Source organism: Lipophrys pholis (genome assembly GCF_963383615.2).
Source record: "Lipophrys pholis genome assembly, chromosome: 12".
NCBI classification, from domain to species: domain Eukaryota; kingdom Metazoa; phylum Chordata; class Actinopteri; order Blenniiformes; family Blenniidae; genus Lipophrys; species Lipophrys pholis.
In genome coordinates, this window is record NC_137641.1 from 28,260,277 (window position 1) to 28,404,455 (window position 144,179).

At 41.4% G+C, this 144,179-nt stretch overlaps 4 protein-coding genes across 7 annotated transcripts in view; 2 read left to right on the forward strand and 2 right to left on the reverse strand.

Moving 5' to 3' along the window:
- Window positions 1–26,720: 26,720 nt before the first annotated feature.
- Window positions 26,721–110,854, forward strand: garnl3 (GTPase activating Rap/RanGAP domain like 3). Its single transcript, XM_080476937.1, has 31 exons — window positions 26,721–27,206; window positions 56,031–56,100; window positions 71,636–71,710; window positions 73,725–73,824; window positions 77,699–77,817; window positions 78,812–78,876; window positions 81,016–81,079; window positions 81,235–81,261; window positions 81,556–81,631; window positions 82,943–83,041; window positions 83,133–83,236; window positions 86,512–86,620; window positions 86,810–86,855; window positions 87,606–87,712; window positions 87,804–87,919; window positions 88,406–88,510; window positions 91,614–91,688; window positions 92,479–92,593; window positions 92,726–92,752; window positions 92,847–92,951; window positions 93,727–93,843; window positions 95,338–95,504; window positions 95,880–96,038; window positions 96,746–96,812; window positions 97,564–97,671; window positions 98,846–98,964; window positions 100,435–100,570; window positions 102,289–102,348; window positions 105,520–105,738; window positions 107,150–107,270; window positions 108,247–110,854. Exons 1-31 carry the CDS (start codon window positions 27,109–27,111, stop codon window positions 108,410–108,412), a joined length of 3,141 nt encoding a protein of 1,046 aa, XP_080333063.1. The 5' UTR covers window positions 26,721–27,108; the 3' UTR covers window positions 108,413–110,854.
- A 4,266-nt stretch (window positions 110,855–115,120) lies between these two features.
- Window positions 115,121–118,223, reverse strand: ptges (prostaglandin E synthase). The gene is made up of 3 exons (XM_080476446.1): window positions 118,032–118,223; window positions 117,846–117,928; window positions 115,121–116,098 (listed from the first exon to the last, which is right to left on the reverse strand). The coding sequence occupies exons 1-3, from the start codon at window positions 118,146–118,148 to the stop codon at window positions 115,849–115,851; spliced, it is 450 nt and encodes a 149-aa protein (XP_080332572.1). The 5' UTR covers window positions 118,149–118,223; the 3' UTR covers window positions 115,121–115,848.
- Window positions 118,224–123,418: 5,195 nt separating this feature from the next.
- On the forward strand, window positions 123,419–126,441 carry LOC308117514 (uncharacterized protein). Its single transcript, XM_080476434.1, has 2 exons — window positions 123,419–123,966; window positions 124,730–126,441. Exons 1-2 carry the CDS (start codon window positions 123,457–123,459, stop codon window positions 125,015–125,017), a joined length of 798 nt encoding a protein of 265 aa, XP_080332560.1. The 5' UTR covers window positions 123,419–123,456; the 3' UTR covers window positions 125,018–126,441.
- Window positions 126,442–133,669: 7,228 nt separating this feature from the next.
- usp20 (ubiquitin specific peptidase 20) overlaps window positions 133,670–144,179 on the reverse strand; it is a 13,350-nt gene continuing 2,840 nt past the window's right edge. Inside the window, exons 7-26 of one of the 4 annotated variants that reach the window (XR_013935850.1) lie at window positions 143,397–143,466; window positions 143,150–143,263; window positions 142,967–143,066; window positions 141,186–141,705; window positions 140,959–141,108; window positions 140,074–140,186; window positions 139,460–139,632; window positions 138,246–138,340; window positions 138,096–138,129; window positions 137,971–138,016; window positions 137,700–137,880; window positions 137,463–137,589; window positions 137,203–137,372; window positions 136,141–136,222; window positions 135,779–135,887; window positions 135,587–135,689; window positions 135,442–135,510; window positions 135,182–135,350; window positions 134,811–134,890; window positions 133,670–133,750 (exon numbers count right to left, since the gene is read on the reverse strand). Coding sequence is in view for 3 of the 4 variants with exons in the window: in XM_080476893.1 (XP_080333019.1) it covers window positions 135,193–135,350; window positions 135,442–135,510; window positions 135,587–135,689; window positions 135,779–135,887; window positions 136,141–136,222; window positions 137,203–137,372; window positions 137,463–137,589; window positions 137,700–137,880; window positions 137,971–138,016; window positions 138,096–138,129; window positions 138,246–138,340; window positions 139,460–139,632; window positions 140,074–140,186; window positions 140,959–141,108; window positions 141,186–141,705; window positions 142,967–143,066; window positions 143,150–143,263; window positions 143,397–143,466 (2,414 nt within the window). In the remaining variant the exon portion in view is untranslated. Of the gene's footprint in view, window positions 133,751–134,305; window positions 134,891–135,181; window positions 135,351–135,441; window positions 135,511–135,586; window positions 135,690–135,778; window positions 135,888–136,140; window positions 136,223–137,202; window positions 137,373–137,462; window positions 137,590–137,699; window positions 137,881–137,970; window positions 138,017–138,095; window positions 138,130–138,245; window positions 138,341–139,459; window positions 139,633–140,073; window positions 140,187–140,958; window positions 141,109–141,185; window positions 141,706–142,966; window positions 143,067–143,149; window positions 143,264–143,396; window positions 143,467–144,179 lie in introns of those variants that run through there. The other 3 variants (XM_080476894.1, XM_080476895.1, XM_080476893.1) reach the window with 3 other exon arrangements.

A 144,179-nucleotide genomic window follows, 5' to 3' on the forward strand; every position in this document is an offset into this window, starting at 1 on the left:
GGAACGTCTGGCGAGCTGCTTAAGTAATAAGCAGATATTTCAAATTTAAAGCATCGGACTGCGATGAGAAGAGATGTAATTTTAAATGCATTAGACTCTGGAAAGCTGTTAAGACGTTATGATGTGAAAAACATAAAGAAGTCGAGCACCTAATCACAAAATACTACAAAGTCTATCATTTTACACTTTGAAAATTGGTTCTGCTGATGATCAGTGTTGGTGAGTGAAGGCTCCAGACCCGCAGCAGCATAATGATGCTTAAAAAAAACAAAAACTCTATAAAAATGAAGGATGTCATAAAACATTATGCCAATGTGCACAGCAAAGACATTAACTTATTCATTTAGCGAGTTACTAAAGTACCCTGCCAGTCTTTTCTTCAATGTTTCTTTGAATTTCATGGTTTTTTGTTTGTTTGTTGTTGTTTGTTTTTTTTGTTTTTGTTATTTGGGTTAAAGTTCCTGCAAATTCCAGGTTCTGTTGTTTTGATTAATTCATTTAAATTAATTAATTTAAAGAAAAATTTCAGAGGAGCCGCTGGATATTCAAGCTAGACAAGACAGACAACATAATACAAAGGCACCTGTTGATTTATTTTATTTTACTTTACTTTACTTTATTTTACAATTTGAGCTGAACTCATTGGTCGGCAGCACCAACCAGCTCCTCCTCCCTTCTCCATTCCTCCCTTGTGTGTCTGTGTTGTGTGGTGGGCGGAGTCTGCATTACCTGCTTTCTGGCTGAGCTGCACACCTGAGATGCGTCCTCGTCAAACCCCAGTAGAAAGACTCCGGTTCCTCCTCCGGATCCTTCGTTTACCTCATGAGGTTTCCCGTTTGGATCGTTGTGTGGAGGACCCCAGCTGCCTCATTTCCTCAGGTCACAGTCCCTTCGAAATGGCTTTGTCCTCCACCATCAGACTCTTGAAAGTCAAATGAAAAACCCATCTTCCACCTACTTTGTCTCGATGTCAGCTTTTGGATCTAAATTGCCTGGGGCTCAACATTCGGGTTTACTGTCCAAAGACCCAGATCAAGCAAGGCTCAGGGCAAAGAGAGGAAGATGTCCAGGCAGGTGAATATGAAGAGCGAGGTGGGAGGAGTCCACTGCAACTCAGGATAACCTGAACTGACACCAAGCAAGCTGACGTCCATCATGTCTGCCTCCTTTGTGCAACCAGGCATTCGCACCAGCAAACGCCACCGCGCTATAAAGAAGACCGTCTCCTTCATCAGCGTACTGCAGAGACGTTTCTTCGGCCAGACACGGTCATCATTTCAGAAGCTTCAAAATATCTTATCCCGTTGGAACTTACAAAATGTGCTTTTCAAAGCAGATGACTGTGGAGAACCAGTCTTGAGGTGATACAACGATTTCACAAGCAGAAAAGACATGACTGATGTGATCAACTTCTAGATCCTTCTATCAGGAGGATGAATTCATCACGAAGAGTAGGAATGTAAATGTGAAGGAATTTAAGAACAAAAAATGTATAATGTTGGCTATTTGTGTGTTTTATGGATGTCTTGTGTGAAGAGGATGAATTATCCCTGAACGGAGTCTCATTTAACTGTGTTATGGCTTTACTGAGGAGGCAGACATGTTGGATATGTAAACCGTGGTGTCAGGCAGACAGATGGAAATGACAGTAAGATTCAATCTCAGCTTGAACCGAAGTGCCCCGGAGCTGCTGCAGGCTTTCCGTTTGCTCCAGGATCAAATCTCACATCTTAACTGTGCTTGTTGACATGACATTTTTCTTTTTATTGCAGAAGAACTACATGGAGTTAGTGGTAAATTCTGCTTTAATTCAAGGTTCTCCCGACTGTCTGAGAGTCTGAAAAAGCACGGACAAACGACTCGCGTCTTTGGTTTTTTTTTTTTCTCTCCATCATCCTGAAGGACACTCGTGTTCGACAGGCATCAAGTGTTGTTTGGAGTCGTCGCGCTGCTCTCGAGGTGCCGGCGAGGCTCCTCTGAGCGAGAGCGCTTCAGGTGAGTTGTGTCTGGAGTCGGGGCCCTGCAGGAGACACAATAACCTCCAGGTTCAAATCATTTCCTTTCCACAGAAAAAGCTTTGCTCGGGGGTCAAGTGGAGGCCAACTAATACTCTGAGAGTCCACCCGCTGCTGTTAAAGCCCATAAAGGCCAAGCAGCTGCTTACAGAGCACTCCGGACTCACAGTGAGAAGATCCATGGTTTGAGAACCTTTTCTTTTCTTTTTTCCTGTGGAATTTACTGTTCTGTTTTAATTCTTAACTGTTAAACTCGATAATTTCAATTTAAGCTGACCCCCCCCCCCCCCCCCCCTTCAAAAAAATATTGTTTTATATTCTTCACAAGAGGCAAAAACAGAAATACACATTAACACTATTTTACAAACATTGACTGTATATAAAGTACATTACTAGAGCAGTAAAACACACAGTGTGAGGGAAAATTAGAAATATATAAAAAAAAAAAACACACAATCAGTACAGTGTGTAGGGGAAAAAAAACAATGCAAACATTATTTTGTTGAAATTCTCAAAGGGACTGTCAGGAAATATGATAATTTATGGTTTTGCACAGAAAATAAGGAATATTGTCTCTGGCAGGTCGGACGGAGAGGCGTTGTGGTTTCTCCTCAGCGAGCAGGGGAAGAGGAAACAAGGAGGAGGAGAAAGAGGAAGATATGTGGAGGAGTTAAAATAAGGTCCAAGGTTTGAAACCCTCTGGTCTCTGAGAGCGTGTGATTCTGAACTGAATCGGTGGAATTGCGTGTGTGAGGAGACTTAACCTCAATTCAGTAGTTAAACTCAAGTGTTATTTTTCTCAACTTGTGAAAAAGTGATATTGCGAGGCCATAAATTCAAGAATACAATGAATTAATCCTCGGATTAACTAATAATAGATGTTGAAATGTTGTCATTTGATGCCTTTTCAGCTAAATCTGCTGCACATTCAACACTTAGATGTGCAGAATGGACCAAAATATCTGCTTTGAAGAAGGTTTTATAGCAAAGATTGACTCTTTTACAATTACATTTATATTCCTCTGAATATATCTAGATGATGAAATGTCCGTGTTGCGTCACTGTGCAGGAAGCAAACCTGTTCCTTTTATAATGAACAATAAAATTCATGCAGTCATTTTCTGTAAAGCTATAAACAGCCGTTTTAATTAGTTTTGCTCTTATGAGCACATAAACTTATATCTACTTGCATGCAGGAAATTTGTCATCAAAGCACAATGAGGAAAGTGAAAGTGTCCGTAATTCAATTAAAACTATGGTAATATTTTAGCTGCAGTAGAGTGTGAACAGATGCAACATCTCAGATGGTAATTAATGCACTGTGTGTACATGTGAGTGCCCACAAAGCTGAAGTTGGCAGCCCTGCATGAACTGATGAATCGGGTTAAAAGTCAATGTTTTGGAGCACTGAATGTTTTCCTCCATAATGTCAGTAGGAGTCAATCCTCTGTGGGCCTGAAAATCTGTTCGAAATGTCACGGAAATCCATCCCACTATTCCTAATATTTCAGTCTCCTGGTCGTCAACGCACATTAAACTCGTGCAGTCACTGATTGTGTGAGAATAGATTCAAATCTGGAAGCACCGTCCAGTTTGTCTTCCATCTTGATGATTTGTGCTGCAGAACCGACCTCCGCGTCTCTCATGGGTCAAACTCAACCAGCTCAATGCACCCCACCAGCTACCGCGAGACTCGTCTTCACTTGGTATGACGCAGGCACACGTAAAGTCAAGAAGTCCGACATTTCGAAAGCCTGTCGTTAGAGGAGAAAGAATACAGGAGTTTATGTCGTCACATCCGAGCTTTCAGATGCATTTTAAAAGGAGCTTTTGCTTGATAATAGAATCATGATGCAGTGTGCTGAAGTCAGAGTGCTTTAAACATAAAGGTTTTTCCCGTTTGTTCAAAGCAAAATCAAACCTGAGTTGCATCCTTAGGAACTTTTTTTTTTTTTTTTTTTAATAGGACCATACGACCATGGGTCAAACCAATCAGCACCGTCGTTATTTGAAGGAACTTGCTGAATTTTAAGATAAATATCACTGAAAAGAAATAGGTTTGTTTTAATTTAAATTTTCTCATCAACGTGGTGGCCTCGGAGCTCACAACCAAGACAACCTGGTTTCAGTCAAACTCCATCGGAGAGGAGATTTAGCTCATAGCTGTAGCGACGTAGCCGTCGGTGGAAATGCATGCATGTCTCGGGTATAAATTAAACTGTTGAGTAACAAAGTGACAGATATTTACTGATTACGTTTAAAAATAAAAAAAAGGACAATAAAGAGGATTCACTCCAAAATCTTACAAATCAGCATTGAATGGCTGAGGGAGGCTCATCCTCTCACCCGTCTCCACTTTGGATGTGGAGTTCACAGAGCTGCCTCACAAGCGCTTGCTAAAGTCAATGTTGCTTCATTCATCCACACCCATTGCTGTCACTTAATCCCCACCCAAAGGCAGCACGCTTTCACTTCCTCGCTGCAGTGACGTTGCTCCATAGAAGCCGCCGCTCATCTCCAGCTCTTTTCGAGGGCTGCCTTTTCTACAAAACATAAAATAATTACCAGCATTCATGCCAGGCCGCCCTCAAGGGAGCCGCTCACTCCAGTTCAGCGTCCCTGCGTGTAAAAACCTGTGTTCAGTCATGAAAGGCCGGAATTATTTCACAACTTGCAGCCATGTTGCGTCGTCAGGAGCTGGTTATGATGAGCGTGGCCTTGTGCACGGCGTGTCAAATGCGTAATAACAGTGCAATCATCACAAGCTGATATGGAAAAGAGAACCCGGGGTGACCCGGGTCTGACCTGCTAAACAAACACAGAGCGGAGAAAATGGTCTCAATCAGTGTGTGTGTGTCGTAGGACTGGAAAAACATTATTTAGAATATGTGGGAAAAGTGAGAAAGGCCATATTTGGTGGATAGTTTCTGATATAAAGTTCTATATTTTGAAGGAACAAGCATTTGTAGGATGAACCGCAGAGTATGTGTGTTGCACCCATTAAAAAAGGTTCATTCTCTGCCAATGCCAACAAACGCAAGCTGTAAAATTATATATAACCGATAAGCAAACTGTATTTTCTCCCTTTTTGCACATTGTTTGTTCGGATTTCCTGTATTTCATAAAGCTGTTGTAATTACTTGTATCACATAACTTCTGGAATAACAACATGGGTTGTTTGTAGCAGAATCAATTAGGGATTTCACACTTCTCGGCGGCTCTGCAGGCTTCTTTAAGTTCTCTGTTTGAACTTTCCGGGCCCACCACTGTGCAGTGTTTGTTCAGTCGCTCTGGAAAAACAGAGGGAAATAATTACGGGACTTGATTAATTGGCTGCTCGACAAATGAATTGTAGTTGAAAGTGTATGATCCTTTTTTGTAATCTTGGATGAAGCCAAAGGCTTCAATAGACTGTATGATTCTACATCTTGACTGTCCCTCTTTATCTCTAATACTTTGCTTACTGTCAGTTGTGATATTTCAGTATTATGTTCAAATTTTAAAACACTTTAATCTCGACTGGCAACAAGAGTTCGAAAAGGGTTGAGAGTTGAGATTCCGGGCTTCGCTACATTATCCCGTTGCATGACTCGGCACTTTTCCTCAGCCTAACCCGCCCGTCTTTTTTACCAAACGAGAAGGTTGTCGCTTTCCGCAGACGTGTCGGCCCGATATCAACGCCTGCTCGTCTGTGACGGTAATACCTGGAGTCATCGGGACGTCGGACGGAGTGAACTCATCTGAAATGTGCCGCGTCAGCAGCTCCCTGCGAGTCTCTTACGTTTCACTCTCAATTTGTTTCATCACATGTGGAAGAGCAGCTCGATCTGACAACACGAGTTACATCAGCAACCCCCCCCACCCCAAAAAAAAAATCATAGAACTGAAGCCTCCTCTACTTTAATTTCCTCCAATTTCTGTCCTTGGAAAATTGCTTTTTAAATCGGCACCGGCCACACGACAAACTGTAAAAGCCCACCGTGGAGGCAGAAGAAATCGCTGTGTCACTCTGAAAAGATTGGCTTTCAGGGACTTTGCAGAGACTTTGTGAAGCCTCACATCTCCCAGCAGACACACTTTAAGAAGAAGAAAAAAAAAAGAACCCCCCCCCCCCCTGCCTTATAGAGATTAATCTGATTATTCACACCGTAGTGACAAATTGATCGAGGTGATGCTGAAGCAGCACGAGCAGCACTCTCCGGAGAGACGCATAACGGAAAAACATCCCGTCTCATTTGCAGAGCTCAATCTAATGCCTGTCATGGAGGTGATGCTGTGCAGATGAGAGGAAGCACACACACACACACATTCATACACACATAGGATACACACATCATACCATAAACACAGGCCTGGACCAAGTCCCATTGATTTATCCGTTCCTGACTGATTTATGTCTTTTAATTTGCGCTCTGGTTGTTACAGGAGCGGGTGACAGCATTACTGTTATAAGTTGATCCGGTTGCCCGGCAGCCGCCACATCCATTCGCCATCATCATCACTGCGCGAAACTCCAGGGCAGCCCGTCGTTTTCTGACGGCGGCGGCGCTTTAAAGTGGTGCCAGACCAGCCTGGGAGCAGTTCCCCCGCCCGGCGGCATCATCAGCCCATCAGGCCCGGTTAGACGGATGACTGTGATTTGACTGCGGCCCGTCCCTGACCTTGCAGAGTCTCTTCCCTTCTCATTTAGAAAATAAATAAATAAATAAATAAATAATTGTCATTCTGTTTGGCTGCATCCTCTGACTGACTTTTTCCTCCTTTGCTTCCCCTCGCCTCTTCATATTCTCTTCTTCATCTCTCATCTTCAATGAGTTGCATAAATCTCAGCTTCGGCTTTACCACATTTAGTTTCTGGATTGTGGATTCTGTTTGCACATTCCCACCTGGGCTGTCGTCTGAACAAGCAGAGCACGGAGACCGAATCGGCTCCCTTTTGTCTTCTCACAATGCCTCATCACTCAGTGGCCTCCGTGAGGCGTCACTCATCTTTTCAGTTCCTGCAGGAATATCTTCTTCTCTATGCCCGTGAAGCAAAGAGGATCTGTTTCTCATGACATGCACATCCAGGACTCTCTGGGTGTCAGTTAATAATTTCATTATCGCTGCTTTGAGATGAGAATAAGAAACTTCCTCAAACCCAATTGGTCGGTCTAAAAATTCTCTTCATTTTGCTTCCAGTGTTTTTGGTTTTCTTCTTACAAACATAACATACAAGTGCCTTCCTTGCCCTATGGGCGCTTCCTAATCGTCAGATCGGAGGGACTATTAGGACACAGCCTTCGTGTTTGGTTCAGGAGGGCAGTGTTCAGGTGGGATATTTGAGTGGGTGTGGCTCAGAGAAGAGAGGCGGGCTTTCATTAGGAGGATCACCTGTGCAGGTGAGGTACTGTGAGTCTGTATGGCCTGGAGGGAGACACAGGCCGGGGAAATGTTTCCTGCATCACTGCAGAGATGCTGCAGGTATGTAAAATATATTCTTTATGATATGTATTTAGCAGGTGTGGTCATCAGGTCATGATTTATGGTGCAGGTCAGAGTTTAGTTGAATAAATAAGCCTGGATTTTTCCAGGTCCTGACAGAGTTGACATCCTGGAGCTAGATGCAGGATTTCCCTGCCGCTTCAGCTCTGAATCTTTGCAGATGATATTTATTGGGAAACGTCAACCAGCAGAGGAGCCTCACATCTGGAGCCAGGGAGGGGTGTGGAGGGGGGGGGATCTCTGTTGTGTTTACAAGCTGAGGCTCTGGCTGAAGTGTTTGATGGTTGTTACAGTTTAAAGGGGATGTTTAGAGGAGAAGCAGACTGTTTTCAATGAGACATTCTTTCTGTTCCTCTGTTCAGCTTTCGTCCATCTTCTTCACTGAAGCTTCCAACTCAGGACACATTTACACTGAAAGTCTTCATGCCCAGATTGGATTTTTTGCTTAAATCTGATTTTTTATTTATTATTTTTTACACATATTTTATCAAGTGACCCATTACAATTGCCTCCAGCTTCAGAAGCACAATGTAGTAACTGCTAATGATGTAAGAGCTTTAACCATTCTCAATGTAACACAGCCAATAATGTAATTCAATCCAAAAAAAATTTTTTTACCACTATATAATTTTGTATCCTTGATGAATGAATACGACCATCTCGTTCACTATATGCATTTTTAATAAACTACAGAAAAGCTATTACATTTTGAAAAAAACCATCATGGCGATAAATGCCTCAATTATCTTACTACACTACTGGCAATAAGGCATGACGGAACTTATTACATTTAAAAATTCAAATTACTTTGTTATTGGTTGTTACACATTTGAAATTTACAGGATAATGGATGACCTTGTCTTATCCTCTAGTAACCATATGAATGCAGACAATATTCCGGTGGAACACTTGAGTTTCCTCCCAGGTTTTCTGTTTTGCATGTTCTCCCTGAGCATGTATGCGTTCATATCCAGGTGCTGCAACTCTTTTTTTGACTCAATGCAAACTGTGATGGACCTGCAATCCAAAAGACCATAAGTTGGAATGTTGACATAGAGAAGTTGCATGCTGGACAATAGCGTCCCCATACATTGTGAGACGACAGCATTTTCAGAACTCAGCAGTGTTGCCGTGGTTATCTTGAAAACGTTTTTACCAAAATCTCTGTGCCTGACGTCCTGCTGATACATATTTAACCTTTGACCTTCATTCTTTGTTGTATTTATATCTGACTCAAGGTTTCATCATCAGATTTTTACAATTACTGGTCTTTATTTACCCGGTGATGCAGTTGTAGTCTGTTGTTGCACTATTCATCTATTTATTTATTTGCACTACCTGCTCTATGCTGAGAGTGGAGAAGGGGGTGGGGTCAGATGAGCGTGAAGAGAATGCATGCACTCTGTGTGTGTGTGTGTGGGGGGGGGGGGGGGTCCGTTGGCTCGAGGGGAGAAGCTGTTTCAGTGTCTGGCAGAACTCTTTCACCGATGCTCTCCTGAGCTTTTTTCCAGATGGTGGAAGTGTAGCCATCATAAATGTCATCACAAATGTCACGCTAACTGATGCAGCAGACACAATAGAGGAAAAAAAATATCGCGCAAAGATCACACCGGAGGGCATGTTCACCAGCCCCAATGAGCCTAGTTGGACCAATGAATGTGAACGCGGGAGCAGTTGGCATCACACTGTGAATCCGCAAACTTTGCGAGGCGACTCGCAACAAGCGTCGCCTAATTTATTTCGATTCGTCTTGCGTGGGCGTTTTAAATCTGATGAAGAAATGAAAGCCGCACGCAAGAAACGCCCGCTGATTTCACACTTTGTGGTGGAGGAATCATAGAAAGTAGAAGCAGCTTACATAGCAGCTCCTTGAGCGTTTATTGTCGATGTACGTTTCCTTTTATGTCCTTAAAGTATGGCGCCAAAATCTCAGTCGTGGTGTAAATAAGCCGACGCTCTCCTCCTCCGGGTCACATGTTTTTAAGACTGAGGCTAAAATAGAAAAGCCAACATTAACGGATTTTCATTAAATGTCCTGCGATTAAACTGAATGAGATTCGGCAGGAATATAAAAAAAAGACACTGAGAGGCAAGAATGCAGATAACGGAGGAAACCCCCCCCCGATGTTGGTCTCTCTTGTTCTGCATCTCTCTCATTGTCTTTACTCTTCAGATACAGTCCCATCTCTCCCCGTCTGATGGAAAATGTGCCAGCAGATAATTTTCTCTCATCCTCCTCCTCCTCATTTTGCACTTTGTGGATTCAGAAAAGAAAGGACACCAGTGTACGTGGGCCTGGCATGGCTCTGTGTTCTGAGTTAAAAAAAAAAAGAAAAAAAAAAAAAAAAAGGCAAGTATGTGAGTGAAGAGTGAGTCAGCAACCATAAAGTATGTCATGGAAACTTGTTGTCTTTAAAGTTAACGACGTGTGAGATTACCCAAACTTCCCCTCACTGGAGTTACATGAATGTAAGTTATCAATTAGTTAATCAGAGACCAGCACACAGCAGAAGAGACAGAAATAGTTGGACGTTTTCGGTGACGTCTTGTTTATGAGTTGAGGTTGTCGTTCTGTTCGTGTTTGCTATATCTGTCGTTGGGACGTGGATGTGGGGGACAGGTTCTGATTGTTGAAGCCTGCGGCGGCATGAGTGACGGTTCACACCCACTGCCTTCGTTCCCAGAGTCACATATTGATCAGCGGTGGAGTGGTTAATTGACGTTCTGGAGCCACTGCAGGAATATTCACAGTTCAATTTGGGTCTGGAAGTTTGTGTGTGAGTTGATTGGTGATTCTAAATTGCTGATCCAGGGTGAATTGAATAATGTAGGATTGATGGATATCGAAAGTTTGCAAAAAGTCTTTTTCCAAACCTCACTGTGAGTAAACAATAACATCCTGTTTTCCAACAGTTAGAAAAAGTAGAAAATGTAAGTTGCTCCATTTTTTTTGACGGCGGCAGTGAGTCCTGCGATTCAAGTGAAAATACATTTTTTTAGTTTTAATTTAAACTGCAACGTTTTGAAAAAGTCTTTTTTTTTCCAAACAAGCGTTAAAGTGGGGTTGGATGATAAAAAAAGAAATTCTTATATAACAAAATAACTCATTAACAAGTCAACATGAGAGATACACAAGAAAAACAAATCGCACAAACTACAGTCTATACACATTTAATAAGATTGAATAACTTATCCCCTGTTTCTCAGTTAAATTGTATTTCTATCACATTAAAGTGTCTAAAACGCTTGTGTCATTCTAAAACATCGGGTCATTCCTGTGGATGTTTAGTCACAACATTCAAAAACTAAATTGTGAAAACAAGGTCAAAAACCGAAAAACAGCTTCCCAATTCTCATGAATGGTAAATATTTGTAAGTTGAGACTCAAAAAGAAAACAAGGCCTTGGTGCAGCTTCTGTATATGGACAAGAACCTGGACTAGCCTCATGCTGCTATAGTGTCAGGCTCTTTTTGTTGGTTTTTGCACATCAAGTTACAACTCTCATAAGAAAGACAGAGGCAATAAATAGACGATTAAGAAAAGGTTTAAAATTCAAGGTACATTTAATTTATTCTATGTTGATGCGACTGGAAGTCTGCAGGCCACAATCAGCCATTGCAAAGTCTATTAAATGCATTTGAACCAATAATAACTGCAATTATTTCTTAGATAATGAAATCCTGAGTATCGAAAATGGTCTGACATATGTTTTTTTAATTTAATACGATACTAAATTCTCATATGTCATTGAATAATTCAGGTAGATGATGATCAGACACATTAAGTTCCAGTCACTTGGAGCACAGTTTAAAAAACAACCATCAAACACAATTATCTGTGACTTTTATCCACAGTAGGGATCAATAACTATCTCTGTGTACAGAGAAGGAAAAGCCCTCCAGTTCCATCCGCTCTCAGGTGATTGACAGTCGAGGTGATTGGGAATCACCGCAACCGGCTCACCTCGTGTTCCCAGGGAAGAAAAAAAAATAAACAAAAAAAACCCCCAGTTCCTCTCGTGCATAAACACACTCCATAAAACCCGAGCAGATGCGCTTCCCCCACCTGCTGAATGTGAAACATTTAAATGTCAAGCCGTCCGAAGAGTCGGAGCTGTATTTCCAAAAGGGGAGAGATGTGACGAGAACGTAGAGGCATCAATCTCGAGTCCATATCCAGGAGATGTGATGAATAAGTGACATCTGTTCCTCCGATCCGCCCACAGCCCCGGAGAAGACGTTTCCCAGGCAGGGAGGCTGGAGAGACCGAGGAACGGCTCATTTGCATGTTTCCAGAGGAGAGCGGCAGTGTTGAATCATCCTACGTAGCCAAGCTCTTTAGTGTGTGTGTGTGTGTGTCGGTGTGAGTATGTGTGTGTGTGTGTGTGTGTGTGTGTGTGTGTTGGGTCTCTCGCTTAGGCAGACTATCATCTGTACAGATGGATATTAAGGCAGGGAAATATTGACAAGTTAATGTAAGTGAATTGAGAGCTGGAAGGCATGCGGTATGTTACTGCATGTATTTATTTATTGGGTTCGTCATCCATGTTTCCATTAGAGGGATTTCCTCCACAGCTGCGCTGCACTTAGCTCAGGGAGGCCTTGTTTTCCCAGAAAGATGCCGGCGTGACACTCTTCTTATCTTAATGCAATTATGGAATGACTTGGCTTTACCTCAGCGTCACACCAAAGACTCGGATATGCCAAATCCAGGGGAGGATTGTGTGTGTTTTAACTCCGGACGCAAATTTCAGCAGTTTTGATCCTGTTTCATTGATGTTTTAAAGGTCCAACAATTTAAAGTGTACTGCCCCACATTCAGCCTTGGTCCTGAATTTCGCCCAGTCTAAAAGTCCCTCTCGTGAGCTCTACTGAGAACAGGCTGTTTCTATGTGTGTACCTTTTAAAAGGAAATTAGCTGTGTGTGTCCACGCCCACTCAATGTCCGTTTTCCAGTAGCAGTTGTCAGGAGAAACAATGGCACCCGCTTGTAATTTCAGAAGGCAGAGCTCAACTTCCTGTGGGAGGGCTGAAAGGAGGGAGTGGTTATTTCCCCAGTTGACATCATGAAGGGAAAATCTCTGATTTGCCTGTATGAGCAGACATTTGCTAAAAAAACAAAAAAATTGTGGAGCGAGCAAGTGAGGGCGATGACCTTGTATTACTGTAAGAAAACTATTCAAAAATAATTTTTGCATTATATGGGACCTTAAATTAGAAATTATCCCCCCATAAAGTGGGCTTAGCTCAAAGTGCTCAGGCTCTGAAAACTCCCAGAAATGGGTCAAACTCGAATTTCTAAGTCTAAACCACCTCATTTCAAAGTTTATTTTGCTCTTATTTATAAGGAGGGGTGCTTCTGGAGCCACAGGTTTGATTCACCTTAGGAAGGTAGAAGTGTGATCAGGATAAAACAACTTTTGAATGTAAGATATATTTTCACTTACTACTATCTCAGTTCTTTCTTTGCTTTTTGCATACCCTGGTGGACATCTTTAACTGTATTTGTGGTAAAGCTATAGCTGGTTAGTTTTAATATTTGATTACACTGCATCCCAGCCGGAGAAGGGTATATTCCAAAATATTCCAAAATACTTTCCGAAAAACCTTTGTTCACGTTGTACAATCTAAACGGTGCATTTCGACCAAACCAGTGAATATTACATCCTATAACATGATATTCTTTTCCTGGTCATAATCATGGTCTAGTATTATAAAATACTAATATTTAACCGCGAAAACTAAAAGGAACAAAAGCACAAACTGTGGCTGGAGTGCATGTTGATTTTTTTATTTTTTTTTTGTTTTAATTGAACATACATTTTAGGTATGAACTCAAAAGCTTGATCTAATGATGGAGGCAGCAGAAAGGATGAGCATGCCGGCTCTATTGCATGGTATTCTGAGGGGAATGTGGATGATTAAATCAAATTTAGCCGTAAATCATTCGACTGAGACCTCCTTGATGGCCCTGGAGGAGAAGTCAGGGGATCCCCAAAGTAATTTCATTCTGATGTGAACAATGAATGTCTGTATGTAATGTCATGCTCCACTTGTTGTCGGGACATTTTGGTCTAGAATACAATACCCCCCCCACACACACACACACACAAATAAAAATTTGACATTTGCAGTGAATAACTGAAAGTCTACCCTCATACAGTTTTTAACCGGTTTTAAAAATAAAAAATGACTTAAAAACGAGTTGTTCATGATGAATTTCGGCCATAAATTGATTAGTAGATCCCTTTTGTGCGACTGCGGACCTTCTAGTTACTCTCATGTTGAATCTATGATGTGACACTTTGGGTCTGGAGGTGGCTGGCAGCGGTCCAGGTGGTGGTGTTAATCCTGGCCTTCCCTCCTATCAAAGCGCCATGAGGGGAAGCCATTGAGTGGCACCATCTGCCCATTCAACACCGCCTCTCCTGGTGACCCTGACTCTGATGAGCCGGGGGGGGGGGGGGGGGGGGGGGGGGTCCTGGCATCTTGACAAGGACTCTGTAACTGTGTGTGTGCGTACTGAGTGTGTGTGGACGTGCCTACTTCACGGTGATTAAGTAGGGCTGCGGAAGGAAACCTGCAGAGAGAGAGAGTTTACTGTACAACTCGGATCTAGAAACAAAAACCTCCATTTGTCACCATTAAACACACAGCCATGTTTTTACGGTCAATCCTCAGACCATAAACCTTTTGAATAAATACCAATCACATTAAAATCCTGTCGTGCAAACACTTCCATCCTACTAAATTGGCAGCATCTTATTGAAATCGCGACCTTTCTTTATGATCCGACTGGAGTCCGTGTAAACGGCAAATCGGATTACTTCCTACTGACGGGGCTCTGTGCGCACGGCGGCTGTTGCGTAGTTCAACCAGTGAATGCAGGAGAGTCGTCACTCAAATAAAAAATTGCAGCATGATTCTGAAAAAAAAAAAAGTTGCTTTGGTGCTGCAGTCTGAAGAGAAACACAACGAGCTCAATTGTTGGAGTTAATAAATGGATCATGGTCGACCTCTGGGTAAAACTGAAAGTGGACGTGTAAAAAAAATATTTTTGCAAAGAATTCAGGGAATAATCAACTGCCTGAATCATCAGATTGATATTCTTCCTGCACGTCAGTCTCAGCAGTTCATGTAAACAATCTGGTCATTGAATTGAATTTTTTCCCAAAGAGAGACCAAAGTGTTATCATGTAAACGCTACTGAAGATTTAAAAAACAGTCCTTGTACTTCACTCTGCTTTGCACACTGATTTTAATGGTCAATTAACATTCACACTCGCGTCTCCGCCGAGGTGATCACAGACCAGCAGACTGATTGTCCGTCGTGTTGCTGATGAGTTCTCAGGCTTGAAGTGATACTGAAGAGCCGAGTTACATTTCGCTGCCGTTCATAGGTGAAAAATCAACTTTGCTTAATGAATCTGAAAACATACATTCATACTGCGAAACATCGTCAGGAATCTGAAGTCAAAAACACTAAATCTCTAATCACTTACGAGATGCAGGCATTTGACTGTGACAAGGTGTAAACTTTAAAAGTTTCACTTGGCACTTAGATTATATCTTTATGGTGTATCCTACATAATATTTTGTGTTCAAGTTAATGGAGTTCACTTATATTTCTGCCCACATTCACACTAGTGGAGGGAGCTGAAAAGCAAGCCGCTCAATCCATCCAGTTTTGGGAAATCAAACCCGCAACCTTCCTTTTGAGGGATGGCACGCTCAACCAACGGAGCCAATTCCCTTTTGGCAAGTGTTAGTTTTCTCTCTTTACTCTGGTTTCCTCGCACAGCGCCAAAACACACACTCGAGATTGACTGGTAGGTGTGTGAATGTGTGTGACCGTCTGACCTGTGTGTCGATCGGCGACCTTAAATTGGATAATCAAAGATGGATGGATCATTTCTCATTAAATTGACATTTATAATTTAATAAACAAATAATTCATCACAATAAAACCGAGTCTAGCTTCAGCTAAGTTCATTAAATTGTTTCCGGCGGCAGAGCTGGAGCTGAAGGTTAAAGATGCTGGAGCATTTCATTCCTTTTATATGTTTGCCCTTCATTGGGTTGGTGATCTTTAACCTTATTCTCGTAGCATGTGTGCGTTTCCTCTGAGGAAAGCCTCAATAGTCTGTCAGTAAATGGCTAAAAGAGTATTGAAAAAAATAAACAAATTCCAGAATGCTTCCATCACATTCGCACTACTGTATGCATGGATGCACAAGCCTTTCACAGAAGAAACCGGTGAAACGAGGGAGCAAATGAACAGGGAGTGAGTTTAAAAAAAAAAAAAAAGGTCAAGATCAGGATGAAGCAACACTCAGGAAGGAAATATGAACTGAAGCCCTTTTAGTCTCGTTTCTAAAACGGCTCAACATAGCGAACGTGTTTGCAACATGGTCAAACATCAGAGTCCAAACAACAATTCATCGTCAGAACGGTGAAAATGTGGGATCGAGAGAAAACGATGTCTGTTTAGACAGAAAAGCTGAAAACGATGTAGTTCTCATGTTGGGCCACTAGTAGGTGCTGTTTCATTACACAAATAAACTATTTACTATTAACAATGAATAGTCGGGTTCAAGCTCGAAGATGTTTTCCTTTGGTAAAATAAACCAAAATTCATGTTTGTGACATATTTTGATCTCTGTATCTCATTTAATATAAACTACGTGCAGTTACTGCCCTATATTGTATTTCTGTATATTGTATATATTTCTTGTATATATTGTATTTTAACTTCCCACACGATTGGAAGGTTTTTATTTCTAAATATGCAGGGTCTTCATATATAGTCTGCAACCGCTGCTGAATTTTATCTTTACCATGTTTCATTACACTTTCATCAAATTTGGTCCAAAAAACAAAAAGTGTTTTGATTTAATAAGTGATACCTTCACCATCTTATTTATTTTCCTCCTGCTGCTGTGACCCCGTCCTCAAGTCCTCTCAGGAATATTGAACATCCACTTATACGACAAAATCCTTTCTTAGCACATCATCTCATCACGTTCTGGTCAAATGGACAGTGATGGCTCCTCTCTTTGTTTGTTGTGTATTACGGCTTGTTGGAGACAGCTGGGTGGTTTGATGCAGGATACACGTCCAGACAGTTTGGTTCAAAAGCTTGTCAGAAAACCTTGGCGTTTACCGTTTTCTTTTCATTGCTGCACGTTTAAAAAAAAATAATAAAAAAAATTCAGTCTTAACAGCAAATGGCTTCTGAGAGCCCGAACGGGGCCTGTCAGCGGCTCCGACGAGTGCGACATGATTGTTTCAGCTGTGATTTCAGAACAAATTACTGCAGGACATCAGTATTCCGGCGCTTCGCCGTGCCTGTCGGACTGATTGCTCAGATCTGGCACCGACATTATGCGTTGATCGGAGCAATCAGTGCTGCAACAACAGTGAAAGTGTAGAAGATTTTTGTTTTAATTATCATTATTATTCAGCTTCGTGTTGCTGAGGAACAAGTCCGATGCTTAATTCTCTTTTCTTTTTTTTTTTTGTTGCACAGATTTCCTCTTGACAGTTTGACTCATGATTATGTTTTCAGTCACTTCTGTGATTTTTATCTGCACTCTCTTGAGAATTTGGAGGAATTGGAAGGAAAAGTGTGAGAGATTGAGCATATCTTAACTTGAAATACACAAAAGGTTGCTCTTTTCCTTAATGCCGTTTTCCTCGGCATGAATTAACGCCGTCAACCTTGCGTCTGTTCATACGTGCAGACGAGGACGCATATTAACAGCTGATCTGAGGACTCGAGCCCCCGATGAATTGATTTGAATAGAAAACAGGGCTGGGAGTGAAGGATTACCATAATGGCTGCCGCGTTCAAGCACGCTTTCTTTGAATTTTTTGGGCATTTTGAGGGAGTATGATTGAATTTATTGTTTGAGTCAAATGCATGGAGATTGCGCATGTTGTCACAAACACGCCGCATCACGTATTTATTGCCGGGCGTAACAAGTTGTTTACGACCAACAGCTGTCAAGAAGAGAAATGGAGCAATATAAAACCAGATTTTGGTTTGGAATAAAGAAACGACGTTAACAATACAACTTCAAAATGATTAAGGAAATTGGGCTGAAGGTTGTTTGTTTAAACAAAAAGCAAAATCAACTTTGCCGAGAACAAAAGTCAAGGACTTTTGTGTTTGGTTGTTTCATTTTATGTTGTAAAAACGCTTCTTTGGAATTAATTGTCCAAGAAAAACAATTTTTTAATGATGCAACATTTGTGAGGATTATGCATTTGTGGGATGAGCACAATATGAAAGCTTCAGCCATACAAAAGACATTTTTGCTGTTGAATCCGTGTGTATACCTTCATCTGGGTTATGCAACGTGCCTCACATGAAAATTGGATAAAACAATCGGTTATCCATTTTTTCCCCATTTTCTCACGAGTACAACATCGGAAATCTTTTTTGTTTTACAAATGAAAACTGAGAAAATTAGTTTTTTACCATCGTTGGTTTAATATTAAAAAAACGAATGAATGAATGATAGATAGATTCCATTGTTTCAAACCATAACTTCAGAGACGATCAGATGAAGAACCAACCATACAAATGAATCCAGCTTGGGGGCCTGCAGGTCGTCAATCCATCAAAGAGAGACGGGAAACCACATTCATGCAATTTGAAGATAGTAAATGTCCTGAAATGCAAGTTTTTGCACTGTGGGAGAAAAAACAACAACAAGCTACTTCACGCAGTCACTCACTGACCGCCCTGCCTTTTGCTGGGAGGGTCCTCCTAATAGCAGTGCGATTAGTGCGTCGATGACGACCTGCAGCTGACATGGGGGGGGAAGGTTAACCCCTCCATACAGAGGTAGGCAGGTGCAGGCACACGGCTGCAACAATTCTATTTCTGGCAGAGGTGGAGGTTTGAGGAGGGTAAACGAGTGGTGGGGGGGGTCTACGCCCACGTTTCGAGTCACTATTAAACAATCAGACACATATTTAGGTTGTAGGAACATCATGTGAATCAGGACTGATTGGGTTCAGGGTGTAATCTTCTTTTTTCTCTATTGCCACTCCGGAGCTCCGGACTTAAAGCACGACGGACGTGAAAAAACACCAATAGAGCGACGAGTTTTCTCGCTCTATGGTCTGCATCCGAGGTTCAGGTCAGACTAGATGGAGCAACCCGGACGAAACCGATGGATACAGTCCCTCTCCTCGTTCCTGTCTTGCCAACGCTACATTGGAGGAAATCAGTGACGTACGACGTTTTGGAGTGCAGCAATGACGTGGCTCTCGCTCCATTGACAATGGAATGGAAAAATAACTGGTTCTTTGGCGGCGCTCATTTGAGAACTGACAATGGCGCCGGCCCTGAACCAGCACCTGGTTCTTTTTGGTGGAAAAGCCCGAAGAGAGGTAAGAAATTGATCAGCCCAGTGTAGAGAATGTCGCTGATTTACCAGCAGGCTCCACAAAACGCCTCATTATTCACTTGGATGAGACGACAACTTACTCAATTGGTAGAAATGTCACCTTGATGGTAATTCTGTCATCTGTCGTTTCCGAGCGACTTGCTGCAAACAGCAGCCAGTCGGAAGTGAGTGAGTGTTTGGAAAATGTTTTTAGCAGATTTGTGCCGAGTGAGAAGGGAGTTCATGAATTCTGAACCTTTTCCTGTGCAGTGGGGCGCTGCAGCAGGGCAGACCGATAACACGGCAGTCTGGTTCTCGGTTCAAGGTCTTATCAATGATTATGACACAGTGAAGTCTGGGTGTCGTGTCTCAGTCGTGGAGAGTAAGTAGCCTGCAATTCTGCGACAGGTTAATCAGGACATTTAGAAGCAACACACCTAAAGAAGCTTGTCTGAAAGGAGAGCGTAAATTTTCAGCCGGTGGTCTGTGAACAAGGCCTCCTTATCTGATGTTGGAGCCTTTTAAATCATGGTGTCCAGGAGAAGTGAGGAACTTGTGGACTATTTCTGGTTTTTGCTTCGTATTTATTTGTCTAGAGTGGTACCAGTTGATCTCCTCTAATGCATGTTTTCACAAGTTTTTAAACATACATTTAATCTCTGAAAAAAAAAAAAAAGATGATGCAATTGTTTTTCTCTCGGCTCAGACTCCTGAGTGCAAACTTATACATATATTAATAGTTCTCGGTTCCATCTCAGGTTGCCATATGGCAGCGATGCTGTGTGGGATGCTCTTCCACCATCCTGAACGTCGGCTTGCTAATTCGACCCGAACAATTTGGCTAAACAAAGGCAACACGCTGTTGTCGTGCAACATCGTAAATATCCAGTGAATGACTGCAGGAGCACCACCCCCCCACCCCCACCCTCCTTCCCCCGAGAGGCTGAGAGTGATAAAGAGGGAAACGTGCAGGAATATGAAGCCTCGTGTCTCTTCACCTTGTGCCTCGGCTGCCTGTTAATGGGTTGATTCATTGGCGTCGTGCTGACCTGAGCAATAAAGAGAGAGTAAGGAGGCGAGGAGGAGAAGGGTGGAGGTATGACAAGTTGCCAAAGCGCAGCCGAGGTGAGTCTATCAGGCAGCGACAGATTCACCGCCAGCAGATAACAGATCACACCTTAAAATATGGAGCGGTGGCATTTAGCAGCACCGGCAGATCGCCCCGGGGTCGGGGGGTGAAAAGTGCCAGTACCAGTAGCCTGCCACTTCCCCACCTCCTACCAACCCCCCCCCCCCCCCCCCCCCCCCCCCCCCCCCACCCCCCACCCCCCGAGGAGGATCACAAGACAGGAGCAACAAAAGCTGCGGCAGAGACTTTAAACAGTGTCAGACGGGGGCAATCGTTTCGAGTCGAGCCATTTAATTTCATTAGTTTTTGTTTTTTTTAAACTTGACGTGAGAGGGCTGATACTGATCTGTTCATTTGGATCAGGAAGCAGGGAAGCGTGTTTGAGATGCAGGAGAATTAGTCCTCCGGAGCCGTGCCTTGAGAAGCTCTCATTTATTCTTTCATAGTTTTTTTTTGTTTTTTTAAGCTCTGTGAGGTCTGTGCGGTGAGAGGAGCTTTTCAACTCAAAGTTAATAGTTCGTAGTTCATCTGTCCATCTTCTAAACTGCTTGTCTTAAAGAAGGTCGATTCCAGCTGACAATAGGCTAAAGGTCTCCAACCCTAACCCTGGAGGACCCCTGTGACCGGTTAAATCCTAGTGTGAAAGGGTGGTAACAGGAAGTCTGTAGGAAAAGGGGCAGTCTATAAAAAGGGGTGGGAAGTTCACCTGAGTCCTTGGGTGCATCCGGATAGTCCCTCCTATCTGACTTTCTTTCTGCACTGATACACACCTGAGGGCGTGTAGCTGAGGCCAGCATTTATTTGTTTGGCGTCTCATTGACTCTGAATTTAGATTCCGATCACCTGCACGTCTCCAACTGGGGGAGGGGTTCCATTCTGGCAAGTCTGCAAGTAAAGACGCCATCAAAGGAGACAACCACTGTTTTCCCCAGACTTAATAGGTTTGATGCACTCCAAGCTGATCTTTGATTTATATGGTGTGAGGTGGTGTTTCATTCAATATTCGCCTCTATATGTCTATTGCCTCAGAGATTGAAAATGGGGCTTTGCTTTTCAAAACTACATTTGCACATTTTCAATAAAACCATCTTCTAGAGCCTAAAGACCTGGAGACCTGAGAAACTGCAGATTTTCCTTGTGGGGGTGGGGGTGTCCCCCCCAGCTTTTCACTTCACTGTGATGTCTCTGTCAGATCAGGGATCAGAAAGTGGTGTGATGCCTTGGTTGTGAGGCATTCTGGAAAGCATCTGATTCTGGTTTTCTTCTACAAATCTAATTTGAGCCACTCTGCAAACAAAGCCCGGGACTCTCCCTGTGATCTCTGGACACACTGCTGGGGTGTGTACATGTAGTTTCCTTTTTAAAATGTGCAACTGAAAAACATAAATAATAATTGTTTCCACTATGAGATTCAAAAACATAATCCAAGAACTCTGTGATGTACGACTGGAGCCGGTTGGCTTTGACCTGATTAGGAATGCACTGCTCCAGAGCAGCGGCAGGATGTTCACCACTAAATCAGTTTTTTTTTGCAGATCCACAGAATATCAGTTGAATGTTAGTTAAAAACATTTTTTTTTAATTCTGATTTAATTCTATGCTTTGTTTGCAATGATGGCACTAAAACAGGTGTCATTAGTTGCATTATAAACTAGAGCTACACTCGGTAGAGCGCAGACTTTGGCCAACGACACATTTGTTTGCCAAACCAAGTTAGCATCGCTATCATGCTAGCCGTGAGCTCACATCGATGCACTTTATTCACTGTTTTAAATGTGTGTTTTTGAACCTTTTTTGCTGTGTGTTTTTATACTGGTTTTTTTAGACACTTTTTAAAAGCCTAGTTTTGAGCCTTGGGACAGAATCATTTCGTTCTTGTATGCGCCTACGGGCGTATGTATTGAATGACAATAAAGCATTTTCGTATCACTCGGTCGGTCAGGTAGCAACATCACAGTGTGGAACACTCAGCAGGGAGCGTCTCCATGGCAACAGACGCTGATCTCCTTTGACCTCCTCCATGATCATTCGCTTTGTATGGAAAAAGATTTTGCCGTTTTGGGGGATTTATTCGGAAACGGTCAGTCGTTAATGTTCCAAAATCAAATCGACTGGTCCTTGGATGATTACAAATCATCCCTGAAAATTTCATGCAATTCGGGTGACTAGCTTTTTGTGAAGAGTTGGTAAAGTTCATACACGCATACAAACCAATACATGAATTAAAAAAATAGATAAATGCACGTAGACGAAAACATAACCTTCTCGCCCAACATTCGTTGACGCAGGTAAAATTCTGTGCGCAGCAAGCAAATAAAAAGCATATATCTCGACATGTCCGCTGGATTAATTTGAACAGTGACTTTGAAGTCTTTCAGTTTCTTCTTTTCAGGCTGTTGCTGCTTCACTGCTCTTATCTGTGTTTTGTTTTGTTTTGTTTTGTCGAGAATATCAGCTTTAAACTAAATAACCCTGAGAAGTGTTTCCCAACTAAGGCAGCTTGTGAAAATAATAAAAAATTAGCAGATCGTTGTTTCTCGGTTGTTGCTCCGATGTCTGAATCAAAACAGGTTGCCATCAAGCGCTGCAGACGCCAGATAACACGCCACTCCGTTTGAGTCGACTTTGAATAAGAAAACATGTAAAACATGCAAACGTCACGCTGGAGGGTTGGATTATCTTAAAAAGTCAATGAACATCAAAAGACAGACTTTCGAGGGTCAAAAATGATTATTATAGCATTAATAGTTTGCACTTTGAATCTTTTTGAAATTAAATTTGCTTTTTCCGTTTACTCCTCTGCGCCCCGGACTTTCAAAAGGCCAGACTATGTTTAGGTTTTCATTAAGTCCTGCTGCGGGTTAGAGACGTACAAGGCTTCGCTGTGTCCTCCGAGCTTGTTCAGTAAATACAGAAGAGAGCCGCATAATGTCACGGCCTCGCGTCGTCCAAACTGAATGAGCCTGCATGTTATTGAGTCGAGAGGATATTCAGCACTGAAATGTAATATTCAATTTGCAGCAAATTTAAAAAAAATTTAATTAGGAATAAGAAAGTAATTATATCTTGGAGAGTGTGTGCTTTTTTTCAGCTCATTCTGCTGCTCGGGACTCTGCTGTAAGTATGTCTACAACCTTTTCAAAAAAAAAAAAAAAAAAGGGTGCTATTTAAAGGCATTTATTTCACATCATAGGTTGATGTGATGCAACAGAAGAGTTGAAACACAGTGAGTCAGAGTTTGAGCAACAAAGCTGAATTCTTTCCAAACACACAAACACGGCCGAGTCTTTCTTCGCTGTGAGTCATATTGAGAGAATTCCTCATCTAAACAGTGGGCCGACATAGGCCCTGTGTGTGTGTGTGGGGGGGGGGGGGGGGGGGGGAGTAATCAGGTTACTTGTCTCCTATTAGATGGAAAAGGTGAATCACATGACAACGCTTTCTGCAAATCAAAGTACTGACGGTTTCTTTTCGCTGGGAGCGGATCTCCACCATCTAGTTTGCTCGTATACTTACTTCATAGCAAGTCTGTTTGGAGGGGTGTATGTGTTTACTTTGCTCCGTCAGGTACTCCACTTTCCTCCCGTAGTCGACTCCACCCCCCCAAATAAAACACATTTGTTTGAAGTTAACTGGTGACTCTAAAAAGGGAGTGTTTACTTCTTTGTATTTGTCCTCCAGCAGTAACCTGCAGGCTTGAATTGGAAAAAGCGGAGGAGGGATGAAGTTCTACGACTTGGGAACATTAATTCATCCAGATTAATTTCCACTCCCTGTACTGAAACTGAAGATTCGGATACATATTGATCCCGGTTGTACTCGACGACATTTCAACAAACTGCATCTGAGATAGTACAAACAGTATATTGAAACACAACCGCAAAGCAGCCAAACACTCATTTTTTAATATCTAAGCGCCACTCTTGAACTATCCCCGGAAAGCTGCATAATATTAATAAAGCATGGGATTACTGGCATCATTTACAAAAATTCAAATCGTGTTTGATTAAATGCAATTACTCCTTGGATACTATGAAATTAAATGCAGTTTAAGGTGGAAACGATCAAATATGCTTTTTGATTCGATGCACTTCAATTCACATCGATCAGATTAGCTCTTCATGTTAAATTCTACTTTTTAATTTGCATTATTTAAATAATCTGCTTCTACGTTGCCGCTCGGTTAAGAGGGTGAAACTTTTCCATCATGATCAAAGTTACCCGTCCCTGGGGGATACACATTAGAAATTCAAACTGCTGGACACTTTTGCAGAAGTAAAAGCACTGATGTATGCAGTATCACATGATTTCTAATGTGTTTTTTCGATCCTTTATGTTCCCACTCATGATAGATAGACAGATGGACTTCTCTGTGTTGTGTCCTGCAAATTACCGTTTGACGTCCCACCGTAATGAAGCACAAATAAGACGCACACCCACACCATTCTACTTTTAGAGGAAACGTTTTACAGCTAATCAACTAATCCATAGCAAACCCCTGCTGGATGCACTCGCAGACGAGTGTTGTTGCTGCTGCAGACTGAACGCAGCTTAACCCCTCCAAGGTTTCTTCATGCAATTCTCATTATGAGTTGTAACATGTTGGAAAGTTTTGTTGTTGTTGTTGTTGTTGTTGTTGTTGTTGTTGTTGCTGTACTTAACCTGATTGAGCTCCGCAGGTGATCTGGGTATACCGACGCAAAAACAAATTACCTGGATTACACAGTTTGAAGTTTGCGTTTTTCAAAATCAACATGTTGGTTTTTTTCTTTTTGTTTTGTTTTAATTACATCGCCGCGTTAAGCTCTGCCTGTGTTTCAACTCTCTGAATGTTGGTGTTTGTCCAGCTCGGATCTCGATGGATTAACTTGTGCTCACAAGGCCTGAAGATCGCGTTTGACCGCCTGATGCGCGTTGTGTGGTTTCGTTTTGGAAGCAGAAAGGGGGGATGTTTAGGATTGGGTGGGTTGGTTTTATGAATAATGTAAGGTAATCGGATACACGATCAATAAGTAGATTGAGAGAAAAAAATAGATTGATAGATTTTCATTAAATCGCAAAGTTCACCTTTAAAAATCCGCCCGATGAGCAAGAATCCCGTTTACCAGTGTTGCTTTAATTACTTTGAAGGCTTTAATTACTATGAATACATTAACCAGAGGAGGGTAAAGCCAATGTGGTTTGCTGTAATTATGGCTGGATTATTCCTTATACTCACCCTCTGGTGTATCTATCCCTCATGAGTGAGAACACTCTGCAGTTTGTGGAATTTTTTATTATTATTTTTTTTCAATTTAATGGCAACTATTCATTACTTTCTCTTGAATATTTCCAATAAATTAAAGCGTTGCGACAAGAAAACCTTCATAAACGATTTTGTCCCGAGGAAACGTGTCCAAAACAAAACAAATTCCACCCAGTCTGGCAACTCAACTTGTGACGCTTATGTTTGCCTCTAGCAAATTTAGTTAGAATTTTTTTTAATAGTCTCAAAATAAAAGACATAATTCCAAACGGCAGATCAATAGTCCATAAATAGTATTTGTTGATGGGTATTGGTCAGAAGCTTTTACTTTGCATTATATTCTGTGGCCCAACACATATCGGGGTCCTATACACCGACTCTGACTCCTTTGTTTTGTGGTTGATGTTTGCTGATTTAAGTCACATTTGTGCTTCTGCTTCCATTTTGCAAAAGCCATTAAACAGGACCACTGGTTTAGAGTGTAATGCCTCATGTTGTGTTTTGTCACTTTTCCTGAACAAGTTCAATAGGCCACTGCCATTGTGCTTTGAACACAAAAGTTTTAACAAAAGAAGTATGGCGCAAATAACACAACTCCAATTAATGCAGCTGAAAATGAGTGGCGTCGTTAATGGTTGGGATGAGATTGGGGCGTCACGAGCCAAAATAATAATTTTTTTTCTCCCCGCCGTTCTTAAAAAAACTTTCCCGTCCACACGGCGCCATCAAAATGACTCAAAACGATGTAGTACATATGTAGTACATATGTCAGGCTTATAGGTGGCGCTGTAACTCCAAAAAGTGGAGAAGATGACACGGAGCATGCAGAGATCGCCGTATTAAAGAAGTCCCGCAGCTGGCCTGATTATAGGACAAGCATCAGTAGCGTCTGCAGCTGGACCTGGAGCAGGTACAGTCGGGCGCCATTGTTGTTGTTGTTGTTGTTGCTCAGTGATGTTGCGGAGACGGTCGCGGGGTTATCGTGTGGAGAGGTGAGGCGATTTCTCCACTCTGTAACCGTTCTAAAAAACATTTTTAAATTCAGGCTCCTAAAACGTGGCGTCATGTGGATGATCGGCCAAAAACGATGTGGTTACATGAAACGGCGTTGTCGTGTAGGCGGGGCTTGAGGTTTAATGGGGGGGGGGGGGGGGGGGACAGGGCCACTCAGAGGCTTGGGCCGGCACTGTGTTTTACATAAGTTTCACTGAAATGATTTTTCTTTTATCTAACGTCCTTTCACGTGCCCTCTGATTTACTCAATGAAGTCTTTATTCTCTGAATGAACCATTATAAGATATTCAGTTGTTACTTTCTCGTCCTCTTCCTCCTCCTGCATGCGCAAAGTTACTCATCAGTCTCCCTCTCTCTCTCTCTCTCTTTCTCTCTCTCTCTCTCTCTCTCTCCCCGGGTCTCCTCCGTGCAGCCTCTCGTTGCGGGCTGCAGCTGAAGGAGCGCGTGCAGCGAGCGGCTCCCACGGTTCAAGTTCGGCGGCTCTCTGGAGCGACTCTCCGCGGCGCAGCGACACCCGCAGCAGCGGCGGCAGCGCCTCCTCCACCCGGCCCGTGTGGGAGCACCGCCAGCCCGGACACCATGTCCCACTGACAGCCTCCAAACGCCGTCTTTTGTGTGAGAAACTCGCAGGCTCACTTTCCTTCCTGCAACCGTCACAAGATTTTTCTTTTTTTTTTCTCTCTCTATTTTTCGGACAGCCTGTCTTTTGCGCCACTTCCCCTCCTTGCTTGATTTTTTTTTTTTTTTTTACTTTTCTCTCCCTACATCTAAAGAAAAGGAAAGAATTGAAGCCTCCTGGGTTTACCTGCTCGTCCAGCACCCATGAATTCAGATAAAAATGTGTACCTCGGCAGAGACAAAGGCATCATGCGGAAGAGAGCCCTGCTCCTTCGGAAAGGTTGCAGCTTCGAGATTACCAGGTAGGTGCTCTCTCGTTTTCTGTGTGTCTGGGACAAGGGGGGGCGATCAAAATGGCCAGACTACAACAGAGAGGGACTGCACTCTCCTTTCTAAGAGGTGGTACTTTTTAACCCCGGAGGGAGCAATTTCAGTTTCTAATATGTTTTCCACCTTGTGGCCACAGCATCTGTGCGCGCGCGCGCGCGCGTTTAGATGGAGAGCAGAGTGAAACATATTACATGTCCAAATGGTGTATAAGCTTTCCTGCTTTCAGCATTAATGGATAGAAAAGAAAAGGAAAATTCACTCGGGTGCTGTTGGCTCATGTGATCATTCTGATCAGTGCGCGCGGGTCGGACCGTGCGGGGATGCGTTACGCACGGGTACATTTTGTCTGCACCTGACTCTGCATTATTGACCGAGCTTGCCTGGTGGCAGGAAAGCTGTCCATCGTCATTTTTTTATAGGCAGAATCTGTTGCTGATTGGGCGAACCGGCAACCACAGTCTCCCCGATCCGTCCAATGGTGCCACGAAGTGGCTGACAATGTTTAATTCTACCTCCCCACCCCACCAGCCCGTGGTTTGGGATGAGATCACTGGGTGCAGGCTTATGTCAGGGAGACGCAGCTGGACACCTGTGAGTTTCACACACATCCTGAGGAGACTTGACACAGGAGATCAGGGCAGTCCTGATGACAAACAGGCCACATGATGTGCAGCTGATATGACTTTAGCTGCGGGACCTCAACCGGATTTGGCAACCTTCCTGCTGGTTTCTGTGACGGGAGGACACCCGTGGGCAGCTCCAACAGGGTGACTCCGTCATCCAAGTAATCCATCACAGTTTGTGTGGTCTAGCCACAGTTGTATTTACACGTTGGCACTTTCACTGACGTTCCAGTTAGTCCCTCTTTTGTATAACCACTCACATCGGAATTTGTGATATCACTTGTCCTGTGTGGACTTGGAACCAGAGGTCACCGTCGGGGCCTGGAAAATCAGATTTGTCAACGAAACCGAGAATAAAATACCAGAGAAACATCTGATTGCTTTCATCTGAATGCTTGTGCTTGTGAGAGTGGGTGTGTCTTCCAGCAGTTGTCTTCACTGGAGAGAGTTTGCAGCCTTTCCTAAAGGAAAAAAAACTTTGTTCAGCAGTATTTCTCATTGTTAATGACCTGTTTCTACTTTGCATTAGGCAATGTACCGTGAGCTTCTTTATGGCAGTTTTGATGAAAGACCTGAGCTCTGGAGACTTAAGCAGCGCTGCTTGTGTATCTTCTATAGTGACTTAAACTGGGTTAGAGATGTTTGTTGTGAGTCTGACCTACAGCAACACAGGTTTGTCTTAAAATATAGTACAACATTCCCTCATCCGATGTTCCTCGAAAATGAGTGCGATCAGTTTTGTAGTTTGATGAGAAATTAACAAAGTCTTTACTTTTCATTACCTGCAGATTATCTCCCTGGTCATACCCTCTCTGCCCACCTTCCCTCCAGTTTCCTGCTGTTTCAGGCAATCTGTGGGGGTGTGCAGGAGTGTTCAATTACTCATGAGTCTCGCTTCGATGCTCTTACGCGTGACGGGTTTGAGTGCGGCGTCTGTACGCAGGCGGCCTGATCTCTGGCTCCCTGCACCAGGAGGAAATGCGCCGTATTCAGGGCGAGATGTGCGCCAAGCACTTACTTCCAGATTGCACACCCCTCGTAATCTCTACCCCGTTCTCCCTCTCCGCACACGGTGGACCCGGGGTTACATTGTGGAGCTTCCTGGCAGTCCGTCTCACAGACACTCGCCGCTTTGAAACGGACGGTCAATCAGAGCCGGGCCTGAAGTGCGACTGCGTGGGGGGAAATAGATTCTCCGCCGTACTGAGGGAGGGTTGAAAGGCTCTCAAGTAAAAGGCTGCAGCTGGGAAGTCTGTGTTAATTCATCGTGCTGCAGCAATGCGTGACGGCGCAGACCCGACACATTGTGACAGCTCCATGAGAACACCCACCTCATGTCAGAAACATGCTTTCATAAGCACCATTGCACACGCTCTTTTCTTTATACACTCAGACCAGCTGAAATGTTTCCATATGTTCGACTGTGGCGGCTTTATCTACATTGATCTGGCCTCTTTGCCTTCTCCGGGCTACAGACAGTCTCCACTTGCAGTGGCTCTTGTGGGTTAGCGATTATTTCATTATCGGCTAATTTTATTAGTGTTTTCTCGATTCTTTCTAACATTTCTTGTTCACAGTTGCATGAGAATCGTCCAAAACTGGACCTTATTCACTGGGAAGCAGCAAAATCTCATCCTCAGAACAGTTGATTGACCCTCAGAACACACATTTTTAATTGGCCCACAACCAAATTCTACAAGTTAATAAACTAAAGTCGTCATGATCTGTGTTAATCTTGATCTGTTCCGGTACAAACAAATCACATTCTTACCGTTATTTACAATAACGTCTCAAGACTTCTCTTCACGGCCGAGGCTGCCAGTTGGCAGGTGTTCGTTCCCAGAGACGGCAGGAAGCCGCAGAGTTGCAGGTGAAAGCATAAACAGTTGGACGGAGCGCTGGAAGTGATTATTGGCTCATTTTCCTCCGCTGTGCCAGACTTACTGGTCCGGGGGGGGGGGGGTGCAGGTGGGAGCATATATACGTTCAGCTTCGGTGCAACTGCATCATTCACACCTTTTATGGTGGAAACACTGACTTCATTGGGACAAGTAGGTTTAATCTGGACTAAATCACGGTTTTATTGAAGGAAAAAGTGTTTTTTGGGGGATTTGATGGCGGAGTGGTTTTTCTCATGCTGCTTCCCTGCTGGTTGGTTGATCCGGCGGCTGAATTAGTCAAACGTTTGTCTCTTTGTGTTAGTCCTGTGGTGGTCTCAGACTTACAGTTTGCTACCCCAATGTTAAGTAATCTCCGCAATCCCACTCTGGATGAAGCTGATAAATATTTATGTTATGTTACGAGTCTGCAATGTTTATAACCAAAAGAGCCACAAAACATGTTTAATGTTTAAAATGAGACTAACACACCTCATAAAGTTGCAGAACTCATTTTCTTATACTATCAAAACTGTATCTTATGTCTGTGACCAGTGAAAATACAAATGTGTGTTATTTTGTATGTTTAATGTTAAAGTCATACTTTTTTTTTTTTTCACCCTTTGTAGCTGTTTTTAGTGGATTTATCTCCTTTAAAGTGACTCTACCAGAACCTACATGGGAAAAATAAAAAATATAGGAGCCAGTTTCAGTTATTGATGTACATCTCTAATATGCTGTCGTTACCTACACTGTTATTTATCCTCTGTGCAGAAGTGATAACTTTTATGGGAAGTATATTTCAAAGATTTTTTTCTGGTACAGCAATATCATTTTTGTTGTTTTAGCAATTCGAGCTATTTTAAATTTTTTTATCTATTTTAGCAATTTTACACTTTTTAACCCTTTTGTTGCTGTTTGTGGTTTTAAGCTGTTCTGGAGCTTTCAACGTGGCTTTTTGTTGTTGCTCTCCACATACCTGACATACAGGTAAACCTAATGGGGTCCGCGTTGAATGAAATCAGATTTTCCTCTTAGTCTTTTCTCTTTTATTTTGGAGTTAATCGTGATGAGCTTACCCGGAGGTTCATTTGGAAACATGAAGTGAAAGGCAGTGTGCCGGTGACATTAAACTATTCTTTCATTTATATGTCAAGGACATTGAAAAACAGCCCGGTGTGGAAATACAATAATAAATAAGGTTCATTTATTTTATTTTATTTTATTTTATTTTATTTTATTTTATTTTATTTTATTTTATTTTATTTTATTTTATTTTATTTTATTTTATTTTATTTTATTTTATTTTATTTTATTTTAATTTTGTTTATAAATTTTTTTATTTTATTATTATTATTATTTTTTTTTTTTTTTCCTCTCTTCCATATATTACTTCTGTACGGATTTTGTTCATGTATGAAGAGCGTTGAATACATTCTTCATATATGTGTGAAAGCCGAATTAGTGGAGGATTTAAAACTACAAGATAGACAATGACAAAAGCGAAGGTGTCAGACCTCGGTAGTGCTCTCGTTTCAACTCACACCAGTGATCTGAAGAAACATTTGTCATCATTAGTTCAATCCTCTGAACTCTCCCGTTCTACTGCCTTTTGCTCTGTGGGTAATTAGGCGCCATGTCCGGACCGGACAGAAAAATGTCCTCCCTAAAAAAGTTGAGTTTTAGTGTTATAACAGTGCGACTCTGATCTGTGGTCTATTTAAAAAAAAAAAAAAAACATTATGAGCTCATTATGTCAGGGCAAAAGCCAAGCACACACAAAGCTGGAGGGGGAGTCTGGATTTCCTCCAGGAACAACAAATCCTAACCTATTTACAGTCACTTTCCATTATTTTTCATGACAATTGTGCGTCTCTGGGGATCCGGCCTGTCACATGCTCTGGTCTTTCTCAGAGGCACTTCAAGGCGACACATTCATGGTGTCACTCGAAGGAGCCAAGAAAAAGATGGAGTACAGCATAACAAACTCGAGGAGGATGTCCCCTGACAAAAGAGTTTGCAGAGCGCTTTCTATGAATTCAGTGGAAACATTCTAGATGTGGTAGAAAACTAACCTCATCACGTGGAATATTTGAGGGCCTCTTACCAATTCCCTCGCAAAAAAAACCCCAACATTTGTAGTTCATTTAAGGGCAGGCATGCACTGGCAGGGATGTGTTTGAGTACGTTATTGGGCCTGGAGGGAAGGAGAAGCCCATTCGTCAACAGGCCAACGCAGCGCAATGTCGGGTTGGTTTACGCAGGTCCGACAAACACCAGCGTAGACGGGAAAGATTAGGCTTGAAGGCCCCTTCATCAATCACTATCCACCTATTTATCAGCAACCGAGCAGCTAGAAGCTCACCGGCAATCGCTTCTAAAAATAGAGCCACGGTTGCTCCTCTCCTTTCTCCCTGAACTTTTAACTTGGGAGTTTATTTGAGTGCAGCGCGATCGGTGTCTTAATTAACCTCGCAAAGTTTTGTGACTGCAGCCGCCAGGGTCTTTGCTGCAGCGTGCCGCTTATCAGATTGGCACAGGACCGGATCCAGATGCGGCTGATGTGCCGCTTTCACGTGCAAAAACCAACAGAGAGAGACGGGGAAATCTCCCCGGTGAATCCTTTACAGTAGGCTTCAAAGCTTGAAGAACATCTTAGTAGTATACGAGCAGGCTGTTTGTGGACGGCAGCATATTGATGTGCTCGCGGACAGACGGAGCCCAGAGAGGCTGCGATAGGCCGCGCGCCGGGGTCCCCCTCCGTGTTACAGTCTGTCATAAATCACCCGGCGGGGAAGCTGGATCGCCGGGCCGACTGACATTTCTGCTGACTCCGGGCACTCCTCTGCTTCGCCTACTGCGAATGCTCTCACATACACATTTTATTGTCTGTTTGCATGAGAGGAGAGAGAGTGGACAAGCAGTGTGGGACACTTTTTGTGCAAGGAAACATACCCGTACTTCCTGAACATGTGGTCAGTCCATTGCAGGGATGATATGCGGAGATAGTCAGTTACCATATTACCCAGACTACTGGTCACCCCTTTCTTTTTTTTTCCTTTGGTTGACTGGTCGTTCCATCAATATATCCATTTTTTATACCGTTTTATCCTGTGTCACAGAGCGCAAGCACGAACAACTGTGCCAAACGTTTATTAAAAAGCAACTTATACGTCAGAATATATTTGTACCAGTACCACTACATGTCACTGTAAGACAACAGAAGATTGGCTACAACGCCACAACAAAAAAACAACACTCCAATATTACTGTTTTTGAGTGACTGAGAATGTCACGAAAAATTTTAATTTGCAATAGAAATTATAAACAAAATGCAGCAGAAAATAAAAACTAAAGCTTTGATTGTCTGAGTAACTTTCTTGTTTCCTAGTTACCGTATTTTCTGGACTATAAGTCCAACCTTTTTGTTATTTGGCTCTTCATGCAACATATATAAAGAAGTGACTTATATACTGAAATTTACTCCTATGAACCATCTGGGACTGAAAGTTTACGCTGTTTTTGACTGACAGCACAAGTTAATTATGGCCCAAAGAACTACGTTTCCCACAATGCAACATGGCAGCCAGATCTTTGGCCAGACATGTAGGTTTTCTTGCTCTCGTAGTGGCTGATGTTATTTCCAGCAGGCTGACGTAAGCGGAGATGAGAGGCGGGCTGCATCTCTGCTTTTTGTGTAATTTTAAAGTTCACTTGGCTCCTTTTGGCTTCATACAACTTCTTCACCTCCGCAGCAGATCTGTTCCCACATCTCCACTTAAAAATAGTCCTCATTGATTTACTAATTGATCAATGGGCTGCTTATTTAATCTGTGAGTCACAGTGTGGCCTGCAGCAGCTATGATCTCATGCGTGATATTTTTTTGCAATATTGTACCACTTATCTCATTTCCATACAAGGGTATAGGTGGGACAGGCGTGCACCAGGCTGATCGGGCCGCTGCTCAGCCGTACAGTCAGTCCCTCAGTGAGGTCTGATAAACACTGGACTGTAATCACTCCCATATGTGGCTGCATAACTCAGCACAAGCCGGGCACGGTACAGCCATGTGCACACTGCAGCAGACCGAAGCTCATTTAGACCGAGAGACGGACTCAAATTACCAGAAGAAAAACACCAAAAAAGAAAAAACGAAAAAAATGGAGGAAGAAAGAAAAATCCCACTCTTGATTACAATCCTGTGTAAACTCCTTTTACTCCTGGAATGAAACATCTGCTTCCATTTAGGGCTTTAAGACGCGTACGTACACATTAAAATGCAGCGTGCGTTGCTCCAGGAAAGCTCGGAGGCTGGAAAAAAAAACATTTCCCATTATAGTTGGCTGGAATGAGCCGGGCATCTGGCTGAGATGCGGCCACCTCGAGCTTCGCCGCAGGCCGCATGCAGAAAACTCATAATCTGGGAAGGTTTTTTTTTTTTTGTTTGTTTTTTTTTACTTTTCTTTTTAAACTTAGAGAAACCTTTGCACTCGCTGTGGACGCAGAGGAAAAGCAAGTGAAACGTGAGCGACTGAAGGGGAAAGCGACACATCAAAGCAAGTCTGTGTGTTTCACTGCGAGTTGCTTCATAACCAGCCCACTGCCTCCGTCGTAACCCCGAAGAGAGATCAGGGACAGACGGACGAGGAAGTGGAGGGTTGAATTTGATCGTTTTAATTTTGTGGTCTCACGGGAAGGCGACCAAGACCTCGGTTTGGAGCGTCTGCACCAGGACTAGATATTCAAGCATGACGGAGAACGGAGGATTCACCTTTCTCAGGACGCGATGAGACAGAAGTTTACTCCCTCCCCTATTTTCAATTATCATTCTACACAACGAGCTTCACTGTTACATATTTAATTTTTCCGTAAACTATGGACTCAAAATGGATTTGGCACTCATCTATACAACAGTATTAAATAAATCATACAGCAATACAATAAATCAAACATACCAGCAATGGTAAGGAAACAACACTAGTAGACAGAGTATTGATTTAACATCAAGACCCACTCTCTCTATATTGTGACCAGACCTGATGTTTATAAAACAGAATCGTTTGACATTGCTTGATTTGTACTTCCAGTCCGTTCCAAAGTTTTACTCCGCATCCGGACACACAAAAAAAACTTTTCCGAGTGGATTGAGCTTTCGGCAATATAAAATCTCCATATCCTCTCAAATTACGAACTCTCTCTCCAATTGTAAAGAAACGTACGTTAGTCGGTAATAATTTGTTGAACGCTTTATATAAAAAATATTGACGTATTATAGTTTACAAGATCCTTATATTTTAGCAACTTTGAATTGAATTAACAAGTTATGAGTGTGTACATCGAGAATATCTGGAGTTTGATTCCCAGGCGAGGCGGAATTTCTGTGCTGGGTTTGCATGTTCTCCCTTGAAAGCACCTCCACCCCCACCCCCACCCACCCCCAGTGCTGTTCACTCTCTTGAGCTTAACAGCTCCTCTCAAACATTTACTGCACCATCATCTACATAAGTTGAGACTTTTTTCTTTTCTTTTCAAACACCAGATACTGAGCGGATCTATATGACAAATATTAAAAATTCAAGGGAGATAGAATGTTTACAGCTTCTCCGACGTTTATACACATATTTGTTTTACATACACCAGATACTGAGCGTTCCTGTGAGTGTTTGAAGGAGCCTAAATGTTAAACGTAGGTCATACTGTTGAATTACGAAAAAACAGCATTAACTAGTAGTCCGACGTGCAAACTACAGCTTTTTCAGCCTTTTTGGCATTTACACGTGTGTGGCCATCTTTACGACAGCATCAGAACTCTTCTAAAACAAAATATAATAAAAGTAAATTTAAAAAAAAAAAGTAAAATCTTGCAGTTTCCAGTTGATCCTACTTTTGCACACAAGTTTATTTACGCCCCATAAAAGATGCAACACCCTGAAACATTGCATTATAAATCAGCTGTTTCAAACTTTTGGGTCCAGTTGCTTTACTTTCTCGGTCCATCCAAAGTGAAAGGTACATTAAACCCTTTTTCCTAATATTGAGGAGTCATTACATTGAACTGGAGAAAGCATGGACCACCCACTCAAATTTCAAAGTCATTTATGGCATGAGATTAAGATAAAGATTTAATTTAATTTAATTTCTGAAAGCAAATTAGATAATACATAGATAGTGTAAGTTACGTAGATGTGGACATTATTTTAAATAATGGAACTATAAAAGTAGTTTCCATTTCTTTTAAGCTATTTTAAATAAAGTACATATTTGGGGTTGCACAGTTGTATACAGCAAGGAATAAGTTTACAGTTTTTAGTGCAAATATATATTGGTTTAACAAGCTTGAACATATTGAAATTGGTTATGAAAAGATATAGACAATTGCATCATAATTCTATTTTTATGATTATGGTCATTAATAAAATACTACGATTCCAAGTAAATAACTCAGTACTTTTTTCCCTAGGAAAAAGTACTGAAGTTCTTATTGTACTTTATAACGTCATCCTGCATCCCCTCTGCCTGCCTGCTTTTAGACCACGGGCCGTGTGTTTGACAGCCTGTTTGAAGTTTTGTCACACAATGTATTTGTCATGGCTCAAATAAGGAAGTCAGTTTGACAGTTTGGAGTGGGAACCCCCACCGTGAGTGAGCAGAGATGCACAACGGTGTTAACCGAAGGCACAAACGACCACAACTTTGTCATTTTCCCAAAGTGAACCTAACAGAGCATATAAAAGATGTTGCATAGAGATACGTGACGTCTGGAGGATTTCATCCTGGACAGTACATCAGTCCGTCAAAGGGACAAGACAGTTACACACACTCCAGCCTGAAAAGCCACACATGAGGAGATGGAACATGCAAACTCGGCACAGTCTGTACTTAAATGAAATAGTCACATTTTGTTGTGATCGCATTCATTCACCAAACAAGAAAAACATCCCGACACTGTCAGAGTTTTCAGACGTTATCCTGATGAAACTGAATGACCTCTCCTGCATTCGTACGGACACCACAGCTACTAGTCAAAGGAAGTCGTTTTTGTTACTCGTCAGATCTCGGGTTGCAAGAGAAAACTTATTACTGGATGCATCGTGTATATATCATGTATGTATGACATGTTTATGTATTTTACACTCTACTATAAGACAAAAGAAAGACATCAGAGACAATTAGTTTGTGATCTTAGGATTTATGGATCGGTGCAGTTTTTCAGTATGTGGATTTATTTTCCATCAGGTACATAACTAATAGGAAGATGTGCAGTTTGTTTATTTAATTTGATTAAATTTAATAAAATTTACTTATGTTTAAATGTAATTATTTTTAAATTTTATTACATTTACTTATATTTAAATTTAATTAAATGTAATTATATTTAATTTAATTTATTTTATTTTATTTTATTTGGTTGTTTATTGAGCTGCACACTGAGTCAAAATAGGATCTCCGAAGTTCTCTAGCACTGGCCTGTCGATAATAAATGCTAAGATTAAGCAAATCGATTCACAGATGATTTTAAGATGAACATTAATGGCAGTTTATTAGGATACTTGCAACATTAAGGGTCTACAGGGGTTGCCACAGCAAGTCATTCATGCTGGGTGCCATTAACACCTGAGCCTGGATTGGAACCAGGATCTCCTCAACTCAAGGTCGACATTTAACCAAAACCACACAAGGAGCTATTAACATAAAAGCTGATGGCAAAAGGACAATTTTAGTATTTATGAAAGTGTCAACATTTTCTGATTCTCATGCACAACTTTTGACTTTACAGCCTAGAAAAAAAAAAAAAGAAGAAGTGCACCGGCCATGTGGCGGATGAGACCAGAACAGCAGGACAGCATGTTGGGTTCAGGCAAAAACGTAAATCTGGGACTTACAGTGAGCACAGAGCTCATCACACTCAGTGGACAAACATAGTCCGGTCTGATGAATCTTCATTTGTGACGAGGCTGCAGATGGTGGGCTCACAATTTGGCAACAACAGCATGAATCTGTGCGCACCCAGCAAGCCTCATGTCACCCGTCTGCAACAGGCGGCTGCTGCTGTAATGGCACGGGGAATCATTTCCCTGGAACACTTTGGACCTTTTTATTACCGATCGGCGATGCTCTGAATGCTGCAACCTCTATATGGACCATCTTTTGCTACGAGTTTATAGTTCATGTATTTAGTAATGATGCATTGACACGAACGGAACAAAATCACACACGACTTCACAGTGTCATCCACTTTCTTTTGTCTGCTTCAGCTGTGATGAATGTGAAAACCACAAGAGGGCAGACCTCTCCTGTAAAAACAATAGTGTGAACATAAGGAGCTGTGATCACACGCTGTTTATTCTGATACGCACTAACAACAGCCTGAGCTTCAGAGCTGTGTAGATTTGAGATAATTGAGTGAGTGAGTACATTGTGAGATGAAGTTTACCATCATGTTGAATATAAAATATAAAATGCCTGATCATCTGCTCGTACGTTCCCACAATGAGTGCATGCGTTTAGGGGAAAATGTGTGTAGGAAACGATCTGGATGGGTTGTGTTGTGATCTGTAACAATATATATTGTACCGCTGCCCAGAATCCTCTCCGACTAAAGAGGTCTAAAACACAGTGTTCGCATTAAAAATATAAATAAATAAATAAAAATAAAAAAACCTTGTGCAATAGCTTGTAGGCACAGGGCGGAGGGCGGAGTGGTGTCCAGGGCCGGTCGGACAAAAGGTTAATTCACCTGATCACATTTAATGAGACCGCCATCATCAATCGCTGCAACCTGACATAGTGACATTTTACCGAGGCCACTCGGTGACCCGCCGGCATTTGGATGCTCTACAAACAAAGAGGCCGGCGGTATGAATCCAAATCGTGTGTGTGTGTGTGTGTGTGTGTGTGTGTGTGTGTGTGTGTGTGTGTGTGTGTGTGTGTGTGTGTGTGTGTGTGTGTGTGTGTGTGTGTGTGTGTGTGTGTGTGTGTGTGTGTGTGTGTGTGTGTGTGTGTGTGTGTGTGACGAGCAGTACAGCCCGAATGCTTCCTGAAAATCTTTTCTCATTTCCCACCGATAGTGAGACAAACGTCCGTTTTACCTCAGCCGTATTGCAACGTACAAAAGACATGCGTTACAGTTGTGTTTTTTTTTTCATTTCTAATGTGATGGATGTTTTGTGCTACAAATTTATCGTATTAAAAGTCCTGCATGAATAAAGGTTGGTGGGTTAACGTAGTGATTGGACATAGTAGTTTGTTTTTATTGCTTGTTGAACAAGTTGTTTTTTTTAGTGGTGATGTGGGTTCTATACATACATGTATGCACACACAGAAGCAATGACTATTATTGTCACACTTATGTATAAATTGCACCAACAGGTCAATAATTGCCAATACAAAACATTTAACAACAGTATTGTACGTGTCGCTCATCTGTTTACCAGCATTAAAATCACTTCGTTAACAATGCACAACATCAAAACAACCAAACATACAGTATATGAGAGAGCCAGAAAAGAAACTAAAACTAAAGATTCACACCATAATGGCTTGGTGTAGTTGTTTTTAAAAGTAACTGTAACTATCATGTAAGTTTGCAGCGTTTCCCTCTGAGAAGCAATGGAAGAATAAACTTGCATAATAAAAAGTGTCATTGCAAAGTCCAACCGTTGCACTAAAAGCTCCTCTGGATGTTTCCATAATGAAATGAGGCGGCCGTCGTGACTTCCTCCTGCTTCAGGTTATCGGACTCAGGCTCACTCGTTCGCCGTGGCGTCGCGTCACGTCGGTTCGTTTGCATGTTGCCTCTCCACACTTGATCAAAGCTCCACATGGTGCGTTTTCCTCTTTGCATGACACGAGCCAGATTCACTCATTTTCATAATGTCACACTTAGGGATGCACCGATATCACTTTTTTATTAATTTTCTTTCTTCAAAAATGAGTAGTGTGTGAGTACTTGCATTTGAGTACTCACCGATACCGAGGACTTAGGCCAAAACACACATTTATTAAATTCTTTTTTTTAAACTTCCACAGATGTTATTTGAACAACATTTCTACATTGCGATGTAGTGACATTCAAAGTTAGTTCTTTTATGGCACTGCCACATATACTGTAAGAAAACTCTTTATTTTTAATTTCTTAATTTTATTTATTTCAGGCAAAAAAAATAAAACTGTTCACATTTAACATCAAATGTGAACTGGAACAGGAAAGAAAGAACGCTCCAGTTTTGGCTGAAAGGGAATTGGAAGAAGACAACTTATTTAATCCCACCGCCATTTTCAATTAATATTTACATAATGAACTTCACTGTTACGTTCAAAACTGCATGGCAATCATCTATACACATTATTGAATAAATCCTACAGCAAGAAAATAAATAACACATACCAGCAATAGTATGAAAACCAAAAAAATTAATATTTCAATAGAGCTTTGTCAAAAACTGAGTACTAACATTTAACAAAAGTACTTTCAATAAAACTTTGTCGCCGGGAGGGTGTTTGGTGGAACAGACTGAACCATTTCACTGCACAGTTTTAGGCAGAGAGCCTCCAACCGGTCAATTTTCGAAAAAGACGGCAGTGGAGTGCCGTAAATCGTGCGCTGCCGTAAAGTATGAGTACTCATGCCTGGTATCGGACCGATACCCGATCCCGGTATCGATGCATCTCTAGTTGGACCGAATCCAGCGCGCTCGTCGTGTCCGCCGCACTGTGTGTTTCCAGAGCGGCCTTGTTTATCTCGTGCGTGGGAAAAGGTGCTGCGTCCGCCTGAGACTGAAGTTCCCGGAGTGGCAGCTGTCGGGAGAGAGAATCCCTCTGAGGTAGCTCTCAGGGATTATCAAACCATCGAGCGGAGATCATTGCAATCCTCATGTGCTTTGACTCACCTTGCAAGTCTTCGCCGGCGTGGACGCACTCGCCCGCAAACCCACATAATGCCCACGCCTACGTTTGTGTCCCGATATTCTGAAGTTGCATCCGTCTGGGGAACGGAGAGCCTGGGAGAGTCCATCCCCGCCCGGTCTCACACGCATGCAGGCGAGTCGAAAACCGAAGGCTGGAGGTTATTTATAGTCTCCCCGCTGATGCTGAAGCCGTCAATCGAGCCAAAGAACAAAGCTCACTCGTGGGAAAAATGATAGCAGGATCTTTGTTTTTATAGAAACATGTGACTCCAAAGAGGTGATTTGATGATTCGATTTTTTTCCCCAGAGTTGTTGCAGAGTCGACGTTTTTGCTGCCACCTACAGTTTGGGTGCATACAACGCTTACATATGGTTACGTAACATTTACACAGATTCACATGGGCCACAATGACAAGAATCAATACGCCAATATAATAGACACAACACTACATAATTACAGACGACCTATTTACACCCGTCCATCCATTTTGATCATGTGAAGAGTTCCAGGCCAGTAAATTCTGTCTTCTTCTTGGGATAAATGTGTTAATCCATCAGCATTCAATATGAATCATACAGCAAAAGTTGCAATTTGTCCACAAATTTATCTATTTTTTAATATGAACGGACGCTTTACAACCATGCCGCAAACTTGAGTTAGAATAAGAACTGCAAAATGTATTGACTTTTGCCAGTAACATTTAACGTTTTCAGGACAGAGGGCCCTCGGGCCACATAGTTGGACTGTGGACGCGCCTGTTCTGGAGCGTTTTATCCGACTCGGGGTCGCAGGATGTTTGATCTGATCCCAGCTGACTGTGGGTGAAGGCAGGGTGCGCCATGCATAGGTCACCAGTGCATCACAGGGCAAACACACACACACACACACACACACACACACACATTCATGCCCACAGGGAACGTTGCCAATTAACCCCAAACTAAGTCTGAATGATATTTTGATGTTGTCTTCACAATATAAACACGCACAATATATCAAGACAGAATAAACTGTGATCAATTATGTTTCCATGCCAGTTTTGAAATGAAGTACTTTTTAAAATGAACTCACTTTTGTTCTGTTCATTCAAAATAGGGTCAAATATGACAATTGATCTCAATTTTATTATTCTGTTATACTCCTTTCTTCTTTTCGGCCTCGCTATGAGAGATTTGACGAATATGAACACCTGAAAGATTTTACTTTTAGTGTCTTTCACTACTTCCTGACCAAATCAGGCCCCGTTTAGCTGATGTTTCAAGTGAAAACTAAATAATAATAATAATAATAATAATGATACTAATGCATCAAACTTGCATCATTCTAAATGAGGAGGGATTCTTAAACTTCCGAGCCATATGTTTGACACCAATGAATAAAAGCAAAAACCTGACCAGGAATATTATTATCCATTAAATATATTGCAGCTGTTGGCTGAGGGCTCACATCCTGCGTCTCTGTTGCTTCTGTCTCGTTTTAGAAGGAATCAATGGATTACGTCACCTGAAGCAAACTGTTGCTCACATTACACTTGCTCCTTGTCTGTGCAGTCATTTTATTGAATGATTGCATAAACTGATCTCTACAAGCGGAGCTTCTCTCTGGTCTCACTTCTCCTGTAAAGAGTGTGTTTTCATCAGTCCCTATACAAAAAAAAAAAAAAAAGGCCAAAGGCCACAGGGGCCAGTGCATGACATAGTGTAACTGAGGGACAGTGTGAGGTCAAGTTGTGTTTATGTAACATGCATGAATATGCCTTTGTGCCTGTGCACATGCATGTGTGAGTAAGCAGCCCCGGGGCTCTAATTAGGGGTGGGGGTGGGGGTGGAGGGGTGGAGGGGTAGTTCAGGTATCTCAGTTTGGTCGGTTGTAACCCGATCGTGACACGAAGGAAAACGATGCCTTTATTTTCTCTGCTCTCCTTTCAATGGGCTTCATTTTTCCTCCGGCTTCAGGCTGTTGCAGATTAAAGCTGCATTTCAACACGAGCTATTTTTAAAGGGAGGGAGGGAGGGGGAGCGAGAGAGAGAGCGAGAGAGAGCGAGAGAGAGACTTTAGGTGTTTTCCTGTCACAGAGGGGGGTTTCTACTGATTAAAAATTGATGAGCAGCTGAGTGCTGTGTAGCTTGAGCTGAGCATTCCTGCACTCTTTTGTGTGTGTGTGTGTGTGTGTGTGTGTGTGTGTGTGTGTGTGTGTGTGTGTGTGTGTGTGTGTGTGTGTGTGTGTGTGTGTGTGTGTGTGTGTGTGTCTGTGTGTGTGTGTGGGTGTGTGTGTGTTCACAAAAGCAAGAAACACAGAGAGAATGAAGAATTGTCTCTCTGACATAGTTTTTTGTTGTTGTTGTCTTTGTTGTGGTACAGAGTGTTATGTTTTCAAGAAGTCTATATTAGTGCAAAATATAGTGGAATCACCCCCCCCCCCCCCCCCCCAAAAGAAAAATCTCCATTTTGCAGCGTTTGGCATGCACGTTTGTTTTTTTTTACAAAACTCACCTTGTCAACACGACATGGATTCTAATGCTCGTCTGCTATAGAGCCAGTTATATTTCATGGCAGCATCATGATGATTTCTCAGTTGGTTTTGTTTTGTCTGCTACTCTTAAGAAAACTGTGTGGAAAAACAGTCGACGGTTCCATTGTGATATTTATAATTGAAGAGATTTCTCAGAGGACTTCTGTAAATAATCTTCCAGCTTGTTGTCACATTCCATACACAACCGATGTCCACCAGTTTAATGCGTTTTTAGAAATATTTTTGCTTTAAAAGGTACCAGAAAGACGACTTTTATACATTTTATGTGTGCAAGTTTAGGAAGAATGAGCTTGGATTCTCTGGCTGTTATTACTGTATTATTGTTCATTTAGATCAGCTTACCAGATCTTGTCCCATGACTGATAAAGATTATACAGAGTTAAAGTACACTCTTCCTTCTTTTTCTTCATCCCATCCAATTGTAACGCACGTGAAACCTTTTCTCATCACAGTAATTGTTCCCACCTGTTAGAAATCTTACGGAATCCAGCCCTTGTTCTGTGTGAAACTCCATTTTCTTCTTCATGCAAAGCTAATTTAAGCCTCTGCAGTCGGATGTAAACAAATCAAGAGGGTATTGTTTATAATTGCAGCAGTTTTTAGTACCAGATGTCGTCTTCTTTTTTCTTTCCCACTTTGATGCCTCTACAGTATCCCGGCTTCAAAGAGAATCTCACTAAAAATCCATTTCTGAAGTCATTCCCATGATTTGATGAGGAGATTTGAGGAATTAAAGCGTCCATGTTCCGACACACATTGTCCTCCGAAGTGCATCTAAACCTGTTTGTCTACACAGAAAATCAGGTCTCACCCTGCACGGGTGTAAAATGACTGATTTTACACATTTTACCTCTGTAATTGGTGTTTACAGTCGCTTCACACATTTAAAATAACTTTTATTTCTTTAAAGGTATATAGCACATCTGTCACTGAGTTTCACCTCTGTGACCTTCCCCTGGCGGGAACATTAGTGTTATTATCACTCGGTGGATGAGCAACATACATGTAAACTCAAGGGACATTTGAGAAAAGAGTAAAGGAAAATAAAGAACAGGAAAAAAAACTAAACAAAGGAAAGGACTGCAGGGGAAATGGGGCCATGATACAGCCGTTACGCATCTATTTATGAAACTTCCATTCTTCTAAAGTCACATCGGCTGAGATTAAACTGGGATGGACGGGTAGATTAAACTCAATGCATGGCCTAAAGTCTAGGATGTTACAAAACAAAAACAAATGACAATCACTGGCTTATGCACTTTAGTTTGACACTGTGTACTTCTTGTTTTTAAGATCTATTGATGTTTTACGCTCTTATTTTCCGTAAGGTGACTTGAAAGGCGCCTCCAAATTACATGTATTATTATTATTATTATTATTACAATCACGCTATAAATTGCTTCTGTAAGAAAAAGGGTCTTAAAAGCACCTGTCTGTCTCTCTGTCATGACTTTTTTCCATTTTGCATGAACTCTCCTCGACGTCTCTTAACAACACCAACGACCTGCTCCTGATCGAGCTGCAGAAGCTGCTGGTGCTCGTTGGCCTAATAAGATGATATATGTTGGATTTTTCAATACAACAAATCCAACATATTCTCCATTGTTGCATGCTGTCTGTCTTCGTCTCTGTTTGTGGTGTAATTCTGTGGCCGAGTTGCAGCGCCACCTATAGGCCTGGCATATGCACTACATCGTTTTGAGTAGTTTTTCATAGTGACGTGTGGACACAGATATTTCCTGCGCCGATGCCGTGTGGACGGGAAACTTTTTAAGAATTACGGGGGGGGGGGGAACCCGATCGTTTTGGCTTGAGTGGGCGGGGCCTAAAACTGTCCGGCGGACACCAGGTAGGCCCCGCCCCAAACTTTGAGAACCACTGCTGTTAGACGTGTCTGCTTATAGACCCCGCTTAGGCAACGTTTCAAGTAAAAATGCATCATTTTTGTATTTGTTTTACAAAAGTTTTGCGTTTGGATGGCAAAATGACATTTTCCTCTCAGACCACTAGTGGGTGCTGTTTGTATGTTTAAAAAAAAGCAACCAAAAAACCTATGTATGTTTGGGATCCTCTTCATCTTTGTTTTTTTTGTTTTTTTTGCTCTTTTTTCACAAGAACAACAACAACAACAACAGGGCCTTGTCTGATCTGAAACGGAGATTAAATCCAGCCACGGTGCCAACACCACATAAAGGTGGAGAAGCTGATGTTTGCAATGACAGAAATATCCTCTCAGACGTCTGAGTGCAGAACCGTTGCGTTCAGGGTCACTTTCTTTGTGTTATTAAACAGGAACATGCAAAAGAAAAAGAAGGAGTCAGGAGAGAAAAGGAGATGATGAGTTGGAAAGGTGAGAGCGGCACAAATGAACAGATGACCTCATCCTCACCTGCCCCTGCAGTTGAGGTGGGATTATTGGTTAAAAAAAAACACAACGCAGGGGAGCTCATACGAATGAAAGATCGCTGAGGGTTGGAGGGGTTAAAGAAACACAAGGATCTGTGTCTCCTTTAAGAGAAATGCTTTATATCATAGGTGACAATCCGTTATTAGCACTTTCTTTTAGTATTTGCTGAGTTGTGATGGAGTCTGGTTGACATTAATATTCCAGCAACTTTACAGTTCCACTCGGGAGGGATTTTTTTTTGGGGGGGAAAGACACTATCAATAATTTACTCACATTGACACCTTGAGGCTCTGCTGCGTATTAGAAAGCAATCAAGTATTTATTATTACTACACTTGGCCTAATTCCAAACAGAAAGGATGAACACCTGCTGCCGGGAATTCTAAACAAACCAACTGGGAAAGTCAGGAGTTGTTCTCATTAACTGGTCGGAGTGAAGGAGGGAGAAAGATTGGAGTGGCACCGCAATGTGCTAGTAGATTAGAATGGTGTACAGAGCAGGTCAGCCTTGAGAAGAGTTGCTGTTGTTGTGGTGGGAATCGTTTTCTCCACTGGCCCACCACTACTTTTTTTGCTCAATCTTATGTTTTCATGAGAAATTATTATTATTTTTCTTTTCTTTTTTCGAGGCTTTGTTTTGTTTAACTCTCTGTGACTTTAATTCACTGGTGTTATTACTCTATTTTCTGTGTTTTATCTCAAACTTTGACATTGTGATGATCATCTACCACTGCATTTGGCCAACTTCCATTTTGTTTGGAATAACATATTACAAAACTTCCTCCACCAACACTTCTAACTCCAATGACACTGCGTGTCATACGTGTGTGGACTCCATCCAATCACCCCGTGGTGAATACAAGCAAACGGAGAGGAACACAAAATCATTTCCAGCAGATAGTTTTCATGTAAAAAAAAAAAAAAAAGAGTATAATGCACACAAAAGCCTAATTTCAATACTACTGTTTACACTGGATGTCACTCTTAGTTCATTTCATGCAAAACACATGCAGAGTCGATGCAAAATGTATTTTTGCATGAACCTGCAGTTGAGCACACTTTATACAGGATAGTGGTACATTACGCCCAATGTCTTGAAATGTTCTTCAATATCACAGGCTTGCAAGTTTACATGTATTTCACAATAGTTTTCCTGAAAAGAGATAATCTACTCTTCCTGCTCGGGATCAATCAAGTCTTTGTATTTCTTTACTTGTTTGTTGATTCAAATAGAAGTGTGACTAACACACGAAGTAAAGTCAAACATTTGCATTATGATTCATAGATTTGAGCCCACTTCCTCTTATAACTTATTTTTCTTAAATGATTCAACTACATTCTCAGAGACAGTCTCAGTCTTTGTTTGTTTTTCAGATGCAGGCTAAAAAAAAACACAATACATTTTCTCAATGGGCTGCAACCTGCACGCTGATATGGATATTGAAACCTTTCGTGTCTATTATGGTAATTCAAGAATGAGAAGCTTTTCCGGATTGTCTCGATTTTAGACCCCCCCCCCCCTTTTTTTTTTTTTTCTTCCTCTCTCTTCAGTGCAGAGCCTGCAGCTAAAGATTGGAGTGACATGCACCATTAATGAGAGAGAGAGAGAGAGAGAGAGAGAGAGAGAGAGAGAGAGAGAGAGATCACGGTAAAAACACAGCAGCAGCTCCTATAGATGAGCTCCATCATCGTGCGCTGAGCAGAAACGCCGCCTGCCCTGTGCGCATTTGGATCAGCTGTTCTCGGGACTTTGCGCCGCAGTGATGTTCGTGCGCTCTTAGCGGAGCTCAAGGAAGAAGAAGAAGAAAAAAAAAAAAAACACAACCGGAGAAACGGAGCTGAGGGGGAAAGAAAAAGACGCCGGTTTGTTGTTGTCATCGTCTCCTTATCCGCTGGAATAACATCGCATGGGGACATGAACAGTGTGGATCCAGCCTCTACCAAACTGTTGACGTTCAATCAGCGGTAAAAAAAAAAAATACTCCCCCTCCAAAAGAAAAAAAACCCCAACCCTTTCCTCTTTTACCTGTGTGAATGCATGCCACCACGACTCATCTGTTGAATGCATCCCTCTCTCTATGCTGGTTTTTGTCGTTTCCCTGCAGCATTTTTGCGTTTTTTTTAAACTCCTGGTGCGCAAAGGCGCCGGTCTGCGCGCAAAGTGCCTCATTACCAAGTTTGATTGGTTGATTATTTCATCGTCTGTGTTGAGTTTTGATACTTTTACGCACCGAGTGCTTATTCTATTCGTCTTTAACAATTCACTCTTATCTGCGGAACTGAGAATCCACAAGTCTCCGGTGTGGAAGTGCTGGCGGCGATCATCAGATAAGCTTTTAATTAAACCACACGGTTGTTTTTGTTTTGTTTTGTTTTGGGGTTGGTTTTGCGCTGCTTTGTGTTTAGTTTAACGTCTTTAAAAAAACAAAAAAAAACAGGTTCATTAATTGATCGGCCTCCCCTTCGGATCATTTGCATTACAGCATGCACACGGAAAAAAATGCATTATTCATGACATGCTTCTCAGTGCAGGATGCATGCAGCAGAGAGTAGGCTGTGTGGACACACACACACACACACACACACACACACACACACACACACACACACACACACACACACACACACACACACACACACACACACACACACCGAATCAGAGGCTTTAAGTGTGCAGCTGAGTTAAGATGTAGTTCAAGGTTGCTCTCCAGCAGCTCATTTCCAGCTTCCTGCTCTGGATGGATGTGGGAAAATGCCAGTGCTGCAGAGCTTTGGGCTGCAGTGACAGTACAACACACAGACCCAGAGTGTGTACAGTCATAGTACAGTGGCTCTTATGACACCCAGCTGCCTGGAGAAAAGGTCTTTATTTATGTATTTATTTTTTCATTTCCCCCCCACCATATTGCACCATTTCAGGAAAGGAAGGAAACAGTGATGACATGAAACTGACCATGACAGTTTCTGCAGAAAGAGTTGAATCATCAATGTCTTATATTTATAAATGGGGTTTTCAATGTGTGTGTGTGTGTGTGTGTGTGTGTGTGTGTGTGTGTGTGTGTGTGTGTGTGTGTGTGTGTGTGTGTGTGTGTGTGTGTGTGTGTGTGTGTGTGTGTGTAACCACCCACTCACACAGCGTGAGCCACCCTCCACCTCTCGCTGCATATGCTCTGTCTCACGCCAAATCGTGATTTCTTTTTTCGCTTGACTTCCTCATGATTTCCACATCATAAGGTATTATTGCTAATGACTGTGGGATCCACAGGTAATAAAAATGCATGAATCTTCTTACGATAGTTGGATGTTTTTAAATTGGGAATATTTGGTCCATCTCTTCTATCATTTGATCCCATTCAGTGTGACATAGGGGTAATGGCACTTTGATTATGAACGTGCTCAATTCTGCAATAGATTGCACCTTCAGTTTGTGCTTTGCAGATGATTTTCTTGAAAATAACACCAGGACCTTTAAGTGTGTTCAAATACTGTGCGCTTGGTTGTGTTTTTTACAGAAGAACTTGGTACCGCTTCCGTGTTTGCTTGCTTGCGTTCATCCTTAAAGTGATTGGCGTTCCCACGTGCACAGAAATGTGGGGTTGAACATGTTTGTGGAGGAAGTTATCAAATAAAAACAGCGGAAATAAATTGCAAATTGGAAAAAAAAAAGAAGAAAGAAATTGAAGGTACAACACAGAAAGTCTCTTCAAGTCCATTAATAAAAGTCATGGAGATCCAGGTGAGGAAACGCCTCTCACCTCGTCTGACTCCTCCCAGTATTTTTGTGCAAATAGGGAACAAATGAATGTTCCATATTGTTGATCCAGTTTAAGGTATTGTGTTGCACATTACGGATTAAGCGGGAAAGATAATGAATGTTTTTACTCGTCCGAGCTTTGCTGGATTTGAGATTTTCTTCTTCTTTTTTTTTTTTTTTAGCTCACAAAGAGTCACTGGAGGAGTGACTGAGGAGTCAGAACTTTTATTAAGTAGAAGTAGAAAGGTTTGGCTCCTTCTCAATGGTTAGTATGACGGGTGGCGGTGTGATTTATACTTTACATTCCACGTGCAGGATGGAGCCTTTCAGTGGCCGCCGTCTTGGGACAGAAACCACGATTTGTAACCTTTCCCGTACTCCATTACCGAGGGCAGCCGCTGAGTAATGAATATCCATTTTACCTGTTTCTCTTCCAGACCTGCTTCTCTCTGGTACGAAGCTTTCAAAGTCATTTTTCTTTGGCAAAACGACCGTTGCGAGTCTTGCAGAGCGACAGTCTGGAGCTCTGCAGTGCAGAGTTCAAGTCGAGAAATTGTGAGCAGCTTTCAAACCATTATGGCTTTAACTCGCTCACTAACGCGTCTGCAGAAGCTGTAGCGGATTCATCCCAGATAGACACTTCCCACTTAGACGCTAGTGGTTTTTTCCCAGATAGATGCTTCCCAGATAGACGCTTCCCAGATAGACTCCTTAATATAAGAAGTGAATTATTTGAAACATTTCAGTGACCTAGGATGAATAGTAATGTATTTTCTACACATAAAGACACATAGTACCGCTGTAGCAGACCCGAGGCTTAACCCCCCCCCCCCACGACAACAATGCTAATGGGTTATTTATCTACGTCTGTATAAGTGCTCGTATTTATCACAGCACTAAACATTAATGCATAGCGCAAGGTCACCACACATCATGCAACCCCAATGCAAAATAAACCCTTTAATAGGCTCGTATTTGATCTCTGTGTTTCCTCATTACGCCACGTCTCTGCCATGGTAATTAAAAATGAATGAGTCGCAGCAAACGTGATTGAATAGTTGTGTTGAACATCGTGCCGCGTGTGCAGGATTTTCTAAAAATTTCAAGAAGGGACATGAATGCATGTCACTGAAAAATGACGGGTGTTACGTTTAAGTGCCTCCTAGTGGCGCTTCAGGTGAAGCTTTGAGCTTCATTGTGAAGAATCTGAGCTCAAGTTTACTACGGCGCATGTTGTATTGTCTTGCTGTGCCAAACACTGTTAAAGAAAACTTCACTTAAAATTTTACTTAAAATTCTGAAATATTAAAAAGTACTTAAAGGCAAGCGCTAAGGATGTTTGCACATGATATTGTACCATAGATCCAAATTCTGTGTCCGAAAGAGAGATTAAATGAAGGAGTCTGGAATAACATCCTTATGATTCACTTTTTAATTCAGAAGTATTTAAATGAGAAATGGTTGTCTATGCAGGCACTGAGGGGATTCATTGAATTGAGCTTTCAAGAGGCCTCGGCGCACTTTGTATGTTTCTTATCTGTTTAGTCTGAGAGAAACAAAACCTCCCACATGTGGTGAAACACCTCTCACTTCAACCCTTCAGTGGCCACTCTTTGAAATATGTGTAAATGGATAACACTCTGGTGCTGTTAATTAGACTTCAGGACCTACTTTTCTTCATTATTTTTTTTTTAAACTAAATGTCAATCTTAAGTGAAACAAAAAAAAAAGTTTGCAAATTGAAACTCTGAATTAAAAATGTCTCTAATTATCACAAAATTGTTACTGATTGTCTTCAAAAATAACTTGTACAAACCTGTGTTCTCATTCTAAACACCATATAATACTAAAGTTATGCACAAAATGTGATTTTGCCAGAAAAAGTGATGTGTACTGTACTTTTAGCTTTTAACAAAGAAACCAGAAAAAGCCAGATATGACCTAACATGGTTAAGGCACATGTTGACTGCTTGTAAAGTAAAAAAGAGAAAAGCCTCCTTTGAGGCATTATTGGAAGACAGAAACCAGTATTTGAAGATTCCTGAAGGCTATAAACCAAGATATATTTACAGAAAATCACTGACGCAAAATCTGACTTTTGTCCAACAACGTTTCTCATCATTTTCGATAATGGTTCTAAAGAAACGACTCGCGAGACTGTCATGTTTATGCTTCGTTTTATTCTCTGTTGTTGCTGTGTTTCTTTAGCAGCGATACGCCACCTCTACTGACCTGATAGAAGTACTACGATGCTTTCAGAGTTTCTGATGTCTTCATGTGGACGGAAACGTTTTTAGAAACCCAAGACGTTTTCGTCCCAAAGAAAACCCCACTCTTGAGTGTTTTCACTTTTTGTATTATTACGCAAAATTTGGGCTGAGATGACAACATTTTCAAGTAATAACTACGTATTTTATCCTTCAATGAAAAGCATGAATGATGTGCAGTTATCCAAACATGTGTCAACAATTTGGAAATGAAAAATTAGATCAATCTAAGGTCCAAAGATATAATTCATCAGCATTTTGGAAAGAAAATTCATCTAAATTCCTCCTCTCTGCTTCAGCATTTGAACGCACCAGGATGAGTCAGAGAATTAAGAACCAATCAGAGGTCGCCTTTCAAAAGGTATTCACCATATGGTATTAATTGACCTATCACGTTGCTCGTCACTGGGCGTAATACAAACCGGGAAGTCAGTCGCGAGTTGTTTACTCGAGCCGATAATTCGCTATATTTTGGCAGAAAAAGATGAATTTAGGCGAAATTAATCGGTGACAAGTAGTAACGGACATATTTTAGAGGCTTTGAGTAACACGTCCGGCATTTTTCCAGACAGCTTTTCCGAAAATTGACCGTCCAAATGACAGCCGGACGGCTCGCGGCCTAAAACCACGTCCACCAATAAGATGAGCTTCCAGGTTAGTTTGAACCAAAAACAAAAAAAGAAGTCAACTCACTGAGGTTATGAAAAAAATAAAAATAAAAAATACCTCTCCTGGGACACAGAAGAAGGTTTAAAACGTTTATTCATCCGTCAACGTCTACTTTCTGTAGAGTGCCAACTTAAAATATCTGTCAGAGAGCCCCGGCAGGAAACATGCTGATGACAGCAGCGCTCGGATTAGCCTGCAGATACATCCTCACACATGCTAAATGCCACCGGAACCTGCAAGATATGCAGGGAAATAATGTCAGCAGGCATCTTTTATTAAAACTGATGCATGCATGATCTGGTCTCCTTTGGAAAAGGACGCATCAGTGTTTCCTAGGCGAAAGGAGGTTCTAAAGGAAGCATTGAGCCTCCTTTCCTTAGCTTTGAGAATTCCAACGCTCCTTTTCACGGCCACCACTGAAACACTTCCGGAGGTTAAGGAGAAATGGATAGGAAAGGAGACAGGAGGGACAATTCGGACGCACCCTAAGGTTGTGCAATAAAATATATTTCTATTGGTATATTAACATTTGCATATCGTGGAAGAAGTCCGAAGCGCCAAAGTCGGAAAATGTAAGAAAACTAGAGCTACACTCGGTAGAGTGCAGACCGTCGCCAACGCCACATTTGTGTGTGGAACCGAGTTAGCATCGCTAGCATGATAGCCGTTAGCTCATATAGATGCTAACTCTGTAGGTCAGGCAGCAACATCACCGTGTGACACACTGAGCAGGGAGCGTCTCCATGGCAACCGATGCTGATCTCCTCCATGAGGAATTCCTTTGGTTGGAGGTTAGTTATGTTTGAAGCATGTAAAAATTATAGATTCTCCTGTTTGATCTGAACTGTAACATCACATTACTTTTATGTGCTTTTCTGCTTTTGGAGGCTTAGGTTCCAGTCTGAGAGTTTAGAAGCTGCTAATAAGCTGTTGCCAATATTTCCTCTATTCTGAATGCACATATACAGTGGCTCTACGCTCTCCCTTTGCTTCTGGTATTCACTATCAGTAATGGTTGTTACAGTAATGGATTAGACATTACAATTTGAGCTTGAAATGCAATTCTCTTGAGGCATTTGCAAGCTTATGTTTTGAAACCAAAACTATAATAAAGTTCTACTTCTTGTAACCAAAAAAAAAAATACATTAATAAAGTTCCTTAAAAAACTATTTTGCAGAAGTTGAGTTTACAAAGGAGAAGCATCAAAACCTCCAGTTAAATTGGGAATGTTGTTTTGGGGGGGGGTATTTTGCGGTTCAGCACAGTGAGGAAGTTGTATATTTGCATTTGCACATTGCAAGTTTATATACTTTCCTCCTCAAAAAACACACTATTGTTATGAAGATGATGTTCCTTTAGGGATTACGAGCCAAACACAAGAGAGGTAGTTTTGTTTTTCTTTCATTTCACCCTGAAAGTGTCAAACTATAGATGAAGATCTTGAGCCGAACACTTGCGTCACCTCTCTTTTTGCCGACGTCATGGTGCCATCAGCTCACCACAGTGGCAGGTTTTCTTAATTACTGTTTGACTCTCATGTTTTGTGGCGCTGTGATTTGTAAGCTATCATTTCGTTCACCTCGTCCCTGTGTAATCTCTATGTGTGTGTTTGTGGGGTGATAATTTCATCTCTTGACAGTACATACAACGTGTTACCCTGCAGCAGTTGCACATTATCCCCTGTGTTTGTGTCGGGCTTTATATTTTAACCCTTGCCGCCCCTGATGTTGGTGCATTAACTTAATTTTTGTTGTTGTATAACATCTTTTTTTGCTGACGTCATGATTACTAAAAAGGAAAAACAAGAGGTATGGTCACATTATGTCCATTTTTCTAATTCACTTCTATGATTTCTGGCTTTTTTCAACACAATAAAGTAATTCATCCAGTTGGACAAGGCCGGATCAATAGTAATATGATGATGGTGACTGAAGATAACCAGTGATACATCTGTGGAGCTCTGTGAACAATATCACTGAACTCCACAGACGGTAGTCTTGGTGTCGTCACTGCGCTGTAAAACTAATGTAATAATCAGACTGCAGCACAGGGCGCCTTCAGTTCATCTTAACTCATTTATGAACCCAAGAATAACTAAATAACTGACTAGTTTTTCTTGTGATTTATCCCCAAGGACATTGATTTCTCACACAATCAGCCGAATCGCTTATTGCTGGCTTATTTTTATTATAGTTTTAAGTGTAATTGTGCGATATCTTGGCGTAAATATCGAAAATAGCCAGCATGTCTCTGTTTGAAGAGAGAAAAAAAGGAAACGAGTATAATTTACATCTGGTATATCTTTTGTCCACTGCTTCCAAAATAGGCAGGATTTCAAAGTTGTAATAAGCTCGGCTCTCGATTCCCATATTGTTTCTCAGCCTTTATGCTAAGCTAACGCTAAACGCAGTCCAAAACAAATTGTTAAAGATACAAGAGTCGTCTTCATCTTTTTATTCGTCACTGAGTTTAAAGGATAACGTCTTTGAAATTAGGTTGGGTTGTTTTTACTGTGTGTAAAGCTAAACTTTTCCTTTACGTTTGCATTTTATACGTTTTGGGGTTTTTTGGTTCAAATATGAACGCAAAAAATGTAAACAGACGACTAATTTCTGTTGGGATTTTTCTCAGGAACGTTGACTTTTCCACACAAATAGCTGAAACGCAGATTGCTGGCTTACTTTTTAAGCGTTGCAGCTGCTCTCTTTGTTGGAGTGAAGCAGCTTAATTTAACGTAAAGAATAAAAACAGCTAGCCGAGCTCATTCAATCTGCATTTATGTGCAACTAGTTTGTATTTTTAATAACAGCTCCAAAATAAAGACAGAGAGCCGGACTATCGACTGATTTGCTTGTTTGTTTGTTTTACAGTTTTGATGCAATGGTACCTCAAAACAACCTCATTGGAGCTAACAAACAAACATTGTGGTAAACTCTGTATTTTTATTCTAGAAGTTATGGTTGAGTTTGCGTTTTCCACTTCCAGCTAACATCCAAAGCAGGATAAAGTTTTATTTTGAAAATTTATGTTTTTGCTGTAAAGTTAGTATGTAATTCCAGTCTGTTTTGAAGCGTGAACTCTGAATGCTTTTCCTGCTTTTCAACCCTTGAACAATTCATGATATCTTGTGAGCAGAACTTTTCCTTACTTCCTGCTTCCTTTCTTTCTTTCTTTTTTTTCATCCATACATTTTACATCTGGACTCTGCCTGTACATTTGGTTATTTGATCGGCAGTCTGCTCTCCCAGCCAGGCTCCATCTATCACTCAAACCTAATTCAATTCGGGTCCACATCTCAATCAGATCTGGGTTGGCTGCCACTCCCGGCCAGTCACCACGCCACAGGCAGCCCCAGCTCTCCGATTAAGACGAGAGAGAGAGAGAGAGAGAGAGAGAGAGAGAGAGAGAGAGAGAGAGAGAGAGAGAGAGAGAGAGAGAGAGAGAGAAAAGAGGAGTACAAGAAGATGGGAAGAGTGGGAGTCGTAGTCTAAATTAGGCAGATTGAGATAGAGGGACTGGAGGAGAGCAGATGTTGCACCTTTCACTTGTGTAGGTCACAGTTTGTGTGTGTGTGTGTGTGTGTGTGTGTGTGTGTGTGTGTGTGTGTGTGTGTGTGTGTGTGTGTGTGTGTGTGTGTGTGTGTGTGTGTGTGTGTGTGTGTGTGTGTGTGTGTGTGTGTGTGTGTGTGTGTGTGTGTGTGTGTGTGTGTGAGATGAGGGGGTAAACAGTGTGTATGACTGTGTGTTTTGTGTTGCAGCTCTGCCTCGGAGGACTTGGGCTGCAGGCGTGGAGACTTCAGCAGGAAACACTATGGATCGGTGGAGCTGGTGAGTCCCGCCCACAAAGCGCCGGCGTTCGTTGCTCTCTTTGTGTCTCAGCGATGATCTTCGCCTCCCTTTCTCTCTCTCTCTCTCTCTCTCTCTCTCTCTCTCTCTCTCTCTCTCTCTCTCTCTCTCTCTCTCCCTCTCTCATCGATTCCTTTCATGGAAGATCTCCCCTCCCTTTCTCTGTGTCTTTCTTTCTGTTGTCATGGGCGGACCACGGAGGGGGCTGCTGATGAGTCATGACGTACTGGGTGTGGTCCAGCGATGGATCAGAGCGGGCGGACGCACGACACTCAACTTCACTTGTTTTGTTTCGACTCTGTGAAGCTTTGCAGCTCGGCCGTTGCGTCTTTGCGGTCGACCGCTACAGCTTGTCGAGTCAGCGTTGCTGCGATATTAATGTTGCTCGCGTACGCTGCCTCCGCCGCCGAGCTTCGGCCTGCGCGTCCCGATAGCCCCGCGGGGGGCAGGAAGTCCGTTGCACTTCCTGTGGGTTCGTCCATGGCGTTTTCGGGCGCCACGTGTGTGACAGATTAGTGTCGGGGAGAAACCACATGCTGCCTATCAGCATTCGCAGAGTGACACTATGCTGTGTGTGTGTGTGTGTGTGTGTGTGTGTGTGTGTGTGTGTGTGTGTGTGTGTGTGTGTGTGTTTGTGAGAAAACGAGTGAGCCAGGATGAGGTCACTAATTCAAGCATTCAACATGCGGCCATTACAGAACAGCAGGAGGCCAGCGCTGGTCGTTTTTGCATCAAAATGCTGTGTATATCTTGTTAGATCGAATTTGTGGGTTAATTTTTAGTGTGATCCTGTATGAAGTGTCCTAATTTACACTCTGGAACACATGGCTGGCATGCGGGTTTTTTTTTTTGCAGGTAATCAATTAAAACACTCATGAGTGAAGCTGAATTTAAATGAAGCTATTGGGTGTATTTCCCCCCCCATCCAGTTTACCATAGGTATTCCGTTCAGGGACAAAAGACGGGATACACCCTGGACCGGTCACCAGTCCAATCACACAGAGAGACAGACAACTAAAAACACCCATGGTCAATTTAGGACACACACATAGGGAGAACATGCAAATTCCACACAGAAAGGCCCAGCTGGTATTTTAGCCTGTGAGGCAACGACTTCACCAAATGAATTGGAATTGTTATTAAAAAATAAATTTAAAAAAAGGTGCAACATTGGAGATGATTTCTCACAAAGTCAAAACTCAAGACTTTCAGGGGAAAAAAAAAATAAAATTCTGATAAAGTGTGCAAATAAAAGTGACGGAGAGCCAGCGGAGAAAATGCCTCTCAACACAATAAGAGCAGCTTCTCTGCTGAAAATATATCTGCTGTCAGAAAACAACACACGTCTTCAAGTCGTACATTAATCAACCAGCATAAACTCCTCCAGATGTTCTGATCTGGAACATCTGCCAGACAATATTTCATATTCATGAACTGAAATATGCTGTTTAACATCATAAAACTTGACTGTTTATTTTATACGACACTGCTGCATGCTCAACTAATATCCTGCACTCGGGCGGCAGGAAACGTGGGATTTAATGGAAATGATGTTGTTTGTTGAAATCATTTATTCTTCATCATTTTCTTAAAAAAAAGCTGCTAATGACTCACTTTTATAAGTCTTTATAAAATAATTGGTTTAAAAAGACCCGTCCTGACAATTGCATCATAAATGTCATTTTATTCTTAATTTCTCCGCTACAAAAGCACTTTGTAAAAAAAAAAAATGTTTTTAAGAGGATCTCTTTTAATGATGGTTGATGATTGATTTTTCTGTAAAATCTGAGCACATAAGTTTTTTTTTTGTGATTCCCTGTCGTTTGTGCCGTCATAGAAGGGAGAAAGAAAAATCTCTTTTATGTGGATGCATTTATTCTATATAACAGACTAAGACAGAATGGAAATAAATATTACAGGTTATTCGCCATTGTAAAAAGTGCTGAGCAACAAAAAAAACTATACAGAAGTGAGTAAAGCGAAATCATGTATATATGTAATGAGGAAATATTCTTCTAAACAGCCTAAAATATCTCAAGACGGATACGATTCATTTACCTTGCATATTTAGCGAGAACGGAACTCAGAACGAGCTCATTAGAGAGTTCGAATCCATTCTGACACACTTGGATTGAAATCTTCAACTAAATCTAGGTTAAGATTTACATTTGTTCCACAAAGCCCAAGTGAACTCCACTTAAACCGCAGTGCAACTTTCCTCATGACATTTACCAGCAATAAACTAATGTCGGCTACTTTAAAGCCCGTCGGTGTGAGTGTGAGGGGAGGATTCCTGTTGGGATCAGAAGCTGTGCGGTATGGTTAACGCAGGGGGGACGTGGATAATAGAGAATTAATGACGGGGCTTGATAAACCCGTGTTGATCTTCCGAAGGAGCCTCGGGGAGGATCAGCACACGTTGCGGAGCGTACATTTTATCCCCACTCCTCGACTCCGCGGTGAAATTAAGTCTTTGTTTTTCTGCAGGAGAAGAAAAATAATTGCTCGGGGGGGGGGACGTGTGAATACGCAGGTCCTCGTGCCTTTTAGCCGAGAAACTGCCGATTGTGTAATTCTTTTTTGCTTTTTGCATATATGTCATTCAAAGCTGCAATTTTTAAAAAATGTTATTGCCCAAAGGTGGGGCTCTTCATTATTATTCGATTTCAGCCCATGTTAATTTAAATCCCGTGCGTTTATAAACCACATTAATACAATCTTGGCTTTTTTAGACTCAGAGAGACCCCCAGTGATGAAACATTATAGTACTTTTAAACATCTATTGAACAGAGAGCACTTATTAGAACTGTTTTATTAAGATAAGATAAGATATCCCTTTATTTATCTCACATGTGGAGAAATTTGCAATTAACTTACTAGTAAACAAATACAAGCAAAGCTTCATTAATCCCTTTTATAAAATGAAAGTGTTTTGGGGCTGGTTTACTGGAAATGACAGTCTAAGTTTAGGGAACACAAAAGGTATATCAGGTATATTTTCAAACAACACATCAATTCATCTTTCAAAGCTTTTCAGAATGTTTTGAAAGAATCATCAAAAAAACAAATTTGCAAAATAAACTGCTTTTTTTTTTTTTTTTTTAAGATTTTCAGTCATTAATAAATACGAGCGATCACAGTCACTGAGCGAGGGGCGATTTAAAAAGCCCCGAGTCTCGGACATGAAATGACACTGATGTCAGTCACTCTGGTGTTAATCAGTAATTGGTGCGATCGCCACTAAGCCCCGCCTCCTCAGGGCGGCTTTCCTCAGCGCCCCCTGCTGCTCACATTATTATTGACGATTATCTGTAGAAACTGAAGCGAATACAGTTCAGGGCCCATTGTTAGTTTGTTGGCATAAACTAATTTCAACAGTATTACAGTTTATACAGTATATTGACCAGCCGTCATTAAAGATTAAAGGTATAAAAGATTCAGTATGCCAATAACAATTATCTGAATCTTCAGTCTTATGAAAAAACGTATGTCTGCCTCTCAAAAAAAACCCGGCGGCCCGTTCGGAGGGCCGACCTGCGCCCTCAAAACAAAAGTAAATCCTCCATCAACAACTTTATTGCCAAGATTTATTCGAGTCTTAAGCTTTAAAATCTCCAGCTCAGCTTGCCCTCAGTCTGACAAACCAACACACACGGATATTCTCTCATAATCTTTTTCAGAATTTAAGGACATGAGAACTTTTGTAATTTTTTTCTTTTACATACTTTTGCACATCCATCCATCCATCCATTCACCCATCCATCCATCCATCCACCTATCCATCCATCCATCCATCCATCCATCCACCCATCCATCCATCCATCCATCCATCCATCCACCCATCCATCCATCCATCCATCCATCCATCCATCCATTCATGCCACTTGCTGGTGAAAAATGTATTCAATAATAACATAATATAATATTCAGTCAGGCTAAAATAATATTTACAAAATCTGCATCTATTTTTTTTGTATTTAAAGCGGATGAGAAACTCTTGTTTCTTCCTTTTACCAAAATAAACAACAGTAAAATTAATCTTTTTTTCTTCAATAGATGGAAATTTAGAAATCAACATTCCGGAAACATAAGCAAAAGACAAGAAAAACTAAAATAGAAAAAATCACATTGCAAGAGAAGAAAACCCTAAAATTCCCCGTTGTTAGTGCAGAATGCACGAATAGAAAATCTGTTTTTTTTTTTTATCTTTCTGAAATGCATTTTATTTTACCAAACACTTTTAAAGAGAAAATGAATGATGCAATATTCTCAATCTTTTATCTTTATTTTAAACCCCCAAAACAAAGCACATAAAAGCCCTGCGCCTGACTTCTTTCTATTGTTCTCCTGCTGCTTACAGAACAGTTTAGAACTCTGTTATATATTTCATAGGAATGGGGTTGACTGTGGTTCGACCCACTGCTTTGACCTCTTTTCAAATGGCTCAGCACGACTGGGAGGTATTGATTCAAAGCAGGGTCTAATGAATATAAGAGCACAGTAAAGCCATCACTCCCGTATTGTTTTATTTATTTGTGGAAGCAGCTTCCCATAAGAGAAGGTTTCACTTAATACTTGTAGCCCGAAGACTGAAGCGACTCCTGACCAGTTGAAACTCCGCATCACACGTCTGTTTAAAAAAGAATACGATTTTAAGAGTTAGGGTGAAGTTTTCAGGTTAACAGTGCAAAATTTTAGTAAATCTATTATTCTGCATTGAATTACCTAAAACTTCCGGGAGAAGTTTAATAGTTTGTCGTGCAACCTGCAGTGGGATTCATGTCGCTCAGGTTCAGGCCCTGTTTACATGTTTTCTCAAGTAAAAACTGAAAGCTTCCATTGCATTTTGGAACCGCGGCCATAATAAATAGTTCTTCTGCACACATGTGAGCCGACGGGCAATAACAACAACGTTTACCTCCAGAGTGACTTGGCAGTTTTAGAGTTGATAGTCGCCCAGAATGCTTTGTCACCTGTCCGTGTACTCCCAGTGTTAATGTTCATACCGTATTCTTCTCCGCATGCGCGTGTGCGTGCTTTCATAAGAAAAACAAGCAACAGCACCCACTAGTGGCCCGACATGCTCACCAGTGTGGAGCTTCAGAGATATGAGGCTGGACCAGTGTATGAAGAATAAATAATCCTTACTGGGTTACGAAATGAGCTGCAGTTAAATTCCTTGTCGTTCTTTTGTTGGTCATGTACATTGTTGTTTTGTATTATGTATATATATATATATATATATATATAATACAAAACAACAATGTAATTCTCCTGAAGTAAAGGGCGTGTGTTTGGCTGCTTTGGCTTGGGGGTTCTTTTGTCAAAACTTGAAAACAGAGGAAGTTTTAGTTCACTAAATACACCAAAGAATAAGTAAAAATCAATATCCTGCTGTTGTACACGCTCACAGAAACACACTCACGCATACATTGGCAGTGGGCCCGCAGTACATGGCCCAGTCCCTCCAGTCAGCACAGTCTCTATTCCTCTTATCCTTTGTGCCAGCCTACACACAGACTTATTTCTTAAATGCACGTCCACACAAGTGATTTTAAAAGAAGAAGAAGAAGAGGGGGAAAAAAGAAAACAAAAAGCTTTATGGAGACATCTGTGTTCACAGGAGGAGACAAACAACACCAACACAAAAGGCGTCTCCCACTCTCTCTCCTGTCACTTCATGCAGTGACAACTCCACGGTCCACTTTTTAAAAAAAACAAAAAACAAAAGAAACAATTAGACGTCCGGACGCCGTCTTCTCTGGGTTTGTTCCGTCAGTGAGTCGAGTCGGGGGTGGTGGCGGTGTTGGGAGTCGTCGAGGGTTGAACCCTTCATGCACCCTCTTCTGTTTGTGTGGCAGTGAAAGCAGCTGAAGCGTGTGTGTGTGTGTGTGTGTGTGTGTGTGTGTGTGTGTGTGTGTGTGTGTGTGTGTGTGTGTGTGTGTGTGTGTGTGTGTGTGTGTGTGTGTGTGTGTGTGTGTGAGAGGTTCACTGTCAGTCCTGCAGTCTCTGGTGAGCAGACGGCTCCTCTCCCACCTGCCCACCAGTGTTAGCGTCACTGCCTCAGAGGCTTTTGACGGCGCCGTCACATCACATTTGTTCTCGCTCCCGGAGTGTGTCCGCCGCGCTCTCGTGGTGCGACTTGAGTCTGATTAGGTGTGCCCCCAGGAGCTGTGGAACTTCTGCCCGCGCGGCGACCCCTGTGGACGCACGTGGGAACTGCAAGATGAAAAGAGTTTATGGTCGCGGCATTGTGCTGACCGAGCAAGATTCAGAGAAACGTGTTTATTTTTCGGCAGGCTGGATTATTGTTCGTTCAAAAACTTTGTATTCAAGGTTTTTAGCTCCTCCTTGATTTTCCTCCATTTGAATATTGAATCTTAGGAGCTACATTCAGAATCTGCTGTGTCTGTGTGAGCTGGACTGGCTCCGCCCACACATGCCCATCTTGGGAAGAGGAGGAAGTACTTCCTCTCGTGGTGCCATGTTCCAGAGCAGAGCTGCCTAATTGTAGGAGGAGTCAAAGGGAGGGCCGACCTTGATTGGGATTGGCTAAACCACCGATGACACTATATAGGGTTTGATTTCTGATTGGCTGCTTGGAGCAACACACTTTTTAAAACCTGAAACAAGCCAGGGAGAGAGAGGACAGACTGTCTTCACTTCTGGGGCGTCGGTCCAGGTATGGGGACGATTAATACTGCTGGAAAACCTTTAGAAAGTGATTTTTTTTATAATATGAGCCCTTTACTAATACTTTTACTTTATTTATTCTCCATTTTGTGCCTTTCGTTGTCACTTTGTTTTATATTTTTCACAATTTTAATCACTTCAGATTAAGATTCTTAATCGCCTTGCTTTCATGTAGTTATTTTATTTCCTTCTAAAGTGCTGAATTCCCTTGTCTGAATAATGCTGTATAAATACATTTGCCGTGCCTAAAATTGAATTTAATTGAATTGGAATGACTTGATTGCCATCATACAACACGGTGTAAAACAATATAGGGGATCCAGTACTTTCATAGGCCAAATTTAAATAAGAATAAAAAAATGTTTAATGTAAAATATACATATCAATATTGCAGAATTAGAGATCTGTGCAATGCTTTTAAATTCAGAGATCTTTTAAGCTGGAAATAGTGAAATATGTGTGCCATTATTCAGCTTTTTAACATGTTATATGATATATAATTAAATAATAGTATTGGAATATCCTTAGATAATACTCTTGAGTTGTATTTAGCTTCTTCCTCTCGTCCTGCTGCTCTTTGAAAACGCACACACACATATTCCATAGGCGTTGACAGCTTTTCTGATATGAATTGCGAGTTTGGACCAGATTTTATTCTAATGAATCATTACATGAGCCGCCATGGTTGACTATTATTAACTATCCTTATTAGATGGATCTAGTGGGTGGTTCTCATTACTGAGATGTGTGAGGGACACACACCAACGAACTTGGCACAGAAACTGCCCAGAAAGTGAGGGTTTTATTACAATGCCTTACTTGAAAAGTTGCTTTTACAGATACTCTTCTTTTTGATTTGCTTCAGATTTGTGTTTTTCTGTTGAACTGTTGAATGAATGAATGAATGAATGAATGAATGAATGAATGAATGAATGAATGAATGAATGAATGAATGGTTTATTTCAGTTACAGTTTCAGTGCAAAAGTTGAATTTTTTTGCATTCAGTTCATGGTGCTTTTAAGTTCACACGCACACGTTTTTTCACACTATCTGTGTTGTATCCCTTAAAAACCCATAAAGTTCCCCAGGACACCAGTGGTACAAAAAAAACCCTGAAAAATCTAAACATAACAAAAGTAATACGAAAGAGAGAGAGAAAAAAATACATATATATAAAACATAAAAGTAATAAAAGAGAAAAAACTAAAGTAATTACTAGTAATTAATTATTTAACTTTTTAATGTTTTTTTGAAGTACAACAAATATTTACACAATTTTACGGTGTCACTAAGTTCCATAAAATGACTCCCAGAAAGGAAAACATCTATATTTAACATTTCTTCTCGCACTGCCTCTTTCAAATACACGCAATCCTCTAAAATTATAATTGTTTTCTCTTATTTGAAAAAAATAAAATAATTGAATAGCTGTGGGAAGACTTTTATTCTTCACTCGAAATAGTATTTCTAATGTTTTTAAACCTACAATATCTATGAATTTTAAGGTACAAGAGTCTATGAATAGTTTATTAGCGTTTTCTCGATTGGAAGCTTTATTTATTATTCTAATAATTCTTTTCTGGAGTTTAATGATAGGGTCTATATGTGTTCTATAGGTAGACCCTATGGACTCTATCATATAGGGTCGATAGTTGAAACTGCAAAAATAATAATAATGATAATAATAATAATACTTTTATTAATTATAATATAAATTATCAATTTGTTCCTTATATATTTCGTTTTCTTTATTTCTTTAACTCACAAAATAAATCTACAACAGACAAAAATCTGGCGATACATACTTACAATATGTAGAACTACACATTTGTCTCGCTTAACATGTCTGAAATCCTTCCCCTTCTCTAAAATTCAATAATCAGACTTGCTTCTTAACTTGATATTTGTTGTCATAGCTCATTTTTTATTACAATTCCACAACATCATAAAGCCTAAGAAATCTTTTTGAGCTTCTTTACCAGTAATGCAATACATGCATTATCGTTTTTAAGATTCTTGTACCTTCATTAGCCCTCCCGTTTCTCTGATGCATAACTAATAATCTATTAAGGCGGTTGATGTGTGACGCTCTGCAGCTAAGCTCCTCGCTCGGTGGGTCGATGCCTCCCACTCTATACTCGTCGGATTAGTCATTGCCAGCGTTGCTGGTGTATAAATGGGTAGATATTGATGTTAGCATGGCTGGTTTTGTCCTATCCGGAGGTAGCGTTCATGCTAATCAGATGCTATATAATCGTTGACTTTTCCTTTCAGATGTGGTTGGACGTTATGGCTACACCAATAGTGTGTATATTATACTAAAGTGTAAAGACTGTAAAAACTGTTCCGTTTGTTTCCTCTGCTTTTGGTAAAACTGTCAGGCTGGAAATTAAAATTTTTTTTTTTTAAAGAAGCAGATCTTTCAGTGCATCATTGGCCACATACTTTTCACTTCCTTTTTTTTTTTATAAATCCAGCTGTTTGTATTTTTATTCTGGACCATCTGAGTCAGCGGCTAGTTTCCATGACACGGTGATATAGTCGTGTTTTCAAATCTCTCGTATTCCCTTGTATGTAAGACCAAAAGCGGTAAATCTTATTCCACCTTCGCTCTGTCCAGCCGCAAATAGATGAACACAAACAGTCGCGCTGAGTCTGGCTTCATTGTGTCCTAACGGTGAATATATTATGTAGAGGATGACACATTTGAGCCACTTGAACTTCTATTAATTGTCATGTGACTTTGTGTGTGGAAAACTACTGCTGACGTGCAAATCACATGTGCAAGTAGGTCTTAGTAGATTTTAGTGTGTTATTGCTGCTCGTGCATGTACATTCACTAACATTTACCGCACCATCGTCTGCATAAGTGGACACCAGATACTGAGCGGACAGGTACCACAAAGAAAAACTGGTTAAAGGAGATTAAATGTGTTTACGTCATACTGTTCTCGGCATGCTGGCATGCATGTGTGGTTGTATTGCAAAATACACAGCACCAACTAGTGGTCTGGCATGCAAACAGTATTTTCATGTGTATGAACAAAAACAGAAAAACGAGGTCTTTTCCAGTGAATCGTTGTCATGTAGATAAGGCTTTCATTTAAGTGTGTCTTTGCTTTTAACCTGTGACGGACTCTTGACCTGTGCAGGGTGTAACCTGGCTGCTGCAACATATAAGATGGAAACAGGAAAATAGAAGATAGATAGAAGACCGGTGAAAATTAAAATGTGCCATTTTTCATTAAAGTTTGCTGCAGTTTTTGGTGTTGTAAAGCTTCTCCAAAACATCTCCACTCCACTCTGCTCTAATTCATTGCAGTCGTGTTTTTATATGTTCTCTCAGTCTGAGCACCTGCCTCTCTTCTTCCTCCCTCCTCTTGGCTACCCCCCCCCCCCCCTTCTCCCACTTCCTCCCCTGTCTCTGCCTTCCTGGAGGGTTGTGAGTGTGCATGAACAGGCCCACTGATGAGATCAATTATGTATCGGCAGTCACAAAAGTATTGATTTAATACACACACGCACACACACACACACACACACACACACACACGCACACACACACACCGTGTTGCAGTGCTCCTTTGTTCCCGTGGGCCTTGGGGAAATCAGAGGCTCTATGAGTACGCTGCGAGCTCAGTTTGTGTTTGGAGAATGCTCAAGTCGCGTCCTAAAATAGGAGCTGGTTAAAGAGTGTATTTTAAATGTGTGTTTGTGAGAGCGAGATGGATGCCTGGAAAGCCTCTGCACTTTTCCGAGGGACAGCCATTATTCTTTTATGATTTGGCTCCTCGCTGTCATTACCCGCCGCTCCTTTCCCTTTTGGCCTCATCCTTCGTTCCATCTCTCCATCTTTCTTCATTTGGTGCCCCCTCTGTTTTTATTAGCCCCTTTCTTCCCTCCGCCGTTGCTCCCCAGCACTGGTGAGGTGTTTTATGTGTTGTTTGTTAAAGCATAAAAGCATAACGGACTCCTGTTTCTCCCCTGTTACCCCCCCCCCCCCCCCCCCCCCCCCCCCCCCCCGAGCCTCCTCCCCCGGCTCAGGGCGAATCGTTGCAGTGCAGCTTTGACATATTCGCCTCTCTTCTGTTGCATGATTTAGAAGCAACACGATGCGTGCGTGTGTGTGTGTGTGTGTGTGTGTGTGTGTGTGTGTGTGTGTGTGTGTGTGTGTGTGTGTGTGTGTGTGTGTGTGTGTGTGTGTGTGTGTGTGTGTGTGTGTGTGTGTGTGTGTGTGTGTGTGTGTTTGTCTATGCACACAGACTCCCCAGTGTGCTTAATCTCTCTGTTCTCCTGACATTTTTCATTCTCCCACCTCAAAACAGCAGAAAGCCTATTTACACACTGCAGCACAAACACCTACCTAAACACACATTTAATCCTGAACACTTCCTCCTTGCACGCACATACACACACACACACACACACACGCACACACAGATCCACCGAGGAGGCGGTACATGGCTCTGTCTGAACGCTGCATTGGTTTCCCCTCCATTATCCCGCGATTGGACGGTTAATGTTGCAGGAGGCAGGCGACACGGAGGGAGATGGAGGCCTACTGCTCCGTCAATTACTTTCCATTTTCTGCACGCAGACACGGATCTGGACGGAGGGGGCGAAGCTCGTTCAGCCACCCAGAGTCACACTCCGCCACGTGCGCAGATATCGAGAGAAATATACTCAATACGTGCACAAATCTGCATATGAAAAGGGGGAGTGCAGCGTTTTCTACAGCCCCTCTTAAACTCGGTCAATTATTGTGCCGTGGTTTATCAGAGCGCCGCACCTGCAGTAAACATGCTCGGCTCTCCGCCCGTTGGATTTTATTATCTCACTGTATACAAAATACCTTGAGAGTGACAGCACCCCACGCTTTTCTTGGGTGCACATCGACACTGGTTGACATCAGTCGCGTTTAAGCAGGAAATAACTTGTCGCAATGTTTTTCTTCACTGGAATTTTTGAATTGAAAAAGATGAAACTGTTCACAAGATTTAGGTTCACCTGCTTCACATGTATTAAAAAAAAAATAAAATATCCGAGCACATTTTGTTTTAGGGCAAGAAATATCAGTTAAAGTAACCTAAATCAAACATATTTCATGATTATTAGGAATAAAATGTGTTAGAATTTAGTTCCCAGGTTCTAAAAGCAGCAAAATCTTCCACAAATGTGACTCTTGTTTTCTCTGTACTGTGATTGAATATTGTGTCTCAATTCTTGACTGATCATCTCAGAATAACAAGTGGAGTGAGACGATGTGCAAACAGGCGTTTGAGGGTTTTGCATGGAGAAAATAAAAAGATCTGCTGGAAACGGTATTGCTTCAATATGATACAGCGGGATTGGATGTGTTGGTGAAGGAAGTTATAAAACACATCAGAGCATTAGAGCAAATAAACTAGAATGTGGCATTCAAACAAAAGAAAAGGAAAATTTGTTAGATTATTGGTCACAAAATGTATTTTTGTTGGTTTAAAAGAAAGAAAAGCAATAGAAATATGGTCACTTGCCGTATAAAGGGTTAAATCCTTCAGTGACCTTTTACAGTATATAAAACTTAAATGTACACAGAGTAATTCTTTTCATTCCTTTCAACATTAGTCTGCTTCTTTTCCATTTCATTCCATTTCATTCTCTCTCATCTCTGTTTTACAGTTGACCGACTGACTGTAAGGTCATTTTTCCTCATGGAAACTTGACCTTTGTTTTGTTGAATAAATTATTATTCTTGTTTTCTTGGACTCTTTTGTTTAGAACAGGAACTAGTTTGCACTTATTAGCTGCCTCTACTTCTGTTGAATGTCCCATATCAGCAAGATTGAAGTCTGCGAGTGTGTGCAAATCTGCTGAGTCATCAAATGCAATTTTTATTTTAAATTTTTTTTGAAATACTACAAAGTTATCAGTCACTTTTTGATGGTATAATCTGAACCCGAATCAAATACGTAAGACGATTCAGTGTCTTGTGTTCAGCTGTTTTGTCAAAGGCGAGTTTATCTTCGCATCACATTCAGCTGCATTTCGATTTGTCGGTGACGAGTGGGACACGTCGTAGTGAGTCGGCCGTCGGAAAATTTGTGATGCGGTCAGAATAAAACTGCACAATTGCGTGATCACTGCATTTTCTGCAATCGGCTCAGGAATCAAACGAGGACTCTGGTGCATTTCTGGTGTTGTGGTTTATTTTGAAAATGAACCACAACAAATGAAGCCGTGACATTTTTCATCATTCCACCCCCAATTAAACCAAGTCCCTGTAATGATGTGAAAGAAACCTACAGTGAAGAAAAGCCTTGACCTGCAGACTCGCGCTCCGGTTCAGATCCCAGTTATACAACTTATTCAAGTATATAAGTGAACTCCATTTACTACACCGTCATCTGCATACATGAATATACAGCTTTTTGGGGTTTTTTTTACAGACACCAGAGTTCAAAGAGCTTTAATGTTTACTGTGTGCATGTATGAGTGGTTGCATCACAAAAAGACCACGCAAACTAATGACCTGGCCTGCAAACTACACCATTCGTTGTCTTTCAAGCGTGTACAGTGATCGTTTTCAAGAAAAATATAACAATTTCAGGCTGCTTGATCTTTGGGGGTTTTTTTGTTGTTGTTTTTTTAACTTTCTATCACATAAGTTGGACACGAGTAACTTTTGAAGTGAACTAGTTGTACAAAACATAAACATTGTCTGGTGATATTCTGCAAATCATCGACCAAACATTCCAAAAAGTTATTTATTGGTCTTCCTCCAGGTCAGATACTCAAAGCTCTTTTTTTAGCATCTTTCCATGTTGATTTCTGCTCTCGAGGAAACTTTAGCTTGCTCTCCAGACTGTCTCAGACCATCTGGGCGTCTCACAGTGTTTGCTTGGACTCCAGACGACTTTTTTTTTTTTTTCAAAAGCATACGGGCGGAGCGCAGACCTCTGCTGGCGAGGAGAGCAGAATCCAACTCGACAGCCAAGAGGGTCAAAGAGCGAAGGGCAAAGATTTGGAGGAGAAAGAGCAGCGAGGGAGGAGAGTCTGAGCTCTGTTGCCTGGCAACCCAGCATCACTCACTGCAACGGTGTTTGGCGGGATGGAGGGGTTAAGAGGAAATGGGGATGCGAGGAGGAATTGATTGATGAAGGTTTTGCAGATGTCTACAAGAAGAAGATGGTACATAGCTTGGAAACCCGCTCATGAAACATGTTGGTTTCATTTTCGGATTAAACGACTGAGCGACACGTCTCCAAACACAAACACAAACGCTGTAGCAAGTGCGCTTTTGGTCAGAAGCACAAACATAGAAATAAAATGTTTCTCTGTCGACCTGAAAAGTTGTCTAATTCAGGAGACGACGCCACGCTTGCTGCCAACCCGGATGAAAAGCATCGACACCGCAGTCGATGTCTTTGCCTGAACACAGATTCTGACTTTGTCCTGACAGAGAAGTGAGCACAGTGATATTTATATTCACATTCGTAGTGACGGCGCCACAAGGCGCCACAGGGCAGTTAACCCTGTGTTCTATAACTTGCATGTCACCTCATTATTGGAAATGTCAACCAGTTCTCAACTAACTTACCTGATCAATCAAAGAATTAAAGAAAGGAATTAATTCTTTATTATTATTTTTTTAATTTCTGTAAGGTTTTATTGTGTTTTATTGGGGTTTCTCTTTATCTATTCTTGATCTTATCTTAACTATTTATTGGTGAATAGCAGAACATCGAGCCCTTGTCTTGTCTGTCTTGTTTCGCTCGACCAATTATCTGCTTCTCTGGTTCATCGTGTGTCTTTATTTGTGCCAAAAAATCTGTAAAACAAGTCGACCCACAGGTACTAATAAAGTGACCTTGAACCCTTAACTGAATAAATAAATAAAACATTAAGCAAAAAAACACGGTATTGAGTTGGTGCTGTGGTTTTCTTTTAGAGTCGATAAAAAACAGAGTTAGATTTGAAGATCAGTCCTCCTCAAATGTCACTGTCATTCAGTTTTCTGGGACTCACTACGGCTTCCGTTTATAATTTAGTTTTCGGAAGGACGTCTTTCACCTGTTGCTCGCAGTTTTCTTTTTAAAAGTCTTCGAAAGGCGAAATTCGAGCACCTGCAGTGTTTCAGTGCTTTTTGCAATTGGATAAGAAAGCCAATGTGGTTTTTTTCATGTCACACTATTTACAATGTGCAAAAGGAGCCTAAAATCCATAAATAAGAAGATTTACTCAATGTTGGCGTCTCAGATATGAACCTTTTGACATTTACCACATGTGGAAACTCTTTGTCATCGACTCAGAGCAAACAGGTTCAGGGGTTATAGAAGACTCGGCTGTCACCTAAAATCACATGTGACTTTTTCTAACTTGTGTGCTCTCAGACGTAATGCGGTGTGTTCTCGTCCTCTGCCCTCCGATGTTCCTCTCAATCTGCCCTCTGCCATTAACTGTCCGACTTCGCCGCCGTAATGCCCGCGCTGTAGTCGAGCGGTGAGTCACAGGCCAGACGTCGGTAATTGGAGCGATAAGAGGAGGGCGGCAGATGAAAATGAAGAGAATGGAGAGAAAAAATGAAATGTTTAAAAAAAAAAAAAAAGAGGTTATTTGCCCCAGAGTGAGGTTGCTCTCGACTAATTGCCCGCTCGTATGCTTGCAGTGGGACTCGCTGCTGTTGTGGTCACAGGGAAATGATGCGTCCGCCACCGTTCCCCTTTTTCTCTGCAAATGTATTTATGACCTGCTTATTTACTGTCCGCCACACGTCTCGGTTTATCAGCGGTCTAATTTTAAACTTGTCCCCCTTCTTGTGTCTGTCTGTGTCTGTCCTCTCAGCTGATATCCAGTGATGCAGATGGGGCCATTCAGAGGGCAGGACGCTTCAGGGTGGAGAACGGCTCCTCGGATGAGGTAGATACGCTTCCATGTAGTACCATTTTATTACAGACATACATCCCACCCATTCAGTCACCTCTATTTCTTCTTGTGTCTTTTAAACACAGCATGCGTCAGCTGAACTCGGCGACAGGTTCTGAAAGCGGTTGAGCTATAAAGTGTTTATATGTCTCTTCTGTGGATAATTTATCTTTTGATATTATTAATATTATATGGTTGGAAACTCAAGTATCTGAAAAAGAAAAAGTTGTATGAACTGTTTGATGTTGAGATCAGGTGTGTCAAACATGTGGCCCGTGGACCAAAACTGACCCTGACGATTGTTCAGTGAGGGTCAGTGTTATTCCTAATATGTCCACTAGAGGTCACACTGTTTCAGGAAAGCGGTAAAAATAAACATCTCATATATTTTTGGTATATATATATATATATTTTACTACTAAACCGTTTGGAACTGTCACTGTCATCAGTTCTCAGCTGTAATTTGTAAATGTCACAAACTACAGTTTAAATCCAGGCTTCTTTATATATACTATTCTCTGATGATGAAATATGCAAATATCAGTGAGATGTATAGGTCCTGTTTTAAAGGTATGCAGGTGCAGATCGGTTCACCCGAAGGGAAAAGAAACGAGTTCCTTTGAAAAGTGGTTATTAGAGTCTGTATATTCATGCTGACATGCAGAGGAAACGGGCAGCGCTGGGAGGTGGAGCTCTCCTGGAGACTCTCGCTGCGTCTGACCGAAGGACACTTTGCCTGTTATTTATCGCGACGCAATTGCCAGACTTGAAAAATGCCGGGAAATAAAATGCTGTCCTTGATGTCTCTTTTCCATCAGCAGATCTTCTGAAGTGCTCCGCTTTAGCATTTTGACAACCAGCTAACCGACCAGGCTCACTAACGTCACACTTAAGTCTTCCCAGCATGTGTTGATCATTTAAAAAGAAAAAAACAAAAAAGTCACCCGTCCTCATGTGATTCACTGTGTGCTTTTGTCGAGTGTGTGTGTGTGTGTGTGTGTGTGTGTGTGTGTGTGTGTGTGTGTGTGTGTGTGTGTGTGTGTGTGTGTGTGTGTGTGTGTGTGTGTGTGTGTGTGTGTGTGTGTGTGTGTGTGTGTGTGTCAACGTCATTCAACACCTGGTTGTCATATGACGAAAGTTAGAATCATAGAAGCACAAAAATCAAGAAAAATGACCCTAAAGTCAAATAAATGTTCCGTTTCTGAAACACTGCTGGTTGAAACTGCAGGCCCGGGTCAAATCCAGAGGCAAGAGAAAGAACACTGTTATTTAGAAATTGTTATATTGTAGATTTGGAACTTATTTACGGTTTCCATGAGCAGCAAATCAGAGGAGAAGCAGTTTGTTGACTTTATTGTTTTTAGTTATTTTCCCTTGGTTTTTTTGTTCTTTTGTGCTTTTTCCTTCCTTGTGTGTTTAGTAATTGGTTCTATCCATCAGTTCCGATAGAATTAACACATTTTTAATGTGTGAATTAATCATAAGTGAATCGCCATTTCTCTCTCATATCGGAAATTCTGTCATGATGGAATTGCACAGTGCGTGGAAACATTTATCGCTGTTCAGTCAGTCTTTTGCCATATTGCCCATTTTTCTTGTATTTTCCCTCCGATATCCTGCCGGCCTATTTATGTGCTTGTTGTTCGTGTCATTACGCAGCTTTGATGGCGATAAATAAAGCTCGGGCCTGGAGATCACTCCTGTTTGTGCTCCGACTGTCTGATTTCCAGCCCTGTTTTGTGCCCAGAGCTGCAGCACATTGTGTAATAGTTTTCCACAGAGAAGGCCGCTGTGACTCAAGCTGTGGCCATCATGATGACTGTGTGTGTGTGTGTGTGTGTGTGTGTGTGTGTGTGTGTGTGTGTGTGTGTGTGTGTGTGTGTGTGTGTGTGTGTGTGTGTGTGTGTGTGTGTGTGTGTGTGTGTGTGTGTGTGTGTGTGTGTGTGTGTGTGTGTGTGTGTGTGTGTGTGTGTGTGTGTGTGTGTGTGTGTGTGTGTGTGTCAAACAGACTTCGGACTACACTCCAGGAACCTGGAGGAGAACCGACGTCCATCTGGAGAATCCAGAGTACCACACCAGATGGTTCTTTAAATACTTCCTGGGAAAAGGTCAGTGCTGCTGCTCTGTTGTATGAAGTGAAGATTAAATATAAAACGTGTTAGATTGACTGGTCACACAGATAAAATGTGCTTTCGATCAACTACGAATAACAACATGAGTATTCAGGTGAGAGTTTTCGCACGATTTGGCTCCCGGTTACACGAGAACCATTTGTTTGGTGTGTGCCTGCGTTCACCAATGGAGTGTTTCCATGCAGCTCTGGAACCCCGTGAGAACAAAATAAAATGTGATACCATTTGAATTTGAATTTATTCAGGCAGTCTTCAGAAAAACAAAAAAACAGAACAAACAGCACTCAGTTTTTGAACTAATCGTCTGAAAGGGTGTCGGTTGAAGCAAAAGCTTATACACACCTAGACTAAAACCAAGACTCTCTGGATAACGTCACACACACACAAAAACAGCGCCACTACAGGCCTGATGTCGATACTACAATGTTTAAAGACGTTGTAAATCACATGACTTGATTGATAAACCTGAGCTCCTCCTAGGGTTTTTTTTTTTTTTTTAATTTAATTGTATTTTTTTATGTGTAAACCCTTTTGTAGATCAGTTCACAAGAGGTACAAAGGTAAATTCCAGGTTTTGAGGGTGTGAGTAAGCGAATGAGCTGGCAGGAGTCAAAACGCCGTCTCTGATCGGTCTTCTTATCTTAAGTCGGCCTTATCCTCATGCAGCAGCGCTCTTCATTCAAGGCTAAAAACCTGTTAGCATTCATCCGTAGCCCCACTGAGAGTCTCAGCTACACCCTAATCCCACAAACCACCCGGGGACGAAGACCACGCTGGACACACGGTTCAGCCTCACCAGATGAAAACGGCTCGCTTCCACAAGATAACGCAATAAGAAAAAGATGTATTTTTAAATTAAAAATGTCCAGTTTGATTGTGAAAACAAGCTCAGCATTGTGCTGCGAGCTAAAAGAAGCAGCTGATCATCGAGGGGGGGGGGGGGGGAAAGAAAAACCCATCGCACTTGGTCACCCGCTCCTTCACCTCTCTGAGCCTCATTCCTTCTGCTTCCTCATTAACGCGGCGCCGGTTCTCAGGCTCGGAGCGAACGCCGACTTCAGTGGGGGAAGAAGCCATCGGCCGAAGGGCGGAGATAAAAGACAGTGCCTGAGACGGAGTGTGGAGAAAAGTTAGATGAGGAAAAAGTCGAAACAAATCCATTCTCTCTCTCTCTCTCTCTCTCTCTCTCTCTCTCTCTCTACCTCTCTACCTCTCTCTCTCTCTCTCTCTCTCTCTCTCTCTCTACCCCGGGTCTAATCATCGCCGTGGCTCGGGCAGTTTAAAAACGAGCCACGTCGCAGGAAAGTTGGCTCGACCCATTTGGACTGCAGCTGAGCCATCTGTGTCTCGCAGCCGGAGCAGAACTGGCTGCAACGCACAACTCAACACATCACAACTCAACACATCACAACTCAACACATCACAACTCGACACATCGCAACACAACTCGACACAACTCAACACCTCACAACTCAACACATCACAACTCAACACAAATCAACACATCACAACACAATGCAACGCAACACAACTCAACATATCATAACACAACTCAACACATCACAACTCAACACATCACAACGCAACACAATGCAACGCAACACAACTCAACATATCACAACTCAACACATCACAACTCAACACATCACAACTCGACACAACTCAACACACCACAACTCAACACATCACAACTCGACACATCGCAACACAACTCGACACAACTCAACACCTCACAACTCAACACATCACAACTCAACACAAATCAACACATCACAACACAATGCAACGCAACACAACTCAACATATCATAACACAACTCAACACATCACAACGCAACACAATGCAACGCAACACAACTCAACATATCACAACTCAACACAACTCAACACATCACAACTCAACACATCACAACTCGACACAACTCAACACACCACAACTCAACACATCACAACTCGACACATCGCAACACAACTCGACACAACTCAACACCTCACAACTCAACACATCACAACTCAACACATCACAACTCAACACAAATCAACACATCACAACACAATGCAACGCAACACAACTCAACATATCATAACACAACTCAACACATCACAACTCAACACATCACAACGCAACACAATGCAACGCAACACAACTCAACATATCACAACTCAACACAACTCAACACATCACAACTCAACACATCACAACTCGACACAACTCAACACACCACAACTCAACACATCACAACTCAACACATCACAACGCAACACAATGCAACGCAACACAACTCAACATATCACAACTCAACACAACTCAACACATCACAACTCGACACATCGCAACACAACTCGACACAACTCAACACATCACAACTCAACACAAATCAACACATCACAACACAATGCAACGCAACACAACTCAACACATCACAACTCAACACATCACAACACAATGCAACACAACTCAACATATCACAACACATCACAACACAACTCAACACATCACAATGCAGCACAACACAATGCAACTCAACACAATGCAACACAACACGTCACAATGCAACACAACACGTCACAACACAACACAACAACGCCATGTCCGACGCAGCACTCACACCCCTTGATTTCATTTTTGAATGACCGTCAACATTAGAATCTAAATGAATATAAGAATTAAAAATGAGCATTAGGATTGTAATGAGATGTGAATGAGCATTAGGATTAGCAACGTCATTACAAATATCATAACAATGGCGCATCAGAATAAGCATTCGAATCACGTTAGAATTAGGATTATAGTTAGAATCACAATGAGCGGTTTAGACTTTTTATTTAATGCTCTTAGCATTATTATTATTTTATTTATTGTATATTTTATTACTACTATATATTTTATTACTATTATATATATTTTTAATTTTATTACTATTATTATTTAATTTATTTAATATTTTATTTCTATTATATATTTTTTATTTTATTACTTTTTTTTTTTTTAGCATTCTAATTATTATTGTAGTATTCACTCATTAAAGTGCACAAGACAATTTTTTTTATTTATTTCTTAGTTTATTTGCAGAGGACAGTGCACATTAATCGACACTCAGTACAGGTACTTTGTGCAAAAGCACCAGATTTGTCCATGGGCTACTTTCCATCCATAGTCATACATTTAAGACAACAATTATTTAAAAACAAACAAACACAGACATAGGGTATATACACTATTTACAACCACCCGTGCAAAACAACAATCTGTTGATTTGCGTGCGTATGAATAGTGACATACTACACTGGGCTGCTGATTACATGTTATCCTTTCAAATGCAACTTAATTGAACACAAACAACAGACACATGCAGGGCGGATACGGGATCGACGTTACACGGACTGCAGTCACACACATGGTGCTTTCTCCACATGGAGGCGGAGGCCGAAGCTGCTTTGAACTCCAGCCTCGCCAAACCATTGTGGCTCTGAAGCATAGAAACACCCTGCTAATGGAAAATACACAGAGCTGAAACCCAAATGTAGAGAGAGGAAGGAGCAACCCTGTGTCTAATTGGGTTTGGAGGTCTGTTCTCTATTGTTTGTTAATACGTTTCCCTGTCAACCAGAGAGGCAGAGACGTGGTGTCCGAGGCTCTGGAATGAGAGAAAGGATTGAATAGAAGATGGAAATGGCAGGAAAAGGGCTTGTTAATGGTCAGTGAGGGGAAAAATGAACAAGCAGAAGGCAGATTTCCTCGCGTGACAAAAACGTCACTTTGCCCGTGGCCTATTTTTTATTTTTATTTTTTTGAATTCTCATTTCAAATATCCAGCATCTAATCTGCATGATATCTTTGTCGCCCTCAGTCCATCAGAACTACGTGGGAACAGATGCCGAGAAGAATCCTTTCTACCTGTCGGTCGTGCTCTCGGACCAGAATAACCAGCGGGTTCCTCAGTACCGAGCCATCCTCTGGAGGAAGACGGTGAGTTCACCATCTGTGCACCTCGCGGGAGCGGCGCATTAAAAACCTCACACACACACGCGCACACACACACACACACACACACACACACACACACACACACACACACACACACACACACAGTCCTCAAACACACTCCCCTGAAAGAAAAAGAAAAAATGTAAGGTTTTTACTGAAACAGGTTAAAAATCATTATATTGTTGTTCTATTAAGGGTGAAGAAGCATTGATAAGATGTTGGATCAGGATTGAACAGACCAATGTTTGAGTATTCAACACTTTATCGGATGATATGATGCTTTTTATAGTGAGAAAGTCAATATTTCTGCCTTAATATAAACCAGAATACCATATAAATACTCATAGTTATCATTGTGCTATATTTAGTTAGAAGAAGAAGACATTACTATATAAATACCATATTTCATTTATAAAATGCAACTTAAAGCACATCACAGATTAAAATAAGGGAAATAAAATGTTAAATTTAAAAACTGATTTTGTGTTTTATGAGGACGTTTTAAAAGTAGACTAATACAAATGAAATTATAATACAGGTAAGAAAATGTCACAATAGAAAAAAAATAAACACAAATCTAAACAAAAATTTGAAAATAATAATAAAATGAATTGAGAAATAAGAAACACATGTTGAGATAAAAAGAAAATATTAAATGAAAGAAGAATAGTAATAGAATCACTATTACAAGCAGCATAAAGAAACATAGCTTAGTTTGTGTTTATGTGCACATTTTGCATAGGATGACATTTTAACTGAACATTTGCTATTGTTTGATTTGCTTTGGTTTTTAATTTGCTTGTTTACTCTGTACTTCTGAATTTCCTTGGCTCTGTTTCATTCCTTCGTAAACCTCAATCAAGGTCAGTCCATAGATCATGGTTGAAACGAGCCGTTCCCGAAGGCAGAATTGGAATGAAACCCGCCGCGCTCACACTTTTCTAATCCCTGACCTGTGTCGCTCTCGTTCACCCAGGGCACTCTGAAGATCAGCCTCCCCTACAGCCCCACCAAAACACTATCAGTCAAGTCTATCCTAAGGTGAGAGGCACAGCATGGAGCTTTGAACGAACACCTTCTCTCTCTCTCTCTCTCTCTCTCTCTCTCTCTCTCTCTCTCTCTCTCTCTCTCTCTCTCTCTCTCTCTCTCTCTCTCTCTCTCTCTCTCTGGTTTCTTCTGCAGGTACCGAGAGGGTTTGTCGCTTCACATTATGTAATAACGGTGCAATGTGTAATAATGAATTAAATTCTCAACTCAATATGTAATAACGCCACATTTTGTAATAATCTGCTGCATTTTGTAATAAACATTGATGCAAATTTGTAATAACTTGTTACATATTGCAACAGTTATTACAAAATGCAGGTGCTCTACTGTTTTTTAAGAAAGTTTTATAATTTGGTGCATTATGTTATAAACCATCAAAATCAATGCCTTAATGAGAAAAGCCATCATATCATCAGAATAATATTAAGCTTTCCAGTTTATTTGGGATTTATTTTTTTAAAAAATTTAACTCGTAGGATGTTTTACTGCTCAGGCCTAAATCAAAAGTAACTGTAATCATTATAATGGAGAATTTGTTCACAAGTGAGAAACTAAAGCTTCGCTAATTAATTATTACTGACAGAAATTATGGGTGCTCTGAAATTTTGCAAGACATTAAAAACATGCAACCTGCATTATTTTCGGTAATTATTATAGATGATACAAAGTATAAAAACACAAAAACAAACATTTATTACATATTGCACTATTATTACATAATGTGGCTCTACACACCCGCATTTTGTAAAAACTGTTGCAATAAAAGTTTTTACAAAATGTGGCAAAGTTTATTTAAAAAATGCGTTCAAGAATTTTATGAAGAAATGCGACAGATTATTACAAAAGGCTGCGTTATTACATATGGAGTTAAAAATGTATTACTTTATTACATTATGCACCGTTATTACATATTGCATGCAGAAAAAGTGATCCGAATCACATAATTTGATGACTCGGAATCAGGTCAACTGGATTCAGTTATAGCCACGAGCTTGAGGCTCTAAAGGCCTGAGAACCCGTCATTTATTCAGACGAGTTCAGTTTAGTCAATTGACCAACATGAAAACACTTTGACGGCGTCTCCCAGGACAAATGACCTCGTCCAGCCGACTTGGTTCAACTGCTTTGAGAGATGCCACCTACCTGAACAGATGAGAATATGCAAAGAGACCACTGAAAGACATTTTAGTGTTTTGTTTTGTTTTGTTTTTAACACAAACTATTGATTTATTTAGAAAAATAAAATAAAATCCTGAAATTTTTACTTATTTGTCAAAAATGTCCCTCTTCACACTGAAACCCAGATCACTCAGAGGAAATGCATCATTTTTGCATTTTTGATTCAGAAACATCAAACCTTTTCAAACATTTTCATGTTGGGCCTTCAAGGAGTTTTTCCTTTCCACAGTCGCAAATAAATCTGCTTGCTCATATGGATTCTCTGTTTAAATCATCTAGAAAGGACTGTGTTGTATTTGGTGCTATATCAGTAAAGTTTAATTGAATTGAAGTCAGCGCTATGGCAGCCATGACAGTCTGTTGTTGTTGTTGTTGTTATTGTCCATCTGCTCGCACGTGTGCAGAAGAACTATTTACCACGGCCGTGATGTGCATGTGCAGCATTTCCCCCCCATTTCCGAGTGTTTTCAAAAAGTTTAGCATTTTTTAAAACTAAACGCCCCTCGTTTCACTAAGAAGTGATTTCTTTACCTGCGTTCTGGAGGACGCGGGTTCGAATCCCTGTAAAAAGCGTGCGGCCGAATCGAGCCTTTTTTCCTGAACGATCTATTTTCACTTTTCACGTTTCCACGTGTGTCGCGTCAATACTCAGACAAAGGTGGTTGGGAAACGTTGGGGCGACGCGTTTGGTTCCCAGCAGCAGATGCCTTGTAACAGGATTATAAAAAAGATGCATGAAACAGGAGATTGGAGATTATAAATTCCTCTGGCTGGAGGGAAACTCAAGAATGAGTACAGATGGTACAAGCTGAATGAGAAAGCCCCCGAATCAGCTCTCATTTTTCACTATTAGCCGTCAGGTGGTTTGTCTCCCATCAGCCCTAAACACCCCCTCTCCCTCCCCCCCTCTCTCTCTTTTCTTTTCAAAATCTAATCTCCACTCCTTCCACTCAGTGCAATGAACATGGACAGATTTGAGAAAGGCCCCCGGGAGATCCTCAACCCGGAGATTCAAAAGGTGAGAGTGACACCGGAGCGGCGGGCTCGCTCTCAACACAATATGGACTCCGGTCCGTTCCGAGGCGATCTCGATCAGGAACGACTGAACTCGACGACGCCCTCGGGCTGCGTCGTCTCAGGGTGACTGATAGCCGCTGTGTCTCTTTGCTTTAGGATCTGCTGGTGTTGGAGGAGCAGGAGGTATGAGAACCACACTCTGGTGTCTCGGGGTGACGCTACCTTCATTTTAATGCCGCAGGCTTTTTCTGTTGTCGCTTTATTTGCCTCCTTTTTCTTTAAGGTTCCAGGTTTGATTTCCTTTGTGTGTGTGTGTGATAGAATTTTATTGAAAATTATTCCTGTGTTACATAATTAAAATTACATTTTGTTTATCTTTCAGTGTCACGTTTTACATATTGAATGTGTCTTTTATTTATTCCAGTATTACTGTCATTTATTTTCCAGTTTTAATCCGTCTTTTTAATTTTCTCGTAGGGTTCAGTCAACTTTAAATTTGGTGTACTGTTTGCCAAAGACGGACAGCTCACAGACGACGAGATGTTTAGCAACGGTAAATCTCTTAAATCTGAACTTTTTGTCAGTGTTTATGTTGAGGTTTTTCTTTCTTTCTTTCTTTCTTTCTTAGCACAAAATAGGAATATAATACAGAATTACAAGAAATTAAACCCGACTGCAGGAGAGGAACGAAGCCCAAGACGCTTATATGAAATCCTCCCGTCAATAAACAATAAACATAACTGTAATGAAAATATGAATAAGAATTATTGTTCAGGTACAGGTGGTTAATATGCAGTTAGACGTGTTGGATCAGGATTTAAAGGAACAATGTTCAGCTTTTCTATTAGATGATCTGTTGCTTTTTATAATGAGATAGTAAACACTTATACTACTACTACAACAACTACTACTACTACTACGACTAATAATAATACGTGACTCTTTATATAGCAAGTTTCCTGTATAAAATGCAGCTCAAATCACAATTCACAATTTAAAAACAGTGGTTCAGTATTCAATGAAAGGTAGTTTAAAAAGTAGACTGATACAAATAAAACAGGCAAAAATAATGTGCAGAAAAATATCACAATAAAAAAATTATTGATATGAAATGAAAAAATAACTAATAAGAATAAATACATGTTGACATAAAATAACTACCCCTGAAAAATGAAAGAAGAATGCTCCTCCAAAAATATTAATAAAATTGAATTAAATTGAATTGAATTGAATTGAATTGAATTTAATGTATCTTCAATGTAATGAAAAAAAATAAAATAGGATCAAGGAAAAGCAACCAGAGAAAACAAGAGTTGATAAAAACAGTCACCTAAACCACACAACATGCGGTATCAATATCAACGCAGAATCAGCGGGATTCTATTTGGACGGGAGACAATCAAACGATTTAGTCTTAAAAAGAGCCGAAGAGGAAAGCAAAGTAAATGATTTGTAGTTTTTGAGAGTGTGCACTTTGACTTTCACTCATGTATGAATTGAAGAGTCACCCGGGTTTCAATATAATCATCATTGATATTAAAAAAAAAACAAAACAATAAAACTACACACTGTTATTTAGTGAACTCTCAGTCTCTTTGTGCTAAAGTGATCACCTCCGCTCATGTTTAGCATGCAAACATGCGAGCCGTATTGACGTTCTCATTTAACTCTGCGACAGGGAACAAGGTCTGATTTCCCTGAACGCATCACGGTGGATGTGCTGAGCAGATGTTTTGTGTGTGTGTGTGTGTGTGTGTGTGTGTGTGTGTGTGTGTGTGTGTGTGTGTGTGTGTGTGTGTGTGTGTGTGTGTGTGTGTGTGTGTGTGTGTGTGTGTGTGTGTGTGTGTGTGTGTGTGTGTTGCAGAGATGGGCAGCGAGAGCTTCGATAAGTTTCTCAGTCTGCTGGGCGACTCCATCACTCTGCAGGGATGGGCGGGCTACCGCGGAGGGCTGGACACAAAGAGTGAGTAGACTTGCCGTCGCCTCTATTCCAGCGTCACGTCAAAGAGTTTCCTCCATCCGTGTTTTCCTCTTGTGTTCGCCGCCGTCCGCAGACGACACTACAGGAATCAAGTCCATCTACACCGTGTATCAAGGCCACGAGCTCATGTTCCACGTCTCCACCATGCTGCCCTACTCCAAAGAGAACAAACAGCAGGTGTGTGAGTGTGTGTGTGTGTGTGTGTGACGGTATGGTGCGTTCGAGGAGCTGGGAATTTTGGAAACTTTGTTGATTCCATGTCGCATTCCCATTTATTCAACACCAAAAACTAACTTAAGCCACAATCGTGAATTTGATTTGATTTGATTTGATTTGATTTGAACAGTATAAAATGGTCAACACCATATGTGTCTATGTTTTTCACATGAACGAAAAGGAGTCGGAAAAGAAGACGTACTTATTTATTCTTACCCCTTCACATCATTGCCGTTTTCTTAATTTACAACAATATATCTTCATCACTTTCAATACATCAAATCCTACAATATACTTCACTATAACAGTTAAGACACACCTATCAATAAATCATAAGTTTTCCCTGTTACTGAACAATTTTTGAATTTTACCTGGTAATAAATTATTCTTTGCTTTATGAATTATTTGAATAGTTTTAAACTCCACAAGATCCATACATTTAAAAAATTTTGATTGTGAAAAAAGTGGATTAGTATGCTCCCGAATGCCAACATTGTGTACAATTCTTATTGCTCTTTTTTGCAGTATGACAAGTCTTTTCAGGGAACTTACATAAGTATTTCCCAATACTTCTACACAGTAAGTTAGATAAGGTAGTATCAGTGAGTTGTACAGAATATAAAGAGATTTCTGGTCTAGCGGGTACTGAGCTGCTTCTGGATATTTTGTTTTGAACTCGTTTAATTTCGGGATTTTTGACTCCGATTACATAACTTATTATTAAAAGCTAATATATCAGTACTTTCAGATTTGTACTGCAAAGAAAATCCTCACCCCAAATGATCAAATATTCCACGATTTGATCAGATTTTCCCGTTTCAGGCAGAATCTGCCAATAGGATGTGCTAATTTCTGAAAATCTCCCAATAAATCTGTAAGACTAGAATTAGTTTTTATAGGATTCAAAAAGAAATAAACTATTGAATCTATATTGACTCTTCTACTTTCTTAATGAAGCTGACTTTAACTTCTGATAAAAATAAATGTAATAATTCTGTATAAGTTCTTCTTTACCGTTCCAAACCTTACAGAGTCAGTGAAGATATTAACCAAGATCCTCTGGTTGCACAATTTTATAGCTGTAACATTTGTCACTGTGAAATATTACTATTATGATGTAGTTTGATGACGTTGGCAGGATGTATTACACTAACTGATTGATGCCATTCTCAGACGAGAAGAAGACTCCTTATTGTAATGTAAATGTTATTTTTCTTGTGGCCACCAGCCTGGCTCATACGTGGGGGGGGAGAAAAGGGCATTATCGCTCCATTCTGTCATGCCAATATTACTTGAGTACGATTCCACGGAGCCGCCGCAGAGCAGATCTGACACGTAATTGGATTTCTCCTTAAGATAAAAAAAAAAAAAAAAAAAAAAAGACTTTCTGCCGGTCAATAATGAGGAACAGTCTGTGCTTGTACTGCCAGACCCCCGCACACCTGAAGCCGACGGCGCTTCAGTCTAATTGCCGTTGTTAAATTCACTCTGTGAAACAAGGTGCTGGGTGCAGAAGAAAAATAAAAACAATTGTGATTATTTGGTGAAAATCAACGTTGAAGTCGCACCTCTGAACACAGAACAACAGATATATATAATGTTGTAATTGGACTGTGATTTTTGAGTGAGTTGGTTGAAGTAGAGCTGCAGTGGTTGGCCATTAGGCGGCGCGGTGGGGTAGTGGTTAGTTCTGCAGACTCGTAGAGAGGACACCTGGTTTCATTAAACTTAATGTTGAATATTGATCTTAGTTTTTGGGGGGCTTTTTCTGATAGGCTGGAGTTCCCGTCAGCAGCGTTTTATAAGCAAAGTCTGGATAAATCATTTAAACCTGTATGTGTGTGTCAGGAGTGTTCAGGCTGCGGTTCCTGTGAACCTCCACTCAGTAAAGTGGTAATTTAAAGGGGTCATTTTATGCAAAATTCACTTTCTAAAGGTTCTCCAGCAATACTAATCGTCTCCATTCCTGGAATGACGCCCCAGAAGTGAAGACAGTCTGTCCTCTCTCTCACTGGCTTGTTTCAGGTTTTAAAAAGTGTGTTGCTCCAACCAGCCAATCAGAAATCAAACCCTATATAGTGTCATCGGGGGTTTAGCCAATCACAATCAAGGTAGGCCCTCCCTTTGACTCCTCCCACAATTAGGCAGCTCTGCTCTGGCACATGGCCCCACGAGAGGAAGTACTTCATCCTCTTCCCAAGATGGGCATGTGTGGGCAGAGCCATTCCAGCTCACACAGACACAGCAGATTCTGAATGCAGCTCCTATGATCCAATATTCAACTGGAGGAAAATCAAGGAGAAGCTAGAAACTTTGAATACAAGGTTTTTGGACCAACGACACCATGTGGAAGAGTTGAAAAGCTGGATAATATGATGTCTTTACGATAAATGGATGTTTGGTTGCTCATTCGGATCAATTAGATTAATTATTCCTAACCAGGGAGGCCTGAAGATTCATGTTTTTGAGGTGCAAAACACTTTTTTAATGTGTTCAAAATAGGTGAGTCAGCATTTTATTCGCTTCTATCACAGAACTACTAATTTAACTGTTTGCATCGAAAGTGAAGAAGATTAATAAAAGAAGAACAGGTTTAAAAAAAAAAAATATTGTACCAAAAACGTTTCTTAAAATATGGCTTGATGGAAACGGTGGATGAAATTATTAGGGTCTCTCAAGAAAGAAAACTTTGCTATCACTGAATCAGACAGTAAAATCGTTTTTAAGCAAAGACGTGTAAAGAGTCAACACTTTTCTAGATCTACAATAAAGTTACAACAATAAGTTTGGACCGTTTAACAAAGAGGACATGAAGTTGCATAAATATGCTGTGAAGCGTAAAAAAGTTTTTTCAGTAACCAGTATGACTATAAATATGACTATTTCTGTTTTCTAAATATTCAAAATTAACATTATAATGCGACTTCATTAGCAATTTTAAAACTCACTTTAATTGTGTCGCCCAGTTAGGCCTGACTTGGTAAAGTGCACGTTTTATAAATGGAAGCTTACATTTGTTAAAGAATGTTAATTCATGACAACTACTGTTGATACGGGCTGGTTGATGTCAGTACAAACAAGTTAATTCATGGTTGAGTCACATAGTAACAGAGCTTTTTTTTTTTTTTTTTTTTTTTTAAATCTGGAAACAAAGGATTCGGACAATGCTATTGTTTCCATTTGAAAATATATTTTTAAATTTTTTTCACTTATTTGTTTCTCGTCTTCTCTGGCAGGTGGAGAGAAAGAGGCACATTGGAAATGACATTGTTACCATAGTATTCCAGGAAGGGGACGACGCGTCGTCGTCCTTCAAGCCGTCTATGATCCGATCGCACTTCACCCGTATCCTTCACACCGGCGGAGACTGTCGGGCAGATTAAGTGGCTGCTGGAGACGTGGGACATGTTCACATCGGCCGCTGCTGCCAATAAACAAAAAGCATGTCAGAACACACAAAAAAAAAAAAAAAAAATTATAATAATGCTAATGTGTCTCCTGCATCATCACTGATTCCTTCACTTTTACTTCCAGATATTTTTGCATTAGTTAGGTATAATAGCCAGAATGACAGTTACAGGTAGGTGGTTTTTGTTACCGCTGTGTAGTTTGCAAAGGAACCACTACTATTATCTTGCTTTGATTTTAGCCAATTACAAGTAAAAGTGCTTTTGTTAAAACCACTCAAGTAAAAGTACTTTTCCCCCAAAATCACTCATATTTAATTCCACCTTTCAGAACACAAGACAATTAATTCACAAAAAAAGGAAATTTTGAAAAAAAAAACAAGTGTGTTTGTGGAGTATATATGTATATATTTATATATATAAATAATTGTAATATTATTCATTATAATAAAAGCAATAATACAGCAATATATATGTGTATGTATGTATATTTGTATGAGTGTATATATATATATATATATATATATATATATATATATATAACTCTTGTTGTATTGTTGCTTTATATACTTTATACTGAATAATATTCCGATATTGTATCATATAATACAGATATTTTATATCTTTGAATATATTGTTATTTAAATATATCCAGCCGATGTATTATTGAAACACATTGGGTGTACATTAAAAGGTTTAAATATATACCTAAATATAAGCAAATTAATATACTTGAATACTAAAATACTCATACATAAAAACACCCTGGAATGTCACTTTATTCCAGTAATAAGTATTTAGTTTCACCTATGATATTCTGGAATGTAATGACCCTAAACATATGTTTTATGTCCCCTGACAGTTCCAGAATTCGTTGGATTTTCCACTAAATGATTGTGAGTAAAGGTTGTTTTGTGCTGCAGGTTGAAGATTTTCTCAGAGGAGAGCGTGCCGCTGTTCGGACCCCCTCTCCCGTCTCCGCCTGTATTTACTGATCACCACGAATTCAGGGACTTTTTACTCGTCAAACGTACGTGAGCGACGTCGAAGACGTCGGATGTGCCTTTTGAATTCCGCGCCGCCTGTGGTTTTCCCCACCGTCTCTGTGTCTCCCCGTACAGTAATCAATGGAGAGAAAGCCACACTGGAGACGCCGACGTTCGCCCAGAAGCGCCAGCGGACTCTGGACATGTTGATCCGCTCGCTCTACCAGGACCTCATGCCTGACCTGCACAAGGTAACGCCCGGGGAGGCCGCCGCCGCCGCCGCCGCCTCGCCACTTCAGCTGCTCTGCTGTGTTTGACTGCAGCTCTGCGCCACGCCGCCCTGATACTGCTGCAATGCCGACTCCCTCTCTCTCTCTCTCTCTCTCTCTCTCTCTCTCTCTCTCTCTCTCTCTCTCTCTCTCTCTCTCTCTCTCTCTCTCTCTCTCTCTCTCTCTCTCTCTCTCTCCACTCACTCCTTTCTTCTCTCCTTCCACTGGAGCCACTAACACTTCAAGCTGTGTTTCACTGCTGCTGTCCTCACCCCCCCCGCCCAGGGTTGGTCTCTAAGACCCCCTTTCTGCTTTCTCTTTTCTCCCTCCCTGCGTGTGTGTGTGTGTGTGTGTGTGTGTGTGTGTGTGTGTGTGTGTGTGTGTGTGTGTGTGTGTGTGTGTGTGTGTGTGTGTGTGTGTGTGTGTGTGTGTCACATTGTGTGTGTTTAGGTTCCCTTTTCTCCCCAGAACATGTTAAACAGACGATCCTTCAGCGACGTGCTGCCCGAGTCTCCCAAGTCTGCACGCAAGAAGGAAGAGGCACGGCAGGCTGAGTTTGTCCGAATAGGACAGGTAAAAAATCTTTTTTTTAAATAAATAAATAAATGGACGTGCAAAACAACACCAACCCGAGTAAACATGACGGCACACGAACAGGGATGGGAATTGATAAAAAAAAATTAAAAAAAATTATGATTCCACTTCTATTCCTGCTGGCTGGAATCGTTTGCAAAATTGACAAATGATTCCAAAGAATTGAATCACTGGGAACCGTTTTTTGATTTCCATCCCTACGTATGAAACTTAAATACACACAAACCAACTGTTAAATATTTCAACATTGACATTGTTTTTAAATCTGTTCATTTATATTCCTGTTTTGTTTTGTTTTTTCCTGTTAACTACTGATTCCATTCAGAGAATTCTATCTCATATTAAATGAGAGTTATCATGCCACCCCCCCATCCCTATGATACATATATATATATACTTATATATATGGATCATGTTGTGGCTCCTCAATGCTTTCTGATGGATTTAATATTGTTTTCTTAGAGGCCAATCAGCCTATAAAACTTGATAGAAGATTAATTCATAATTTATATACTACTATATTGATATTCTTGATTCTGTATCCAGAATATTATCTAGATCTCACCCTCCTTTGCATATTCTATGTGAGTCTGCCAAATCTGATCAAAATCCATCAACAAGTACAACTACTTCAGTAATGTCCTATGCCAGCAAATTACATATTAAAAAAGATGTTATTGACTCAAAAATTATAATTACACTATTGGCAAATTACAACATTGTTGACTTTATTATTTTTAAAATGGCCAAAATGGTTATGTTCTAGTCAGGTATTACGTTATTGGACATTATTACAAAACCTTCGGCTCGATACGCCACCGAGTGGCGAAAGCTTGTCGAGAACGATTCGCAAAAATATCACAAAATCGTCTTCAAGACAACAGCGCAACTTTTTTAATGTCCCGTTCGGCTCACCGTTTGAGGTTGGACTCATTTTATGTCAAACAGAAATATTACATTTTGCACCTTTAATGAACATGTAAAGTTAAAATGGGAATAAAAGTAGACAGCATAGCTTTGTCACAGATGGCGGGGGGATAATGTTTTACAGATTTCTGCTGCTCTAATCAGCTTTCCCGCTCGAGAGCACTTCAGGGTTCAGTTGTAATCAAGCACTTCATTCTCACTGAGATATAGCACTTAGATTTCACGTTCGTACAAAAAAAAACCAACCTAAAATCTGCAGGCATGGATGCACTTTAAACTAACACTTTATGATGATATTTCACTCATGATATTTCACTCATTATCTAAAAAAAAAAAAGTGTGAATTGTTAACTACTTCACTCAATTGATGATTATTTTAAGTTGATTAGATGAAACAAAATGGACACTTTTACCAACTTATTATCTTTTGCTAAGTATCGGATAGGATTGGCTCATTACTTTGGCCACCAACTAGAAAATAGTCTGGAAATATAAAAAGATTCCCTTTACTTCCATTTGAGCTTTAACCAACATTTTCAAACATTTGGAGTAAATGATATTCAACAATATGCAGAACAGTTAAAGATGCTTGGTGAAATTAATGATTGAGGGCCTGTTTACGTAGCAATGATTTAAGGTGCTTTTAGGTGTTAGTTTACACCACCGATATTTAAGTTTTTACTTATATTAAATATACTTGCGTGTTTGTATTGTACCGGCGTGCCTCTTCGCCTGGTCTCCCTCAAAATAGACTTTTATCTTAGACATTTTTATGAAGTTTAAATAAAATGGCAAAAGTTTTAAATTAGGATTAATTTGACCTATATACCATAACTATTACTTAATGAAGTAAATTTGGTCGGTCGATATTATAAATCATACGTAGGCTACGTGCAACGTCAAGTCTTCATTGGGCCGGTGAGAATTTTTGTTTAAAAAAAATAGTAATGCCAGAAAGAAGCTCAAATGATCACAAATAAATCAAATATCATTCCAGCATTCCATAAATATTGTACATTTCAGAGTATTTATCAGTTGCATGCGTTTTGAATCAGTAAGGCGACGCTCCCGCTATTTCATTTGCACTTTACTTCAAATTAGTAGTTTCAGTTGTCAACAGTTGTTAGTCATAATTTTGTTTTTGTGGCCTTCACTATGATCAAACTGCTGGAAATAACAAACAAAAAAGGCATTTGAAGCCGTTAGGTTGTCAAAGTTGGAAGCTTTTTGAAACAAATCTCTTGAACAAGAACAAAAGCAAACATGTCCAAGTACTTCTGCCGTTTCCCTTCTTTTCTTCTAACCTTTGCTCTTCGTGTCACTGGTTGTTTTCGTTTTCCGCCTTTTACATTCGCACAAAGCAGGAGCATCGACGCGTTGTGCTGTAATGGAACTTTTCTGAAACGCTGCTACTGTGCATGGACACCGTGGCCGCCACTGTTATAGTTTACACCATATGGTTCTCTGCTCATGTGTGTGTGTGTGGTTTTCATTACAAAAACTGCACCTCTCGTATGCCATGCTGTTTTTTTTTAACCCGTAAAACACTTTAAAGTTTGATTTGACACATGAAAAGTACATAGTTTTCAGCATTTCTGTCGTTTCCGTGTTTTCAAAATGTTGTCGCGTAAATCTGAAACTTTTACGAAGCGAAACTACAAATAATATACAATTTGACTTGAAACTTTGCCATTGCCATGGTTTTCTATTAATCTTTGTATATAATTTATATTATTTAGCAGCAGTCGGGTGTATTTTTTAAAACATTTACAACTGCTGTCCCCGTACTGGTTTTGCACTAGTTTTAAATAAGTGTGACTATTCCTCCTACTTTTTCATTTACGTTGTCACATTTTCTTCTTGGAAAATAAAAGGAGACACTATTGAAGGAAACCACGAGAGCTGTTTATAAGAATAAACATTTGAGAACTAAATACAGATTGAAAATCATTCTTTCCCATCCCGTGTATTCACTTCCAGTGAAGTGCTGCTTACACCTTCTTGCATCACTGTAAACAATCTACAAATAGCGTATACGATTAGCCACGTGGGAGCAGTTTTAATGCTGAATTCATACCGATGAAGACTCGTTCCAGCACCGAAGCGTCACAAGTATCTGCAGTTTGCGTCTCGCCTGATGTCGCCTCTCTTCCAGGCTCTGAAGCTGAAGACCATCGTGAGAGGAGACGCCCCGACCAGCCTCGTCACCACGGGCCTGTGCAGGAAAGAGGTGAGGGGTCGTTTACCTCTCAGTATTCCATCAGAGAAACTGAACATATCCAGAAATGTTCCAATCAGGAAACAGGCTGCATAGATTTATTCTTTGTTTTTGATGTTTACAAGACAGTAAATGAAGTCAGTCAGTGTTTTGAAGCAAAAGCAGTTTGGTATTTGGTTATAATATTGGTTATAATATTTGATAAAACCTAAGCACTACTTTTTGAGTGTCGTCATCCAATAGTTGATAAAAGTGAGCAGAGACAAAAAACACAGTTGCATCTCTTAAAACTGCAGAAAAATTGAAAATTATTGACAATTAAAATACATAAATTATTCACAATAAATTACAAAGTTTTGTGTACAATTTAATGATAAATTCAAAAGGGAATGTACTTTTTTTATTGTAATAATATTCCAATAAACAAATGAAACAACAAATGTGGTGCTTTGACCACGACATTAAAGTTTCATTATGTTTGTTATCTCAGAGTCCAGAACCATCATCGGAACATTATAGCTGTCAAAATTCAGGAAACGGCTGAAAAAGTCACATAGTTTATATACAGAATCTAATATTCAACTCTTTGGAAGAAAGTTAGGTGCTAAATATCTTTAATAGGATGTTTTTCATATATATACATATATATATATATTTTCCATAATTTTTTTTCTACTTGTACTCTTTTAGTCCTTTTCTAATTCAGATCCTGGGAACTTGAATAAATTCATCCTGTTACGCTTTCTTGTGTCTACTTGTTCAACCCAAGTGTAAATGAACTGTAATGTGTTGTCCGCTGCAGCCATGGGAGTCCCAGTCATTCTGCAGCACGTTCCCCTATGAGATCGTGTGCGCCGACTCGTGGGGTCAGTCCCTGCTGGCCGCCACCGACGCAGCAGGAGTCATGCTGCTTGACGGTAAGGTCATCCCAATCGACATGTCCGGCGCCCTCTAAAATAAAGCCACCCATCCATGCCCATTCAATACTCGTCCCAATGTCAAAGCCAACAGCTGACATGATGGTGATAATGATGCTGTCCGTGTTTCAGGCCCCGATCCAGCGCTGCCAGGCAGTGGTGAGTGACGCACCGTCGATATCCCTATCTGCTGTTTTTAATAATGCCCTGCTTGCCAGATATGCCCAGATAATTTTTTTGCGCTGCATTTCAGAGACTCAGACGCTGCCTCCGGTGCAGGTCTTCGACAGGACAATGGTGGTGAAGCAGATGCATGTTCTCGAGCCTCAGGACCTGCTTATCACCCGAGCTGACAAAGGTAGACTTCAGCCACAAGGAGAGGAGGACCCCCCCCCCCCCCCCCCCCCCCCCCCCCACGCCCTGCTCATCACACTCTGCCCCCATCCTTTATCACCCTCTCATTGACTCAGAATAGTATTTACAGCACCTCTCCTCCGTCAGTATCCCCATTACACTCCTATTATGTCATCTCTCTCTCTCTGTCGTTGAGTACATACTTAATATTTCCATTGTCACTGGTCCAGCGGACACATTGATCTTGCGCAGCGATCTAAGAAAGCTGACCAATAGAGACCTTTATCCATGGTATGGTAGGGGGTTGGGCGCGATGTGAGCAAGAAGCAAGTGCATGTGTGCTTATCCTGCAGGACCACATGTGGGAGACGGACTGACATGCAAGTGGAAACAGTGACATTATTAGGGAAATTCACTGTGTGTCAACAGACACCGGGGGGGGTTTGTCTCGTGCTCGCCCCAACCAGAGGAGCATCCAGTTAATCACCCTGGGGATGATTAGCTCGCCCTAATATTGACAAACAGGGTTCAGCTGGTTTTGATAGTGATTACGTGATGAAAGCACGAGCATTTGTCACGACTGTGTGTGGGCTTTGATAAAGCCCCTAAGAGCCCACACGCCTTAAGAAGCCTCCTCGTAATCCTCCTCCAGCGCGACACCATTGTCTGTTTGTGGGAGGCTGCTTTTAAAAAAGAGGGAGAGAGAGAGAGAGAGAGAGACACGGCAAATTAAGAGTAACCTTTGTGGAAAACAGAAGCGTCTTTTGTTTCGCTTCCAGGGAAGGATGCTCGGCTCTACGTGTTCAGGCTCAGCACGATGAAGAGAGGCCTGGAGGAGCGGCAGCTCGTCAGAAGCAAATGTGACAGCCGGGAGAACAAACTGGAGAAAACTAAAGGTACAAGGCATGCGGGAGTATACTGAGCATCGCACGCGCCCCGCACACTAATCCCAACAAACCAACAAGCAGAACACGTTGCAAGATATAATTTGAAACTTGAACGTTACTTTCAAGTTTGGCCGGAATTTTCTTGCTGGAATAGTAATAATGATAATAATAATAGAATCGGATGAAAACAAAGAAGAATTCTCAATGAACATGTCAAAACCAAGGTGGTTCTTTTAACCGTCATGGTGGATTTAACGAGTCAAACTATAAATCTACAGGATGATTTTAGCTTATCTTATTGAACGCAGCTTTAAAATCCTTTATTTGTAGGTAATGTTTGTTGAAAGTAAACAATTACACTTTTGGAATTACGAGTATGTTAAACCCAGATTCTCTTTTTCCCAATAAATTTTGCCAGTGTTAGTTTTTTTGGTTAGTAATTTCCAAGCGCACCAGTCTCTGTGGGGTTTGTTATTAATTATTGGATTGGGCAGGCTGGAGTGAGCTGGTTAGATTACAAATGATTTTAGCCGTGGCGACAGCAAAACACTAAGACGTCAAAGAAAGGACATCATGACTGCTTTCCGTTATTATTCAATGTATTTTCCCCAACTTTAAGTCACACCTGATAAAAAAAAATGCACCATGAAAAGGAAATTTATTTAGACGTGTCTTTACGTATAGCTCATCTGGAATGACTACGCAGTAGCCTAAAGAACAGAGGCCACACTAATATTATTGCATAACAACATACGTTACAGATGTTTCTTACTCTAATGACCTTTAGTTAAAATTTACTGCGTAGGGTTGTCAATAGAGTAGTGCTTTTTTTTGGGTGATATTGTAGCAGCATACTCTCGTCATACAGTGACATCTGGTGGTCCAACGTGGTAGGTACTGGTATGTTATGATATTAACATACAGCTAATAAAAAAAGTGACATTAATTGGAATTTTGATTTGGTATTTCTATTTCTTTCTCTTCTAAGGAAATATGATGTTTAGAAAAGATTGTAAGTTTAACTTTTTTTAATTATGCATCATTTGGTGACATTTAGAGGCCTTGAAAGTCTTTTTAAACCTATGAAATACCCACCTATATGGATTAGCTTTATACTTCAGCGAACATATTTCAAAATGGTTCTATTTCAATACACGTTTATTTTAAAGATATCTACCCACCTGCTTTGAATTTTAAGATTGTGGTGAAATTTTTATTGCCAGCTTACTTTGTAATCACCTGCATCCTGACGCGTTATCTGTTGATTAATACCTTTTATCCAGACAGAACGTGTCTAATCAGCTGGGAGTGTGACCTTAATCCGTGTCCTTCCTGTACTCACACTCACCATTTTGCCCAGCTGCTGGTGTCATGCCAGCTGTGCATTGATCTGTGGGATGATGCCAGGGAAAAGCACCTACAGCGTAACACATGTCCAATGTACTTTCCATCTCTCTCTCCCTCCCTCCCTCTCTCCCTCCCTCCATCTCTTCTTCGCACCAGGTTGTCATTTGTACTCCATCAACACCCACCACGGCTCGGAGTTGAGGATTGTAGCAGCCATCAGGAACAAACTTCTCCTCATTACCAGGAAACATCCACGATTCGAGGGCCTCAGCGCCGTCGCCCCAGGGGCGGACTCTCCGGTGGAGGAGTTTCAGTACATACGGGTACAACGAGATCTTTCATGATGAAGAGAAGGGGGGGAAAAAAATAAATGGAATAGTTAATAAGTTGGAGTCACATTGAGAGTTAAAAGAGAATTCGTCAGGAAGCAGTTCAGAATCTTGTCCGATTGGCTCTTTCTCAGAGTCCGTCAAGTCGAAAGAAGCAGACATGTTAATTATGGATTGACACAACAAACATTTCTATGTTAATCCCATTGGGTAAAAGAATCACAGTCATAATGCCACATTAGGATTTAATTGACTGAATTCCTTCCAAACCATTGTGGGAGCCGAAGAACCAAATGAAAACCTTAAATTTAGACCGGGAGGGTAATGATAAAACGGTGCTGATGTTATCGTGTATCATCCACCCATCAGGAGATCTGCTTGTGCGACCCGCCGGTGGTCATGGCCCTGGTGGACGGTCCGACGGGCGAGAACGACAATATGATCTGTGTGGCCTACAAACATCAGTTTGACCTGATCAATGAGAGCACTGGGGATGCCTACAGGCTACATCATGCAGACGCCAACAGGGTGAGAAGCAACCGCCCGACAGTTTGCATTTCAATGCCTCGTTGACCCGTAGAGATTGACTTGCCATTCATTTCGTGCAGACTTGCCATCGCCCTCACTGCTGCTTCTTCAACTCGAACCGTAACCCGACAGCAAAACACATTGTCACCACAAAATCTTTCAATTTCTTAGATAGACTTTCCATCCATGTCCCCATAATGACAAAAGTCCTCTTGAATCAATGTGTAAGCAGATTTAGGTCCCCACTAGGATAGAAGGACAAACCATAACACACACACATACACACACTCTCCCTGGTGGGTTTTTTTTCTCCGCCTCCATGTATTTTTAATGTGATGTTCATTGAAGCCGAGCAGAACTGAACCCTTCAATTGGCCCAGTTAGCGGCTGTGTTCACTTGCTGATTACCAGCCTGCTTACTGAATCAACACATTGTCATTCATGGCCACAAGCTGGAGGAGGAGGAGCGAGAGGAGAAGTGAATGAACAGACTGGAGGATGAACAGCTGTTCAGATAAAAAAACCTCCTGTTCTGCTTTGAACATTTCTTCTTTAAAATTACCACAATAACATTATCTTTTTTCTCTTTTATTATTGTCATCCTAAGGGTATTTGACCTGACATTATTGATTAAAAGCAGTTCCTCACATCTGACCTTTGGATCTCGGTGAGACGGTTTCTCTGAGCTGACTTGTCTTTGCCTGCAGGTAAATTTCGTTGCAGCCATTGATGTGTATGAAGACGGAGAGGCAGGTCTGCTGTTGTGTTACAACTGTGAGTCTCCTTTGGACTGTGACCATGTCAGATGTTATATGATTCAGGCCTCCCTCTCGCTCGGTTATCTTTTTTTCTTGACAGTGGAATAAAAAATCTTACCAAAGACTGCTCCAGTTTATGAACGATCCTGTGAAAATATGTACAAATGGGAAAGTCTAACGGAGGTCAAAGCCGCAGGAAAGATCTGTGGGTCATAAGGACCTTTGAAACACGTTTTTTCCATTTTAATTTTTGTGAAGAAATAGTGATTAATATTTAAAAAAAATATTAAGTAAAATAAGTTGAAATTTGGTTAAACTATACATGTTCCTCAGGTCATTTATTTTCAGTGTAATGAGGATTAATCAAACTCATCAAATCAGATTTTTTGTAAGAAACACAAGTGCAACAGTCACAGCAGTGGGACACAATGTAAAAAGACCTATGAGGAATTTATAAGCATCAAGCACCAAGCATGAGATGAGTTACTCTTCTTTTATTGCCTAAAGATTTTAAATGCTCTAACACACATATATATATATATATTTTTTATTTTTTAATTTTTTATTATTTAACATATTTCAGAAAATATACAACCAACTCATAAGCTTAAAATTCAAGAAAGTCTTTTTTTTTTTTTTGTTATTTTTCATGCCAGTACAATTAAGCGTAGATTTCCAAGTTCGACTTTGATTCCTTCTTAAAGACACTAAAAGGCATTGAAAACAAGACGAAACCCTTCATTCTCAATCTTATTCCTATTTTCCAGACGTCTGTTACTATAAGAAAGTCTGTCCGTTTAACGGCTCCACGCCGATGATCCAGTCCAACACCTCGGATTTCCACTTCAGCTGGAACCAGATGCCCAACGCCATCGGTAGGTTTTACCGCTGCGGCCGCGCCCTGCACACTCTGCTGGCCTGGCCGGAGCTTGCTGTCGCCATGGAAACACCATGTATAACCACAAGCATCCATCAGGCCCGTGTGTGTGTGTGTGTATGTGTGTATGTGTGTGGTCGTGAGTGTGGTCGTGCACGTTGTTATTAATGCAGGACATGGTGAAGAGAGAAAAAACACAAGTGGACATTCTGACCCTGTTGATTGCAGATCGCAGCTGCTCTGGGTTACTATGCATCCCATAATGTTTCTTTCACACAAACACTTACAAAGACACTATAGCATGCAGTACAGATTAATTAAGCACATATATCAAAATTGGTTGGGAAAAAAAGTGTATTTTTCTTAAATAATCCAAGTATTTGCATGAGAAAGTATGATTAGATAACCTGTACACTGTTGACTTTTCCATTATATTTCATCATCCATTCAAATTCAAACAAATGACTCTTGAACTTCACATCGTGTACTCAATAAATAAGTCAAGGTCAATATTCGGTTAACTGTTGAAACAACAGCATTTCTATCTAAGGAAACCAATGATGTCTTACTTTTTACACATAAGAAATACTACATTTGATACTAATGATCGACGTGTATGTATATAAAAATAGGAGGTCATTTCTTAAGATTTACTTTTTTACTAATCACATAGTAATCCCATGAATTACTTGAATTCTAAGTCTTTTTGGGTTCTATTAGGTGTTTCAGCCTTCTTTGAAGAACCAATAATCTACTTTTCCTTTGACCATTCCTTTGAAATACTGAAATGTCCAAACAATTATTATCCTCAAGGTCTTTCTCTATTTTTCTTTAGTAAACCAGCACCTCTCAGATAGTTTCTTTAAAGGATTCTTCTCAGAGTTTCCTTTCACCAGCGTCCTTCCCGCCGTGTCTCTCACCTCGTTGTACATTTCACAGAGACATCGAGAGAGAAAGAGAGTCTGGAGGACAGAAGCTCGGGCAGATTTCACACATGATGATCATCTAATGATGACATTTCAGAATGCCGTTGTGGCTGAAAATATTATTTTCAGTGAAGTAGTTTACAGTTTTAGTTTATTTTACCCCGTCAGACTCGGTCAAAGTAATCGGCGCAGCGACTTTCTTTCGATCACGGAATGTTTGTCTATGAGCTTGTGTTGCCTTTGCAGTTTGTGCATTTCCTTACATCCTGGCCTTCACAACGGACTCGATCGAGATCCGACTGGTGGTCAACGGCAACCTCGTGTACACAGCAGTGGTCCCAGAGCTGCAACTGACTTCTTCACGGGTCAGTATGATCAACTAGTTCAACACCGCGTGTTTGTCTTCCTTTTGAACATGAAAACGCTTTTGATGGATCGGTTGGCTGCTTTGTTGCTTGGACTTTGCATCCAGTACAACACCAAGAAATTAGATTTTTCTCCTTTTACGATTGACAAACATTATTAGTTTAGTTTTATTTAGACTCAGTGATCGTTTGTTCCTGTAAAACCACTTCTTTAATTTTTCTGCAGTAATTTGTGTTGGTAGCTCCTGGAAATCTCCCCCTTGTGCCATGTGTAAATCAAACCAATTTTAAAAAGTTAGAAATTTTTTCAAATGTCAATGATATATAAGATGGAAGAGTTTGGGACCCAGTACTGACCCCTGGGAGACGCCACAAGCAGTGTCCACTTTACATGAGGTAAAGTTTGACTGTTTCACAAACTGCTTCTTGTCCTTTAAGTAACTTTAAATAATACTCTGTTAAAAAACAAACTGCTTCCATGATTCCATATGTTTCCATTTCAGTTGCTTGCTTGCTTACTTGCTTGCTTGGTAGGCTGGTTAGTTAGTTAGTTGGTTGGTTGGTTAGTTGGTTGGTTGGTCGGTCGGTCAGTCGGTCGTTTGCTTGGTTGCTTGATTGGTGAGTGCCTGTTAAGTCGTTAAATTGGCCGGTCGATTGGTTAGTTGGTTTGTCTGTTGGTTGGTTGGTTGGTTGGTTGCTCAATTGTTTGTTTGGTTGCTTGATTGGTGGGTGCCCGGTTGGTTGGTTGGTTGGTTGGTTGGTTGGTTGGTTGGTCGGTTGGTCAGTTGCTTGGTTGGTCGGTTGCTTGATTGGTGAGTGCCCTGTCATTCGATTGGTTACTTGGTTTGTCAGTTGGTTGATTGGTTGGTTCGTCGGTTGCTTGATTGCTTGCTTGATTGTTGGTGAGTGCCCGGTTGGTCGGTCAGTTTGTCGGTTTGTTGGTTTGTCGGTCGGTCAGTTGCTTGGTTGCTTGATTGGTGAGTGCCCGGTTGGTTGGTTGGTCGGCCGGTCGGTCAGTTGGTCGGTTGGTCGGTTGGTCGGTTGGTTGGTTGGTTGGTTTCATGGATGGATGTATATTTATTTCCAGCATGGGGGTGAGAACAAAGGCATGAAAAAAATTCCAATTCAATTACAAATTGTTGGACAGTTGTCGATGTCTGTTACCACATAGTCCCTAACAAAGAAATGTATGATGTAAAGCACCTACCAGTCATAATTTGTTTATTTACACGTCTTACAAACCTATAGACTTAATTAAAGATAAATAATAAAAATGTGTCTGCTTAATGTAGTAATATCTTCCTTTGCTGTCGTTCTGTAAAACTGTAAGAATTTTGAAAGCACAAGCAGAGACGGTTTTCTGTATTTGTCTTTACTTTCTGCCTTTATCCTCTCTGTTGACATCATAATAACTTCTCTCCGTATTGATCTACTTCCTTCATCACTTCGCCTCTGTTGCTCCTCCCACAGTCGGACATTTATTTCGTTTCCTCGGCTCCGGTGAGCTCAGCCTCCAACTGCAGTTCCAGGGACACCAGTTCCCAGAGTTCCCCTCAGACGCCCACTGGCTACGAGATGCCCGTGTTCCCGTCGCCGCTCGGGGACGGTAAGAACCGATACGGGGGAAAAAAACACACCGGGGGATGTTTTATAATGCAGTTTTAATATTTAAGGTTTTTCGTATGTCAACATATCCCAGAGACCTGCTTGACTTCGGACGCTCTCCGAACCCCGAGCTCTACATTTACATAAACCTGTCTCAGCAGAGCGGCTCAATGAAGCGGCAGCCTTTTTCCCCCCCCAGTGCTGGAATCCCACAGTTTAATACAGTTTTATTTTTTCACTGAAAGACACTTAATTGCATTTATGTCCCTCATGAGTATTACCTCATCTTTTCTCACCGTGGAACCCTGACAGAGCTTAAACTTATGGCATCGCTGGCTATTCATTGTGTCCATTTTCCAACTTATAGCCTACATATATTGCAGTTTATTATCTTTTAGGTCACGACCTACTCGTATTGTTAGTGCAGTTTTCGAAACTGTAAATATCGGCTTCAGTTTTTTTAAATTCAAGATCAAAAGTTAACCCTGCACTAGCTTTGATGCTGCTGGAACACTGTGTGCAGTTTGCATGTTCTGTGTGTGTGTGTGTGTGTGTGTGTGTGTGTGTGTGTGTGTGTGTGTGTGTGTGTGTGTGTGTGTGTGTGTGTGTGTTTTCTCTGGGTACTCTATTCTTTAGCTGTGAGTGTGTGTTTGTCCTGTGATGGACCTCTCCAGGGTGTACACACACACACACACACACACTCAGGCACACACACTGTTAGCTGGGATCACGTCCTTCAATCCCGGTGACCCTGCTGTGTTTGGTGAAGCGATATAGAATGGATGGATGATGATAATAAACATGCTGACAAGAAAAAGCCCTTAAAAGTGTCTGGAGAGTGATTTCCATTCAGTACTTTATTGACCTGACATCTACAAAAGGTAGAAATTCAATTCGAAACGAGTGATGAATCTGCGTTCACGGGACAAAAACATGTCAGACCGTCATTAAGATGCACTGAATTTATACAAAAACAACACATTACCAAACAGGTAGTGTGCTGCTTGCACACATACCCCCCCCCCCCCCCCCCCCCCAACATTCAAGTGTCCGCGGGGGGGGGAGAACACCTTCAAGGATGATTGAGGATCAATATGAACCATCAAGCCCGCATTCATCATCCCCTCTTTCTTTTATTGTACATTTAGTCTCCCATCACCCCGTTCCTGACCTCCTCTGGATTCAACCAGCTGCTAATAGCACACAGGTTTTTGTGTTCATTGAGAGTCAACAGACTGATGGATGGCAGTGATCTCAGCTCCCCTTGCTGGACCTGCAGGGACACGCATGTATTTCTAAAGACCGCAGAGAAGAACAAAGCTTTTGGGGAGGACTGTTGTTAAAACGCTTGTGTACCTGCAGCTGCAGCGTCCCGCCCAGTCTTTCTCCTGAGGGGAGTGGGTATTTACAGGTCCCATTAACACTAACAGGGAGGAAGGTCTGGCTGACGCTGCTGCAATTAGCTGAGGACGGGATTTATGCTTTTAGGCTGCTTCAGGTAATCATCGCTCTCGGAGGGATTCTCATTTTCTCTCCCTTTTGTTTTACGCACATAACTCTGCCACACCAAGAGACCCAACGGAGGACCTGCTGCTGTGTGACTGAATGTGTGTGTGTGTTTTAGACAGGAAAATGTATGTGCCTGTGTGTGTGTGTGTGTGTGTGTATGTGTGTGTGTGCCGAGTCGGTGTAACCCCCTCTTCTTCATCCCTGGTTCAGATTCTATACGGATCCCGTATGGTACCAAGCTTTCCCTGTACATGTCTAAGGACGCCGAAGGTACTGCGGGATTCTGCCGCCCTCGCTCCATAAAAGCACTCATGATGCCGCCCCACTAACATGCACGTGTTTCACCCTGTCTGCTCCAAGGCGGCATGTTGACTTGAACGCTGGTTGAATGTTAAGTGAACATTATGTCTTCCCCACCCCACCCCCTCCCCCATCCCAACTAATTAAAACTTGAAAATCAGGGAAAAGGTGCAGAGTAAAAAAAATAAGAAATGATATTGTCAATCTAAAGGAGGAGGGATTTAAAGAGGAGGAGGAGGAGGTGTGTGAGGAAGGGGAGGCGCTGTGTACGAGCTGTGGTGGTGTTGGTGGTGGTGGTGGGGTGGGGTGGGGGGGTAAGGGGGAGAAGACACGTCTGCCGCAGCATGATTTACAGATTGCACTGTCGCCATGGAGACTTTTGTCAGCTCCTCTCTTCGATCCAAAGTGGTGGTCCAAACAGCGGTGCCACAGTCTGATGGTGGGAGGATGAAGAGGGGGAGGGATGAAGAAATGAAGGGGGGTGGGGTTGAAGGGCTGCTGACAAAAATCCCATCGTCTAACTGCCTGCCGTATCTGCTCCTCGGGGAGGTTTTCATGTGATGTAATCGCATGGAGTAATGTGAACAAGATGCTGCTGGCGATCAGCGTGATCCTCAAACCTGCAGCACAAAGCTGCAGTTTGTCTTCAATTAGAACCCGGCGTGATAGAGTGAGACACTTCCTCCTGGTCCAGACATGCATGTGGAATATATCAATCAATGATTATATATTCAAAACAAACTGCATGCTTTGTTGTTTTTTTTTTTTTTTTTTTTTTTGTATTCTCTGTGACGGTACAGGTACGTGACTGCGGGTCTGTAGCGGCACTAACATCGGCAGCAGACTCTCTGGGTTGTTTTTTGTTTTTTTTCCCTTCCGTGGCTCTTTACTCTCCACTCACCTGCTGACATCTCAAATGAGACAGTCCTCTTCTGTGCAGCCCGGCTTCCGCTTTGATTCGTTCTCGCCCTTGCGTTATTACCGCCTCAACCGAGCCCAACACCGCCCCCTGGTGGACACGCCCGGACGCTGCAGGCCGGCTCGCCGCGGCTTCGCGAGGCGGACTGGCTCATTTGAAACACTCACAAGCATCCATTTCACATCTTTATAGTCGTTCCTCTGTGATAAATCATCTGCTGTAAATAACCGCTGAAGAGTTATGTTGCATTAACTCAGTGGCGTAAGGATAATTAATTTCTACATCGAGTATTGTTCCCATAAATGAGACTATTAATCACTTCGCAGTGGCTTCCTTTCATGATAAAAGTGTGATTCTGTTGGAGAAACTTTAGTTTGGGTTTCAATCGAGGCCAGTTTTCACATTTAAGATGTGTTAAAACGTCACACAGGACAAAATCTTTGTTTAATAGGCTTCGCTGTTTCTGGTTTATTTACTAACGGACATACAGGTGAGCCTTTTTCTCTAGTGACGTAGCATTATCATACCATGATGGTAAATTAGTAAAAAAAACACCCTCAAACATTTAGAAATGTCAAGTTTTTCAGCTGGAAGAAACACAAAAATGCTCTCACCAACCAGTATCTGGAGTAATCTGATTATTCAAGTGATCAGCATAATGCAATATGATTTATAAGATAACAAAACTTATCTGATTATGAGAAATTGGATAAAGACGCCTTTGCTTTCAACCTTATACATTTTTACATTAGTGAAATTAAAACCGTCGACACAACTAAGACTATTCATAAAAGACCGGATGTTTAGAAAAATAACATAGAAGTTAAGTTGTAGTTCTCTACATCTACAAATAACGAAAGAAATCTGATAATTGACTGAAACAGGTAAATCAATGGTTTTCTTTAAGTTACTGTATTTCTTCGATGCGTATGGGCACGTCATCCAATTAATATAATAATATAGTCACTGTGAGTTATTGGTCTTTTATCGTCACGTAAACAGGCTCAGATTTAGAAAAAGGTTTAGAAAAAATCAAAAGGTGACATTTTTCCATAAACATATATTGAATAAAATTTTTGTGATGTACTTGCACTTGGAGTTGTAGTTAATGAAAGCTTTCATTTTTCTAATCTGGCCCACTGAAAATCAGATTTGGCTGCATGCGTTTATCATTATTTGATTAAAAGATGGAATTTAGTTTGCATTATTCAAAATGAGCCTTTAAGTTGTGGTTTAAGGTTTGTTTATCTGCCTGTATGGTGCATGAGAGCAAGCCTCGAATGCATCACGGGACAAAAATAAGGGGGTGTCAAACATAAGGCCCGTGGACCAAAACAGGCCTACAAGAAGCTCTAATCCGGCCGCCGAACCTTTTAGAAAATTAGGAAAATTTCAAATAAAACATGGAAAATTCAACAATAGAAGTCTTTTTAGGCATTTTGCACCAGAAAGTATCATTAAAATTGGCTTCATGTTTAGATTGTAGTCATTTATTGACATTTTCATCACGTATACTCCACAACAAAGAAAACATTTAAAATAATGTAATTTAAAGGTGGTGTGGTAGTAATAGTGTTTGTAACAACCAAGTAATGGATGAATAAAATACAGAGTTTACACATTGCAGGCAAAAATACTGTTGAGATTTTTCTGAAAATCGTATTCAAAAGAACTCTGAAAAGTGTATAAAAGAAGCCGAACGGCCTCAACGTCCTCACACTAACATTGTTCTCCCGCTTCTGATTTCAGCGTTAAATTATTAAAGCGAAGCTCCAACTCCCGCGACTTCCCGCTTTAACGTCACGCCGGTGATACGTTCGCATCAATACCTTCACTTTCAACCTCCAGCCGGACTAAAAATAAAACGCATTCGAGGCGTGATGTTCGTTAGTTGCAGTCAAATGTCTCAAAAGACTCGGTACGCGTTAAATATATATAACTTTTTGTCGGTAATGAGCTAAAAGTTGCAAGCAAAAAAAAAAAAAAAAAGGCATGGGAGTGCTTCAGGCCATTAGTTTCATCCATATTTCATTAGCTGCCACTCGTTCGTCTCCTTTTATATGTGTCTTTTGCTTTTTTTTCAACTTCTGCTTTATGCCTGCTCCTGTTGTCTGTCTTTACGTCCCTGGTTCCTCACTGCTTTCTCCTCCTCCTCCTCCTCCTCCTCCTCCTCTTCCTCCTCTTCCTCCTCCTCCTCCTCTCTCCGGGGTTCTCGTTCCCAGGCGAAGCGGCATGTAAGCACATCTTCAAGATCCCGCTGTGTAACTTGGTGGGCCGCAGCATCGAGCGGCCGCTGAAGTCGCCCCTGGTCAACAAGGTGCTGACGACGCCGGCCCCCGCCATGGTGCCCCCGGCGCCGCTCATCTCCGCCACGCACTCGCTCTCCTTGTCCCGCATGGAGATCAAAGAGATCGCCAGCCGCACGAGGAAGGAGCTGCTGGGTAAAGTCTGGGATTTTTTTAACGCCCCAATAACTCGTTTCCAGGATCTTTGGTCTTTTTTGAAAATAAATCTAATTTGTTCCAGTATAAACCTCAAACAGTTTGGTTTTTTTAATTAATGAAAGATCCTGGATATTTTGATATTAGTTTTTCGTCAGTGTCTCTGCAAAGTGTGTTTCTCTTCATATTTAAATTTTGCTTTGGTTTGAAATTCTTTATTTCAATCAAAGGTTAAAATAAAAGTAAACAGTCTTAGTAACAAAAACTTAGCAGAAGAGATTTACTCTTATTATATCTGCCCCTGAGTTGCCTTTCAATACCTTTACACAATGTTCAACATTCTAAATATTCACAGATTTTAAAGCATGTACTATGTACAGTATTTACAATATACACAAAAAAATAACACACACAATAAAAAAAAGAAAGATAACAATAATTTTTCATGTTTGATCCAATCAGAATATCTCATATTACTTAAATTCAACTCTCATTTTCTTTGTCAGATTTGTTGAAACTATGTTTTTAATTACATGCGTGTCTCGTTTACACAACAACGGTGCTCGGAGACACTGAAAATGCAACTTTTTGAAAACTAAAATGTTTGTCGCGCATTGTTCTCTGTATGTGTGGTTTCATGTCAAAAACTATCAACAGCACCCTCTAGTGGCCTAACGTGAAAACGACATAATTTTTTACGAGTCTCCGTATAAACAATCATTTTCAAAATGTTGCCATGGAAACGTGTAGCGATGCATATACACTTGAAGCATTGTCGAGTAAATGGGAGAGTACCATTGACTTGGTGTTAGCGCCAACAACATAAAAAAAAAAAAATAATAAAATAACTTTTTAACTCACAGTAAAGCCCAAAGCCTTTTAAAATACTACAGGTTTTTATTCAAATATAATGTACAAGACAAAACGTATAGACTAGAATATTTCAGATAAAATTTTGTGTGTGCCGCTCGCTGCTGAAAAGGAAGTAGCAGCAAAATCATTTTCACTCAAATCCCATCCGCCTTGAATGGAATCTTTCCACTTTTTCTTTTTTCCGCAGTCATAGCACACTATTCCTGGACGCGTAAATACTCTCCCACCGCGCCAAAAATCCGTCGGAATAAAAGGATTAAAATCAAACCTTCGCCTAGTATAGTAATATTTGCACGTTGTCTCTTAAAGAGACAGGCCCACAGAATTATTGAGAAAAAGAAAAAGTAGATTTTGACCGAATACAAGACAAACCAGCCTCAACTAATCAGTCGACAAAGAGTCAAGCAGAGATTATCACTCAGCGTGAAGTTTCACTCCTAAATGAAAAAATAAAATGTTTCTTCAGACCCTTTTCATGACTTTTCAGTATAAGAGTTTCTTCCCCGTTATTAAACGTCGGTCCGTTTGCTGCTTGAAGGTCTCACGGAGGAGCCAAGTGGGAAACCCGACAGCGGATCAGTCAAACACAGAAAGATGAGCAAGAAGAACACTGAGGAGGAGCCCAGAGGACGAGCGCTGACGTCCACCAACAGTGACGGGTGAGACGGACGGAATTCAGTCACCTTTTAAAGAACGTAGAAAGAAAATGTTTCAACATTATGCACTTTTATTTACTACCGCAGCTCAAACAACATGGCCAAATAGACATATAGACAAAACACACTGACACGTATAAAACATGACAAGACCTTCTGTTATGTCCATGAAATTGACATGTGTCATAAATACATACAAAAAAATATTCATAGTGAAAATGAGTTCAACATTTAACATCTTTTTATATATATTATTTTTTTGTTAATCAAATGTGAGATACTTAAATCAACCATTCGGTGGAATTTTCTCATTTAGTAAAAACAAAAGAAAAAGCATTGGGCATCAATGCAATGATTTTATTTGTACAAGTAGTTGTTTTTTATAGTTCAAACTGAGAAGTGTATTGTTTGAATGAATGATTTAAAAACATAACACAAGCAATATAAATTGCAAAAAAAAAAGAAATGTTCGTCAATTATATATATATACTCAGCTTGTAGACTTGTTAACAAATAACAAAAAAAAATTCCTATTAAATATGTGTATTAGAACAAAAAAGTTATAATTGACAGAAAAAAACATTTTTTTTAATAGTAAATACAGACGTAGTTTTTAATTGATATATGTTTATAGTCGAAGCTTCTGGTTTTCCAGTTTTTCAAGATTCATTTTCCAATAATGTTCCTACCTTCCAACCAAAATATCCTCCATAAAAACAACATTTCTTGCCTCCCTTTTTACCGAGGCCAAAACAAAAACATCAAATTTGTTTTTCACTTTGCTTCCTTGCATCGGATTCCTTTTACAACACTGCCATCTGCTGGATGTCATGTGAATTGCATACAGTGAGCATTTAGCCAGAAGAGCCGTTTTAACGGAGTCTGTCATGGTAATTCCACAAACTATTCACGGGTTCCGGCACTAATGAAAGAGTTGATTGTTGTCAGCGTTTGACGTCGTCCCTTCCGTGCGCGGCAGGTTAGTTTCCGAGTCGTCGGAGGCAGAACTGGACATCCAGCTGCACTGCGCGTCCACCTCGGAGGCCGAGCCGGAGAAGGTGGTGCTGTGTGCGGAGAGTCCGGCCCTGGCCAGCGCGTTCGGACTCTCCACGTCCTTCGAAGAAGACGTCCTGGACCTAAAGTGAAGACAATCCCAGTGTGCACTTCTCTGCCCCGCCCGCTCCCGTACTCCCACCGCTCCTCTGTTGTTTGCTTTCATTCCACTTTTTTATTTTGATTTATTATTTTTTTTGTTCTGTTTCTATCTTGGGTTTCCGTGTGTTGCAAACGGGAGTGAGGAACGTGTGTGTGTGTGTGTGTGTGTGTGTGTGTGTGTGTGTGTGTGTGTGTGTGTGTGTGTGTGTGTGTGTGTGTGTGTGTGCGTGTGTGTAACCCAAAGAGGCAGACGAGGTCGCGTGTGAGACGCGTTGGAAAGTCCATCCCAGATCCACGCGGTGAATGTAAACCTGCACGCCGAGGCGTCCCAGAGATCTCCGCGCTCACCGCCCCCCCCCCGCCCCCCCCCTCCGAAGCCGCCTTCCCGTCCGATATGTGTCGTATATTGACGTGATTATTTCCGATCACTCTCAGATGTTGTATGATATGCATATGTGTGTGTACATCTGTTCATACATGACACCGCAACGCGGCAGCAGGCGACCCCCCTGGCTCGCGATGCATATTTATAGATATATTATTGAAGAAGAAAGAAGAAAGAAAAAAAAAAAGACAATTTTATTCCCATATTTAGTCGAGGTATGATGTTTTCCGCTCTCTGCACCTTCTCAATCCTCACTCACAGCAAACAGGCAGACAGGGCTGGAGGCAACGTCTCCCACAAGTGCCATTTCCCAGCGTCTCCTCCATCCAACCCGACCTCTTCCGGCCACCGGATCCTGGTGTCTGACAGTAGCAGCCATGATTGTAGTCCGGGTTTCGATTCACCTCGGCTTTACAACGGCGAACTCACAGCTTCGGTGTGTTTGAGTGAATCCCGCTCGCCGGAGGCTCTCCATCTCTCACACGGCAGCCACACGCGTGCCGCCCACCATTTTACACGAGAACGTCATTACAGTAGTGGAACGACTGTAAGCAGAGCCGCAAAATCAGGAGTTAAAATGACAGATTTTAAGTTAATTAGGATATTTTAGGAAATAAAAAAGACGTAGAATTAGTCTGGGTTGTATCAGGAAAGTGCAAAAGTGAACCAAGAAGGTAGAAAATTATCTAAAATAGAGCTTTTGTACGTTATGAGCCGCAACTGCGACTGTCTGATGCAACACGTGATTTAGGTCCACGTTAAGCTTTTAGCAGATCAGGTTTTATTGTATTTTAATCAGGTAGATGTACAACCGTCTCACACGGTTAATGTGGGACTCTTTCGTGGAGTAAAACCTAAACTATAATACTAGTTTGAATTGTAAAACGTTGATTAAAAACACATTTGCACTATGAATTAAAAACCTTTCCCTTCGGTGGCAGATGTAAAATGAGTCAAATATGTGACTTGTGGCCCAAAACTAGCCACACTAGTTTGGTTGAATCTGGCTCAGGGTGATTTTACATGGAGTCAAAATGACTCACATTTATGCAAATTTTTTTTTTTTTAATAAATCCAAATAAAGAATCTCCGGATCCTAGTTTGTCTGCTGCAGGAGCTTCGGACTGTTTGAGGAAGTCAACGGTCCCAATTCCCTCCTATGAACTGAACATTAAATAGAGCCGGTCCTTGTGAACGCAGCACTAAAGAGTAGCACTTATCTCTCCCGAAATAGGTTTCGAATTAAATCCACACTGTTTGGTGAGTTTGTGAAAATGTGCGTCGGCCCTGGAGAGGACTTCAGCTCCTCCACGCTTCGTTTAGCAAGAAGTTTTAAAGGCGTCATTAATTACAGGTTTAAATTTTTAGAGGTTAATTAGGCTGTTTTCCGTTAATCCACGAAATATGATCGAAAGTCCTCCTGTGCACCAGTGTGAACACGAACCCTGACAGGTTAAAGAGCTCCAGCAGGGTTCAGGGTTTGTTTTTTTTTTTGCTGGTGTGGCGATGAGAGCGCCTCCCGGTGGTGGCTTCACAAACCTGCAGCCTTTGACTCTTTGCATGAGCCTCCTCTTCCCACGCCTCTCTCTCTCTCTCTCTCTCTCTCTCTCTCTCTCTCTCTCTCTCTCTCTCTCTCTCTCTCTCTCTCCTCTGTTCATCCGCCTGCCTCAGCAACACCAGAACTCAACTCAGACAAAAGGGAAGACGGAGGAGGATTTTTACAAAGAGGCTTTTTTCGTGTTTCTTATACTCTGAATGATGGAGGGCGAAACTCTGCGTCTCTCCTCTCGCTCCTGTACTTCTGTCTGATGCTCTTCTTTCTCTCTTTTTTTTTTTTTTCTACCTCCCGTCTTGGCATTTTTCATGGTTTATATTTGTTTTCTTTCTTTTTCTTTCTTTTTTTTTTTTTTTGTATTTAAATCTATATTTACTGTTTAGACTGTTGCTGAACCTCTCTGTGATATCAAAATGGAAAAAAAAAAAAAATTACAAAAAAAACACCAAGTGTCTTAAAATATTGTATCGCCATCGTTTTTAATGCCAAGTACTACTTGTAAATGTTTGTGTATCAAATGTGGCCTCAAATGAAACTGAACTATATTATTATTATTATTATTATTTGACCGGTTATTTTAAACAAGTGCTGTAGACCACTGCTGTGAAAGTAGTTGATTCTGTTCATTGATATGTAATAAATATTTATGAAATTTGTTTTGTCTTCCTGTGTATTTATACATTTAACTAGTTTACAGACGACGTCATTTGAGCGTGGACGGATGGATTGATCAACTCTTGTGGTTCTGTGCAGATTTGCAAGTTTTACCTTTCAAAATTCTTTGTTTCATATCCTTGTTCACGTTATAAAATAAGTAGTAATCGTGCAACAAGCTTACATGGGTTCAATTCGATACTTTAAAACGCTGATATCAAAAAGGAAGCAATAAAAATAGACTCTGAGGAACACGACAAATAAATAAAAGCAATGTTAAATAGATTTTCAACCGCGGCTCCACCGTGCAATGAAACATTAAATTAAAGATATAATAGCAAGCTCGTAAAACAAAGGGTTATAAAGGTGTGACACCTCATAAAAGTTAATCTATTAAAGTGTATTAAGAGGAAAGATTTATTATATATAGAGGAAATTACTTACAGATGCAACAAGATTCAACACACTGAACTAACCAACGTGAAGGAATACATCCGTAGAATAGAGTTAAATATCAACAATTTACATACAAATAATTCTGACAAAATTCACTCCTACTGTCGAATACACTTTAAAGTAACATGATGGGGAAAACACTGGCCCACCTTTAGAACTCGGTCCAGCCGGAGGACTTGCCCACGAGGACCCGCGGCTCCAGACAGCTTCATGTCTGGTCAGCAGGTCCATAATGTGGGACAGAGATGCCTCAGGGACAACTTTATTGTTCGCTGCATTCTTTGCTTTGTCTTGAAAATAAACAGGCTTTTTATGGGGGGGGGGGGGGCGTTGGAAGGAATCTGCCCTCAGGTGGGAGGACAGTGGTGAACCGTCTCACATCTCGTCCTGCAGGGTGATACTGTTCATTTTTTCACCAATCAGAGAATTCAACCCACAACACAAATGGGACAAAATGCCCAGGCTTTACTGACTGTGTGGTTCAAACTGACTCTTGAAACTTTTTTTTTTTTTTTTTTTCGGGGAAAGCTACTTAAAAAAAAAAAAATAATTAATTAAAAAAACCTAAATAGGCTCTAATCTAGACGTTGTTCTTCTGGAGGGGAACTGTAGACCCGACGCTTTGAGTCCCATTTGTTCTGACCCAGGTTATGATCCTTCAAACCTTCAGGCCACGTTTACACGTACCTGGGTTTTTACAAAAACGGACATTTCCCCGTCTACCTTTAAAAAAATGTATTTAATTTACAAGGACCCGCATATACGCTTGGTTCAGAGCTGCGATGAGCATGCCAAACCTGTAGGGGGCAGTGTAGCAAGAAGCATGAAGCCATGATAGCCAATCAGAATCCTGGAACAAAACTCCACGTGACCTAAATATCCGTTACACTCCTACAAACAGAGTCCCAGATTTGATCCAGAGCTCCACTGCGGCCGGAGTTTTCGGGAATCATCGTTTGTGGTGAGTCGTAGTTGCATTTGTGTGTAAATGCAGAGCTTCATCACAGTTTTTTCAAACTACTGGGGTACGTGTCAACATGGCCTGAGAAAGAGTGATTGCCTGACGCAGGCCAGGTGGAGCTCACCTGAGCTTCACCTGAAGGCCGCTGATTGGCTGTACTGGAAGAGAGAGGGACCACCAGTTTACTGTGTGGTGTCTTGTGGGCGATGTCCAAGAGACATTAGAGCAGTTTCCATTTGTGTTTACCGCTCTACCGAGAGCACGTGAGCAGCTCTTGCAGGAGTGAGAACCCCTTCTTTTTTTCTTTTTTGTTCCATTTGGCACGGTCATGTTTTTGTTTTTTAATCCCGAGATGTCGCTTCAGGGTCTGGATGTGTGTTTGTTGTTTTGGCCACTGCGGTTCTCTGAAAAGAGAGGAAACCCCTCTTTTTGTTATTTAAAACTTGTGCTTCTGGGCTGTGGGGAGAGAGAGTATGGGGGGGATGACACCTTCTAACCTGGCCTTTTCTCTTTTACCCTCGTTGTCTAGATAAATTAAATAAAAACCTGTTTGAGAAGGGAACTAGTAGGATAGCTCATTCTTGATTCTCGCTCCAAGCCTTAGCTGTTTGTTGTTCTGAGGTCTAAGGGTTCATATTGTGCAAAATTGTGTGTTGCTCCAATCAGAAATCAGACCCTATATAGTGTCATCGGGGGTTTAGCCAATCCCAATCAAGGTCGGCCCTCCCTTTGACTCCTCCCACAATCAGGCTGCTCTGCTCTGGCACATGGCACCAACGAGAGGAAGTACTTCCTCTTCTTCCCATAGATGGGCATATGTGGGCGGGGCCAGTCCAGCTCACACAGACACAGCAGATCCTGAATGTAGCTCCTATGATCCAATATTCAAATGGGGGAAAATCAAGAAGCTAGAAACTTAGAATCAGTTGACTCCGGTACTGGAGGCAAAACATCTCGTTATCAAATAGGAATAAATGAGTTTACATTCATTCTCATTTCTACCTAATTAAATAGTGCCTTCTTGTCTCATATGTGTTTTTGTTTTGTTTATATATAAACCCTTTCTGGGAATATCTTGACACGATTTCAACACAATAGCTTTTTGACGTTTGAGACTTTTGAGAAATCAGCTGTAAAGGCTGACTGTATTGGTGTTGCTTTCACAACTAGTTAAAAAAATAAATCTAGAAATAGGCTTAACTATAGGCTTTTAACTGAATTCTGAAGTCTTGTTATCGCCACATGGTACGAGCATCCTCGGGGGGAATCTGCTTTTTCACTAGAAAAGGGATGTTTTCTGTACTTGCCAATACTTTTATTAACTTCTAATGGTTAGTTTTAAAGAAACAAACATAAGTGACCATGAAAGATTAAGCCATATAACAAAATGAACAATCTATATATGTTTTGGATGTAAATTTGCATTATGCTTTTGGTAATAAATTAATTTAAGCAAATTGATAAACAGGTAACGAGAAACGAGCAAAATATGAAAAATGCAATTGTTTTTGTTTTTGTTTTTTTGCTGGCATACCAACAGAAAATACAAATCTTTTGAGCGCACATCATTAAAGACCATGGACCGCTCTGATTAAATGTCATTACCGGAGCTTTAATTCTCCCAGAAATAAAACGTCTGCCCCTGTAATCAAATGATATTTGCTGCAATCAAAGAAAAACTCAAGTTCAAAGCCAGAAAAGTTAAGTACCACCTGTGCTGCCAGTATGAAGAGCTCAGCTGTGACGATGCAGTCTCTGTGTGGCCACAAGGTGGCGGTACACGTTGATGTAGTTCTTTGATCCAATCTTTTTTTTTTCTTTTCTTTTTTCACCTCAATATGTCTTCTTTCAGTTGAGTCGACACCCTCTGAACCACAGAGGAACCAGTAATTTAAAACTGATCACCTGACAGGGGGTTTAACCTGATCGCCACAACAAAATACCTCAAACACACAAAGAGAAGAAGATTTTACTCCCATGTGAAAACTGAGAAATAAAGGCTGTATAGTCAGGATGCTTATTTCTCACTAACCCCGGGGGGGGGATAAAGGAGTGTTCGAGACGGCCCCAACGATGACACACAGACAGGATGCCGACACACACACACACACACACACACACACCCTGGACACGACGGCTTCATGCTTCACCCAGATTATATGTATTGTCGATGCTCAGTCACTCAAAACAAAGGATTTTCCAATCCTCCCACCTTCACGTCTTCTTCTTCAAACACAAAAAAGTCCATAATCACACCACATTCCAGCTCTGCAGGCTCCTGCTTAGTCATCACCGCTGGTTTGGAAAAAGAAAACTGGGATTACTGGGTTTACATTATGATGGGAAATCGTATCTCCAAGTCCCACGTGAGGGAAACACAAGGCGGAGGGGAGAGGCGACAATTCACACGGAGGTCACGTGCTGGAAATGCACGACCGAGCAGGATTCTCGCTGTAAATACGCCTGTTTGGCTTCGCCTCGACCCCTCGGGGGCCAAACAGTGAACGCAGACATCGCCAGAAGGTCGTCTTACATAATAGGTGGAGGAATGCTGGAAGTTTGCCCTGCAAGTTCTGGATCGTCTCACTCCTGCACACAAAGCGGGGCCCCCCTCCCCTCCCCCTTCCACTTCCCGGTTCCCCCCGAACAGCAGAACAGACCATTTAACTCAGACACAGGAGACCTGTTTGATTGCAAGTTGTTTTATTTCTAATGTGAGCCAAAAGAAAAATTCAAAGAAATTTACGGTATACATTTAAATGAATAATAAATTATCAATACAACAAAAAAAACAACCTAAAGTAGTGTTGAAATGCGTTTTCACAGATTGAATTACGATATCAGTACTTTCCCTTTGCAGCAGGAGCTTCACTCACACGGAGGTAGCGTCATCAAGTGAGTGACATTAAAAAGAAACTCTTTCCGTCCCTGCTCGACTTTAAAAACAAGCATGAAAAAGACAAAATCCACGGTGAGGAAACAAGAGGCCTCCTAAACGGGTCGGGGGGGGGGGGGGGGGGGGGGGGGGTGTCGGTCTGTGTCGAGTGTAAACGTACAGTGCAGTGGCGGGGAAATCTTCCATAGTGGCAGGAGCTTAAAACGTCTACAACTGTGTCTCCCCCGGCGAGGCTCGAATACCAACAGAAATCCTGTCAAAACAAGCAACGACCTTCATTTGCATTTTACACACAGCGTGTGACAACTTCAGAAAACGTCACATTTGAGCTTTTCGTAAAGAAAACATGAAAAAATACTGACTGAATCTCGCAGAACCCAGCACTGGTGTGTTGCTCACACACCTTATATAATATATAACATATATATTGCACTCCCACTGACATTCCTGTCTTATCAAGAGGGTCCAGATCCCCGTTTGAGAAACCCCAGCACCAATCTCTGCTTCCGCCCGGGACGTTTAGGCGTACGCCGCCACCGCCACCAGGATCTGCAGAGCCATGGAGATGCAGGGGATCTGAGCGACGGTGTAGGCGAGCGAGCGGGTCGGCGCTCGCAGCGCCAGCAAGTAGGCGGCGGTGTGCAGCATCCGGCCCAGGAAGAAGACCAGGAAGTGAAAGCGGGCCACGGACAGCGAGGGCCCGATCATGGAGTAGATGGCCCCGAGGAAGAGGAAGGGCAGGATGTTCTCCATGTCGTTAATGTGGGCCCTGCGGGAGAGAGGCAAAAAAAGATTTCCCCATGAAAAGTTCTGACAGGAAAGTTCTGTAATTGTGGTGACTCAGCAGTGATGACACAGCGTTGACAGTACAGCGTTTCAGAATCGCAGCGGCGGTGACTCAAACTCTCTCCTCGGCGATTCTAACGGAAAAAGATCTGGAGAAAGGGGAATCCTGGCATGTCAAACGTTCCCGATTGCGTTTTTACTTCACTTTCTGCTTTTTAAAATAAAAATGAAAAAAACTCCCAACAGGCTGCAAATCATCTGAACCACCTTCCTGCTTCCTCTCCACCCACCTCAAAAAAAAAATAAACTGTGATGCAGGAAATCTGTTATTCCAGCAAATCTTAGTAAAACAGTGCATTTAAAAAAAAAAAAAAGGCCATTTGTCTATTAACACCTCCTCCTGCAATTGTTATGTGGTCCAAGATAATCACTGTGTGAAGTCGCTGCCCTTTTATTATATATAAACAGAAAACACAGTAAGTTTAATACAAGAGGCAGTGTTTACCATGTTGTATTACTTTGTGGTAATTAATGACCATTTGAAGAATTTTTTTTTGCATTTCTGGGATCATGTGCCCGATTTATTTTGTATGCATGGATATGTTTTGATCAATTAATCGCACCTTTTGAAAAAGTTCTGTTCAAAGAGAAAACAGTCATTTTATTAGAAAATTATCTTTATAATCAAAAAATTATATTAAAATCTAGTAAAGTGCCACTTTTTAGGTATTTCAGAAGGCAATATCATACTTTTCTGATTTCGACTTTATTGCACTTTATGAACATTTCTGTATGTTTCTGATGTTTCATTATTTTGTGCCTCTTTTGAACTGACTTTTTTGCCATGCGATGACTTTTTGCATTACATTTATCTAGTTAAGACACTTTTTTTTAGCATTTTGGAGAATAATATAGTACTTCTCTGTACACTCCAAATTGTTATTGGATTCTAGGTATTCTGTGTGAAGATGCCACCTGTCACTATCATAGAAATATGGAATTAAAGTCAAATTTTACAGTAGTTTGGTTAGAAAATATGAAATTAGATTTAACATGTAACTGAATTTGTTTGGAGAACATTTGTGGAGGTTTTTCTCTATGTGATAATATACAGTGAATAGCTCATTAAACACACCGAATACACAGAGCTTCAATATAACCAAAGAAACACGTCCAACTTCATGAAACTTTTCACTCATTTAACAGCAAGAAGAAGAAACAAATACTCTAACTCCATGTTTATTAAATTCAACACAGTGGCAGCCTTCAGTTTTATCACTCCTGGGTGTTAACTTCTTTCACCGCCACTGGTTTACATGTTTAGTTTAATCCATAAACACGACTGAAATGCCAGATTGGGGTTTGTTGTCTCTCACTACAAGTTCAGGAACAGTGCAGGGCCAGCAGAAGACAGTGGAAAAACAAGTGTAGAGTTTGCTTAATCGCAGAAAGGAACATTTGCTCTCTCCTCTTCTATCACCGACATGTTAAAACACAGCAGTCAGACGCATCTGCCAACTTCAGCCTTTTGAAGAGTTTCTGCTAAATGAAACAGCTTCAGTGGAAACTGGGAGTTATCACTCTGCAGCAAATATAAGCAAGTTGGGTTTTGTTTTTATTGTGCAAAATGCACTAAAGCAGCCACAAACAGCTGGATGCTTTCTGGATCTTTTTTTTTTTTTGTTTTGCATTGTAAAAGCGTGTTGTGGCAGTTCCAGTGGGTTCCTCACCTCCGGCATCTCTCGACATATGGATCCTCTCTGTGATACTGTAAACCTCCATGTCTCAGCGCGTCCTCGGGGTTGGCAAAAGCCTTTCGGAAAAAAACAAAAATGCAAGAGGCGAAATTAATTATATCAGCTCTGATTTACGCTCAGACACGCTCTGGTGCGTAATTTTCCAAATGGCTCGCTCACCTTTTTACGCAGCCGCACTTGTCCCGTTATAATGGCCACGATGTACATCTTGATGACCAGGAGCACGCCGTAGAAAACAAAACAGGAGAAAACCTCGTTCCTTATTATGACTGCCATTGCGCCTCCAAATATCCACGGCGGAATCAAACCGGAGCTCCGACGCTGGTGCGTAATCGCTGCGTAACGCTGCTGAGAGTGAGAGTGGAGCCCGAGGGGCAGCTTTTTTTATGCGTCGGAGCCTCCACCCACTCCCAGACGTGGTGGTAGGCCCGCAGCCAAACGGAAATGTTTCATTCATGATCCCACAAACCCCATACTGCAATGTGGTATCACCTGGCACGCCTCGTTTTTTTACACTTTACCTGGGAACTGCACCTTTTTTTTTTTTTTTTTTTCCTCTGATGCCAAAACAGAAAAATCATGGATTAAATGATGACAAATTATTCGAGGGGGAGGAAATGAATAATCACTAAAAGAAACTTATCTAAGGCCCATTTTTCTGTGAAAATCGGAACTTTTCATTTTGTTTTGGCTGTTTGTTTACATGACAACACTCGCTATTCCATGAAAACAGTCTTGAAATGTACCAGTAACACAACTTTTCTGAATGAGCACTATCAATTCATTCTTTTTCTGCACTTGTGCAACTAGATCAAAAACCCAAACTATAACAGATTCCTGGATGTTTGTGCTTTTCATTCTTTAGAATTTACCAATGTCTCAACAAACTGCACATTTACGACACCATCATCAGGCAGAAACAGATTTTTACATACAGAAAGATTATTTAAAGGAGCTTGAATTCTTCCATTGTACTATTTTTGAACTCATACTAAACGGGCCAAAAATACATGAATTAATAGACCATTTAATAATCACTTAAATGTTTAATTGATTAATTAAAATCTAAATTACATACATGAGTATGTCATTAAATGTGCCATTAATTCTTTAGAATATAAATTCTTCACAGTAAAAACCTATGTAATTACTATTTCATCAATTATTTAATGGTCTGGTGTTGCAGTGCTTCATGAATTTATTTTAACTGTGAAACTTTTTGTCAAACTTGTATTTCAGGTTATTTGGGGTCTCTCGGGCCCTGTTTACACGACAACGTTTACACGACAACACCTAATCCGCAAAAAAAAAGGAGTGCGTTTACGCTGCGGTAGCAGACACAGAGACAACGATGTAGTTAGTATGCCGGGCCACTGGAGGGCGCCGTTGCTTGATTTTGTAATGAAACTACACAGACGTGTGTGCAGAGAACAAAACACTATAAACGTGAAGAAAATGGAGAGAACCCGACATCCGTATGGACTGATGACGCATCGGATGCTATCAGGGGTGAGTCTCAACCATTAAACTACTGATCTGGACGATAAAACTAGAATATAGACCGCGAGTCGTACCACTATGCGGCCGCCATGTTTGTTTACAACTGAATGAGCATGAGGGAGAGATGTGCATGCGCAGTGACAGGCTCTGTAGCCTCCATCAGTCTCTGCAGGAGGGATTTGCGTCGTGAAAGAATCTTTCCACCTTGGGAGCCGGATTAAAAACTTTGCGGATACTGTGCACCCGCAAACTGGTGCCGTGTAAACGGACCCCCCAAAAGTGAAGAAAGTTTTGCGGATACACTCGAATTCGTTGTCGTGTAAACGGGCAGATTGTTTGCGTGTGTGTCACATATCGAAAACAATTACATTTCTGTGGTGAAACCTTCCAAAAGTATCTTCAAAGTGAAGTCAAGGATATAGTATTTCTTGTACTACACTTCCTTTTCACATTACTTTAAAAACTAGTGAGAGAAACAACAAGTTCTGCAAAAAACCGAATGAAACAATTCCCTGATCGTGTAAGAGTACAATGATTTTGTCTTCAAACACGAGAATGAGAAGAATATATTAAACATTTACAAATACAAAACCAAATTGGTATATTGCTGAAATCTTCTCCTTTTATATTCGGTATAATACTTAAACTTCAGCTGATAGAAATAGATTTACTTTCAAAGGGTTAATGTCTCATTTCCTTTTTGTTATTCATCTGCTTGAGTAACTTCCCCCAGAACCAACCACGTCTTGGAGGCCAACCAGGTTTATGTAATCAGGAAGAATACAAGAAAAACGCACTACTTTTGACCAATCTGACACAGATTCACTTCTTTATTACTCCTGAATCATCGTCGTCGTCACGATTGCACCGACGTAGTGAACTCTCGTGAGGCTGCAGGCGAAATACCAGTTTATGAAGTTGGTTGCAAAACAAGAAAAAAAATTCCATGTGGATTCTTGTGGTGCCATCATTGAGTAGCCTGGTTACTCAACACTCCAATCTGTCATCATTGAAGACTTCACAGCATGATGAAAGCATTTCTGGCGTGAAGTTGAGCACATTCACTTGTTTGGGTGGACTTTCTCCAGCGTTGTCCGACTTTCACCGCTCAGATTGGGACTTTTAGAATTTTACATGTCGTACCAACGTTACAATCACGCCTAATGATTTCGTACCATAATTTACCAAATGACACACTTACGTTACCCGTCTGTATTTACCGGATACAAAAAGAGAGCAGAAGCAAATGCAGCCAGCATAACGATGAACCCTGTGTACACACTGGACAAATCACTAGTAATCACTGCAAATCCTTCAGTATATTCTCACTTTATTGTGACAGGATGAAAATACAAGCTGGAAAGGGCAAAAGTAGCCTCTACTACATGTTTAAGATACGATATGTCATATGTGTGTTTGATGTACATAAATATCAACTAAAAGAATCAGAGAACCGAGACAGAATAACAGTGTTAAAGTCATTATAAAGGTAATTGATACTGACAATCACAGGATCGGGATTTACAGGCTTAAGGATTTGTGTTGTTTTAAAATAGTCTACGTCCTAACGAACTGAAGAATAACGTGTGATACAGCAAACCTGCCCCGTGGGGTACCCCAGGGATCTGTGCTGGGTCCTATTCTGTTACTGCTGTACATTACGATGCTATCATGCTATAAGAAAAACAAACCAAAGTGATCCTTTGTTTGAAATATCGCATGCATTATGGATGTTTTTTAAAAGAATAAGAATATAATATCAGTTGTATTTTCAGTGTTTTCTTTATTCACTCTTTTTCATAATTATTTTGTATTTTAAAAGGAAATATTTCGGTGAGGTGAATAGATACGTTCTCTCACGCTTTAGCCACAACAATTTCATCATATATTCTGTGATTAATCTGTTATTGTCCATTTGAAGAAAAAAAACAACTTTCCACCAGTCTTCTTGTGCTTTTAATCCATTCCGACGAATTTCAAAGCAGCACTGTCGGTTCACTCGAGAATGATATATGACTGCTGCACTTTGAAGAAAAACAAGAGACCGCACGTCATTTATTGCAAACACCACTCTGGTGTTTATTTACATGTTTGCACTGCAGACTACACTACGCATGGTGGTCAGCGTCCGGCGCCTGCGTCTGCCAGTCCAGAGTGAGCGAGCTGCCGGAGCTGGTGTCGTCGCAGCAGTCCTCGGCGTCGGAGAAGGAGGACATGTAGTGGAGGCCGGTGACCTGGTGGTAGCCCCCCTGGAGCATGTGCGGGTAGGAGGCGAGCTCCATGGCTCTGCGGCCGGTCCTGCTCACCCTCACAGTCCACATGTCCACCAGCTGCGAGCACATGACGCAGCCCATGATGCCTCGCCACAAAGATCACGCGCAGCTGAACACGCCTATTTGAAGTCACTCATTCACCAGGTTACACAGAGGAAGATACACGATCAAATACACACTGACAATTATTATTATGTATTTACAGGCATTGGAATCTTGAATATTTGCATGGAAAGTCGTAAAATATTACATTTGCAATCTACATTTAATAATTGGTTCGATTCTGGCACATATTTCACAACACAAAACCTTATAGTGACACAATTAAGTCGTATTCATCCAAACTCTCCAAATTCTCACATTGACAAATTTCTTTTAGATCTCATTTCTTCCCTCTTCTATCGAGCACCATGTATATAATTTGTGTTATATTTATGAACTACTCTGAAAAGTGCCACATAAATAGAGAATCACGTGACGCAAAATAAATATAAAAGTCCCTTTGAAATATTAATATGTACAGTTTGACACTTTGACAGGGAGTTGGTGTTTCCTCGGATTATGTATATGGGTTAATCTCTTCTATAAAAGGTAAAAGAGGAAGAAGAAAAAGGGCGGTGCTACTCATCCAATCAAAGGAAAAACAGTCTCAGATCAGCCCTTCCCTCTGGGCTGCACGGGGGCACGGCTGAGGCAAAAAAGTCGGAGTCATAGCCAATGTCTCTCCTCCTCAAGGTGCTCTCAGACTCTCCCAGCTGCCAGACACGGCATGTAAATATTTACAGACATGGCTTTACAAGAAAACCACTGAGAGAGGGAGAGTTAAATCGGTGAGTGTGACTGCCTGCTGTGATGTGACGACTCCCTCCTCTGGCGTCGAGTTCACAGTCTTCATGAAGGAGCTTTTGATCCAGTGTGGCACCAGTTATCTTCTCCTCAGCTTGGTGGTTTTCATAGCGCTCGCTGAAAACCTGCGAAATAACTGTGGAAAAAATTAGAAGTTAAAAAAGAATCAGACACTATAAATCCCATTTTCGCTTGTTAAGGTCAATTAAAGTCAAAACGTTGTTCTCTTGAGCGTTAATCTCATGTAAAGAGTGAAAAAATGTGAGTAAGACATAAAAATCCTAACCTAGCAATGATATAAGGATAATGTAAAATCTCATGGCCTTAATTAAAGGAAAACTAAATTAGGTGCAATTTGAAATCCAAATATGTTTCTAAAATATTTCTGCTATTTGTAACATAAAGCCACTTCACAACTGTCAGATTAGTGTCAATTGGAGCTCTCAGTTACAGGTAAAAACTTTTATTATCCCAAAAATCAAAGTAAAAACTTTCATTATGCAGGACATTTTTCAATATTTCTCAGGGATGCTTATATGCAGGAGCAGAATCAGGGGATTTTAAGGTCCAGTTTACATGGCCATGTGAAAATGAATTGTGTCTGCATTTTCATTTTGTGTTTACATGGCAGCGTTTTGAAAACGATGTCTGTGTCTTTAGCATACTCGGCCACACGTTGGCGCTGTTGATTGTTTATGTGATCAAAACACACAGAACAAGAAGCTATAAACATTAACACTGGCGGACATTCATGTGGAAAGACGACGAAGTTGGGTTGCGATTACTCGTGACTCAATTATAAAACTACCAGGGGAATATGGACTTTCTGGGAGTCACGTCACCCCTGAGTCCGCCATTGTTGTTGTTGTCCAGCTACTCGCGCATGCGCAGGAGGAGCTATTCATCGCGGCCTTGGCTCGCATGCGCGGTGGCTGCTCTCCTCCCGTTGCTGCAAACATTTAACAATGGCGACGACACGGACGTTGGTGTGGACAGACGACGAAGTTGAGTTGCTTTTGCGGGTGACTCTCGACTACAAAACCGTCAAGTCCGAGGAGAACATCGACTGGGAGTCCTGCCAGGCGAAGTACTCCGACATTTACAACGAATACCTGGAGCAGTATCCGGCGCACAGCGCGATAAACGGGAAGGACTTTCCTCACGAGAGCGTTATAACAAAGGCCCAGGTGGTCTCCAAACTCAAAGGCATCCGGGGGAAATACAGGCAGGCGGTGGGCAGCGGGCGTCGCAACGGCCACGGTCGCGTCATCCTCATTTTCTACGAGCTCTGCCAGCAGATATGGGGCAGGGCGCCGCCGGGTACCAGCGCCCTGGGTGTCGGCCTCGAGACCGCCGATCTCCAGGTCGGCGTCAGCGAGAGCACGGCGACGACTTCCAGGAGCTCCACGCCGCTCTCTGAGCTCGATAACGGCAGTACCGACGTCCCCACATGGGAGCGGAGAGAGACACTGCAGGTACGTGTCTCTGACTGCTTTTTCTATTTCTTATTTATTTATTTTTCGCGGTGCAGGAGGCTGCAAACTGCGGCTCTGGAGCTCCTCTGCAGCGGCGCCATGAAGCTTTCAGATTGTTTTTGTGTAAACAAACGGTGTCTTTGCATTTTTATTTTCTGTTTGCATTCAACACTGACGTTCAAATATGGTCTAATCTGCAGCATAAATAAGGTAAAACAGACAGGATGAGTGGATTGGTTATATAAAAAATGAAATGGCTAAAACTGCAGGGGAAAAAATAAGTAATACAAGGCAAAACGGTCAAACTAAAACGATAAAATTTAGTTTTTTCAGGAAAAACGTTTTATATAAAGGGTTCAAAAGGAGAGGGGAAATGCTGGAATGACTATAAAACCGTTCTAACCATTGGAAACTCAGTACCTATAAATAACTAAAGCAGTTAAACTTGCCCAGATACATAAAATGGTTAAAGTGGAAAAATCCATCCCAAAGAAAAGAGAGGAAAATCTCTCAAAATGGCTCCAAAACCAAAAAATGAATAAAAGATAATACAACAAATTTGCAGCCATGGCACTTCATAAATGCAACCTGCCAATGTTATTTTCTTCATTTCAGATAGTGAACATGCTTTGATCGGGCGGAAAATCTCCAAAACGGCCCCTTTAGGTCGTAACTTTTACAGACCGCTGGTTCGGTGTGTGTACTATTCTTACTTTATCGGTACAGTTTAGGTTTAATCGTTTTCATGTTTCTGTGTTGGAAGACGAAGCTGTCCGGTCACAGGAAGGACCGCTTCAAAAGGAGAGCCCCCTCGGACTCGGCGGCGTTGGAAGACCTCCGGCTAAAGAGGCGCATGGTGGACATTCTGGAGGAGTCCGAAAGGCGCAACAACGCCAGACTGGACCAGATCGCACAGAATATTTCCGCTATAACAGAGACAATCAAGGAGGGTTTCTCCCTCCTCGGCACCATGATGCAGCAGCAACAACCGCAGCGGTCGCAGAACGAAGGGGAACCGACGGAAACTTTTAAAATAGAGCCTGTTTTTTAAAGCGTGAGATCAGATTTGTAAATACAGAATGGGAGGGGGGGGAAAAAAGTCCATTTGTGCACTCATGAGGTCTATGTCAATAAATGTACGTATTTTTTATTTTGATTTGCTTCGAGTTGTGTTTGAAAACGTGTTTATTCTAACCAACTTAACCTGATGTGTAACGTTGCTTTAGTTCTTCTAGCATAGCTGTGCTGTCTGCTCAGTGAGAAATTAATGGCTAGATTGGGATTAGATGGCAGCAAAACTGACGCAAAAGGCTGGAAGAATAGCGTTTTATAACAAGTTCAGCTAATTACCAACAGGTGTGTACAATAAGTGTCTTTTAAAAGTAAAAATGCACAAACAAATCTGAAAATGGTGGCGCGAAACGGGATAATTTGAGGTCAAATTAAGGAATTTGATAATCCTAATCCAGGTTGAGGCGGAGCGTCGGTATGAGATCCTGGTGTTTGGGCCGACAGGGAGCGCTGCGTTCAGCCAAACACTAGTCTGTCCTGGAAACCGCTGCAGACCCTCAGGAACGGTTCAGGAAATGACCGTCTGAACGCCGGCGACCGTACGGTCCACAAACACAAACCAAAAACAAGTCATGCAAAGATCAAGCCACATGTGAACTCCATCTGCATGCAGCAGTCCTCTCTGGGCTGAAGATCGGTTAACACGGACTGAGGCTGAAGAGAAAAGCTGTTTTGTTCCGTTTTTGGAAACTGTGGACGCCGTGTCCTGCAGACTAAAGAGCCTGATCGACTGTCCAGTTTCTCCTCACACAGTACAAGAACTCTCTGTTGATGTAGGGTGGCATTGCAGCTAATCTAAGACACTTTTGATATGACAGTCATTTTTTCCAATCAAGTTTGTGCTTATTTTAGCCAAATAATGCAACAATGCACAGTGATTATCATTACCTGAGAGATTTGGGGGGTAAATCTGCGAGTCGGGCTCAACCCTCTCCCAGAATGATTACATTATTCAATATATAAAATATATTTCTTCACTAAAATCTGTATTTTCACAGCCGATATGTGTCAGTAGAGAATAATCGAAATGATAAAAGAACACTCCACTCATAAGAGTAACACAAACTTGCAAAAAAGGGGAGTTTATATTAATATTGCACATGGATCCCAACCCATCGGTAAATCTGGTGATCAAGCAAAAAGGAAGGGTTTGGAGGTTCTGGTGGGTGTTATGTGGTTTAAGCTCTGTAAAGAGGCTCATCCTCCCACATATATATAGATATATAGAATAAGAAGCTCCAGCATCAGTATATCATAACAGCAGCAGCTGGAATCTCACAGCGGATGAGAAATGATCACTTTCCAGATGTTTATCCACTGCTGTTAAAGGATTTTTTGAATTTGGTTAAAAATTAATCTTGCCTTACTTCTGGTGTGAATAAAACGTGAATTTATTACATTCACAAACCGTTGTGTCCAGGTCTCTTTTGTATCTTTCACACAGTCCCAACCTCTTTTTGGAATGTTTAACGTTTTGTTTTTGGGGTTTGTTTTTGTTTTTTTAATTCCCGAGCCGCTCCTGAAAATGTGTTTAAAGATTCATGGCGGACTGGGAGAGTTTGCTGGATCGTACATCACACACCAGTCAAACACGCCTGCCGGTGCAGGACGGAGTTAAAATGTGTGTGTTTACGGGCTGGCGGACACAGTGAGAGCTCTGAGTCTGGTTTGTGTTTGTGGCTAATATTGGTGGGAAAGGGAGGGAGGCCACTGAAGTGTGCGTAATGTCAGAACATTAAAAATATATGGAGAAACCATCCAGAATCCAGGTTGTTTCTGGAAGCAACAAAATGAGATCACGTCAACAATCGGTTACCACGGTGAAAATCTGCACTCAGGATTCTAACCTTTTCGCCAGAACCTGTGCTATTTTATTTTCCTCCTCTCTCTCAGCTCTGACGTTTTCCTCCATAATCAGGAGGTTTTTTTCCACTTCATCAGTGCAGATTTCTCTAAAATCTGCTGCCAGACCTCCATCATCTGTCAACCTGCTTTCTTATTGGGCCACATGACAACACCTAATCCGTCGTTGACACTGCAGCAGTGGACACATTGACAAGGATGTAGTTAGTATGCTGGGCCACTGGAGGGCGCTGTTGCTTGATTTCGTAATGAAATGAGACGTGTGCAGAGAACAAAACGCTATAAACGTGAAGAAAATCGAGAGAACCAGACATCCGTATGGACTGATGACACATTGGGTGCTATCAGGTGTGAGTCTCAACTATTAAACTACTGATATGGACGATAAAACTAGAATACGGACCGCGAATAATACTACTACTGGTCCGCCATGTTTGTTTACTAGTGGATATGCGCTCGCGCAGTAAGAGCTCTCATAGCCTCCGGCAGTTTCTGCAGCGACCGTGAAAGAATCTTTCTACCTTGGGAGCGTGGATGAAAACTTAGCGGATACAGTGGATCTGCACACTGGTGTCGTGTAAACAGACCCCCCAAAAGTGAGAAAAGTTTTGCGGATGCACTCGCATTCGTTGTCGTGGAAACACGGCCTCGAGACCATTGGAACTGTTCCAGGTCAGTTTTCCTCTGACACGTGGGAAAAAAAACCCTAACATATTTTGACCGCCTTCAAACGGGTCCTGAACCACTAATCCATTTAGCGTCCTCATTCAAACAGACAGAAAGCCACAAAAGAATCCTTGTAATTCAGATTTTACCTAAATATGATGCTTGGTCTTCCTCACCTACAGCTGCCCGGCGCGCGTGTCATTTTAGCTGATGACACTAAACTCTCGCAATTCTGCTCTATACTACTGAATCCCAAACATTTTTTTATTTATTTTTTTAGATCTCTCTCTATCGTCTCTGATTTGCCAAAACTTTACAGTGAAGCCAAACATTGATGGACACACCCTCTGTCACTACAACACAATCGCAGGATCATTCAGAGGCAAAATGTCAATTTCCCCAACAGAATCCCTGAAACTTAAGTTTTCCCATCGTAGTTTTTCCTGATATTTGACAGTTTTTCACCGTTGATTCATGCAGATTTCCTCCAGATCTGCAGCCTGACCTTCCTCGTCCACATCTGCCGGTTGTGAGTGGAAGAAGACTTTTTAAAAACGGCGAGGACGGCGAGGACGAGCGGTCTGCTGCTGCCCGCCACACCCCTCCTGTTCTCGTGTGTGGACACGACAGGACGAACCCTCTCACGCAGAGTCACTGTCATCATGACTGTATCCTATCGTCTGATTTAATGACACAAGTCACCCCCCCACCCCCCCCCCCCCCCCCACCCCCCCCCCCCCCCGGACAGCCGTTCCTGCAGGACGTTGAATTATTCATCATGATGTGGCGTCTGATGGCGTCTCGCCATGGACGCAACCTAATCACGTCAGTGATCTATAACAGTTTTGAAATGTGCCTGGACAGAAATGTGTTGTGATGCTGTGATGTGGACCGACCGCCGCATGTGTGTGTGTGTGTGTGTGTGTGTGTGTGTGTGTGTGTGTGTGTGTGTGTGTGTGTGTGTGTGTGTGTGTGTGTGTGTGTGAGAGCACACACACACAAGCTTTCCCAGTAATAAAACAGTGTTGGCTTCTGCGGTTCCTACCTGGATGTGTCGTCTGCGTGGAGGCTGAGCGTGAGCGTCGTGTCCTCTCGGCAGCTTCGCTCTGCCTGTGCCTGGATTGAGCTCAGCGTGCGTGCGGGACTCGGGATGACATCACAGCCCCTCACTTCAAGAGTCGCTCCTCTTTCCCTCGACATTTTCAGCCAAAACAATAAAAAATAATGTGCGTCTTCCGTCTTCAAATCAGATCGGGTCTCCTGTAAAAGCTATTTTAAGTCGTCCTTGTTTCACGGTTCCTTGACTAGTTTCTCCCCGGCGTCTTTGTGTTTCAGGAGGCGCTGGTCTGATTTTAACCCCTGATTGTTGTCGGCTGTGCCTTCTTGTCTCCATACGCCCAGTGTGTACGAGATTTGCCGTTTACAAAAATTGTAGTTTATGTAGTATTTAGGAAATTTACAAAACTATGTTTAAGAACTGCAGACATTTTATGAATGAAACAGTTTGAGCCATTTCAGCTTTGATTTTTTATTTATATTTTTTGTCGTAGAAATTAGCCACTTTGGCTGTTTAAGCAGTTCTTTTATCATTATTAGCCATTTACATTCTGTTTTTGCCATCTTACCTCTTTTACAACTGTTTGTAGTTCTTTAACCATTTTAAGAGCTGTTTACTTCACAGTGTTTCAAGAGAAAACGCATGTTTTTTTTGCATTTTGTTTTCAGGAAGGTTTTGTACGGAAGAGTTTTAGGGCCACTGAAGAAAAAAAAAAATTTGTGAAAAAAAAAAATCTCGACTTTGATTTTCGACTTTTTCTGGGACCACGAAGGTTTTTTTTTTTTTTTTTTAGCCTCCGAATTTTTTTTTTCTTCAGTGGCCCTAAAACTTCCGTAGTTTTGTGTCTACGCGGCAGTGGTTTTTTTTAAATGGTGGACTTTTACACAGCAACAGCATACACATGGTGGCGTGGTGGTTAGTCCTCCACCCTCACAGTGAGGTGGTTGTGGGTTCAACTCTAGCTCCTTGGGCCTCTCTCTGTAGAGTTTGTGTTTTTCCCCCCAAAAAAACATGCGCCACATGCGAAAAACATCCCCTCCTGCCGATGGGTCAATTCTGTGATTTATAAAGTATTCTTCAATATCAATACCCAGGGGAATGTGGACTGAGTCTGGAGGCCGCCATTGTTGTGATTGTCCATCTAGTGGCACGTGTGCAGAAGAATAATTTATTGAGGCCATGGTGTGCATGTGCAGTGGCAGCTTTTCAGAGAAGTTGTGTTTTCCATTGTTTCCATGGTTGTCTCCCCAGTACAGATGGTTTTTAGCTGCATAAAATACCCACTGCCAGTACCCACATGAGGACGAGGGTTGAGCCAGTTTGTTTTGGGTCAAGTAGTAGGAGGCAACGCTCCATAATCTCCACTCAATCTCCACATGGTTGTTTGTCGTGTGACTCAGGTTGCCTTGGCGTTTTCTTTAGTTGTGCTGGTTAAGTAGTCAGTGTGTCGGTGTTTTATCTTGGGAGACTGAGCATGGCAATACTTTGGTCTCCGAGTTCCTAAAAAGACCAACTCCGAGTAATTTAGCTCAGTTTACAAAAGTCGATTTGTCAATTTATCTGGGCTGGTCACAAATACAACAAAGTACCAGAAAAGGCCCGGTCAGTTCAGAGCTGTTTTGTTGGTACTTTGTCATTTCAATATCTACAACTAGAGAGGGAAAGACATTAATTAGAGAAGTTACAGCTTGAGTTGTAGGAGGAGAGAGTGAAGGCTGAAGAAGACCGAGACGGAGTGTTGTCAAAAACCTGCACCTTGGGAGCAGATTTAAAAAATGTTGCATTTTTAGTGGCTCCGACCCCCGTTGTCATGTAAAACTTAAAAACGTTGTACAAACTGGCCGTTAGTTCTTTTTAAGGGGTGTTATTATCGAGCTTTTCAACACTTTCACTTGGTCTCGTTGGTCCAAAAACTTTGTATTCAAAGTTTATTTCTTTTCCTTGATTTTCCTCCATTTGAATATTGGATCATAGGAGCTACATTCAGAATCTGCTGTGTCTGTGTGAGCTGGACTGGCTCCGCCCACACATGCCCATCTTGGGAAGAGGAGGAAGTTCATCCTCTCGTGGTGCCATGTGCCAGAGCAGAGCTGCCTAATTGTGGGAGGAGTCAAAGGGAGGGCCTACCTTGATTGGAATTGGCTAAACCCCCCGATGACACTATATAGGGTTTGATTTCTGATTGGCTGGTTGGAGCAACACACTTTGCATCATTCCAGGAAACATTAAAAAAAAAAAAAAGACCTTGTACCATGAGTATTTACCGGTTGTTGTTCTAGTTTGCAACATCTCAGGACTTATTCTTCAACATCTGCATGAGTTGTTAAGTGATGTTTTGTTTTTGTTTTTTTAATGGGTGTGTAGTTTGTGAAAAACCCACTCACACTTTTTTTTTTTTTTTTTTGCAAGACACATTTTTGAGACATGCTATATATAGATCTGGATATCCCAGAAATACTGAAAACCAGTGGAAAAAAAATAACCTGGGTGTGTCAACATATGAATCTCACTTATCTTTCAAATTACACACATCAACTTTAAAGGAAAATGAAAAGTTCAGGAAGCTATAAGGAAGCCGATTGGCAAAATGGCATAACATTGAATAGAAATTAAGTAAATTATTCCAATTATATTGGTAGTTTTCATATATTTAAGTCTTAATCAGAGCCACACAAGGCCTCATCACAGTTCATATTAAGGTAAAAGCTATTATCTTTACAGTAAAGGACGCAAATAAGCACTGGAATATTCCTTTTGAACTTGAGCGGTAATCTTTCCTGCTGTCATTTCTAATTATAGGCAACAGGGGAAAAAAAATAAATACATGTTCAAATCAAAGATCAGGCAATTTTATTAATTGAACCAGTCATGAGTAATTACATCAGATATACAGACATGAAGACTGAGGTCAACCATTTCACAGTCCCGTGTTGTCGAAGTATCATCACTGCCGTGAGCACGAGAACCACGTAGCGTCAAACACGGGGAAAACATGAGTCAATCACGTCAGGCCTGTGTGTGTGTGTGTGTCTGTGTGTGTGTGTGTGTGTGTGTGTGTGTGTGTGTGTTTGATGACATCTCTGATTAACTGTCCAAATGGAAATCTCACACGCATAGCTACGTGCCGCAACACAAGCAAACAAAGTGGTTGGAGATAATTACCCCTCGACGTCTCTTCACACTGCACTGTAATAAGCCGCGCTGCCCCCAGCCGATCTCACACACACACACACACACACACACACACACACACACACACACACACACACACACACACACACACACACATTTATTGCACTTAAGCCCCTGAAGAGGTTTCTAAACATAACACACATGTCATATCATCATCATTAAAAAAAAAAAAAAAAAAAAAAAGATTATTAGCGATTTAAGCCGGGAAACGTGGGCGCGACGGACGAATCAGAAGACAAAACCAACAAGCTTTGATGTTAGAACCGACGAGCAGCTCATTAAATATGATGATTCAGGGTTTATTATCCAGAGCATAATCCACCGTCAAACTAAAACGACAAGGATTTGGGGTCATTGATTTAACATTAAATGGCAACAGGACACAAATCAGTATATTTTTGTAAAGAACCAGGATTTATGAGAAAGCTGCAGCCTCCAGTCAAGAGTTTTATCCTCAGAACCTTCGATAATACGACTTATCTTCATTGTGAGCATGTGTACACTTAAGACTTCTTTTTTTTAAACTTCCCATCACATTTACTGTCTTAATTGTACGAAAATCACTTTTTTGTTTATAGTAATCGACATAAGAAGTAGTTTTTTTAATTTAACTCATTTTGAAACAACACATTATGCATGTTGGAGATGGTTTACTGAGTGAAGAGTGAACCTTTATTATTGTTTGTAATCTTTTGATTAGTGAGCTTTAAAACGTTAGAAGGTGGAATTTCCAAATATTTAATGAAGACAAAAAAGTTTTTAACCGGTATGATCCTTGCAGTGTTTTGCTTTTTTTTAAAAATACTAGAGTTTTTCTCAAGAATTTCTATGTTTCAAATCATGAGCACCTTCTGAGCTTTTGTCTTTAATTTCATCTAGTCACTTCTGACTAAATCCAGCGGAGAGTTTCTGAAGAAGGTAAATGAACACTAATAACTTTGCATGGTCAATAAAAATGTACTGAAATTTAAAATGTCCCTCGTAAATCCAGAAAACTATTGAGTGTGATCGAGGCTAAAGGCACATTATGTATTCTAATAACATGGTAGACTAATATACCGATTAAATTGAAGTTTGTGTGACTAATAAACTAATAATTCAGCATTTTAGATTGTCCCAAGCAGAAGCTGTACGAGAGTTACAAGAAATAATTCTTGTTCTGGATATAAACTCCCACTTATTTTTAAGTCCTTTTGATGAATTAGTATTTATTTGTGTGTTTAACTAACTCCTGGCATGTGCATGTCTCACTGGCTCGGGGAAAACTACAACTTCCAAAGTGCTTTATCGAATAATCAGGCAAAGAATTCCAATAATACCAAGATCAGAGTCAAGTTGCAATAATTCAAAATGATTTAAACTCACAGTTGCTCGACTCAATGGAGGAAAAAAAACTAACATATCTTGTGTAAAGATCTGCAAATCTGTTGACCTAATTTTACATTATTATATCATTTATTTAATCATTTGTTTTTTTTTACAGTGCAAGTTTTTTCACTATTTAGCGTCATTGGTACATGCAGAGTAGTAGTAGTAGTAGTAGTACCTGCAAGATTACAAAGATTTCCTGAATCTATTAGACTTTGTATCTTAGTAAACAAAACAAAAAGGCAGATTAACCTTCAGTTTTAAATATGTTGAGCACACTTTGCATATGTGTGTTTCAAAAAAGGCAAATGTGTGATTTTATCTACGCCTCCATGTGGGAGGAGACGGCTAAGATTGGCATCACTTCTTGCGGCTGTTAAACTAAATTCCACATTTTAGGAGGAGAAAAAACAAAAAACAAAAAACACAAACTAAGTTTGGAGAAACTCCAACAATTCTCAAATCAAACCCAGAGGCTGGATGTTTGCTGGTCTGATCTGAAGAGGAGATGGTTCCATTCATCGCTTCCTTGGATTTTCTCTTCAGCAGTTTGGTGACGTAAACAAGCTGTGGATTTTTCCACATGTATTAGATAGAGGTGAACTGTACACAAACGTTACAAAATTATCTACACGTGAGGAAATCTACAGATGTGCACATATTTCCACAAGCGGAAAGCTCGGAGAGCGACGTCTGGACTTTTGGTTGAAAACAAAACATGCTCACGAAAGAAAAATAGATTAAAAAATAAATAAATATATATATATCATTCACACCGTATCAGAGATGTTTGAACTTCCATTTGACATAATAGGAGAAGCACAACAGGTTTCTAGACGGAGGGGAAATTCGACTCGTTCAATACTGCCCTCTGTTGGTTCATCCGGTACTGCAGCACATGTGTTTGGACATTAAAGCGTCTCTGTGAAAACCGGAGACTCGCAAATCACTACGACAGTTATGACATGATGCTTTCCTTGTTCACTCTTACACTGGAGCTCATGAAAATGTCACTTTTCTTCATATCCATAGATATATGTGTCCTTATGCCTATTTGATAAAGCAGGTGAGAGTTGATATTTCAATCCAAGGCTTTTTTTTTTTGTTTTGCTTTATTTTTTTGAGGACTGAGCGTGTCATCTGGTCAGTGAAATGTCTCTCTGCAGCTGCATGCAGTCCGACCCTGAAGAGGATCCCTTAGGAACCAGCACATGCACGTGCAGTAGTTTCAAATAAACCCTGCTCGGATCTCTCCGGCCCAATAGTCGGAGCGCGTCTCCAGCTCAGACAAACATCACGCCTTCCATTCCTGAGGACTCGCGGCGCGGCGTGTTTAAGGTCGGAGGTGAAAAGAGTTTGGATTTGTTTGGGATCTCTCACTCTGTGTGCGATCTTGTTGCTATGCAGCGGGGAAACAGAAAAGCTCATTCCGGTCTCTCGGCCGCTCTCCGCCCGCAGCGTTCAACAGATGTAGATGGCATCCGGGCTCTCTTTTGTTTTCTTTTTTACATTTTTAACACTGAGCATCAGAGCGATCCAATAAAAAAAAAAAACTATATGTTGTTCAAGTTACTCCTCTAGGAACATGGCTCAAAATAAAGCGTTGCTACGTTTACAAAGTGCTCACGTCGGGGGCTTCTTTCACCAAGGTGCAAATTCCTCAGCCTCCCGTGAGGGCGGGAGCGTGGACAGAGGGGATGAGACGACCTGAGGGGGAGAAACAATTTGAGAACACATGATCTGAGCCCTCTCATCCCACCCTCTACATTCAATTCACAGCTGTTTGACTCCTGTTGTTGCTCTTGGCTTTCTGTGCGGAAATCTCGCAATCTGGGAAAAATGACTGGTAAAGTTTCATGTTCCAAACCCACGTTTTCCCAGAAGTGGCTCCACGCCTGCCTGACTTGCATTCAAACTCGCATTTATCAGGTTTTTAAGAGATGCTGTTTTTTGACGGACGCATGCACGTTGTGTCTCTAAATAGTGAAATATTCCGACCTCTTATAATCTCAAAGTGCTCTTGTCTCGGCCTCGATCTTCCTCTCTCCGTGAAGGCTGTCGGGGTCCGCGGGGGCCACGGTCTGTCTCACTGCGATTTCAGGGCCTCCGCCATAAATCCCCAACAAGTACTGCCATGTTTCCTCCGAGATCTGACCATAGTCTGCACCTGAGGCGACAAACACATTAAAAAAAAAAAACACGTTCACTGACCCTGTCTTCAGCCTTGAATTCCTCCTTCTACAAGCGCCGAGGCTCACCTTGCTTCAGCTGGACGTGTCCTCCTTTCATAACTCCTATTTTACTGTTGTCGATGGGGCCGGGCGGCTCTGGGGAAACAAGTAAAACATGAGATGAGAAAAGCATACGGACCTTGAATGCACTGCTGTTACTGCGGAGTATTACCATTGTCTTTGCCCTTCACGAAGCCCTCCCACTCTCTGAACCACTGCATGCTGATACACAGGATCACTGTCGGGGCCTCCTCAGCCTGAAACTCTTTGTTTAGCTGCATACAGAGAACAAAAAAAAAAAAAAAAAAACTCAACACAAATCATCATGTGGACACATTCACATGAACATGCCAGACGTTAATACCTTAATAAAGGTGTCTATCTCCATTTTCCGGCGCTTGGCCAGAGCTTCAATCTCCACCTGACAGATGGCACACATGTACAGGTGGTTGACGGCCGGGCCGCCCCCAAAACTGAGGATGGAAAAAACGGCAAGATTTGTATTGACAACACTGATAAATACACATTTTGAAGGCCTTATCTAGTGATCAGGCTTACATTTCTTTTGGCAATGACAAAAATGTGGATGATAAAATGTGTTCTATCATGTGTACGCTGGGACTGAAGCATATAAGGAAAAAACAAAACTTTGTCTCTCGTCCCAACGGGTCAATGAGTTCGTTGAATGTTCATAACAAAGCCCAAACGTCTATATTTGAGGATTACCTGTTGTAAAGGTACTCCCACACGTTCTGTGGAACAATCACAACCAGGTCGTCTATGTAGTGGTACTTATTGGGAGGGATCCCTGCGCAGACATAAAAACAATGTTGAGGTTAATGAAGAAATCCTTTGGAGTCGGGACTGGAGAGCATTAAGATCTCTAGCGACGACGTGAGATTGTTTTTCTCTTCCCACACAAAGTCCACAGCCTGACTCCCGGGGTCCAACTCCAGCAGTAACTCACGTAAACAATACCATCTTTTTATCCCAAACAGAGCCATGTAAAGTAGCCAGCCGCCATAATCTAAATAAAAGACATTGTTTATAAGGAGGCTGTGGGAACAAAGCTTTTGTGTTTTTTATGTTCTGGGGATTTAAGAATAAGAGCTGAAAACTGGATGATGTGCTGCGTTTCATTATACCTTCTGAATCATGAAACCAAAACAATCTTTTACTGAGTAAATATTGTACAGTAAGAGGAGTTCTAGTAATGTGTGACTCGGAACGTTGGCCAGAAGGTTTCAGTCACATGAGATAAACATCAGTTTTAATAGGCTTGAGTAGTAACTTATTGACGTTGATGTACTTTCAGTACAGTCCTCTTTAACCCCTGAAGACCTGCAACAACATGACTGTTCCCTGTTTTCCAGTGGAGCGTGTTTTAAATCCAGGTCACAGCAGCTTTTATTGATTTATCCATTGATTCATTCACATTTTCTTTTTAAAGGATCCAGACTTTGCGTGTTGTGAGTGGTTGTGTCTGGTATTGTTCAGCTTCACTGTCATGTTTCAGCAAACACAAATCAAGAAGAGGAGGCCTGCAGAATTTCTTAAGAGGAAATTTACAGAGAGAGAGAGAGAGAAAAAAAGGTCAGAAACCCTGTGTGGTAGATCCTATCATTCTGTGTCGAATAAAAAGACGCAGAAGATGTGTGTGTTATCTCTATCCTGTCACCGTCACAGGATTTAGCATGTGTACTTCGAAGAACCGGAACTCTCCCGCCGACTATAACATCAAAATGAACGAGTTTAGCGAAGGCAGAGTAAGAAGAAGACACCACACACCTCCGTGCTGGCAAAGGAAAGTGTGATTGCTGATGGGACCCGGTTCGGCGAAGGTGTTGAACTTGTTCAGCCACTCTCTTGAGATGTAGAACTGCAGCAGGCTGGGCTCCTTCATGTTGGCCAGAGCCACCACCTTCTGCCTCTCCCTCACCGACTCCTCGCTGCTTTTCCTGCGTCGGTCGGTCCGGGAAAACGCAGTCAGCGAACAGCATTTTGTGTCTCGAATGAATAAGTGTAAGCGGAGTCCTCCGTGTGCTCACCGATAAAACAACACGTAAGCCTCTGCGTTCTGCACCACGGTCTCGTGGACTTCGGTAACGTACTGGTCATCAAACTCATACCACTGGCCGTTGATCACATTCTGACAGTAAGCTATGTAGTGTCCACCTACGTGGAAGAAAAAAAAATAAATGAGTGAGACGATTTATGGGCGCAGCAGGAACTACACAGAGAAGACATAGGAATCTGATAACCGGAGGAAATGGAGATATTCTTACTTCCTGCCGTGCCGTGGTGGCAGATGACTGACAGCAGATCGTAAGTTGTAACTTGGGACGGACTCTCTTTCGCCAAGAACGGTCTCATGTCGAGGCCCTCCAACGGGAAGGACACGTGGCTGCTGATCTTGAACGAATACATGACCTCGTGCCGGAAACGTTTCAGGTGGATGCACAGAATCTACAGGACGAATGGAAGACGAGGCAACATTGAAGGACTCACTGATGTACAGAAAGTAACTTGGTTTCTGGGGCAAAACAAAACAAGTACCTCTGGAAGTTTCAGGACTTTGCAGTATTTCACACCGTTCCTCAACCTGGAGAAAAGAATACAAATTAATACATTTTTATAAAAATGTGCAAAATTTTTGATTCAAGCATCTGAGAGTTACTCACTTTTTACACCTTTCACAGCTGTACATGTTGTCCCCTGTTGGAAAACATAAATGACAAATGTTTATATTTGTTCCAATTCATAATAGAACACGCACGCACGCACGCACACACACACACACGCACACACGCACACACACTCTTACTGTTTACCTTTGAGTTCATCAGCGGCGAAAAATGCTGCAAGGCAGTCCTCCAGTGTCACCATGGGCCCCCAGAACCAACTGGGAATACACGAGACGACGAACCTGTTCAAAGATTAAACATTACAAACACCCACAGGTCCCGCTGAGCCTGAAGCCTGACGGCAAACAAAAACTACACGTGTGTGTGTGTGTGTGTGTGTGTGTGTGTGTGTGTGTGTGTGTGTGTGTGTGTGTGTGTGTGTGTGTGTGTGTGTGTGTGTGTGTGTGTGTGTAGCAACTTGTAATGAGACAAAGAAGTAACAACGCCTGAAGGGATTTCTTTCTTATATTTCAGTTCTTGTATTGATGTTGTTTATACTCAATCCTAAAAGAAAATATATTTTCCTGTCAGCCCCACAAACTTGTTTGCACAAAATGTTTGGTTTTGGGCAAACTTTATAAAAATCACACTGAATCCAACGGTGGCATTTTATAACAGGAGAATAAAGAGAGGTTATTCGGTACAACTGAGGAGGAGGATAAATGTTGACACGAGAGCAAAATCTGAATAAAATTTACGATGGTCTCGCTGGAAATGAGCACGCTAACTGCTACACCTCCAAATAGCTCCTTCACTATCAATTCGCTGCGTTATTGAGACAAAAACATTGATGAGATCATCGTTTAAACAAAGATTCCTCCGTTCGACCGACACGGAAGACTGCACAGAAGAGGACAATAATCAAGTTCAGGTGTGGGTATAAATATCTAAGATGCTCCATCTATATATAAAAAAAAAACCTAGGTATTTGTGTATGCATTTAAAAAAGGAAAATAAAACCGTGCTTCTTGAAAAATGCTACATCACTTCTGCTGTGTCATCTGGAGGCCGAGCTCTCACAACCTCACTGAATGAAAATAAATAAATAAACTACCAAAAGGAAGGCGGTTACAAAGAACAAGACAAATCGCTGCAGGAAGTCACATTTGTGTGAAACATGCAGCCCATCACATCAATGGCGGGCAACCAATTTCCCCAAAGGACCACATGACAAATTAGCACCGCGACCGAGAGCGGAGACTTAAGTAGACTTAAGTTTTGCTCAATAAGAATTATCTCTTGATTAAAAAAGGGGCTTTTTTTTTTTTTTTTTGAGCTACTGTTGGTCTTCAATACTTTTTCTCAGTCTTTGATTTCAGTAAATAAGAAAATGAGACGTACTGGAGACGCATTTTACTGACCGGCGGATGGAGTCCATGATGTAAGAGATCCAGCCCTGCGAGCCGTAGCTGTCGGGACACACGCCAGTCTTGACCGGCAGGTTCTGATGGATGGACGAGTGGAGCTTTGCTAAGTCCTCTTTGCCAGGAATTGGGAGGGACAGGTCTTGGAAGGTTTCCACGGTGGTCGAGACCTGTTACACATTGGGAGAGCCGATTTAACCAAAGCAGCCCAAGAAATGAGGACGTGTGGAACAGTGTGAATGTATAAAACCATATAATTCTTTGTAGTTCACCTTCACATTACCCATTCTGATCACTGTAGGGACATTAAACTGACAGGGTCGTGACAGTGGCATTTAAACCCAAACAAACCCATCAACACAGGCTAATAATGTTAATAACTTTACTCAAAAACTAATAAATTAGGATTCGAATTCCCAAATAAAAAATAAAAAAATTCCAAAACATTTCCCAAAAGCCATGTTTTTAATCAATCACATGCATTTGATAACACTTATTCAGCCTCAACTACCCAAAGTGGGGACCTCAGAGAATGCTCATCAAAACATAACCATCATGAGCCGTGTGTCGCTAGCGTCCCCTGGTGTTTAAACACGTGAAGCACATCTCACCCTGTCGCAGGTTAAACACTGGACCAGACTGAGGATGGAGCCGTCGAAGATGTCCGAGATCACGCTGCGATAGTGCGACTGCTTCTTCTTCCTGGCGCTGAGCAGCAGCTGAGCTGGAAGGCACACGACACGGGAGGGTTAAATGACGGCAGGCGTGGCGGAAGCGTCTCGCACTTCAAGGAGGTCGCTTCTACTGCAGTGAGAATGAGAAGAACGTCCTTGGAAGACATTTCGATGTCTCCGAGCAAGAAATGTCGGTCCTGACCAAACGCGCTCACGGACACAACAGACGTTCGTCTACAGGTTGACTGCTGACCACCACATCAAAACAACTCGTAGAAATCAACTATTCTAACTAAATAACTATGACGTTCGAATGTCATTATTATTTTAGTGCCATATCGCCCACTCCAACGGCAAAGATAAACAGTTCGTGGTGCTAATCCTCCACACGTGTGCCGTGAAATCCCTGCGGAAAAATCGAGACGTCCAAGAGCACCAAGTTAACCTGACACGGTGGAAAACGATGTGGATTCAGTGGTGGAAATAACAACATTTCAATGTTCTGTAACCATGATTGTAACCAGATGGCTGGAAAGACATCAGCTGCAATCAGAGAATTCCACAGTAACTGCAACAGGAAGGAATCCGAGAGAGACGTTTGGAAAAGCGGGAAGTCCTGATGAGTTCACTGATGTGATGACGCAGCTTCAGTGAACAATTAAATACCAACTCCATGTTGGTGTAGCGGTTAGAACTGTAGCTCAGGGCTTGTGGGACTTCCTGTATAGAGTTTGCATGTGTGAAATGTGTGTTTGACCGTACCCTGACCCCGAGCTGAATAAAGCAGTGTGGAAGACAGACGGGAATCTCAAAGTGGCGTACTTTTTTTGAAAGAGTACGCAGGTCCAGCAGAGCGAAGCGGGCTGGAGCGTGGCGGGCTGGAGGACAGTTTGGGATGCAGCTCCTGGAGGGTTCGCACAGGACTGCAGGGAGTCGAGTGGGGCTGAGTCATGGACGCTTCATTGTCCGGCTCTAGAAAACAGACAGTTAATCACATATTAGGGATACAAAATGAATGACTGAACTTCGCGCTCCGGTCTGCCTTGCACCTGAGGTGGAGTTGCTCTGGACTTGCCCCTGCCCCGTGCTGGAGGTCTGATTGTTTTCTGGACTTTGGACCTCGGTGTTTTCAGATGGTTCTGCCTCCTCCTCTTCCTCCGGCCTCTCAGGAGCGCCCTCCTCCGCCGCCGTGTCCACGTCGGCGTCCTCGTCCATCTCCTGCGAGCCCCCGTGCAGCGGCGAGCCGGACACCCTCCGTTCCTTCAGCCTCTCCTTCTCTGAGATCACCGCGCCGGCGCCGACGCCCATTACCCCGACCGGCGGCGACCTGCCGACCCCGTCGCACTCGTCCTGCACGAGCAGCTCGCTGTCGCCCACTCCCCCGGACTCCCCCCGGTCGCTGCTGGAGCCGGAGTCGCAGGACAGGAACTCGTCCTCGGACGGGGAGCAGTCCCCGTCCCGTCTCTCCTCCCCGTCGCTGCCCTCGCTGCTCATGTTGCACTCTGTCAGCGGCTCCTTCAGCTCCTCGTGCAGCTGATCCATCAGGCAGCGCAGGAACTCCTGAGTGTCCTGGAGAACAAAGAAATACAGCGAGTTGAATGAAAGATGAACGGAATCTAAATGTCAGTGTTGACAGTGAAGTGGGACGCAGACAGATTGCTTGAAAGTGATTTATGACGTGAATGTTGGAAACAATTATTAAAATTGAAAGATAGTCGTTTGCACTCATCACTCCCATTACACACAAACAAATGTGCATCAGTAGCTTTAAACAAAATCACACAAGGAACAACAAACAAAACAAATCAAACATGCACAACATATTTTCAAGCTGAAAAAAAAAAGGAATAGCTTGATATCTTTGGAAACTTTACATCTGTAAGTTCATCTCATCTCATTTCACATCTGCTAAAACCAGGATTCAAACCCAGTATCCAAACACGAGGTGTCCTCATGTTGCAACACACAAAAAAAAAAAAAATGCCTCCCTTGTTTACAATTAGAAGCAAAAGCATAACAAATGTTGTTTAGCTTATATTACAGGCCTAAGAAGGTATGGGGGAGAAAAACAAAAAAAGATGATCTGCACCGACACATTTCTCTATTTAAAGCATCTGGACATGTTAACATGACATATGAGTTTAGCTTTATCTTTGGGTAATGTCACCAGATGACATGCACCTACAAATAACACACACACACCTAGAACATAATCAAAAATGTGACTCGTCATAATGATCTTTTTCAGCCCTTCTTGCTCTCAGATAAATTAAAATAATCTTGCTGCAATTAAGTTCATTCCTTGATTTATTTTTTCCTCAACCTGGGGACTGGCTGGATGAGTCATAGTTTATTTGCTTATATTGTTATTGATGTTATTACAGAAATAATTTTGTCTTTTTCTCCAGTTTTCTATAGAAAGATGTAAAAATAAATACCAAAAAAAACTAAATGTCCTCAAAATGTGATTAGAAACACAACTTTGTAAGTTCTAAGAACATAAAAGACATTAAATATTCATTAAAAAAAAAAAAACATTTTCCTATATTTACTATAAGATGTAGAAATAAACATTTTTAACATACAAAACTCATCATGTTCCATCATCATCGTCATCATGCCTCTTCTACTCTTTATGACCTTAAAAGTACTCCATCTAACCCACTTTCTTAGAAATGGATGAGCAACACAGACCACGACGGTGTTTACACTGTATGTAACACATGCATTTCTTGACAGTACATCACAAAGCAAGTTTCTGATTTTAAAAAAAAAACAAAGAGGAAAAGACGGTGTGGGGCTGCTGTTGAGTGATTCCAGATGTAGTTACCTGCTGGGTACTTGTCCCTACCTGCTGAGCGTAACCACGAAACATGGGGTTTACTAGTTTGATGCCGTGGGAGAGGCTGGTAGGGACGACATAGCTGGGCCTGGGAAAGATCGAAGTAAAACAATTTTCAATATTAAGGATGAAGCTTTCTCATCTACTCACTGCCGTGTGCTTGTTTCATACCGTTTTTTATGCCAAAGCTCTGAGATGAGTTTCTGGTAGCTCTTACACAGAGCAGGCTTCTTATCGGTCCGGACCAAACCACTGCAGTCCAGGAAGAACTGAGTGAGGGGCGGACTGGCCAGGGAAGAGAGAGTGAAACCAAATTACCACAGCGCCACTGCGCTGAAAGGAAAACACATGAACACAAGCAGCAGCAGGCTACTTCCTCCGTAAATGGCCAAATGTAATAGAAAGGCCGAGCGCTCACCAGTTGGACAGAGCTTGGAGGGCTGCGTTCATGTAGCAGGAGTTGCCGATGTTTTTCATGCCCGTCAAACCTACGAGAAACAGTAAAAACTGACTGAAGCTCTTTGTACTGGAAAATTTAGTCGAATGCAAGTAGCTGTGGTCGTTCCTGCACTGGGGAATCTCTGCGCTTTGCCTCCTCTGAAGTTGTCAAAATTACACTTGCACGTGTGAAGAAACCCACTGGGACGTGTGCATTTGACTTCCGAACATGTTAAAGAATTTCTAGAAAACAATCTGTTGGTTTTCCATTGAAAAGGTTTATTCAAATCCAATATAGGCGCTATGATGTTGTTGTTTTCCTTCATCCTAAACTACAAGGGTGCCAGCTCTTCACCCAATTTGATATCCAGTCGGTCGTGCCAGTAAAAGAAAAGCATTCAAACATATAATTCACAACTATTCTAATGGTTTCCCTTAGTTTCAGTGCAAACAATTAAAATTCCACTTAAATAATCTTTTTTTTAAATAAATTTATTAGGATGCCTCCTGATGCAAAATACGTAAGAACTGTATAGTCGAACCTGCATGGATTTCTCAAAGCTATCGAATCTGCTCAACTGGACTTGATCATACATCTTAAAAGAGGTTTTGCATCTTCCACACCCATGAACTGGATCTGGCGTGAAAACCCTTTACAAGACGTACTGTATGACCAAGTCAAACTGATTCTGACTCTCCAGCTTTAACTAACGTGCATCATGAAATGTGAACGTGTAACTTGACTTTGCTTATTTGGCTCCAA

Coding starts and splice junctions, on each gene's coding strand:
- garnl3 (XM_080476937.1), top strand. CDS start 27,109: ATGAATTCAGATAAAAATGTGTACCTCGGCAGAGACAAAGGCATCATG. Junction 81,632..82,942: donor CGACGAGATGTTTAGCAACG/GTAAATCTCTTA, acceptor TGTGTGTTGCAG/AGATGGGCAGCGAGAGCTTC. Junction 92,753..92,846: donor TCCAGCGCTGCCAGGCAGTG/GTGAGTGACGCA, acceptor GCTGCATTTCAG/AGACTCAGACGCTGCCTCCG.
- ptges (XM_080476446.1), bottom strand. CDS start 118,148: ATGGCAGTCATAATAAGGAACGAGGTTTTCTCCTGTTTTGTTTTCTAC. Junction 117,929..118,031: donor AAGTGCGGCTGCGTAAAAAG/GTGAGCGAGCCA, acceptor TTTTTCCGAAAG/GCTTTTGCCAACCCCGAGGA. Junction 116,099..117,845: donor TATGTCGAGAGATGCCGGAG/GTGAGGAACCCA, acceptor TCTCTCCCGCAG/GGCCCACATTAACGACATGG.
- LOC308117514 (XM_080476434.1), top strand. CDS start 123,457: ATGGCGACGACACGGACGTTGGTGTGGACAGACGACGAAGTTGAGTTG. Junction 123,967..124,729: donor AGCGGAGAGAGACACTGCAG/GTACGTGTCTCT, acceptor CTGTGTTGGAAG/ACGAAGCTGTCCGGTCACAG.